Source organism: Strongylocentrotus purpuratus, unplaced genomic scaffold (genome assembly GCF_000002235.5).
Source record: "Strongylocentrotus purpuratus isolate Spur 01 unplaced genomic scaffold, Spur_5.0 spur5_scaffold_10, whole genome shotgun sequence".
NCBI lineage: Eukaryota > Metazoa > Echinodermata > Echinoidea > Camarodonta > Strongylocentrotidae > Strongylocentrotus > Strongylocentrotus purpuratus.
Genome location: NW_022145595.1, coordinates 17470607 through 17614785, shown reverse-complemented (window position 1 = coordinate 17614785; position 144179 = coordinate 17470607). Strand labels below are relative to the sequence as shown.

The window sequence follows — 144179 nt, the reverse complement described above, 5'->3', positions numbered from 1 at the left end:
TTTAATTTACTTTCTTGTTTAATTTGATACGTTATGAAATGTAATTTTTCTTGGTAGTCATGATTATTTCATATGTGCATTATGCACTGCATAACATCGAAACACTATACGAATGAGAATGATATAAAGATATGGAGATTGATAACTCACGATTGTTGCTATAGTTGTCGTATCTGGAATACCTATGAATGGAATAAAAATTACAATTAACAGTTTCTGTACCCTGGCTACACCTTTCTCTATTTCTCAATTTCTTCCCAAATTTAGAATTAAAGTAATTAGAGATATAGAAACTATCTCTACATCACTAGTTGGCAACTAATCATTTCATCACCCAGTACCATAGGAACATTGTGGTCAGAGTGTCATAGAATTGGGAGAGATAATATTATGTCACGGAAAGGGAAGAACAAAAAATGTATATTTCAGCACAGGATTAATCCAACAGACGTGATTGTGTTGTGATGCAAAATAGTTAAGAGCTATAAATTTTCTTAGGAAAGTATATCTGGCTTATTTTGTCTATCTTTTTCTTCAAATAATAACCCCTTTGGTAATAAATGTAGTCTCTACTCAAGTTAAAAAACCAACCATCTTTTTGTGCCATTCATAAAACATCAAAGCAGATACAGTCAACTACAGCTGCATTTGCAGGACGTTTTCCAGAGCATTATCATTACATTTTTCTTAAACAAATTATTTTGATAGAATGATATGCCATTCTAAAATTGCTACACAAATATATATTTCCATTAACGTCTCGTTTAGACACTATATACCATACCCTCTCAAACGATTTGTTGTTGTTTTGTCTGTTTGGTTACTGTCTTTATTACAAATATCTCCAAGACATGATGCAATAACCGTCTTCAATGGCTTTGACCATCTTATTTACCTACTTACATTCATAATCAGCGTAGATGTAGGTGTACTCCCCTGGGCACGTTGAACCCCACGAGCATGAAGCAGTGATGGTACATGGATTGCGAGTCTCGCAATACGGAGCCCACAGTGCCGTCTCGTCACTGTCTTCACACTGGCTCTCTATGTAGGGGTCATAAGCACCGCAAGAAGGAACCAACACACAAACTCCTTTGGTGATCCTGATCGTCGATCCTGGTTCACACTCCATCCTGATTGTTGGGGATCCATTTACTTGACACTTTGTAACTGTGGACAATAATACAAACATGCATTACAAACTAAAAAGAAAATAAGCAAAGAATAATTATGTTTGATAATAACTTGGGAGATTCGTTTAAAAATAGTTTAACATTAAATATCAGCAATTGCGGCTGTTAGTTTGACCATTTTGGTATAAGCGGTTGGCCACCAAGACTTGGTAAACCAAGAGTGAAAATTACTCTTGCACCAGCTGTGTATATAGTTAAGTTGATTTTACCAAGGATATATCCATGCGTTTGTCATGGCACGCTGTTTATTCCCCATTCTTCCATTAAAAGATATAAACTACCGCATACTGCGGCGACATAATATATGAGCCTTTTGAGGAGAACAATTTTTATTAATATTTTCCTAAAAAAAACACTTTTGTTCAGTATAACTTTGAGTATTAAAGCAGATGCACAAGTTTTATTTCTCTGATACGAATCCTGACTTTGCTCACGTGAATCTCTGGTTGTATGTGGAATGCATTAAATTCCTTTTGTATCTGTTCGTGTGAATTTATTTTTTGTTTTGTCAAGCTGTATGATGAATTTTCAACATACCAGCACGGACGCGCTGCAAAAGGAGAAACAAATGTTGAGGAATTCGTTGAGCAGTCACATTCTGATATTAAAGCACTTTGCCATCCTTGACAAGACTATTATTATGTATATGTACGTTTTAAAATAAGCGAGTGTGTGTGTGTGTGTGTGTGTGTGTGTGTGTGTATGTGTGTTGTTCAATTTCAACCGCCAACCACCCCAGGAACATTACCCCCCCCCCCCTCCCAACAGGACAATCAAGGATAATCAGCACGAGGACGAACCCCCGATCACCCGAGGATAATTGACCTCGGGGTATAGTTAAGGTGAGGGGGTAATTGTCCGCCATCTGTGTTGTACCTGTTTAGGGGCCAGGGGCTATGACATGGACAGTCCAGTATAAGGGATCGGGTTGTGTGTTCATATAAAGTGTCATCACATACGACATACACTCTGATGTCGTGCTAGATATAGTCAACGAATTCAGCTCTTGATGGGTGCAAACGGATCTCGAATATAGGCCAACGAGAAGTTTTGTATACGATTATTCTAGAAGAATTCCCTTATTTTCCAGCTCCCCAACGTCCAACCAAAACAATATGTAGCGGCAAAATTCCTTGTGGGAACTGAGTTGACACCACATACCAATTAACATAAGTGGGACCATGCAAAACAAATGTAGATGATCAACCTTTTCTGATCGATTCCACACCGTTTCTTTCACAATGCAATCGCATGATCAGAATTCAACTTTATCTTTAAACATGAATGACATTTGATAAAGTAAATGAATTCTCCTTTAGTTTGAAAACTCCTGCATTGTCTACACTGTAATACTTTTGAATATAGGGCAGTTGATTATTAAAATTGACATTCTATGGAGTTCGAAGTGGCACAGGGTTTAGTAGAATATTTGAAGAAGGTTGGAAAATGCCTCTTTTAGCAGTTGAGTAGAATATACGTGGTAGTTTAAAGGGACATAAGTTAAAGTGTAAAATGGGCCCACTTCTGTAATATCGAGAGAAGGGATACTTGATAGCTTTAAGAACGAGAAAGATTATATTTCTAGTAGGGACACAAATCGTTCTAATCAGATATGGGGCATTGCGCCTTTCATTATGGTGGTTGAAAAGGTTCCTGTTACTTCACAAAGCTGCTCCGATGGGATTAGGATGAGCCAAACAGGTCAACGTTTTTTCTTCAAATTCAACTTTGAAAGGGGCACTTAAAGGAGGTGACATTGGGCATTTCTAAGAATTGCGAATGGAAGGGGCACTTTAAAGTAGAAAGGAAAAACGGGCACCTATCAGATTAATAAAAATAAACAAGGGCACCTGTCAAAGTAAAAGGGCTATTTATCAGAGATGAAAAGAGACATTTGTTCATATCTAAAAAGAAACGGAAAATTATATTTTTTTAGAAGGAAAATTGCACTTGTCAAATTAAAAAGGGAACCTATCAAATTTTGATCGGGGCACTGTTCAGATGTGAAACAAGGGGCACGTTTAAGATACTCGTTGGAGGTTGGTATTTTACCCCCAGGAAACCCCCGATGATCGACGCCTGTGAATTTAAGTGATCATTATTTTTTAGATATTGAACAGACATATAGAACGTGACATACTCTTGCGGGAAGATTAAATTTCGTTCATAGGACAACTCATAAAATGGTAAATTAAGGCGCTTTAAACAAGTAATTTTTTTTTTAATCGTTCAACGTTAGTTATACATGGCGTGATGCGCCCATTGTTCTATTTCTAACTATTCATTATATAATTTACATTCCATGAAAAGTTGTTGCCATCATGCATATTTGCATTTTACCAGTATTTTGTTTTCTTAAAAAGAGTGATATGATAACGATCAGTATTTATATTTTTCATGTGCATGAAACTTTTCTAAGTTTAGGCAGATTTATGTGATCAAAAAGTCAATTTCCACTTTGGCTAACATTGTCATTTTCAACATTAGGGACTTTTCGATTTGCACGTCGACATATTGGACTGTTACGTATGACGTCTTTTTCAGACACTGGCATTGCCATATTAGGGGGATGGGGTGGGATGGGGATGGGAGGGAGGGGGGGGGGGTAGAGAGCACTCAATTTGTTCGTCTATTTTGACCCCGAAAACTTTAAACTCGCGTCGGTCGATATTTAGCTCAGTGGGGGATGGCACAGTAACCTTTTATTTCTTTTTAAAACTAAACACGCCCCCCCCCCCCATTCAGCAAAAAAAGAAAGGGTAATTTTCTAGTCACAATTTGTTTGTAATTGCTTTTTCTTTTTTGGCAAGGGGAGGGGGGAACCGTCTTTTTTTCGGGGGGGGGGGGGCAAGGCCCACTCGGCCCCCTGGATCCGCTTTAAATATCAAAGAGACAAATTTCCTACATTTTGGTTAGTGAGCACTAATTTTTGTTTTGACCTCTACAATTTGAAAAATCCCCCCCCCCCTTGAGCGCCAGGGGGGGGGGGGGGTCGGGCTATCTCCCCGGACAACTACCCCCAGATCACTACCCCCTAGGACAACTACTTCATAGGACAACTACCCCGGACAGCTACCCCCAGACAACTACCCCTAGGACAACTACCCCCGGACAACAACCCCCGGACAACTAAACCCTAGGATAATTGTCCGGGGGTAGTTTTTTTAGGGGGTAGTTGGGAGTGAGTTTCTTATGTCGGGGCCGGTGTGACCGCGCCGTTTGTCCTACCAGTTCCGTATTCTGGCTGAATACTGACACCTATGGTGTCGAGGGGCTCTTTCTTCATTTTTCTATTCGGTAATAAATAAGGTTAGTTTATGTGGGTGTTACTCAGGCGCGGTATACGGGGGGGCGACGGACCCGCCCCCCCCCCTCTTTGAAAAAAAAGGAAAGGAAAGAAAAGGAAAAAGTAAAGAAAGAAGGGCTAAAAACAAGAGTTAGAAGTGAACCCATCAGGGCAATCACTTATCTGTATCAGGGAAAAATATACACGGGGGCTCGGGGCGAATTAGCCCCCGAAATGCCAAAAGAGCCCCCGAAAGTCATCAAAGAGCCCCCGAAAGTCATAAAAGAGCCCCACAAAAAAATTGCATAGAGTTCAATGCAAAACAAAAAATAAAGAGTATTATTTTCATGCAAGCAAGCTTAAAAAGTAGCCCCCGAAATTTGTTAAGTATTTTCCCCCCTGAATTCCGTATATAGGACAAAGCCCTGGGGCAGCTAGCCATACTCCGATATTTGTCGTTTTCCGGTCAGAACTAGCCCTAATTATCATTCCAGGATTTTGTTTCAGAACCTGAGACAAAGTTACTCAATCCCTTTAAGTTTCAAAAAGTAGACTTCATTGACCTGTTATATGATAACCATTATGATTTCAAGTTGTGTTTTATACCCTTCAGAACCACAGTGAAAGACTGGTTGTTTACTATATCACTTTTACTAATTTATACGTAGCAGATTCTTCGGAACAAAAACATGCCAAGAAAAACAACTTGTAGTTTTTGTACGATTCAAGTTGTATAGGCGGATACTCCACCCACTCATACAAAATAGCGTGCACTGAGCAACAACATGAAAATGGAATGACACCTCAGGCCTATACTTGCGTTTTGTGAGAGGCTCAAGTATCCAGGCCAGCTATTTATAGTTGAGTAAGTTTTGAATAAAAACAAAACGAGTACTCGCTCTCCAATCGTATTGGTTTTTGGGGAATTTCGAATGTCATGAAATATGTTTTTTTTTCTTTTAACACAATAATTGTTTTGCGACTCAATTCAGGCCTGACTAAATATAAACTTTTTCGTAAGGCATATACCTGATTAACATTTGAAGATTTCCTACACTATAGTGCCTGGCCGTGCGTGTCCCATATTTGAACACTAAGTTGCACATGAAATTGCAACATGTGCATTATAAGCTCCAAACGCTCTCTTTCATACAAATACACACTCAAAAAATCCCAAAAGCTTGAATGCATACTATTTCACAAGATGTAATTAAACAATATAAATAATATTAATGATACACTTACATGTACATGCAAATGCATGATAATTTTTGCGCTTCTTGCTGCCAGCAAAACACTTTCCTTCTGCATTTAATTTTGTTGCTGTTATGAGTTTATATTCATATTTTTGTTATCAAACAGGAATTAATAAATGAATATATAAATATGTTTGTACAATGCTAGTTTGTACAATGATGATAGAAGAACCGGTGAAAATCGCAAGTGATCTTTCCTAATTCTTTCCCCCCCCCCTTTTCTTTTCTTCCTCTTTGTTTTCTGTCCCTTTCTCTCTTTCCGTTTCACTTTCCTTCCTTCTCTTTCTCTCTCTTTTTGCTGAGGGAGGGGGGGGGGGGGAGGGGAGGGGTGCAACTGATCTCCCCTACCTTTCTTCTTCCTCTTTTCCCCCCTTTCCCTTCCCTTACTCCTCTCTCTCTCTCTCTCTCTCATTTAAGTTTGCTGAGGGCGGCAGGGGCCTTTCGCCCCCTCCACCCGATACACACGATGTTGGTGGGATTAATCGCAACTGATCTCTGCTTCTTTTCACACTTTTCTTTTCTTCTTCCTCTTTTGTGTACCATTTTAGCTCTTCTCTTTCCCTTTCCCTTCTTTCTCTCATTTTTTTGGGGGGGGGGGGGGGCAGAGGCAAAGGCCTTTCTCCGCGATCCACATCTTGTTTGCAGGAAAATTTCAACTGATATCCCTTCTTTTCTTTCTTCTTTTGTTTCTTTCCCTTTCCTTCCTTCTCTCTTGTTTTGCGGGGGGGGGGGGGGGAAGGCAACAGCATGGGCGACAAGGCCCTTTCGCCCCCCGATCTCCTTCTTTCCCCCTTTTTATTTTCTCCTTCCTTTCCTCTTCTCCCTTCTTTCCCTTTCCCTTCTTTTCCTGCTCTCTCCCTCTTTTTTTAAATTTTTTGTTGGCGGGTGGGGGGGGGGGGGGGGGGGAGAGGGACCCTCTCGCCCCCCCCCCCCACCCGCCAACAAAAAATGAAGAGAGAGAGAGAATTAGTATAGTTATACTTGTATTAACTATTTACGTGTGGACTAGAGTACGGACATTCGGTGCGGCAGGCGGACTATTGGTGCGAGACCTCTTCCGCACAAATTGTCCGTCAGACATTTGAGGCGCGCACGGAATGTCCGACACGGACATTCTGCGCGGATAAAATCCGCACCGATCGTCCGCTCTCGATCGATCTCTTATACTCGGACGAACGGCGCGGGTTACATTCTACGCGGTCACACCGGCACGTCCGATAGATCTGTGTGCTAATAGGGTTTCGTGATTATTAAGCTGTAATTATTAGTGCTATGGCCGGGTACGGTATGAATACATTAAATGTCTATTAATTTTACCATGGAACAATGGGTCGGAGTTTGCTCAATAGTGTGGTTCTAGGACACCTACCCCCTGGACATCCACCCCCGGATAACCACCCCCAGTCAACTACCCCCTAGGATAACTACCCCCTAGGACAACCACCCCCAGTCAACTACCCCCTAGGATAACTACCCCCTAGGACAACTACTCCAGGACAACTACCCCCAGAGAACTACCCCTAGGACAATTACCCAGGACAACAACCCCCGGACAACTAACCCCAGACAATTACCCCTAGGATAGTTGCCCGGGGTTTTTGTCCTAGAGGATAGTTTTCGTAAGAGTAGATGTCTGGGGGTAGTAGTTGTCTTAGGAGGTTGTTTTCAGGGGATAGTTGTCTTAGGAGGTTGTTGTCCGGGGGTAGTTGTCCGGATACACTATATTGTGAGCCGATGCAGATACGTATGGCTTTCTTCTGAAACAGAAGAATTTGACAAAGTCCGCGGTTCAAGTCCCACCGCGGCACTAATATCCGTTGACATTGATCTACATTTGCTACTCTCCACCCAGGTGTTAAATGGGTACCCGGTAGGATGCGAAAGTGTCCGCTTGTAAAAATGATGCCGAGCTGGAATGCTCCCCAGGCGGGTAAGCCTGAATCCGATGACTGGGGTAATACTATATATCTGCGCTTTGAGAGGACCTCTGGTCCTGAAAAGCGCTATATAAGGCTTAACTATTATTATTATATATCTTTTCACTCCAATCTCTAACATCGATTTTGTATATAATTCAGGATTGCCACAAAGCCTAAGTTTGAAGGCGTGGTAATCTTTCTTTATGATTACTTCAATAAATGTTAGTATTGTAAGTATTCTACGTTGATGATGTTCAAATTACATAATTTGTTTTTATCATTAGTTATGTTGTAATTAGTTTGCGGCTTTAGAAAAAGACCATGAATAAAAATATAACAAAACAAAATTAATCAATCAAATAAAAAGTAACATCGCGAAGGAGCTAAGCAACTATGAAAAACAATAAAGAAACTTAAATAGAGCGGCAACAAATGCTCCACCTGTGTAAGTTTTGTCATCATCATTATAATCAACAAATACTAGAATCAACAAATATATAATTTCGAACCAAACCAAGTCTTTTACGGGTCATAGACATTAAAAGATACAAGTACAGTTTCGATCTTGTGAAATAAAGAATTTGAATATTGGACTGGAAGAGAGAGAGAGAGAGGGGGAGGAGATATATTTGTGTGGTAGAACCAAACAGAAACTATCAGTCTTCGAGAGACAAAAAACAGAAACCTTATTAAAATATAAAGATTTTAAATTCGGAAAATTGAATATAACTAATTTGTATTAACATACCCCGCAATGGTGCAGCTGCTGATGACGTTGGTACATCACAGATGAAAGCGATGCAGAAGAGAATAGCAACTTGCTTTTTCCAAATCATCCTAGAGAGTGATAAGTCTTTTTATCAGAATCTTTTTCCTCTTCTTCTTCTTCTTCTCCGCCTTCTCCTTCTTCAAAGTAGTAACAATTATTCTACTTCTTATTTTGTATCTTCTTCTCCTTCGTTCTGTGCTCTACTGATCCTGGTCTGTCTTTCTGTAATATTAGGGACTTTTAGATTCGCACGAAGACAATGGGGATTGCTACGATCAACGTCCTTTTAATGCACTGCCTTGAATGGACGTCACACGTATCAGTCCACGCAAATCTAAAAATCCCTATTCTCGTTGCTCCCTGGCTCCTACTCTTACAAGTTCTTGCCTCTTAATAATATACTTCCTGGACTATCCTCCCTGTCTTTATATCTCAACTCGTACGCCATTAGGACGTGCGCGCCCGCCTCAGACACACAAAAAAGAACAAGAAAATAACGCGCGCATACACACCCTTTGAAGGGTAAGTAAAATACTAATCTTAACAATGAGTTAAATCTCTATCCCGGATCTTTATCTTTGCTGAGCAGTAAAGCCTAACAATTCAAAGAAAAATTAATGGAAATACAACTTTCTGGTTTTGGTTTTGGTTTGGTTATGCACCTGTGTATTAAAATGTAGACACGAAACACTGTATACATAAAAGCGCAAATGTAACATTACAATTACAATAAATAACAAAAGAGGGGTATAAATTACAGTGCTGATGAAAAGATGGTGAGGAAGAAACAAAAGTAGAAAAAATAAGATGAAGTAGAAGAAGAAGAAGAAGAAGAAGAATAAGAAGAAGAAAAAGGAGAAGAAGAAGAAGAAGAAGAAGAAGAAGAAGAAGAAGAAGAAAAAGAAAAAGGGGAAAACAAAAGAATGAAGGGGAGGATATAATTAAAGGGTGGAAAAGAAGAGGAAGAATAATTTTTTAAAAATTAAAAAATGAAAGGGGGAAGGGATTTTCTCCCTAAATCAGACGGACAAGAGAGTACCAAAAACTAAAATGATAAAGGCAACACAGTCACCGGGCTTGTAAATGTTGAAGTTTTTTTTTAGCACAATTTGACTGGTAAAAAGTAGAATCATATTTCCGGAGAAACTTAACGTCATACATTTGAAGTTAGACTCCTTCACCAATGTGTATGTGAAGTAGAGATAAACGTTTCCTCTTTCATTTTCCTTTTCAAATGTCATGGACAAGGGAGAGTAAGCTTAGTATTAAGTCAATGTAAGGTATTTTCACTTTTCCATTCTATATGACGTGAGGCCTGAAGCGTGAAAGGTATTTTTTTTTTTAGAAATCAAATAATAGGAGATATTCACTTTACACGTGGGCTAAACTGTGGTTAGGGAATATTTATTTTCATTCGAAATGGTTCTGAATTCTGATTATGTTATGAAAGGATCAATTCCGGATCCACGAGGTCGATATGTTCTTGTTCACATCGAAATAGAGGACAAACCATTACTTTGGTTGAATATTAATTAATGCACCAAACATGTTTTCAGAGCAAACAAATTTTTGGTCTCATGTACAGGACACCTAACAAAGAGTTGAGAATATCCATGACTTAATACCCCCATCGACAAGGTGCGTCAAAATGATTTGTTTTTGTCCATGCTTTGTTTATAGAAAAAATGATTGATATGAGCGCAATCATGATTCTGGATCTAAGAAATATATCAAGATTTTGTATTAGATTCTAGTACATGTACTATTCCATCCATATTGATTAGCGTCAAACTTAGCACTTTGTTTTCTACATAAACAATTTTCAGCCCACCGATTGCAGAATTCATCTTTTTTTGCTCTTGTGTTCCAAAGAAATTAAAAAAACATTTGATATAAACTCTTTATAATCATTGGTGGAACTGAATTAAACATAAGCACGTGCACTACTTGGCTAGTGCCAATCTTTATACAATCTGATCACTCTACCGAAAAAGTGTTAAGTTTCTCTTGCACCAATTATCTAGAAGCCGTTGTATTTTTGCCAACTTATCTTCCCAATTTGCTGTACAAGCCACTTGTTCATTGATTGAAAAAAAACAAAAAACAAGATATGTTATTGGACCTTCTGTCAACGTCAAATCAATGTCTGGCAGTTTCCGTTTTTTTTTCTTTTCTTACCTATTCATAAATTAGTGCAGTTTTTTCTTTGTTTATTTTATGACCCGCCACTTTTCCAAAGTCTTCTAATTCATGTAAAGTTACTTCTAATGATCCGACATCACCCACACGGAAAGTTGTATCACCAGCATACTGTATTACCTTTAACTCAAAATGCCACTGATTTCGTTCAAACATACACCTTTAAAGGTACTATGTCCCTTTTGCAGCTAACCTCAAATTCTGTAGAACTTTGCAGGAATTATGAATATGTCATGTATGTCCTATCTGTGAAATTTAAACGTTAGCAGTGTCCTCATATTCAAATTATGCAAGGAAATCCGTTTACTTGCTAGGCTTCACTGTCAAACACTATTGAGTGACTGACTGGCCTTTTTTCTTCTTTGGTAATAACATACATGAAAAGAGTTGTAAAGGGTACATGAGCATTTGTCTACATCAATTACCCACTTCTTGTGGTGGCCAAGATTAAACTGATTAAATCTTTGCGCAGCATAAAATGTATGACCATTCGGTACAATTGTCTGAAAATCAAGACTAATACTTTGGGGCTAAATAGCCCTTAAGTTGATTTGACAACTAATAGTCCTTATTTTCCCACTTGAAGGCATTTTCAAGCCCTACCTTTTTTAGGGAAGTTCTAAATTAGTATTATCTTTCAAATGCAGTTGGAATTTAACTTTTTTTTTTTTTTTGGCCTGCAAATGGGACATAGTACCTTTAACATGATAATTTTACGTATTTTGCTAGCAAAAAAATCAGCTGCAATGACAAACAAAAATGCTGAGAGGAGACAGCCTTAACAAATTCCCCTCTCGACTTGAAACTGCTCTGTTATCCGGCCATTTACAATGACTGAACTTACTATTTGTTTGTAAAGTACCGTGACCCAGTTCCGAAATTCCTCACCAGAATTTAACTTTTGCAAATGTTTCATTCTGAAAGGTATATCAATGGAATCAAAAGCTTTGGTGAAGTCATCCATCATAATTGCTCCTTTAAGAGTCTTCTCATGCATATAAACAATCATATCGTGAACAATTCTCACTTTAAACCCCCGTCAATGGCCTTCAATATATCCTACTTGTGTTTCCATGATAACATTTGTTAAAATCTGTTGTGTTCTTAAGGCCAGAATTGTTGCAATTATTTTGTAGTCACAATTAAGCAGTGTAACCGGTCTGCATTTTTTTCAACTCATCACTGTTCACTTTTTCATCAATCAATGTGATAAGCCCTTTTCTTTAGGAAGCCGACATCTGTCCTTTCCTTAAAGATTCATTGAATGCATTGACTAGAAGTTCACATATTTCATCCCAGAAAATTTGATAGAACTCGATATATAGGCCGTCCATGCCTGGTGCTTTTGTTTCTTTTAATGGAATTATGCATTCTAATATATTCCTTTTTCATCTTGACTGAGCTCTTTCACTTCTTGTGAGAACACATAGCCGTTAAGACGGTCTGAGTCAATACAATTACTTTTGTACAGATCTTCATAGTATCACTATCACCTTTTGCACGATTGCTTCCATGAGAATAAAACACTTTTCCCTTCCACTCACTATTAATGACTGGCTCGATATCCGGTGTCTAGTACGTTTCTTGGGCAAAACCAGGTCGGCCTTTTGGTTTACACACCACTTGAAGAAAATGTTGCGCTTGGACTTTTGGCCCTATTCCCTAACATTGACACTTAAAAGATGACACATAGTCATAATCATGAGGGAAAATTACCTTGATCTGTGCTATAATCAACGATTCAAATTTCATTATTTTCAGACCTCCAAACTGGTAATCTAAATGATAGGTATTTATGTTAACTTTATTCCTCCCACCTCACATAAATCGGAAATCAGCTGATCTAAAATCCTCATTTTAATATACATCTTAATAACGGTTTGAGGGATGCCACATAACTCAATTTAGAATATACAATCAACTTTAATAACAGTATTTTACACATCATTGTTTCATCTCTCGACTTCTACTAACTCAATAATTTCGTTATTTTACTTTTTTTATATAAATAATTTATATTTCCTTTGACTTCTACATTTAAAGAAAAAATTATCCCCAGAATATTTACATATTCTACTTTTTGACCAAACGATATATTATTCAACTTTCTTTGTAGGGCGCCTAACAACAGTACTTTTAATTTATCATTGTTTAAACAGAGTCCATATATTTCTTACTTTATTTCAGATGGATTGATTATTCGAACTAACGTCAACTGGACTGAGAGTGGAGAAGAAGCAATACATTTTTTGTTTGTTTCTTGAAAAGTGCAGTAAAATGAATCAATCATTCGTAAGCTTTTGGTGGATATTGAGGAGACAGAAGTTAAAATGAAATTTCTGATTGAAATAAGATATTTTGATTATTTGAACTAAACAAAGTATGTTGAACTGATAACATTAACGCTATGAATCAAAGGTAACCACCTGCAAAAAGAATTTCGGGATATTTGTGAAGGCCAGTTAACAAAAGCATAGTGCCAAACAGCGGTTAATGAAATGCCTACAGGAAAATCACCATGGTAACAAGTCGATGTTCTTACAAAGGAATTCTATGTCAGATTCTGGGACTTTGTATCGGCTTCAATTCAATAGACCATGATTTGTTGTGTAACGTATTGGAGTAAAGCTGTTGGCTTAGATCCAACATTCATTAAATGGGTAATGGATCATTGAAGGATTTTTCTATAACTTCAAAGAATTATAAAGCATATTTAATGAATTAGAAGGAAGATGTGTCTTTACTTTAATGATAACAAACCAATATGTCGGGAAATAGTTTTACAAATATTTTCGATTTTATATTTTCAAGAAAGCGTTTTATCAACCGTTACACCCGACAATTTATTAAATGACGACCTCTTTGAAATAAGGATGGTAGGCATCACGTATGAGAGCTTCCGCCTGCATCTTATCTTGTTTCTTTACTCACATCATCATGACATTACGATGTTCACTCTTCTGTGAAATTGGGGACTTTTAGATTTGCACGAAGACAAAGGTGGATTGCTACGATCGACGTCCTGTTAATGCACTGCCTTGAATGGACGTCACACGTATCAGTCCACGCAAATCTAAAAGTCCCTAATGACTGATATCAACAACGACATTAATTTGTTTGATATTGACTCTTTTGAATTAACTCCATTTAAACTGAATTGTCTCGAGGGCGTATAAAACACCCCGGAGGTTAATCGACGTCACTTTAAAAAATAAAAAGACAATATAATATAATAATCAATCATACAAACACAATTACAACTACCAATCATGAAAAACTAAGCAAAAAAGGGATCATCAAATATATCAGCAAAGCGTTCAAAATACCAAATCAACTAGAAATATCGCAATCTGTATTGCCGCGCAATGCGAATGTATCCCCCGGCAGTGGCAGCGATTTTGTGTCATCCTTATGGTCGAAGGAGGGACAAAGATCCCCTCCCCCCTGAAACAAAAGGATGACGTAGAGATCGCCAATTGTGGCTCAGACTATTGACAATACTAGGAGCAGCACCATCAAAACAATAAATGTGTAGATTAAGTGTAATCCATCTCTGTAGAAAATTTGAAAGAAGTCTGCCAAGAATTCAAAAGACATCCACCAAAATATGACCTTTGACCCTATAAAAGACGGAACACAGGTGGCACCATCACCAAACACTAACGATGTGTAAATTCGTCCCTATTTTCACGAAGTGACGGTAGTGAATGAAAATCTACCGTCACTTCGTGAAAACAGGAACGAATTGTACTGAGACACACCTCCATACAACATTTGAAAGAAATCTGTCAAGAAATGTGGCAGTTAGAGCGCATAAAAGACATATATGAACTTTGACCATATAAAAGACGGAAAAATGAGGGCAGCATTGCCCAAAAGAGTTGATGTGTAGATTATACCAAGATACACCTTTGTTAAAAATTTGAACAAAATCCCTTGAAAAATGAGGCCCATAGAGCACACGCAAACCATCCAAAAGAATATGACCATTTAACCTATAGAAGACGCAACACTGGAAGCAGCATCACACAAATCTATAGGCTTGTAGTCGTAGATTCTACCAAGATACACCTTTGTTAAAAATTTGAACAAAATACCTTGAAAAATGAGGCCCATAGAGCACACACAATAGAATATGGCCATTTAACCTATAGAAGACGGAACACTGAGGGCGGCACCACCAAAGAAGAAGAAGGAGAGGAAGAGGAAGAAGAAGAAAAAGAAAAAGGGGAAAACAAAAGAATGAAGGGGAGGATATAATTAAAGGGTGGAAAAGAAGAGAAAGAATCATTTTTAAAAAATGAAAAAATGAAAGGGAGAAGGGATTTTCTCCCTAAATCAGACGGACAAGAGAGTACTAAAACTAAAATGATAAAGGCAACACAGTCACCGGGCTTGTAAATGTTGAATTTTTTTTAGCACAATTTGACTGGTAAAAAGTAGAATCATATTTCCGGAGAAACGTAACGTCATACATTTGCAGTTAGACTCCTTCACCAATGTGTATGTGAAGTAGAGATAAACGTTTCCTCTTTCATTTTCCTTTTCAAATGTCATGGACAAGGGAGAGTAAGCTTAGTATTAAGTCAATGTAAGGTATTTTCACTTTTCCATTCTATATGACGTGAGGCCTGAAGCGTGAAAGGTATTTTTTTTGAGAAATCAAATAATAGGAGATATTCACTTTACACGTGGGCTAAACTGTGGTTAGGGAATATTTATTTTCATTCGAAATGGTTCTGAATTCTGATTATGTTATGAAAGGATCAATTCCGGATCCACGAGGTCGATTTGTCTTGTTCACATCGAAATAGAGGAAAAACCATTACTTTGGTTGAATATTAATTAATGCACCAAACATGTTTTCAGAGCAAACAAATTGTTGGTCTCATGTACAGGACACCTAACAAAGAGTTGAGAATATCCATGACTTAATACCCCCATCGACAAGGTGCGTCAAAATGATTTGTTTTTTTCCATGCTTTGTTTATAGATTCTGGATCTAAGAAATATACTTCGCGAAGGAAAGATTTAAAGACTAAAGATTAAAGAGCATCAAGATTTTGTATTAGATTCTAGTACATGTACTATTCCATCCATATTGATTAGCGTCAAACTTAGCACTTTGTTTTCTACATAAACAATTTTCAGCCCACCGATTGCAAAATTGTCACCTTTGTTTGCTCTTGTGTTCCAAAGAAATTAAAAAACATTTCATATAAACTCTTTATAATCATTGGTGGAACTGAATTAAACATAAGCACGTGCACTACTTGGCTAGTGCCAATCTTTATACAATCTGATCACTCTACCGAAAAAGTGTTAAGTTTCTCTTGCACCAATTATCTAGAAGCCGTTGTATTTTTGCCAACTTATCTTCCCAATTTGCTGTACAAGCCACTTGTTCATTGATTGAAAAAAAAACAAAAAACAAGATATGTTATTGGACCTTCTGTCAACGTCAAATCAATGTCTGGCAGTTTCCGTTTTTTTTTCTTTTCTTACCTATTCATAAATTAGTGCAGTTTTTTCTTTGTTTATTTTATGACCCGCCACTTTTCCAAAGTCTTCTAATTCATGTAAAGTTACTTCTAATGATCCGACATCACCCACACGGAAAGTTGTATCACCAGCATACTGTATTACCTTTAACTCAAAATGCCACTGATTTCGTTCAAACATACACCTTTAAAGGTACTATGTCCCTTTTGCAGCTAACCTCAAATTCTGTAGAACTTTGCAGGAATTATGAATATGTCATGTATGTCCTATCTGTGAAATTTAAACGTTAGCAGTGTCCTCATATTCAAATTATGCAAGGAAATCCGTTTACTTGCTAGGCTTCACTGTCAAACACTATTGAGTGACTGACTGGCCTTTTTTCTTCTTTGGTAATAACATACATGAAAAGAGTTGTAAAGGGTACATGAGCATTTGTCTACATCAATTACCCACTTCTTGTGGTGGCCAAGATTAAACTGATTAAATCTTTGCGCAGCATAAAATGTATGACCATTCGGTACAATTGTCTGAAAATCAAGACTAATACTTTGGGGCTAAATAGCCCTTAAGTTGATTTGACAACTAATAGTCCTTATTTTCCCACTTGAAGACATTTTCAAGCCCTACCCTTTTTAGGGAAGTTCTAAATTAGTATTATCTTTCAAATGCAGTTGGAATTTAACTTTTTTTTTTTTTTTTGGCCTGCAAATGGGACATAGTACCTTTAACATGATAATTTTACGTATTTTGCTAGCCAAAAAATCAGCTGCAATGACAAACAAAAATGCTGAGAGGAGACAGCCTTAACAAATTCCCCTCTCGACTTGAAACTGCTCTGTTATCCGGCCATTTACAATGACTGAACTTACTATTTGTTTGTAAAGTACCGTGACCCAGTTCCGAAATTCCTCACCAGAATTTAACTTTTGCAAATGTTTCATTCTGAAAGGTATATCAATGGAATCAAAAGCTTTGGTGAAGTCATCCATCATAATTGCTCCTTTAAGAGTCTTCTCATGCATAAAAACAATCATATCGTGAACAATTCTCACTTTAAACCCCCGTCAATGGCCTTCAATATATCCTACTTGTGTTTCCATGATAACATTTGTTAAAATCTGTTGTGTTCTTAAGGCCAGAATTGTTGCAATTATTTTGTAGTCACAATTAAGCAGTGTAACCGGTCTGCATTTTTTTCAACTCATCACTGTTCACTTTTTCATCAATCAATGTGATAAGCCCTTTTCTTTAGGAAGCCGACATCTGTCCTTTCCTTAAAGATTCATTGAATGCATTGACTAGAAGTTCACATATTTCATCCCAGAAAATTTGATAGAACTCGATATATAGGCCGTCCATGCCTGGTGCTTTTGTTTCTTTTAATGGAATTATGCATTCTAATATATTCCTTTTTCATCTTGACTGAGCTCTTTCACTTCTTGTGAGAACACATAGCCGTTAAGACGGTCTGAGTCAATACAATTACTTTTGTACAGATCTTCATAGTATCACTATCACCTTTTGCACGATTGCTTCCATGAGAATAAAACACTTTTCCCTTCCACTCACTATTAATGACTGGCTCGATATCCGGTGTCTAGTACGTTTCTTGGGCAAAACCAGGTCGGCCTTTTGGTTTATACACCACTTGAAGAAAATGTTGCGCTTGGACTTTTGGCCCTATTCCCTAACATTGACACTTAAAAGATGACACATAGTCATAATCATGAGGGAAAATTACCTTGATCTGTGCTATAATCAACGATTCAAATTTCATTATTTTCAGACCTCCAAACTGGTAATCTAAATGATAGGTATTTATGTTAACTTTATTCCTTCCACCTCACATAAATCGGAAATCAGCTGATCTAAAATCCTCATTTTAATATACATCTTAATAACGGTTTGAGGGATGCCACATAACTCAATTTAGAATATACAATCAACTTTAATAACAGTATTTTACACATCATTGTTTCATCTCTCGACTTCTACTAACTCAATAATTTCGTTATTTTACTTTTTTTTATATAAATAATTTATATTTCCTTTGACTTCTACATTTAAAGAAAAAATTATCCCCAGAATATTTACATATTCTACTTTTTGACCAAACGATATATTATTCAACTTTCTTTGTAGGGCGCCTAACAACAGTACTTTTAATTTATCATTGTTTAAACAGAGTCCATATATTTCTTACTTTATTTCAGATGGATTGATTATTCGAACTAACGTCAACTGGACTGAGAGTGGAGAAGAAGCAATACATTTTTTGTTTGTTTCTTGAAAAGTGCAGTAAAATGAATCAATCATTCGTAAGCTTTTGGTGGATATTGAGGAGACAGAAGTTAAAATGAAATTTCTGATTGAAATAAGATATTTTGATTATTTGAACTAAACAAAGTATGTTGAACTGATAACATTAACGCTATGAATCAAAGGTAACCACCTGCAAAAAGAATTTCGGGATATTTGTGAAGGCCAGTTAACAAAAGCATAGTGCCAAACAGCGGTTAATGAAATGCCTACAGGAAAATCACCATGGTAACAAGTCGATGTTCTTACAAAGGAATTCTATGTCAGATTCTGGGACTTTGTATCGGCTTCAATTCAATAGACCATGATTTGTTGTGTAACGTATTGGAGTAAAGCTGTTGGCTTAGATCCAACATTCATTAAATGGGTAATGGATCATTGAAGGATTTTTCTATAACTTCAAAGAATTATAAAGCATATTTAATGAATTAGAAGGAAGATGTGTCTTTACTTTAATGATAACAAACCAATATGTCGGGAAATAGTTTTACAAATATTTTCGATTTTATATTTTCAAGAAAGCGTTTTATCAACCGTTACACCCGACAATTTATTAAATGACGACCTCTTTGAAATAAGGATGGTAGGCATCACGTATGAGAGCTTCCGCCTGCATCTTATCTTGTTTCTTTACTCACATCATCATGACATTACGATGTTCACTCTTCTGTGAAATTGGGGACTTTTAGATTTGCACGAAGACAAAGGTGGATTGCTACGATCGACGTCCTGTTAATGCACTGCCTTGAATGGACGTCACACGTATCAGTCCACGCAAATCTAAAAGTCCCTAATGACTGATATCAACAACGACATTAATTTGTTTGATATTGACTCTTTTGAATTAACTCCATTTAAACTGAATTGTCTCGAGGGCGTATAAAACACCCCGGAGGTTAATCGACGTCACTTTAAAAAATAAAAAGACAATATAATATAATAATCAATCATACAAACACAATTACAACTACCAATCATGAAAAACTAAGCAAAAAAGGGATCATCAAATATATCAGCAAAGCGTTCAAAATACCAAATCAACTAGAAATATCGCAATCTGTATTGCCGCGCAATGCGAATGTATCCCCCGGCAGTGGCAGCGATTTTGTGTCATCCTTATGGTCGAAGGAGGGACAAAGATCCCCTCCCCCCTGAAACAAAAGGATGACGTAGAGATCGCCAATTGTGGCTCAGACTATTGACAATACTAGGAGCAGCACCATCAAAACAATAAATGTGTAGATTAAGTGTAATCCATCTCTGTAGAAAATTTGAAAGAAGTCTGCCAAGAATTCAAAAGACATCCACCAAAATATGACCTTTGACCCTATAAAAGACGGAACACAGGTGGCACCATCACCAAACACTAACGATGTGTAAATTCGTCCCTATTTTCACGAAGTGACGGTAGTGAATGAAAATCTACCGTCACTTCGTGAAAACAGGAACGAATTGTACTGAGACACACCTCCATACAACATTTGAAAGAAATCTGTCAAGAAATGTGGCAGTTAGAGCGCATAAAAGACATATATGAACTTTGACCATATAAAAGACGGAAAAATGAGGGCAGCATTGCCCAAAAGAGTTGATGTGTAGATTATACCAAGATACACCTTTGTTAAAAATTTGAACAAAATCCCTTGAAAAATGAGGCCCATAGAGCACACGCAAACCATCCAAAAGAATATGACCATTTAACCTATAGAAGACGCAACACTGGAAGCAGCATCACACAAATCTATAGGCTTGTAGTCGTAGATTCTACCAAGATACACCTTTGTTAAAAATTTGAACAAAATACCTTGAAAAATGAGGCCCATAGAGCACACACAATAGAATATGGCCATTTAACCTATAGAAGACGGAACACTGAGGGCGGCACCACCAAATGTTGTAGGTTTGTAGATTATACCAAGATACATCTCCATACAAAATTTGAAAGAAATCTGTCAAGAAATGTGGCAGTTAGAGCGCACACAAGAATAAAATATGGCCTTTTACCCTATAAAAGACGGAACACTGGGGGCAGCATCACCTAAAGTTATAGCTGTGTAGATTATACCAAGATACACCCCTATACAAAATTTGAAGGAAATCTGTCAAGAAATGTGGCAGTTAGTGCGCACACAAGAATACAATATTTTTTTTGTATTTGTTTTTCTTTCCATGAGTGTCAGAAATGAATTATTGATTTGTTATTTTGTGTTAAATCAACAGTTCATCAATACTTGTATCTTGAAAAGCCAATTTTATTTATGTTTAAATGAAAATCAATAAAATCCCTGTGGAGGGAAAAAATATGGACAAAATAAATAAATAAATAAAAAAAATGGCCTTTTACCCTATAGAAGACGGAACACTAGGGGCAGCACCACCAAAAGTTATAGGTGTGTAGATTATACCAAGATACACCTCCATACAAAATTTGAAAGAAATCTGTCAAGAAATGTGGCAGTTAGAGCGCACACAAGAATAAAATATGAACTTTTACCCTATAGAAGACGGAACATTGGGGGCAGCATCACCAAAAGTTATAGGTGTGTAGATTATACCAAGATACACCCCCATACAAAATTTGAAAGAAATCTGTCAAGAAATGTGGCAGTTAGAGCGCACACAAGATGACGCGGCGTAACGCTGCTGAATCCAAAGTACCCCACCGGCATACTGCCGGGGGATACAATTACGGCGAAGTCAAATATAATGAAGCTGACGATGGCGTCGATGATGATGACAGTACTGATGATGACGATGATGAATACGGTGATGATGAAGAAGACGATGATGACGCCGGTGATAATGAAGACAGCGATGATGAAGACGACGACGGAGTTGATGTGGTGATGAGACAGTCAATCGATGAATGCAATGATGATGTAGATAATGTCAAATATGTGGTGAAGACGATACGGTCATTAGCGAGTCAGCACAGCACAACGGAAGAAGGTGATCAATATTTATTCAGCAAAGACAAAGAAAAATCAGTACATACAAAACAAGAGTACATTTGGAAGAGAGTCACATGGATGCAGGAAAAAGAAAAAGATTAACTTAATATCTATAACCCGAAGGTCTTCTTTTCCAATCCATGTGACTTTACAGAAATGGTAAGAATGAAATAATGAAATAAAACAATTGATGAATCACTGTGTAATGAACAATAATCATTGACAAAATAAAACTAAATACAATTTTTAAATAACTTATACCCCCTCTCCCTAAAGAGGAAAAATGCCGCTCTGTGTGCATGTATATAGCATCATGAAATAAAAGAAAGCAAGTTAATACATGCACTCAAATCCGACATTTTACCAAAAGTTTAAAAGTACCAAAACACCGGAAAAAAAAAAATAGAACCGAGAGAGAGAGAGCAAGGCTCAAAAACACGGGGCGATGGGTGATTCGCCCCCGTGAGCTACATAATCGCCTCCGTCAGATTGCTCAAGGGGGCGATTGCAAAATAAAAAATCGCTCTGTGGAATCATAAAGTAAAGATTATCTTTTCTGTTATAACTTTCACACAATATTGAGTTTAAACTTTCAAATCTTAAACCAATGAAATGAAACTATGTAAGGTAGATTAGCGTGCAGGATTTCTCGCTCAAATTTTTCGGTGTCTAGAAGCTGCCCTTTTGTAAACAAATAAAAGTTTTCGCCACAAGATTGCGCTATATCTCCCATCTCCACATCTCTATGAGTATAACAGATACAAACAACGGAAGCTCGCGGTCCACTCAGGGGCGTCGCTAGACCTTTTTCAGTGGGGGGGGGGGGGGGGGGTGGGGGTGTAGAGGCCAACGATAACCGACAAAACTAGCGACCAATTAATGAAACTATGTAAGGTAGATTAGCGTGCAGGATTTCTCGCTCAAATTTTTCGGTGTCTAGAAGCTGCCCTTTTGTAAACAAATAAAAGTTTTCGCCACAAGATTGCGCTATATCTCCCATCTCCACATCTCTATGAGTATAACAGATACAAACAACGGAAGCTCGCGGTCCACTCAGGGGCGTCGCTAGACCTTTTTCAGTGGGGGGGGGGGGGGGGGGGGGGTGGGGGTGTAGAGGCCAACGATAACCGACAAAACTAGCGACCAATTAATGAAACTATGTAAGGTAGATTAGCGTGCAGGATTTCTCGCTCAAATTTTTCGGTGTCTAGAAGCTGCCCTTTTGTAAACAAATAAAAGTTTTCGCCACAAGATTGCGCTATATCTCCCATCTCCACATCTCTATGAGTATAACAGATACAAACAACGGAAGCTCGCGGTCCACTCAGGGGCGTCGCTAGACCTTTTTCAGTGGGGGGGGGGTGGGGGTGTAGAGGCCAACGATAACCGACAAAACTAGCGACCAATTACCGACAAAATTAAATGTCCAATATTTACAAATTTAACCCTATAAACCCGGGGCCGAAGGCTAAATTGTTTTTCCTATGGACTATCTATAGAACTTGCTTATGCGCAAATGGTTAATTTTCTTCGACGACATAAATATACGAATTATTTCGTCAACTTAGTCAGCATCATAGCTGATATATTTTAATGCAGGCGCGGAGCTGGGATCTTATTTTAGGGAGGGCGGTAGTGAGCAAGCGAATCACTTAAAGAGCGCTCATTAGGGGGTGTGGGTGATAGGCCTCTAAATTATTAGGAAAAGAAGACGATTTATTGTACCTTTCTCGACTGTTAATACTTGTCTAAATGAAGTTTCCCCCCCCCTCCCGCGCGAAGCGCGAAAGATTTGACGTTTCATTAAATTGTTTTGAAAAGAAGACGATTTGCTGTACCGTTCTCTACTGTTAATCCTTGTCTGAATTCAGTTTTTGCGTTTCATTAAATTATTAGAGAAAGTAGACGATTCGTTGAACCATGCTCGACTCTAAATCCTTGTTTGAATTGTCCTTGTCTGAAATGTTGGCGTTTCACCACAATATAGAGAAAGGAAGACGATTCGTCTTACCGTTTTCGACTCTTATTACTCCCTATTCATCTGAATTCAGTTTTCCCTTCTCGCGCGAAGCGCGGAAGTTTTGGCGTTTCATTAAATTATTAGAGAAAGAAGACGATTCGTTGAACCTTGCTCGACTCTAAATCCTTGTCTGAATGAAGCTTCCCCCTCCGCGCGAAGCGCGGAAATTTTGACGTTTCATTAAATTATTAGAGAACAAAGACGATTCGTTGTACCGTTCTCGACTCGTCTAAATGAAGTTGTCCCCTTCCGTGATTTTTTTGGGGCGTTTCATCACAATAAAGAGAAAGGAAGATGATTCGTCGTACCGTTGTTGACTCTTAAACCTTGTTTGAATTTAGTTTTCCCGGAAATGTTAAACCTTTGATTTCTTTAGCTGATATTATAGGAAAGTGAAACTTCGAAAAAATACAAGTATGGTAGTTGTAGTCACTCTCGAAGTCGTCACAGCGGATAAAAAGTCACAGTTCGTAGGGAAAAAAACTTGTCGGCCGACCGACAATATACATCTCACCGACTTCAAACTTTTGCATTGATATAGTACACGAGGATCGAGCAAGAATACCGACACAGCTGACCCGACATAGCAACATATTTACCCGTGTCTTACTTGACTCCACCAACAACCCCCTTCTCTCTTTTACTCCCACTCCTCCTCTCTCAGGCTCTTACCTCTCCTCTCTTTCACCCCCGTTTCTTTTGTTTCCCTTTTACTTTTTTTCTTCCCCCTTTTCTTTCTTTTCCTTTCTTTCCTCTCCTCGCTCTTTTTCTTTTTTCTCTTTCTTTCTTCTCTTTTCTTTCCTTTCTTTTCCTTTCTTTCCTTTCTTTTCCTTTCTTTCTTCTCTTTTCCTTTTCTTTTTCTTTTCTTTCCCTTTCTCTCTCTTTTTCCCCTCCCCCTTTTCTCTTTTTTCCCGACGGCAGCGCAATTTTACCGACAATATTCTGACAGGTGGGTGGGTGTCGCACCCCCCCCCACACCCCCCTTTGGCGACGCCCCTGGGTGCACTGGTGTACACGCTGTCGCTCTATAAGCTGGAGCTAGAGGCGATCGCGCAAGGACCGAAACGTGGAGATGTTTTTCGTTGTGAAAATCGTGAATCCTCTGAAATCTGGTGATTCCAAAAGACCAGCAAATAATGAATCTCGACCAGTAAATTAACCGAAAGCTAAAATTAGTAAAAGGAAACATGTTGACAAGGAGGCAACTGTACTGGAAATTTCGTACAGAGGGAGGAGACCTGACCATTAGCTGCATGTTATTACTTGTAAAGTTATAAGAGGGGAAAAATGCCGACTATTAATGATAATAATGGAATCGTAAAGAATTTAGGAACATCATGGGTACCAATTTAATGGAAATTTGTATTAAAAAAGAACCCCCGTCAGGAATAAAAGAGCCCCCGTGAAAAGGCCCACGGGGGCTCTTTTTTACATTGGAATAGTGCCCCTTTTATTTTGTAAAATTGCCCCTTTCCCTTTTCAACTCTGATAAGTGCCCCTTTTCCTTCGACAAGCTCCCTTTTTCATTTGCAATAGGTGTCCATTTTCCATTCTCATAAGTGCCCTTTTTAATCTCTAGTAAGTGCCCCTAGTTAGGTACGAGAAGTGCCTCTTTTCACTTTTAAAAATTGCCCCCTTCACCTCTGATAATCGTTCTATTTAAATCTGAGAGGTACGTGCCTCTTTTACTTTGACAAGTCCCCCATTTCCTTTGTAAGAAGTGCCCATTCCCCTTTTAATAACTACCCCCATTTCAACTCGGATAAGAGCGCCTTATATTTTCACATGTGCCCTTTTCCTTTCTAATAAGTGCCCCTTTTCCTAATGATAATTTCCCTTTGAACAATATATAATAACATTTTATAAATGCCCCTATCAAAATCTGATTGGGGGCCCCTTTTCCGTCGACAAATTCCCATTTCCTATTCTCACGACTGACTTGTTTTCATCCCTGGTGAGTGCCTCTTTTTGAGGGTGTAAGATGTGCCCCATCTTCACCTCTGATAATTACTCTATGTACTTTTCTAACCTGATAAGTGTCCCCTTTTCCTTTCATCATTAAATGCGCCCTAGCTAATTCCATGCGAATAAGCGTAATTTTTCCCAAAGCTCGCTCGCTACCATCGCACGCATCTATAGATGATATACTTATGTTAATTATCAAAGGTCTTTTCAGTCTTCTGTTTTGAGAATGTGCTTATAACCCCATTTGGATTTTTTTCCCCTCCTTTTTATAAGATGTAATTTTTCGCACTGCGACCTCACACATCTTAATTTTTTTTTCGCTCGCTCGCAAACAATCTTTTGACAATCGAACCCAACTGCATAGCATGATGCTTAAGCAATATATTGTATGGTATCATTCCTGATATTTGTAGTTACAATGTTGGGGTATATACCATTGTCTAAAAATTTGTATATTTTTGCTTTGAGATTTCCCTTTGTAGGTGCCTTTTTCTTGGTGCCCCCCCCCCCCCACTTTTGAAGTCGCTCGGCCGCCCCTGACACATACACACACAGACAGACACACACACGCGCACACGCACACACACGCGCGCATGCAACCACATACACACGCACACACATATGTATATTATATATATAAATACTTTACAGCTCACTTATTGGCTTGCTTTAGATTGAATCGAGGAGTCGAAAGTCTGGTTTGTATCGCTTGGGGAGTTTCATGTGGGGAATTCCACGTTGGGAATTCCCTGACTATGTATCAATTGACTTTATCTACAACAAGTGAGGCATGTCCGAGTAAAGGTTGTAGCATTTGTTTTTCGCCATGTTTTCTATACTACAGTCAATATTAAACCAAGTGCGTTGCTGTTTACAAGGCAATGGATGTTATGAAATTGTTAATTGTATTCGTTTGCAGCTACAGGGGCGGGTCCAACAGGGGGGGGGGGGGTGACCCAGTGGCGGATCCAGGATTTTCTCAAAATCGCGCTGTTTCACTGTTTTACTTTTTTTCCTTCTCCCCCCCCCCCTTTGCCCCCCTTCTTCACCCCCTTTTTTTCTTCACTTGGCCACCCAAGGGGGGGGGGGGGGTCGAGAGGTTAAACTACCGACCCCCCCCCCCCAGATCCGCCCTTGAGCTTGCTGTCTGGTCGTCGAGCTCTCCACTATTTTTTTTTTCTCGAGCAGAGTGTAGGGAAAGTATTTATCTAGGCTTTCTCTATTTCCCTCTTTCTCTTTCTCCCCCTCTTTCCAACACACACATTCTCTCTCTTTCTGTCTCTCTCTTTCTCTACCTTTGTCCATCTCTCAGTCTTTGAACATAAAAAAAAGATTTTTCTACTGGCCTTATACTCATTTAATTGGTTTATTCCGATTAGCTCATATAATTGATTGCATACATATCAAATCCACAAATAAACCGGTCAAACGGGGTAGAGTAAAACAATACAGGTCTAATATTTCTTAATGTAAATTGAACTATAAACTATGAAATTGTAGTAATCAACTCCAGTTTTTTAAATCTTTATAAGATGGATAATATAAGCTCAGTCAGCGATGCCATAGATCGTCTCTGTGAAATTAGAGAATAGGAAGGTCACGACAGCTTTTTCACACGCAACGTGTATAGAGAACGGTGAGCTGAATCCTCGTTTGTATCGGGGTACCTTCAAATGAAAGATATTTCACCGGTATAATAGGTGACGTAAAATGGGATATAGAAATATCATTGAATATGGTTTGAATGCAGGGCGTTAGATGCATAACCTACTTCCAAAGGTTATTTAAACTGGATTGCTTTGATAAGTTTTTTCACCATGCAAGTAGGTTGCTTCCCGACAAAAGAGCGTTAAACCTAGTCGAAATGAAATAATGTAAAACTATTTGGAGAAAAAAACACACAGAAATATATACAAAAATAATATATTTTCAACTTTGAATGTACTTTGTTCATCTATCTTCTATTCCATATCTTTAGCCTAAACATATATATATATATATATATATATATATATATATATATATATATATATATATAAAATATACTTTCCATTCTTTCCATGAGAAAAGAGATAAACAGTCTATATAGTTTACTAAAATATATTATGAAATAGTTTAGCTGAGACTCTTTTGCAGCGGTTTAGCGTAAACAAGTTATTTACTTCATGCAAATTAGGCTTCAAGGACGAAAGCTTTCATGTGCACCTAACAAATTAATACCGTTCACCGTTCCAATTGTTAATCTAGCAATGGCTCGATCATCCCCTCTTCCTCCCCTCCTCTCTCCCTTCCTCCCACCACATTAACTGATGATATTGTTACTACTTAGTACTACTCTCTCTACTACCACTACTACCAGTATTAATATTACTACTACTACTACTACTTCTACTACTACCACTATTACTACTACTTCTACTACTACTGATGTTGCTGCTGCTGCTGTTACTACTACTTCTGGTGCTATTTTACCGTTTTTTTCCTATACTATATGAGTATTATTCTTGAACTAAACAATATACAACACGCTAATGACAAACAAATAACAAATACAAATCATGGTTGCCGATAATGCGAGTAGGCCACCCTGTGGTAAGAATTTGCTTATCTGTTTTAAAATTTAGCGCGGGTTGTGGAAAAGTTGATCGAATTAAAAAAGTAGGGTATAGTGAATCTGGAATATGCGAACATTGTTTCGTTGTTTGGTGTTTGTCACAGGGCAACACAAAGCTATTTTGATCAAACGCTCCATTAAGGCAGAACGGGTAACACAATGGGATAATTTCGTGTGGGGAATTCCATGAGGGGGATTTCAAGTGGGGAATTTCACGTTGAAAATCCCCTGACTATTTATTAATTGACTTCATTTAGAACGAGTTTGGTCTTTCCGAGTGAAGGTTGCAGTATTTGGTTTTCGCCATGTTCCATATAATTTTACTCAATATTCGATCGGGTGCATTGTTGTTTATGAGGCAATGAAATTCATGAAATCGGTTTATTGTATCCGTATGCAGCTTGCTGTCTGGTCGTCGAGCTCTCCACTATTCTTTGTTCTCGAGCAGAGTGTAGGGAAGGTAATTATATTTAAGCTATGTGATTTGAATTTAATACTGATCTTTTCTCTGACATCGTAAACGTGTTAGGAGCCCAAACTTGTGCCAAAAATGTATGGCAAAAGAGGATGTCATATAACACACACTTAGTCTGCAAGAATTTTCCAAATAAATGTGTTTGAAGAGGAATATCGTTAAAGGGATGCGAAAAGGCGCTAATTCACAAGTGTACCCAAACACTGGCGCCGTTAGCCTACGCGGCTAGCTTCATGTGACTCGCTCGTAGAGAATACCCCCCCCCCCCCTCCCACACTCCGGGAACGGAGGTACGCATATGCGTGTTCCCAAAATCTCCGGCTCGTAACAAAAGAAAAAGGTCTACCCGTATGACTTTACACACCGGACTTATGCTGACAAAAAAAATGGGGGATGCTGGGAACACGCATATGCGTACCCTAAATAACACTGCGTGGGGACCGGGAGAGTACCCTACTTAACACAAATATAAAATACCAAAAATTAACTAAATCTTCAATAATCTGTTCCAATGATGGTCATGATTTCAAATGATTACCTTTCTTACCTGTTCAGTGTCAATTTTTTATCTATTTTTTGAGGGTTTTTTCCCCAAAAAACGAAGACATTATAACATACACTTTCTCACAGGTTGCACTGAAACCGCTGCACAATACAAGTACATGTACATGCATACCGCGTCATACGGTGTCGTGCCGGCGGGCGCCCGTGCGTGAATAGTGACCGTAATGAGGTGAAACGGGTAGCTAGGCAACGTAGGCTGCCGGTGCCAGAGTATGGGCACACTAGTGAACTAGCGCCGCAACATTTGGGTTTACCGTTGTATGCAGAAAACCCAAATTATGTATTCTTTCATCAATATTCGTCTTCAAACACCTTTATTTGCAACATCCTTGCAGATTTGTGTATTAAATGACTTCCTCTTTCACATCTTTATACAATTTAAGTAACATTTTGCCATGAAGTTTTCGGGGCTCTAACACTTTAGAGAGGCTTTAAGCGGTTATGTTTACCTGAAATTATTTTTTATAATTCCTCTTATTGTATATATGTATTCTATCTATGTATTTTCTTGTAATTGTAAATATTTTGTATGTTAGGTTTATATGATTTGCATTTGTGAAATCATAGTTAAATTGAAATTAATTATTTTACGACATTCGACGGTATCAATATTCATGAAGGTCTACCGTTAAAACCAGTGGATGCGATTTGGGGCAATGCTCTTTATAATTTTTTCGTCAGAATCGCCACCGAAAATTTGTTGAAAGAAACTGCACACAATCATACACAGACAAATAATCATGTTGTAGATAAGTAAAACCTAAATAAACACTGTTCAGGCTCCACATTATTCGAGATTAAAATGTTCATGTGATCTTTTATATGTGGACAAATCTTGTCAGTCGGTCGCAGTAAAATCCTTGTCATAGTATACTTTGTAAATCTGATACCACTTAATGCTTTCAACAAATCAACTGAAGGATATTTCCATAACACTATTGTATTGCCCATAGAGATCATGCTTCTACTCAACATAGATTTAGGATGACAAAACCACTGAAACAACAAAATGGATAAGATGAATATAAATATTACATAAAGAAATACTCAATATGTTGTAAATATGTTTATTTTTAAATAGTTTGTAATACTGCATGACATGACATGAACTACATGTATGTAAAACCGCCAGAGCCAAATATAGTGATTTTGCACCCCCCCCCCCCTTATACACTAAATCCACTCAGTCACTTTTCAGTGTATCTGCTTGATATCACCGACAATTCTCATAGGCCTAATACCTTTATTTGCTTTTTTTCGGATTTGGCCAATTTATGAAGGCAAGAAAGAGTGTTGGTGAGATGAGACAGTAGATTAATCTCGAACAAATTAATCGATGGACTATTTCTTATTTTTTAATTACTTAAAGAATTCCATAGTTTTGGGCCTTCATTTACACATATATTTTGAGCTAAACAGGATCCGCAAGAGAGGTAAATTACATTTTCCTGAATTTCTTGTTGGGTAATTGTGGACTGAGCTTTTGAAAAGAAAAATTCTTGAAAAACAGATGGCAACAAACTCCTTTTAGAATTATACATAAATTGACCTAATTAAACAAATATAAGTCTTTTACCTTTAGTATCTTATTTTCAACAACAACAAAAGAGTCTGTATGGGAGCGACAGGGGGAATTACAAATAATACGAATAACTTCTTTTGTAAATAAAATAATGATGTATGACGTGTGTTATCTAAGAAACCATAATTCAAATATGGGATTTTCAAAAAACTATAGAGCATAATTAATGAATTAAAAGGGAAATATGTCTCTACTTTATAAACAAGACCAATATCAGTTTCGGGAAATAACTATGCAAATATTGTCCATGTGATATATTTAGCTGGCAACGAATCTACTAAACAACAAACATTTCGGTCCCAATATGCTACCTCGTGGAACGCCACAATTTATATTACGAAGAATTAAAGTGTTGTCATTTAAAAATACATAGTGCTTTCTATCCAAAAGAAAGCTCCTGAACCACTCCAAAGCCATCCCACGTACACCATAATGTGAAATTAAAATATCGTGGTTAATTGTGTCGAAAGTGTCACATTCCACGAAAATGCCAATTATATGAAAAGATTTGTCTATGGCATGAGCTACCTTCTCAATGAAAGACAATGATGCGTTTACAGAATTATGTTTTTCTCTAGTAAATCCAAATTGGAGATTGAAAAAATTTATCATGATTAAGAGAAAAAGAAGATACTGTCCAAATGTAAATTATCTTTTCTAACATTTTCTAAAAAGAGGACACTAAAAAAATGGATCGATAATTATTTACATCTAATTGATCCCCCTTTTTAAATAAAGAAATTACCTTAGCAATTTTCATATAGAGTTGGGTACCTCAACATATAATAAAGACAAATTACAAATATGAAGGAATCTAGCATTGCCTAAAAGGAATAATAACAAGTGCACAGTGAGAGATCACAGTTCACTGGGTTATGATTTATGTGAGATGTAAACATTGTTTTGAAATATTTGTTTTGCGTTTTAATAGCCTGATTTTCTGCAATAAAAAAAAAAAGATCTTCGAAACTTGTCCTAACGTAATAGTGCATGTACTATTAACTGCTGCTACGACTCCTGCGACTGCTGCGTTTGTATTTATACTGTACTACTTCTACTACTATAAGTCTATAAATACTACTGCTATGGGCTTACATTTACAAATCACTGCCCAAAATACCACATAATGCATCTGTAGTATAAATAATTGAAGCCCTATCTTTAAAACGTGATAGTTAGAAGTCTCCTAAAAGAAGATATTTTACGCAGCTGATGGAAGGGGATAGAGAAGGGGAGATGAAGAATAGAGGGAAGAGAAAAAGTGAGAGAGAGAAAAAGAGAAATTGAGAGACTGGATGGAGAGGTTGAGAGACAGGAAACAGAGAGAGAGAGATGGAGAGAAACAGAGAGATTCAAAATAAGTGGGTTATTTTGATGCTGCATCAAATAATTTGTTCTATTAACATTTTTCGGGCACATGGCAAACCGAGGCTAATCAATAGAAGCTTAATTATACATGTTTACCGATTTATATTGATTTTATTAGGCAGAGTAAAATAATAATATCTCGGATTAACTGTTTCCTATTATGTTACACGAAACCCACCCCCTTAAACAAACAAATTCTTTACCGACAACTATTTTCGGTCATAATATGATCTATTTCGATTATGTTAAAAACATATGTCATGACTCCCGTGGGCAAATGGAAATCAAACATATGAATTACATGATCGACCCCTGGGCACGCAAATGATTTCAAATATCACTAGGACTATACCTAGCACAGTTAATTAAATGATGACAAAGACTGGCAGCCCACCCCCCCCCCCCCGCCAACAAATTCATCTTATAACTATCCCGAAACGCTGCCGTTAGGGATAGTTATTCGATGAAATGTGTGAGTGTGTGTGTGTGTTTGTGTGTGTGTGTGTGTACGCTTACCAACGATACGTCGTATAACGAAACGCGGGTCTGGGCATCGTTTCGAACTAGAACTCGATAAAGAATCACGGAATGTCTTGTGTGTGGAAGTATTTTGAACTAGATCGGTATAATTTATGACTAGGCCACATATAAACCGGGCCCCGTACGATTTTCACTACCCGGCGGCTTGCCGTGGACTTGGAGACTGTATGGGAACCGTCCAATTTTTATTTCTACGGCATGTGTGGTCACATATTCTGCGGCGCCCGGCAGGTGCCCGGAGATAATTGGTCGAGTGAAATACAAGGCGCCCGTAAGGGTGCCGGCAGGGTGCCGGCCGAGTGCCCGCCGGTAACCTTACAGGCTCCGTCCGATGAGCAGGTGTACAGATGGCTCTCGAAAGGTGCCCTGCCGGGGTCCTCAAGGCGCCCGGCCGGGTGCCGTGCGGTGCACTGAACTACAGAGTGAGTCACAAAAATGTCCCACTTTTTAAAAGTTGTATTGTTTGAAGTATGAATATTTAATCATGGGTTTCATGATATATCTTACATAGAGTTATCCTCCTAGTACATTTAGGTACCATTTTCATTTGATACTTCATACTTCAAACAATACAACTTTTAAAAAGTGGGAATTTTTTTCTGACTCACCTCTGGTATCCGCACCTCCTGTATTTAAAACTACGTTGTACATTTCGAGATGCCGCCGTGACGGACCCGCACGGGCAATCTCTCTCTCTCTCTCTCTCTCTCTAAGTGCCATATCGTTTGACTTTGGCGATCATGCTGTTCCACAACTCTCGTTTCCTAGCCTTCTGTATTAGTACCACTCCCAGTTCTTTTACTCCTCTCTCTTCCAACAATTTCTGCAGACTGTCCATCCAAAGTATCCTCCTTCTTCCCCTACTCCTTCTTCCAACAATTTTCCCTGTCAAAGCAAGATTCTCTAGGCCTTCTTTACGTGTAATGTGACACATGAACTTGAACTGCCTAATCAACATCTCACGTATCATTTTCCTTTGCACTCCAGCTCGTGTAAAAACTTCCTCATTACTAACTTTGTCAGTCCAGGGGATTTTCATCATTCTTCTTAAAAACAACATTTCGCAACTTTACAAACGCTTTTAAATTCCCCCCGGACGGCAGACGCCTGTTCTTGGGCATATCCCCCGGGACTCTTGAGGGGCCGTGAGGGCGCCGTAGGATACACGTACGGAACCCTTGAGCACCGCAAGGCGCCCGTAAAGATTTTTTATGAAAATTGACCACCTAAAATCGTGAGGGGCCCGTCCAGGCATCGTCTGGAGCCCGCACGGGACCCGTAAGGTTCCCTGCGGGCCCTTTACGGGCTTTCTACGGCCTAACGGTCAGATAAAAACGTCGGGAGAATTGGGAGCAGCCAACTCAGCACCACGGCGCCTGTACGGCTTTAAAAACTGTCCCGGCGCCCGTAGGAACAATACGGCAACCGTCCGGACACCGGCCGAAAATTCCCAAAATGTATGTTTTTACTTGCCGTACGGGCCCCGGAGTGTATATGTGAATGCCAAATTAGCGGTGCTTAACGTGAACACACGCGAAAGAAGAAATGACCTCTCATTTCCGCTTCCGTAACATGACCGCAGTAGCAAACTGCGCACATATACGACGTTTTGCTGTAGCGTTTCGGATACTTTTTATTGTGTGTGTGGACGCCCTGGAATTTATACGATGATTATTTTGACTTGAACAAAAGAATATGTGGACGCCCTGTGCTAGGTTATATACGTTTGTCATTTCTATGACGTCAGAATGAAAGGTAACTGCGAGGCTCAGAAACTATTCTCTTTCTAAAAGTCCAAACAAATTTTCAGAAATGGTTTTCTTCTTTCAATTAATAACTCAGAGTTTATCAGTAGCAGATGTTTTTCTTCGTTTGATTTTAATATACACATGTACAAAACAAGTTGTCGGCGATATTTACATTTTTAAGGCAATACACACTCGCTAATATGGCATTCACGTCTCTCTGTCATATGACATGTAGGATGATGATGATGATTTAAGTAGTAGGCCTTTAAGAACATCGTGTATAGTAGCAGTAGCAATTGTACTAGTAATGATGATGAAAATGATATGGAGTGCCCTTTTTCACAACTGATGAGTCCCCCCTTTTATTTTGACATGTTGCCCTTTTACTTCTGAAAAATAATGCTTTTCATTTATAATAAGATTCCCTCCCCCTTCTCATAAATGCCCCTTTTCACACCTCTGATGAATCCCCAAATCAAAATTCAATAGGTGTCCCTGTCAGATTCAAGCACTGTACTTTGCTATGTCTGACGATAGGTTCTAGTTCTGTTGGTATAGGGGTTTGTTATGAATTTAACACACAAAGAAAAACACAAATTGCATTCGTTGTCTGTATAGTTACATCTTACAACCACACTTTATTAATGAAATTAACAAAAGAAACATCAACCTGCATTCTCCAGGTATATCATGGTGATGAACAATGAAAATAGTATCACGTGTCTTTTACCCTCATGCAAAATATTCCCACAATCTTCCTGTGTTTCTAAGCAAAAGTATCATTACCCCTTTTGGTGCAGTACTGCAAGTAACACGTTGTGAGCTCACTAATAATATGCCCCTTAATCATTTACGGGAAAAAAGATACAAGTTTATATGCTTCTGCATTAGTGATGTCTTCCAATCAAATGTTCCAGATATAACCGATACTTAACAACCGCCGTTGAAAGAATCTGCAGTTTGTCTCTAAGTGCTGACGTCTCGTCTAAGCACTCGTACGTAACTCGCGACCGAATGTCCATAGGTATCTGATGTGACGTTAGTCCGTAGCGATGATGTACTGGACAACGTAGTTACTGTAGCACGAAGTTCGAGCCGTCGTCTTACTGCTTCAGCGAGTAGCCGCACTTCGAAGTCGAGCTCCACTGATTGAATCATTGTAGATAGCCCACTAGTACCCTGAAGTCAAAGACCGTCTAGTAGACGTATAAACCCAGCACGTCTGTGACTGCTGAAAAACAATACATGCAACCGAATGGTCATAGCATACGACGTATATCCAATCTATTAAATAGGATCATAAATTATACGAACATGGCTGCTTTCATGTATTAGAAAAAATGTCCTTATTAACATCGTCCTACACTGATATCCACTGTATTTCATACACATATGTAATACTTATCAAGGCTATTGAAGCACTATACAAATTACCTCCCCTTTTAGAAAAACCCAGAAAAACTTCTTCTCTTAGCCTACATAAAAATGCTTCAATAAATCATTTCAATGCTTGGCTATTCACAATACTAACATGCTATGCTTTCTCATAAACACTTAACCCCTAGTACCTTTGTAACCTTTCCCTACCTATGCCACGCCCTATATTTGAAAACTATCCTACACACAAAAACATGGGTACAGATATGAAAAAGAATACAACAATGTCACTTACAGGTGTCGAAGACAATTTGGGAGCTGTAGAGGAGTCTTCTCCTGGCCTGCTTGCCCTGATTTCACCAAGATAGCACCAAAATGAGATAATTGCTGCGCATCCTAGCTAACTCCTCTCACATGCACTCCTAGGTCCTGCTTTGACCAGTGCTAAATTCGTTCTCCCCTGCCAATAACTCATGCACCCTATACTTCACATAGCACAAGTGTAGCTCTTTTCTCTAAGGTATCCCTGAAAAGCACATCACACCCAAAACTATCCCATTGAAAAGCACACATCACACACATAACTCTCCCATTGAAAAGCACACATCACACACATAGCTCTCCCATTGACAACATGCACTCTAGCTTGAGAGCCTATTGTTCCCTAAGTCTTGTTAGACATAACTATCCCCTGGGCTAAATACTAGAAATAACTATCCCCTGGGCTAAATACTAGTCACTTTGTGACAGTCCCTTTTCATTGGACACGTTCTCTTTTTCCTGTGTAATGAGTACCCCTTTTCCATTCTCATAAGTGCCCTTTTCACCTCAGATAGTTGCCCTTCTTCCTTCGACACATGCTCCATAATAAATGTCCTTTTCATTTTTGTTAAACGCCCCCCTTACCTATCTCACTCTTACTTTAAAGCGACTAAGAGCAACGTTTTCTCGAATTTCCCTCCCAAAGCTCGCCCCCTAAATAACAGTTTTATATGTGACTTACAGAGAGTATAAGCCTGCCCTATTCACATAAAAATAGTTTGATCCGTGTTTTCTTAAATTTGATCTTATTTCCTTTCTGATCAATTTTCTTTAGCAGAGCTAGACCCTTCACAGATGTAGTGTTGCCTTTATTATCTATTAATAAATACTGATTTTTGCCTAGGTATGACAAGCTTCTGTTTGACAATGGCAAGCTATGTTTTCTGGTGCTGAAAAAAACAACAACCATGGATTTGGAAGAAATGTGAGTATAATTTGCTATATATAAAATTTATATTTGATAAAGAATAACGCTTGATGTGGCACGTATCCGGACACCTACCCCATAGACATCCACCCCCGGATAACAACCCTTAGTCAACTACCCTAAGGATACCCTCTAGGACAACTAAGCTCTGGGTCAACCACCCTCTAGGACGACTACCCTCTGGGAGAACTACTCCCTGGTCAACTAACCCCAGAAAACTACCCCCTAGGATAGTTGTTCGTCAGGTAGTTGTCATAGAGGATGGTTATCATAGGGGGTATTTGTCTGGGGGTACTTGTCTGGGGGTAGTTATCCGGGGGTAGTTGTCCGGAGGGGAGTTGTGCTAGGGGTACTTGTCCGGGGGTAGTTGTCCTAGGGGGTAGTTGTCTGGGGTAGCGGTCCCGGGGGGTAGGCGCCCTAGAGGAGGGTTGCCCTGGGGGGTAGTTGTCTTAGGGGTAGTTGACAGAGCTGGTTATCCAGGGGGTGGATGTCCAGGGGGTTAGGTGTCCTAGAACCGATATGGCAATATCCATGTGTGCTTGAATATGTGCATGATTTGTGTTATTTACAACATTGCTGTAATGAGCCAATGTGCAAATACAATACAATTGTGAAATATAATTTGTATGCCATTTTTTGGACAAGCAATTACGTTTGGTTTGTGGGAATTTTTTTTTAACCTAGTGCTTACTTAAACGAAATAGTGAAATTCTGAGCTGTATTCAGATAAACCCCCTTAATACCCCTTTCACATGCACGGATTTTTCTTACGAGTCCTTACAGATCGTCAGTTTTGACTTAAGGACGTAGGTCCCCTAGTTGATAAACATAGTAGCATACACATGCTTTAGCAGTCACGCAAAACAAACACTTGCTAATTATGAATCAATGACATTTCAGAATGTATACTAATATCTAAATCTATTAGGAATAAATAATTGACAAAATCATTACATAAATTGGGGTAAATAAAAAAATATTCCAACTTTATGACCAACAGTGTAGGATCCTTAAGCAGTATATCGTAGAGGTGTTGTGGTCGAGTGGATACCTCACCGGACCGCGATCACAAGGTCCGCGATTCGAGTCCCACCGCGGCACTAATGTCTGTTTGCAAGACATTGCTCTACATTTGCCACTCTCCACCCAGGTGTTAAATGGGTACCCGGTATGCGAAAGCCAAAGTAGTATGCTTAGCAATTTGAGCCTAGTAACCCTTGCTGGAATGCGCCCCATGGAGTGGAGAGTGTCATACATAGTGTGCGGGCAAGCCAGAATCTGATGACCGGGGTAATAATGTAAAGCGGCGATTGGAAATTGTCGATGTATTAAACGCTATATAAGCAAAAATATTATATTATCTCTTTATATTATGTAAAGAGAGAAACAAATATTGATATCATCCCTGATAATGTATTCACAATCATGACATTGTTGAGGAATATATTATAGAGTTTCCCTTTGAAGATTCCCCCTTTTTTTCGTCAGAATGTACCTTTTTCGTTGTACCCCCCCCCCCCTCTCTGGAAAACACTCCGCCGCCCCTGGTGTGTAGTGCCATAGACAGTCGCTCGCGCATCAAGGCTCTCAAGCATTGCGGAGGTACGAGTGCCATTTTCCTCTCTTTTCCTCGACTCCTATTCTCTTTGACTCGTAAAGGAATGTGAAATCAGATAGAAAAGGCGAAGCCTCCTTAATAATCCCGGACAAGCGAGCGGGAGCCCTGCCGTACATCCGAAGGGTCTCCGGTGGAGATATTAGGTAGCCAACGGGGCATCGGCAGGCCGCCAGAGAACAAATATTTAAAAAAAATCGGGCAATAACCCGCTAGACGTCGAACGAATAGTGGTGGAACATCAGATGATGTGTGCTGATTATACTCAAACGAGTAAAAAATGCTCGACCTCGAGTTTGGTTTTTAGTTGAACTTAAAACTTTCCGGGCGTGTCCTTATCGGCAACACATGGCAGGGCAGCCTTCTGGTCACCCTACGTCCAGCGGCCGAAAAGGGCCAAAAATATGCTCCAAACTAATCGTAAAAAATCGTCGCCATTTAAAAGTGACCTAGGGAGAAACCGGTGTAAAACTTGAATGTTGGTTATTTTTATAGGATGCGTTCAATTCAATGAGACGCTTTGCCGGTGTAGGGTAGTACAAGTGTGGATGTGGTACTAGTCTTGGTAGCCTAGCTCGTGATGCTAGTGTTGAGACCTGATGAGCTAGATTGTTGAGTCCTGATGGATTTTTTTTTTTTTTTTTGGGGGGGGGGGGGGTATAGTTAGGGCTGTAGCGATATCAACACGAACGAATATAAATAGTCCTTTTAAAGGTATTATGTCCCATTTGTAGGACAGTGAAGTCTAGCAAGAAAACTGATTTCCTTGCATAATTTGAATATATAGAAAACACTACAAACGTTTAAATTTCACAGATAGGACATACATATCATATTCATAATTCCTGCACAGTTCTACAAAATTTGATGTTGGCTGCAAAAGGGACATAATATATTTTATGACTGTCCACATGGGTGTACATTAAATAAACTTATTCTAATTATTGAAGAAAAACAACTTTAAAGCCATTTGGAATAAACATCTATTTTAATTCAGCATTGTTTGATATTTTTCGTTGGTTTGCCAATTTCAGTTTAATTACGAGCACAACATTTGTAACAATTTGTAACTACAGACAGACTATGTATGCTCTATTTATTTGCTCAAATGAATTGCCTTATCCCGTATTTATTTCTTTGTTTACAGGGATGGTATCGTCCAACAGTGGAGACATCAACATTCCCCTCATTTGAAGGCAAGAAAGACAGAGAATAGACAGGGGGAGAGAGAGAGAGAGATTTAGAGGGGTGAAGGAAGAGAAGAAGAGAGAGAGATAGAGAGAGGGGTGAAAGGGAGAGACCGGGGGAGAGAGGGGGAGGGAGAGATAGATATAACGATAGAGACAGGGAGAGAGAAAGAGAGGGGAGATATTGAGAGAGAGAGAGAGAGAGAGAGAGAGAAAACAAAAATTGTATGGAGAGAGTAGGGGGAATGAGTGGAAACAAGGAAATGGTAAAAAGACGACAGGAAAATAACATGATTGAGAAGGAGAGAGAGAGAGAGAGGGGGGGGGGGAAGGAGAAACCGGGGGAGGGAGAAGGGGCGGGAGAGAGAGATGGAATGATAAAGAGAGAGGAAGAGAGAGAGAGAGAGAGAGAGAGAGAGGGGAGGTAGGGAGGGAAAATTGTATGAGAGAGTAGGTGAATGAGTAAAAAAGACGGAAATGGTAAAAAGACAACAGGAAAACGACATGATTGAGAACGAGAGAGATAGAGAGAGAGAGAGAGAGAGAGATATGAGAGACAGAAAAGGATTAGGGGGGGGGGGGGTAACGGAGGGAAAGGGTGATTGAAAATAAACAAGAAAATAAACAGTTAATAAGCATTTGTTACAGATTTGTTATTGATGGGTACTGAATATGAATTATATTTTATTGACTAGTAAGATCAACACAATAATTTGTTTTGATATATATTTAACATATGAGATACATCACATTTTCTTGTAATTTTGGCATTTTGGCATGGCATCGTCAATACTATGTTAATAACACTAAACTGCAATGTGTATGCCTGTTTGTGAACATGTTAGTAGTGTTGTAGCAGGTCTAGAATAGTAGCATTACACTAACCTCAACTCTTACAACTTTTTAAGCATATCCTCTGCGGTGACAAAGAACCTCTCGTTTTTTCTATTACCATCAAGGATTCCATTCTAAATTTCATTGGAAACCTGCACCGATTTGCAACCAACCTGCTTAGTGAGGGAGACTACATAACTGCTGTTCAACACTTTGCCAAAGCGATTCAGTTGTTCAAAGTTTTGGACCGAGATGGGCATCTGAATGATGAACGTGATGTGGCCAAACGGAACCATGGCTATTATTTGCATGCGGAAGCGTGTATACGTTGTGTAAGAAAATTGTCTGTTTGCACTTGTCATTCGTGAGAGGAATTGATGTGATGTCCTGTGTGATTGTTATCAATACATGGATAACTGCCAAGGTATTCAGTCTTCTGCACTGAGCTTTGATTTGATAACAAATTCCTTCTCTTCAGATAATTATGAAGAGGCAAACATCGACAAGCGAAATGTCCTTTGTATATATACAAACAGACTGTGGTTTATTGCTTCATATCCAAATGAGGGAAAAGAGAAAATTACCAAACTTGCCTTCAATTAATATTTTGATATATTTCTGTATCACAGAAACAACAACCAAGAGCGTTTTTTATAAATGCAGAAAAGCAAAAATAGAAAGCGTTGCTTGTCTTTAAAAAAAAAAACACTGGTATGCATACATACATGTTTTTGCAAATAATTTTGCCCCCTACCTGAGAAGGATATGGAGAATAAACAGACAAAAGCAAGCTCAAACAAAAGCAAGCAAAATAAAGAATAATAATAAAGAAACAAAAAACAACATTTAGCAATTGCTAATGAGGCACATAGAGATTTCTTCTTTATTGTATTGTACATGAAGCTCCGAATAGAATCAGAATTCGATTTGTTCAAACAAAAAATCCAGGGTCATTATTTGTATCTGTCTTCTTTTTTTTCTTCACTTGTTTGTTCGCAGTCAGATCAGTATCGGAATGGATTGCCATTGCTTGAGAGAGCTCTTCGAAGTTTACATAGAGGTAAAGATCCGTTGTCCTTGCATTCTAGAAAGCCACGTCACTTTATGCCAACCTTGCCAAAGTGTGTTGATTTTAATAGTCCACCGATCTATGTAGTGCAAAACTTCAACCTTGGAATTCTATACAAATACGACAAAAAAAATCTATAATTTGAATTGGAAATTCAGAAACATGTAAAAATTAAATGACTGTCTCACTACTTTTTTGTATGAACAAATTAATTTGGTTTATAATTTTATTTAATAACTGAAGGTGAATAATACGGAACTTAATGTTTAATGCTTAGCCTTCCGTGAATCAATGGACTAATTGAGGTCAATCCCAGTGCCCAGTGCCGTTGCTACACTATTTTAATGGAGGTTTGGGGGGGGGGGGGATTTGTCGGATTTTTTAAAAACATTGTGCTGACAAGGTAATAACAGTTGTTAATTTGTTTTGATTTGCCAATATTTGGCCCCCCGAATATCCCCTCATTCAAGAATTAAAATACATTAATAAATAAATATCATAGATTTCTCAGATTTGTCAAATGACAATACAAATGTTTAATCGTCGACAGCAAAAGGGGAGGGAAGGGTGTCGTATACCTATCCAAGTCGAAATAACATAAAGCTGAGTCTAAACAAAATGTGAACAATTTTAGTCTTTAACTATTTTAACCCCTGGATGAAAGTCACCCACAATGTGTAGAGTTTTTTATTTGGGTAATGTTGAATTGGGGAGTATTTTCTTGGTAGATTAGTTGATTGCGAATAGTGAGTTTCACATGGGTATTGTAATACATGTTTTTTGTACCTTTGGGGCTTTATGCAAAATTAGTCTAGATCTTTTGAAGAAAAAACAAATTGAATTGAGAAACGTTTTTAATCAAACATGAATTGAGCAAACAATGTGCCCCTTGTTTATGTAAAGTTATTTGTCTGAAAAACGTATGTTCATCTTGATTTCTATCTTTGACACAAACACTTACAATTGACAAATATTTATATGTACAAGCTAAAGATTAGTTATTGTGATACAATTCAAGGAAGATTTATGCACACTTTACTTGGATATTGGTTAAACGAGCATTCATCAAATTTATTATGTTGGAAATATGTTTTTTCTTGATCCATTTATTTGACATACTGTAATTTTATCTTCATTCTCACACGTACGATCAAATCATGTTTTATGCAGAAAGTTAAATTCTCACGTTTCTCTGTTTTTGTTATAGTTTCTGGTACCCTTATTGATGATAAGAAAATCCTCAGACTTGTTGCCAATTTGAAGGCAGAATTGCTGGAAAACACGAAATCAGGCAGTTTGGCAAACGTTTCACTAGACAAAATCAGGAAATACAATACAGAACTGCTCACTTTTGACAATGATAAAATGGTAATATATGTACATGTATTTTCTATTTTCATTTGGCTACGTACTTATGGACATTAGAGTACGTTATAAACATCCATTTATTGTTGTTGTTGTTGTCATTCATTTTCTTCTTTTTCTTCCTCGTATTATATATATATTATAGATATTTTCATTATCATTACGACATCATTGTCATTTATATCACCATCAATACTATAAGTACTATTATTCTATAATATAATTATTGTGACAAAGAACAGTAATTTTCTGAGGTGTTACTTTTCCTTAAATTTGATTTTATTTCGATTTTATTTTCTTTTATATTCCTACACAGTTTTCGAAAACAATTTTAATATAAAATACAATAAACATTTTTTTCGACAATGAATCATAAATAAGCAAATTTATATTACAATTTTCATTTTCAAAAACGAAACAATAAATTGTCATAAATACTAAATCTTATCAAACATTATACAACTATTTTCGGAAGAAGGACTGTCAATGTAAGCAGGTTGCTTGAAAAAAGACAGCCCCAGACAAATTGGTGCCTTAACTTCAAAATGAATTAATGTAAGAAAAGTAATAGACATGTGCCTGATAATTCCATTGGATGGTTAAGTAAACAATGGTGCGGAAAACAATTGCTCATAATAATGGTATATTATTTACTACTCGAATAATAAAGAAAAATCCTTGGGGTATGAAGGAGACATCAATTAAGAGCCAGGATGACGTTAACTCTATGTAAGAGAAAATGAGTCAGCGCAGTGCTGGCTCTAATCGGGTATAGTGTGTATTAATCCACACTTTTCATAAAAAGAGGAATTAATGCATCTGTTGTAATTGGTAAATTAGAGAGAGCAAGAGAGAAAGAGAGAGAGGGAGAACAAGATATAAAGTAACAAAGGGAGAGAGAGAGAGAGAAAGAGAGAAAGTGAGAGAGAGATAGAGATAGAGAGAGACAGAGATAGATGGAGTAAAGCTGCGCATGTGGTTTAACAAATGTATTCAAAATAAATAAAATTGTCTTTCATAATTTCTGCATTACAAACTCTGTTGAATAATATGGGACAAAAATTAAAGCACATGACTGTAGCCTACATATTTTATGCATAAGCGTATTTTAATTGATACGTGGTATTGTATTCTAGAAGGGAGAGAAAGATAGAAAGCAAAGAAAGGATGGGAATTCCTTTTCCAGCTTCATCAAAATAAGATAAACTTATTTGCATTCCAAAGTTAAGTAGTCAGCTATTCAGGAAGCGTGATATATTTTGACATACTGCATTGACATTATGCAAGAGAATCCTCTCCATGCAATCGATTGCGCAATACTAGAACAAATCAAAAGGCAGCTCAAAATGTGAAATTCCCCACTCTAAAAGCTTTATCAAAAAATCATTTAAAAACCGTACACGTACAGAAAAAAACATTTAACTGAATGTTAACAATTAAAGGAAAAGCGTATCCTGATTGGTCTTGAAAAAGGAGAAAGTAGATAGAAGCAGATAGGTGAAAGTGATAGATGAGATTAAAAACTAACAAACAAATTAGAAAGTTTAATATACATTTTGTTTAATATTCATGCACAAATTGGCAATTCTCTACTGTTTTTAAAAAAAAATAGCAATCATCTTAGTTTTTGATAAAGGAATAATTATGTCAAGCAGGGGTGTGTAAAATACATATGTGTGTAGTAATAATAAGTAGGGTGTATAACATGTATGTATTATTATATATTTTATCTAGAGGAAACGGGAATTTAATAATTTGTTTTGTTGTACAGAGCAAATAAGCATATGTATATATATAGATATATATATATGCATAAACAAATTGAGTTGCTGTTTTAGCCTTCCAATCAGTACCGTCAACAAACTGGAAGCATACATGGTGAAACTTTCTATGGAAATGTTATATTTCTATCCATCTAGAAAACCGTGATGAGCTTCTTTAGGTGTTGTGACCCCAAAGAACTGTTTGAAAGGATTTCGATTATTCTTGGACATGCCAATGAGGGCGCCAGTGCGTCGACTCAGGGACTCGGGAACCATGGGGCGGAGATGAGCTGGATTCCTAAAGAGCATCGACAGATTGCACAGAGGCAACGCTCACAAGGACAAAATCATGGTGTAAGCGGGGTTTCTCGCTAATTTTCTGAAATGGTGTACAGATGAACATGTGTAGGGTCTGCACGTTTACAGCCCAATGTTTACATCTTGAAAATTTGGTCTGAAGTAGAATTAAGGGCTCATGGAAGAGCTAGTGACCTTTTCCCCCTAATCCTAATGATCAGTATACAAGATAGACATTAGTGATCCACTAACATTAATAACAAAAATATGTTTAGAGAACGTGCATGTAGTTTGGGGTCTGGTTTTAAAGTCTTCTTGATAGTTGGTTAACCTTGGTGCAGCTTTTAAGAATTTTTTTTTCTTTTCTGTTTTGGTGTTTTTACATAACTCTTTTGGACTTATCTTAGTGTCCCGGTGTGCTTTGGACATTTTTTGAATTTCAGAAGAAGTCCCGCCGTGATGGCAAAGATAAAACATCTCATGCCTCTGGATCTGTCCCTCATCTGCCGAGTAGTGAAAGAGGTAATGTTACCCGTCAGGGACAAAGATCACCCGGACATCCGCCTAGGTCAGGGAGGTCTTCTAGTGGCTCATTAACAGCACTTTCGGGTGCCAGAGAGAACAAGGACATACCAAATGCAGGGACGAATTATCAAATAGGTGCTACCAGCAGGTCAGGGAGAAGTACCCCTAATCAGACCACCGGAGAGACCACAATTACAATGGATAGCATCTCTTGCAATCATCATGTGGACGGGAGGAAAGTCCTAAGCCAAGGAGCAGCTTCTACCACCAGCAATGAGGTGCGTACAAGATAGATATTAGGGACTTTTAGATTTGCGTGGACTGATACGTGTGACGTCCATTTAAGGTAGTGCATTAAAAGGACGTCGACCGTAGCAATCCACATTGTCTTCGTACAAATCTAAACGTCCCTATAGTGATCCACCAACATTTATAACAAAATATATGTTTAGAGAACGTGCATGTAGTGTGGGGTCTGGTTTTAAAGTCTTCTTAATAGTTGGTTAATTTTGGTGCAGTTTTTAAGAAGTGTTTTTCTGTTTTTGTGTTTTTACATAACTCTTTTGGACTTATCTTGGTGTCCCTGAGTGCTTTGGACATTTTTTTAATTTCAGAAGAAGAAGTCCCGCCGTGATGGCAAAGATAAAACATCTCGTGCCTCTGGATCTGTCCCTCAGCTTCCAAGTAGTGAAGGAGGTAACGTTACCCGTCAGGGACAAAGGTCACCCGGACATCCACCTAGGTCAGGGAGGTCTTCTGGTGGCTCATTAACAGCACTTTCGGGTGCCAGAGAGAACAGGGCCATATCAAATGCAGGGACGAATTATCAAAATGGTGCTACCGGAGAGACCACCATTACAATGGATAGCATCACCTGCAATCATCATGTGAACGGGAGGAAAGTCCTAAGCCAAGGTGCAGCTTCTACCACCAGCAATGAGGTGCGATCACAAAGAGCAGATTCCACAGGACAGCCGGCTCCTGGACCACAGGTTCTGAGAACGTACAAGGGCCCTGCCAGTGCAGAAGAATGGGTAGGAGACTACAAGCTCAGGCTTGCATGTAAGAAATGCTTCACAAACGAGGCTCGCAAGTATGGCTACAACAGTTACAGGTGAGGTTTACGATTGTGTCCTTTAGGAATTTGTAGGCAGAGACTGGAAATTTTATACTGAACAAATTGGTATCAATATCTCTTTTGTTTTTCTCCAATGGTTGGGTATGCCTTTTTTTTAAATCCACTAATTGATAGTAAAAGAAGAAAAGTTGTAAGTCATTAGAAAATGACTTGTATCATAAATTGTCGAGTGGAAGTCTTGTTTTTATTACACATTTCATAAAAAATGTATCTTCATTGTCATTTTTTTCTTCTCCACAAGTACCCTTCTGTTTGTTCATATGCATATCATTATGGATAGAGCAACGCCGATCTGGCGCTGCTTACTGGCTGCCGGGCTCACGATCAATTGGGCAAAAAGAATTTCCATTTTCGGTTTAACTTAATAAAATTTGGAGTAACCTTTAAAAGATTATTATTATTATTATTATACCTTTATATTTTTTGATTTGTTATAAGCAATAAAAACTTTGATTTTATACAAATTGAAGTGCAGTTTTGTAAAGTAAAATGTACTTAGCAAGGAATGAATTTGAACTTCAACTCCCATGTGTGTTTCTCTTTAATAGGCTGAATTTGAATCCAACTCATTTTCAAAAGTGCACAAGAGACTACTTACTTTGCCAGTTGGCTTGGAAGCCCAATAATTATCCCCAAGCTGTCTATGGCATCATACGTTGTCGGCCTGATGATTCGCAACACAGTCTCTGTGACGACTTTCAAAATGGAGATCCATGCAAGGTATGCCTTTTGAAAAATAACATTCACGCAGATTTGATCTCCCAATAGTACTACATGAAGAGATGATTGGTGCTACAAAATCATTTTGATGAATGATCCCCCTATGAAATAAAAGTCCTGTGTACTTTGGGCTACACGTGACCCCTGTTTTAAAGGCCATGGCTATTTAAACTCAATTTATCCATCATTTACAGGACTTTAAGATGTATTTTTGTATGTTCGAAATTACATTGGATCTTGATTTGAAATAATACAAAGCTTTATATTTGTTTAGGGAAAGAAATATTAGGTGTAATTAAAATACATTGTCATTCTCATTTCATAAACCTGTCACCCTTCCTCCCCTTCTTAAAATAAATTGCAGGAATTATCTTGCTGTTATTGTCACAGCAGGGAAGAACAAGATATCTGGGTAGCTGAAAAAGAAGGAAGGTTTCCAAGAGATAATGTTATAGCTCTCTTGAAGACTCAAGGGCAACATGACCAAGGGAAATCCAAAAGAAAGAGAAGCACTCCTGCCAGATCACGAAGTGAGAGTCTTGTCTCCCAAGACAATGGTGACTACAAGAGTTGGAGCAACAGCGGTGTCAGACCTCGAAGGGAAAGTCAGCTTGACCAAGGTGTTGGTAATACCAAGTACAGAAGCAACAGTGTGGCAAGATCACGAAGTGGAATTCTCCAGACATCTAATCTGGGATGTTCCTCTCAACAACATGAAGATGTCGAGACACAATCTCTCAATAGTTCAGATGAACTCAAAGAGATGTATGAGGCTACGTCAGGTGCAGTGACGGTGAAAAATCCATTTGAAATTCTGCAGGATGAAGACAGGAGTGCCTGGCAGATAAGTGGAGTCAAAACGTCATCTCGGCCTCCAAATCAAAACAGTAGAATTACTGCAGGTACCTTTCCGAAATCTTCTGGATTGCCATTTAGACAAGCTGGCATGAATGTGCTATCTAGAAAAGTTGTCACTGCTTCATCCGTCTGCAATTCTCCTGGGTTATTGTGTGCCAAGAGCAATAATCCACAGACGTTTCAAAAGGTCACAGGACACTCTGTAGTAATGTTAGACGAAACCCTTCTGAATGAACTCAAACGGATTGGTGGAAAGTTTCTTGTGGTTTGCATGCAATGCTTTGAATCTAAGCCAATGAAAATCAGCCCTCCCCATCCTAATAATCCTACAGTTTGTTCGTATGAAAAGCATTCCATGACCATGATGCCGGAAAGGTACCTTGTTCATCAGTTCGGGGGTGGCAAATTCACAGCGATTCGTGAGCGTCCTTTCAGGGTGATGCATAAGCCTACGGCCGTCTGTCGCTATGTTGATAGGATGTATGGATGTGAGAGAGGAGACTCTTGTTATTTTGCTCACAGCGAGGCAGAGGCTAAGGTCTGGGGGTTAGAAGCAAGTTTCGGAAAAGAACGAATAGAGATTCTTGAAGCATGCACAGAGTTGAATCGCCAAGCAGCAACCAAACTATCACCTGCAGGATCACGAGCATCCATCCCTAACGCACTGATCAATCCACACCAAGGCGCTTGGGGCATCAACAGCAGCAGATTGAAGCAGCCACCTTCTGGAGCTTGTGCAATTGCTGTCGAATCATGCCACTCCAAAGTCCCTTTTGATCATTCTATCAAGGTAATTAGCCATCATAAACCTTACTTGTTCAAGTATCTAGCTGATCATATATGATATATCACAGGTGAAAGTCTGGGCACAAAAGTACATGCCATGTAAAATATTTAACCGTGGTACCAGTAATGTAATGAGACTCGTCTCGTAGAAACGTAATGCTTAATGAAGGTAATCAAATATTTTTCCTCCTGGTCTTAGTTTGAGGACCCCAGGACTTGACTGCAGCCATGATGTAGTTTCATCATGCTGCAAAGATAAGAAAAATAATATATTTTTGAAGATATATTTGCTTATGTATTTCAATATTTGTATTGAGCAAAGGATTCCATTCCATTTAATTCATTTCAGCTTGCATGTGGTAGATGCCTGCCTGAAAATCCGTACCGCATCCAGGGACAAAGCTCAAAGAGCCCATCATACTGCACTGGGACTAGCCGACACTCCTGGGGAGCAAACATTCTGTATGTGGTACACTCCTCAAAAGACAAGAAATGGGTTCGTGTCAATTCCCGCCATCCCCGACTGAGGTCTCACACCAAACTTCACTTGTGTTTGACTGGAAAGCAGTGCAAGCAGGAAAGCGTGTTTGGAACAGCATGCATGAATCCTCATACACAAGAAGAACTTGAACTCTGGGAGTACCAGAAACGACATAACTGTGAGTCAGTTATTGTTTGTACAAAGACAAACACATGTAGACTTATTCTTATTTTAACCTACATGTGTGTACTATGTACCACCAGCTTTACAGTAGATCATTGCAGTTTAAATTTTTAGAATCTGTAATTACATTCCTTGTTGCACTGCTAAATACCTGTTATTTTTTCTAGAAATGACGTAATGACTAATCTTGGTAAAAATAGAATGCACAACAGTTTCATAGCCCCATCACTGGCATTAACATGGTTTAAAGGAATATGTAGTCGTGGAGAAGAAAGTTCATCACTTCAAAAAACATATTCATATGTAGCTGTCTTAAGGCTCATTCACATATGCAATAATGTGTGTGTTCTAAATGATCTCTCCGGTGAGGATGAAAAAGTAGTTGCTGTGCTTAAGAATGGTTCTTATGCGTACTCGTGTATGTATGTGTTATACGATTTAAGACAATGTGTGAAGTGCAGTATGCTTTATCATACTTTAAAAAAACTTTTGGAAACCGTGGCAGTTTATCATGGCATATGTGAACAAGTCTTTAATTCTGAGTTTCATAATGTAGTTATGAGTAGTCATTCTATTTCCTTCCAACCAGTGACAAAGCTAGAGGAGGTAGTTCGCTTGCAACAGCAGGCTCATGCAGCCAGCGTCCCTCTCCCCGAACCAGAGCACACGGATGTAACGCAGCACACTTGCTCTTTCTGCAAGTTCTCCAGTACGTCCAAGACAGACTTTGAGAATCATCTCCTGACCACCGACCACAAGGCCATGATCTTCTCCGACTCTGATCGTCTGTGGAAGGAGCGTGATCCCCCAAACCTGGTCCAGGATGGCTGTTACGAAATGTGCAAAGAGTGAGTTAGTTTTGCAATATGGTATGCCATTAATGGGGTGTAACGGACGGGCTGAAATCCGCGATGCCCTATAACGAAAAAATCGACACCATTAATGGGACTTCGTAACATTGTTAATATGAGGGAAATTGGTGCTAATTAGGTAGTGACCCCAATGCAAGATGTACAATTGAAGATAATCTGAAAGTTTGAGTGAAAACAGACCTTTGTTAATAATACACGTTCGGAAAACTGATCTGGTCGATTATTTAATTCTCCCAACTATATTATAATAATTTAATTATACTTTAAGTGAATTTATCGTCACAAAGCAATGAATTGGCTCTATATACCATTACAAACATTTAAGTGTTGACAAACTTTAAAAAGCCTGTTTTATGTCTTATTTTCACGGAAAAACGGTTGGAAAAAATTGGTTGAGAGAATTGATTGTTATAGAGGGTGTTGCACAACGACGCTTTCAAAGAAAACCATACATATCTGTGGTTTGACAAAAAAAAAATCAGGATATTTTGCGTGTTAGAGGGTTAGCACAGTAAAAGGAATATAATAAGTAACATTTAATACAAAAATTACGCAGTTTTTTATTCAACCTTCAACAATGGTACCAGTTCACTTTAAGCCGGAAGTCGGAATTTCAAGGGCTTCCGGTAGGTAGGTACTGTGCATTTAATGTAAGCAGTACGTGCCGCATATTTTCTTGTGATATTTGGACAGATTTAAATCGAATGCGGCGTTTTCCATGGATTTTGTTTCTTTCTGCGAAGCATCAGAATACTAATTCCCAACCACGATGTGTGTAAAATAGGAAATACAGATTGCTACCGACCCCGGAGGTTTTAAAACTGGCCTAATCTGGGGCATCCAATGGGTGGCGCACCATATAACAAATACTGGGAATCATCGATACCCACCAATCATCTGCCTGTCATGATATATTTACATGCTGCATCAATTCTCTTTGCTTCGGAAAGGAATGCCACAAAGCAGTGTGAGCACTCTGGAATGTCCAAGGAAGAGAACGAGTGCATCTATGCACATAGCATTGAGGAGCTGAGGGAATGGAAGCAGCGCCATCAGCACCGCTTGATGAAGCTCGGAAAGGCTCGTGAGATGAAGCTCTACTCCTGGCTAGACAATCTGGTGGAGAAGAAAACGTCTGCAGGGGATATGGAGGATGTGGTAAGAGACATTGAATACTATGATCATGCTCTAACTTACCACGTCTGGGCTACCATTTAAGGACTATTTGCAATAATAAACTTTATAAATTGAAATTCATTGTATGGTAGTATGGCCATATAAAAAATCATAGTGCTATACAATATGTATCACGATTTTCTAGTCTGAATATCGTATAAAGAAACGGTTTGAGCCAAATTTAAAATAAAAAATAGACTAAGAATCATTATCCCGCTGTAGTCTGAACGTCATGCCATACGAAAAGTATATAACCGAGGGGGGCTTCTACCGGGTGCGCCTTGATGATTGGCCAGCTGTAGTGTCAGAGTGAGCTTCTTTATGCAATATTTCCGTATACGAGTTTTGTTTAAGTTTTGCTTAAGTGTCATAACAGAATATGATACACATTTTGCGATATTATTCATTAGATTACTGATGATATATTTGGCATCGAGCTTGACTGCAACAGGGATGTAGATGTTACCCAAGAGCTGCCTGCACCTGATGTGATCCAATGGCATGTTGTCCTTCATTGTGGCAGTGAGGTACGTGTATTTTTTTTTTTATTTGACACCTCAACAAATTTTTTTGTGTAATATTTCTTCCTCTCTCTTCTGACTGTGATGTGGCTGTGTTGCTTGAATATTGGCTTTCCTACATTATCTTCCTGTAATTTGATGAAATAGCAATATAACATTTGTATATGAATTAAAGTGACTTATTGTATTATACAATAAGTCACTTTAATTCATATAGATGTACATTGTTTTGCGTATAGAAACTATAATAGTTTCTATACGCAAAACAATGTACATCTACCTATTATCAGTTTATTTGTCCTTTTATAACCAATGCCATTATTCAAAGACAAGCAGCGCTTAATCTTTCCCTATCATGTAGTCATACAATCTGATCTTGAAGAGCAAAAGTTAATGAACTTGTAGAAAGGATAAATGTACTGACAATTTTGTTTTGTCATTGTCTGGCTTCCTTGTGCCATAACAGAAAAAGCTCAAGAGGATAGGGCTTCTTTTTGATGAGCACCGCACTCACTTCCATCTGTCAGAACCTGAGAAAGAGTATCGCCCCCAGACATGTCCAGGTGGTCTTCTGAGACGTGATGACTCTGACGAGTACAGCCTAGCAGTCAACTTTATTCAACCCCGCTCCGGCCTGTTCAAGCAGTGGCTTGTCTTTGACTTTGGTGAGAATTTTTTTAATTTTTAACTTTATATTACAAAAACAAATAATAATTATAATGTGTTCTTGTACAGTGCTCATGTCTAGCAAATTTCCACTCAGGGCGCACCATTGCTAATAGCAGTCAACTTCATCCAATCAGGCTCCAACCTGTTAGCAGTGGCTTGTCTTCAACTTTGGTTATGATTTTCATAATTGCAAACAAAATTGTTAATAATGATGATAATAATAGTGGGTTCTCAAACAGCTTACATGTTACCACTCATGGCACGCCGTTGTTATTACAACATCTTTTGCACGGCTGCCATGACAGTGCTCGAGCATTTTAAGGAATGAATTCCTGCTAGGGTGGCAGTCATGTGCCGAGACAGTGATTCGTTTCCGGTACGCACAATGCCACAGCGGTTCACATTCCAGCTTAGGATTATCCACTTGACCACAAGACCTCTACTAGCTGTACCCCCAAAGCCTCTGTTAACTGTATTTCACTAAATTACCATTGACCATTTGAATGTACCCTTTGTTTTCATGCACTTTTATGTTTAAAATACTTAAGCACGGATTATTAATACAGTCGGGTATAATGATTGCATTTTGTCCTGACGTGCGATCACTGATGTCAAAAGAGGTTGTGGACTTGTGCACTCCCCACTTTCACCTTTTTAGAAATTAGAAGATGTTAGCTCGACCACAATCATATCTCTATATTTTCATTTTGTTCCATTTCAATGTTATTACTTGTAGAGGTTCTTTTTAACTATTACTGTATGATTCTTTTGAGAAGTGGTCAACGTAGTAAAGTTGGTTTGCCAGAATTATGGAAGTTAATTTCCCACTGATTGTAAGTTACACACATGTACAGGCGCGTACGCAGGGGGGGGGGGGGGGGTTAACCCCCCCTTGAGTTTTGTGTATGTGTAAGTTTTGTGTATTTTTGGGGGGAACCTTTCAGTTTTCTTTTTTTAATTGAAAAAAAAACACAAATTATGCCAATGGCTGAGCTAAAAAAGGTGACCTTACCCCCCCCCCCCCACCTCCCCCCCAACGGATAAAAATGTCAAATTATCAAATTTCGAGACAAAAAAAAAAAAAAAAGTGTCCTCGTACCACACCCCCCCCCCGGCTGGCTGAGTCGTTGCGAAATTTTGGGGCCGATTTTAACCCCCCCCCCCCCCCCTGGATAAATCCTGCATACGCCACTGTACATGTCTATCTTTGTGGTTTTCTTAGGTGATCAGCCATGTCTTGCCCTAAAGCTGTCAGTGACCATTGGCTCCAAAAGTGAAATGAAAGAATTGGAGTATAAAGAGCAGACGGTAAACACAGCTGACCTGTGGAACGAGAGTAACAGTAAGATCATCAAATATGCAGAACTGGATAAATGGACTCAAGGGTAAGCTTTGTCTCACTTAAAAAAACTGGTCCCTATTGAGGTTATGAGTATGATTTTAAAGGCGTCCCCTTTTGTTTTTTCCGTATTCCTTTGAGAGTCCCTTTAGTGGATTTATTTTCCCATTTCTCAATTGTTCTAATAGTCATTCAAGTCTTATAAAGGAATGCATTGTATTTTAATATAATAGTTTTTCCAATCCTGTTTGTGTATCTTATAGCAACATATTGTAAATTATATTTGCTTTATTTACCTTGTTAAGCGCATAGGGAGACTCTATTTTTTATTTATTTATTTATTTATGTATTTATTTATTTATTTATTATTATTATTATTATTATTATTATTATTATTATTATTTATTTATTTATTTTTTTTTTTTTTTTTGGGGGGGGGGGGGGGGGGTCGCCTCATTACCACTCTCCACCTAGCATCTAGTCTTGTCTGTAGCTAGCTTCAAATCAATTTCTCTACCTTTTTTCCTAATATGATCTATCCACTTTTTCCTGTTTATCTCCTTCTCCTTGTTATCTTTATATTTAAATTGTAGGTTGGAGGGACAGTATCCTACTCCTGGTTCAATCCGAGAATCAGCTTTCCTTGGTGATGTTCATAGTCTTAACAAGAACACATACAGACGATTCATGCATTGCATGTTGACAGACGAAGAGAGAGCATGTATGGAGATGATTGCTAAGTAAGTCTTTTGAGAGTATTCCAAGATGAATTAAGATTGTTCACTTATTCCACGAATGTGACTCTCCACAATACGATTAGGGACTTTTCGCACGGCGACGCAAGTGCTGACTACGAGGTATTTAAATGAGCTCGCCACCCCGTACTAGCTCGACTCCCGAAGCTAATACAGCTGAAAACCGTCGTAGGTTCGGACGCTACGCGGACATTTTCGCTCTGAGTGCGACCCCTCGCGAATATTAGCGTTGTAGAAGGCCCAGTCGCCGGTTACGAAAACTGCCTAAAAAGGGGAAGTCCACCCTGAAATTAAGTTAGTTTTAATAGGAGTAGAAAAATGAGAGAAACAAGTCAGTAAAAGTTTGAGCAAATTCCGATTAAAAATAAGGAAGTTAGGATTTTTGAAGTTGTGATCAATCAAACACAAATTGGCAACTCTATGACGTATCATGCAAGCTCAACTTCCATTTGCTCAGTACTAAAAAAATCTAAAATTTTTATTTTCCCTCAAGAAAAATTTCAACCATACATGCACCCTAAATATAATAATTGCAAATATGTTTCTATACTCCCCCTGCAAGGAACAAATATATATTCCGTCATCAATAACGAAGAAAACATGATTTTATGGAATATTATGCACAAAGCAAATGAAGGAGAGCTCGTATAATAAGTCACAGAGTTGCCAATTTGTATTTGATTGATCACAACTTCAATAATTCATAACTTTCTTATTTTCATTCAGAATTTGCTCAAACTTTCACTCACCTGATTTTCTTATTATTCTGCCTCTATCGAAACAAACTTATTTTGGGGGGTGGACTTTCCCTTTAAGGAGTTTAAGCACGGCGACGCAAGTGCTGACTACGGGGTATTAAAATGAGCCGTGACCGTCTCCGTGTTGGCTACCGTAGCGATTTAATTTGCATTAGGGAGTTTTCGCAACCGGCGACGGGGCCTTCTGCAACGCTAAACTTAGCGGGGGGGGGGGGGGGGGGGGGTCGCACTCAGAGCGAAAATCGAGCTTGTTCGGGTGGTGAGCTCATTAAAATACCCCGTAGTCAGCACTTGCGTCGCCGTGCGAAAGTTCCTAGTGACGGTTGGCCGGCGATTTTTATTTTTATTTTTTTTCTACGAACAGTGACTTGTTATCCAGCAATCATCAACGATTATTGTCAATAAGCCAGTTCGTAGTGGCATTCTGAGCATGAGCAACTATAAAGGTCATTGCAGACCAAATTGTGAAATATACGGAAAAAAATAATGGATACGTGGTCATGAAAGTTATTTAATCATTATTCATTTATGCACAAGCAGTGTACTCCATGATACCCAGGTGGAAGTATTCTTTTAAAGGGATCCGGTAACTTTGTCTTAGATCCTTTAGAAATAATCCTTGATTTAGCTCATGCTGCAATGATAATTATAAACCTTTAGGTCTGTCAGGAACTCCTTGACTTTTACAAGCCAATCGCCTGTCTGATTATCAAGATATTAATGATTGGAATTACAAATTTTGAAAATCATCGAGCTTTGAACCCGGGAGATTTGTGTTCAAGCGCAGTGGTCTTTACGACCACGCTACACCGAATAGTTGCAAAACAAAGGTTGCTCATTTTCTTTATACAGACAACAACAAAAATGTCATATTTTCAAAGCTTAGATCCTCTTCTTTTGTTTGATGCAAGTCATATGATGCATATTTCACACATGAGCGATTAAAGTCAACGATCAGCCATAGACGAATAACTTGATGAATAGCTGATTGTCAACGAAACGGAGTTAAGTCTTTTGTCAACTCCGTTTGTTGCTACGGCAGGCATACAACGAAAACGAATTCGTTTAATCAAATCATGGAAATGCAAGCACTGCTTTAAACAAACGGAACTTTGTTATTACTAGCTCATTTTTCCTAGTTGAGGTGTCATATGAAAGGGCAGAAAATTTCTTACAAAATGTCTACTTTTTGAAATTCAGATACCGTCCGCCAAATGACTTTTTGGTACCCTTTCTCCAAATTGTTTTTAATAACTCATGCGTGACATATGCATTATATGAGTTGCATCAAATAAAAGAGGAAAATCTTAGCTTAATTAAACAATATGTGTCATTCATGAATTATAATTGTGCTTAAGTTATAATGAAACATCAATAGTTCTCGGCATCGCTGTTTTCTGGGACGCTCTGTATAGCTATACTAACTAGTCTTGACGAAATAAACTGTATATTTATGAGGTCAAGGAAAATTTGCATGAGCAGGTATAGATAGTTCGTAGGAAAATTAGCCCCCGGCCCCGGGTTTCATAGAGTTGCATTTGTAGACATTGGCACATTGGCATTAATGTATTTGTCGGTAATTGGTGGCTAGTTATGTCGGTACTCGGTGCCCTCTACACTGTTAGAACAAATTAAACAAGTTGTTTAAAATTTTAAACAACCCCAAGTTAACCGGTGAATCGCTCAACTGTTGTTTAAAAATTAAACAAATTAAGGTTGTTTACATTTTGAACACTTAGTTGTTTAAAAATTAGGAAAGCTTTTAAACAACAGTTGTTTTAATAGTAATAAAATTGCACAACTCGGTTGTTTAAAGCAAGTTGTTTAAATTTTAAACAATAATGTTTAAATTACTAAGCAACTGTTGTTTATTCAGTATTACTGCACAACTGGGTTGTTTAAAAGGAGTTGCTTAAATTTTAAACAGAACTGTTTATTGTCTGGTTGTTTGAATTTGTGAAATGACCTACTGGAACCATTCCTGCAATAATCACAACGATTTATACACTGTAACATGCAGAGCTTGTTGCCAATTTACTTCAACATTTGGTCATCATATTCATGGCAGTGACAGACAACATTATTATTTGTCTCTATAACTTCACCTAAACCCCATCGGCGAAGCCGAGAAGAACCAAGTCGTCGCCTTGCCCCGTGTTCCGCCATTTTCGTCTGCACTGCACTGCACACTAGCACTGCATGCTTGCATGCATGTATTATGTACGTACTTTGTGCATATCGCATGTGTGTGCGCGAATTGCAATCGCGTATCGAGAAAATATCAACGACGCCCCCGGGACTTTTTAAACAACTCTGTTTAATTAAATCTTCTTTTTTTAAATAGATAGTTGTTTAAGCCAATCGAGCACTGATTTTTCGATTTTGAACAACGTTTTTTACTTTTTTAAACAACATTCTTTTAAACAGTGATATTTTAAACACCGTTCTAACAGTGTAACCCCCCCACCCCCACTGAAAAGAGTCTAGCGACGTCCTCGTCTCCACCCTTCCACATGTCTATACCAGTGATACTAGCCAAGACAGGCTAAAATCCCCGAATCATGTCACATACCACAACTAATACCGTGTCGAATTAACACTGCTTGTCAACACCTTATCCCTGCCCTCATGTCAGCATGTTACCATCCCAACAGGCGTTAGTCATCATTTGTAAATAGGGACTTTTAGAATTGCCGAACGACAATGTGGATTGACGTCCTTTTAATGCACTGCCTTGAATGGACGTCAAACGTATCAGTCCACGCAAATCTAAAAGTCCCTATTGTTGACAGCTCAACACCAATGCATAGGGATCATTGATAGCTTATCTTTTTATATTTTGTAAAAGGTATATGGCTTTCGATATTCATTCACAACTTTTTAATACAATTATCCCATTTGTATACCATTTTCAAGATACCGAACAGTAACCAAAATGAAAGTATCCAAGCATGTCGAGCTGGAAGATTCTCTCCTTGGTGCTGAAGGAGAAGAGCTGTTTGGGACTATCACCCTTGACAAGCCGCTTCACGATGACTCAGAAGCTTCTCGTTTAGTCCAGGATTTTGTTGTGACCGTCTTCATCAAATTTCACGAGCAGTCAGATGTAGTCTATGAGGCTCTGAAGGTGCGGTCTGAGAAGGGTGCCATTGTGATTACCCTTGGGTCATCATGTGTGAAGGAGCGTCAATTGAAGGGAGGCATGAATGTGTCAGTGACCGTTCAATTGTGCATCAGTCGAGAGCGATTTCTCTCTATGCATCATGCTGTGGATAGCTTGAGTTGTATGGACACTGTTCTTCCCAAAGGACAGCAGCCGAATAGGTCAGCCGTTGTTTTATCTAAATCATTAGCACTATAGATGAGTGGTATGGAAAAAGATAGCTGCACCAAAAATAACGCAAAATACATGTACTATATTGATGAGGCTTAAAAAGACGGAGTTGCGATTGATCCAAATCAATCGCAAGTCATTTAATCGATTGCAGGTTTGCAGTCTCCTACCGCTTATGTTCAAAGTTGCGATTGATATCAATCGCCAATAACCTGCGATTAATCGCAACTGTTTATAAGACAGGACCCAAATAAACATGTTAAAAACATCACTACAAACTCCTACACCTCTTGCGTTCCAAACGCATCTTTTTCCTGCCACTACATTTTACTAAGGAATCTATTAAAGCAGACTTAGTTGGGTGACTTTGTAAATGAGTCAAGTCAATTGGTTTGAACACTTTAGCTGATCGTAGATCTAGTGTCTTTTGGGCAGACATCGGACTACATGTGCAATTATTATTATTATTATACGAATTAGTATTAGTAGTGCAGCTGTAGTATTAGTAGTGGAGCGGTAGTAGTAGTAGTAGTAGTAGTAGTAGTAGTAGAAGTAGTAGTAGAAGTAGTATTAGTAGCAGTAGTAGAAGAAGAAGTTGGCAACAAATCACTACATGATTAAAATCAGATGTTCCTATACATAAACATGTAACTATTGAAATGAAATATTTCACAGTTACTTAAAGCTGCCTTTCCATCGGATATTTCAAAGCAAACAAGCAACTGAATTGAAAATAAGAACATGTACAGTAGTGTGATAATTTTAAAAAACAAATACATGTATCCATTTCAGAATATGGATTTTTGGTTCAAAATAGGTTTCCGGAAGTAGCTGATGAGGACTGCTTTGAAGGTATGAACAGGCGACAGGAGCAAGTTGTCCGCCTTATCAAGTCACTAGGAACAAGAGGAAGTAAAGCTACATCCTTTAGTGGTCCAACCATGATCCTAGGGCCATTTGGGACAGGAAAGACACATACTCTGGCCACAGCGATACAGAGAACTTTGACAGAGAGAAAGGATGCTAAATTCTTGATCTGCACTCATTCAAACAGGTGTTTTTTAAATACAATTTCCAGAATTGATAGAGGTGTTTTTCTATTGCAATACAAAAATATATTGAAAGGATATATTTTACATGTAAGCACCAACTGAGGAAGAGTAAAAAAGAAGAAGTAAGGCAGAGTAGGGGTCTAGATTTTTGTTCAATTCAATTCAATTGATTTTATTTATCATGCAAAACATAATAACAATGAATAAGTATTAAACAGAAAATATACAATGAAACATAACAATTAATAAATATAATAGTAAAGGCACGAGAAAAGAGAAACTAACTAAAAGCAAAGAATTATTAGTTCCTCAGAGGCTGTTCTACAATACGTATAGAAAACAAAGTACGGTATTCATATAAAATCCATGCTATTTCCCAGATTGAAAATGATATCTCTTGGAGATTTCTCCAAAGCCATGTCAGTTTTGGTCATCTCTAAAGTACATGCAATTTGCTCAACGGTTCTAGAACACCTACCCCCTGGACAACCACCCTCCTAATAACCACTCCTAGGATAACCACCCTCTAGGACAACTACCCCCTAGGACAACCACCCCTAGGACAACTACCCCCAGAAAACTACCCCCAGACAGCTACCCCCTACGATAACCAACCTCTAGGACAACTACCCCCGGATAACTGACCCCCAGACAACTACCCCCTCTGACCACCCTCTAGGACAACCACCCCCGATTGATAATTACTCTAAGTGGTTATTATCCGGGAGTAGTTGGGTGGTAGTTACCATAGGTGGTAGATGTCAAGGGGGTATATGTCCTAGAGGGCGGTTGCCCTAAAGGTAGTTGTCTGGGTGTACTTGTCCCGGAGGATAGTTATCCAAGGGGTAGTGGTGTGGGGGTAGTTTTCCTAGAGGATGGTTGTCCTAGGCGGTAGTTGTCTGGGGATAGTTGTCCTAGAGGGTGGTTGTCCTAGGGAGTAATTGTCTGGAGGGTAGTTGTCATAGAGCGTGTTTTTCCTAGGGGTGATTATCCGGGGAAGCTTGTCGAAGGGTTGGGTGTCCAGATACGATTCCTAACATCCTACTACTACAAACCATGAGATCAAACAACTAACATGCTTGGTGTATTATAGGTTTTATTTATATATATTTGCAAATCCATCATAATTGTCTTCTTAACTATTTATGATACAAAGTATATTTGTGACACCATAACACAAAGCCACCAAAAAGACGCAAAGTGTGGTTTCCAGTAAGACTTAAAGGGACTTTGTAACATTGTTCAGATGACAGATAGTGGTGCTAAGGTAGTGACTTCAATGCTAGATGTACAATTAAAGATAACCTGAAAATTTGAGCAAAAACGGACCATTATTCATGGTGCAAATTGGGAAAAACTGATCCGATCGATTCCTTAATTCTCCCAACTATATTATTACAATTTAATTACATTTTAGGTGAATGGAAATCTCATAAAGCAATAAAATGGCTGTACATTCCATTCCAGACATTTAAGTTATCAGATTTTGTATAGCCTGTTTTATGTCTTTTTTTCATGGAAAAACGGTTTGGAAAATTAAAAAATGGTTGGGAGAATTTAGATTCAGAAGCGCCGCACATCGACGCCCGTTCGAAAACCCGTTGAACTTTGTAAAAAATCTTCATATTGCGTGAATTAATTTCGGATTTGGGGCATCGTAGTTGGATAATCCATACATACAAACATAATTTTACGTGTTTTGGATCCTGATTCAACAGATTTGTGAAATCAACCATCACAATGTTACTAAGTACCTTTAATAAAGGTGTATTTGTTCAGGATGATCATACTCTTTTTTCTAAGTAATTTCAAAATTTGGAAGCAAAACAATTATTTAAAACTGGTATTTTGGCTGTACTTTGTGGACCATGTCTTCCTAATTTTGAGTTTGTTTTAGCAGTTTTGGTTTGTTACAACCCTTGCTACTGGTCTCATTTCGATCTCAAATAACTTTAAAACATTAAGATATTACATTGATGCCATAAAGAAATAATGGAAAGTACGTGATTAGTTAGTGTGCCAAGTTTGAGGACAATTTGATTATTCCTTCTAAATATTTATAGAGTTGTAATCCTCCTTTTGTCACCTTGCACACGACCTTCGAAGTAAAAGTGGTAAATAGACAACAGACTTTAAACACATCTTTCTCTACACCATGTTTCTATATTGAACTTAACATGCTTTTCTTTTTTGATTGCGTTAGGGTTATATTGATGAGTAATATATCATGTTAAAGTTAACAATCTTTTCTTTCAGGACCAACCCTAAGCTAGAAAGTCTTTTCTGGCATCTTTATGGCGTTTTTGTGGTGCGGGGTGACATGTGTCCTTTAAAAATGTAATTTATTATTATTTATACAAAAAAAAATCGTTCCATTATATTTCATAAAAGCTCAGTTATTTGTTTTGTTATTAATCATTTTAGTAATGCTTCCTTGCTGGCCGTTGCAGTAAAATGTATTTGTTCTTATCCTTATTTCCTGTTTACAGTGCTGCTGATCTGTACATACGAGATTATCTTCATGGATTCTGTCAAGATAGTCCTGATATTTGGATGGTGCGTGTGTACGCAACAATGCGGAAACTAAGCACGGTTAGAGATCCAGTGAAGCAATACATGCTCATCGATGCTGCAGGACCTCGTTTGCCAACCGAAGAGGAATGTCAAGGTAAAACCTGCAATTTTGGTCACCGAGTTTCAAGGTCAGCCTGTCTGTAGGAGCCGGGAGTACTGGATGACAGTGGTCTTGATGTAGAGATTGGGTTTGAATCCCTGCGATAACAATAACACTCTGGAAAGACCTTAACCTAGTACATTAGACACTCTATACCCAGTTAAAGTGAATAAATGGGTACCCGGTCTAAAGTTATTCCTTGAATGCTTGATCAACATTTCATGCAGGGTAGCTTGGTTAAAGCCTAGTTATAATCAATATTATCATCATTTGGAAATTTGTATTAATGCTACTTTATTTTAACTACCAGTATTACTATTAATTCATTTTTTTCTTCTTGAATAGTTGAGTATTCCAAAGAACGATTTTGTATATCTTTGATAAATGATATAATCATATTCCCATAATGATAGCTCTTTACAAACCAGATTAATATTTTGAATTCTTGACCCATCTGTTTTTAGACTGGGTCTCCAGAAAGGGCCCCAGTATAGTTGTAGTCACTCTGAGGACAGCGGTGCACCTCACCAAAACAGCTACACTGCGTGGATACTTCTCTCACATTGTGATAGACGAAGCCGGGCAAGCCCTAGAGACGGAGGCCGTCATTCCGCTAGCCCTAGCAACAGAGGATACAAGTGTTGTGCTGGCTGGCGATCCGAAACAGATGAGCCCACAGGTAAAGTACAAGCCAATATGCTAGGAAACTAGACTGTGAATTATCATACTGTGAATTTCATAAATAAATGGCTCAATTTACTTGGAGGGGTTTCGTGTATTCAAAGCATAGGTCACCCATGATCTATTGAATGTCTAGATCTAAGAATCAAAACATGAGCACCGATCAACGATTGTGATTTCTTCAAAAATTGCAGGTGCACTCTCCCCGCACGAAAGGGGCCAAGTTCGACATGTCCCTGCTGCAGCGTCTTTTCAAATATGACAAACAGAATGACTGCCACGCCAGCTGCAACCTCACCATCAACTACAGGAGCTGCCAACCCATCCTAGACTTCTTGAAGGTGCACTATCGCACATCCTTCATATCAAATAGCACCAGCAGTGACCACCCCAACCTCTTTCCTCTCAACTTTGTGGACGTGCGGGGGGAGGATCAGCTTGTTGGGACATCATACATGAATGCAGAGGAAGCAAAGATAATTGCAGAATACGTCGCTTCATTGATGAAGCACTGGCCTGAAGAGTGGGATAGACCCAAACAGAGTGACGTTGTGGTACTATCACCTTACAGAGCTCAGGTAAGTATCCTTTTGTTTATAAGTATTAATCAAAGCATGACATTTACTCCATTGATATGACATTAAAGGAAATCGGTTCATGTACATGGACATTGGCTTGAAAGCAGTAAGGTGTTTTATAGTTTAAATGTTATTGTACAATATTGTTGTGGTTCTATCACCTGTATACAAAGTTCTAATAAGTGTCCTCTTTGAGAATCGGTGCTCAAAGTTCACTGATTTGAGATGATGTTGATAACCGGTATTTGCTTTGAAGTTTGTTGTGTATCTGTAAAGCACGTTAAGCCATTGTGGATGTATAGCTATATAGATCAAAAATAGTTTCCTTATTCAGGCATACCAAATATCCTGTGTTGATTTCATCTTATTTTCTTTAACATTTACAGAAGCGAAACAAAAATCAATAATCAATGTTGCCTTCTTTGCCTTAAAACCCCAACCAATAAATTCGTAGTTTAAAGGTTGAGAAATGCTACATAATAATAGGTAATTACGGACATTTTAGAATTTAAGTTTTTTTAAGTTCTTTCTCCTTTCTTTTTCTTCTTCTAACACAAGGTTGCTCAAGGTTTTTATATTATTATATGTACATATATAAATATATATATATGTATTTTTATATTTTGTATTTATTTTATTTTTTAGGGGGTATTTAAACCAGTTTATTTAGAAAAATATAGCACACTTTTACCGGTAAATATTCAAGATTTAGCCTGTTTGGCTTTAATACTTTTTGTTATAGTTTGGTCTTAAAAGGAAAATTGTTTGCCTTTTTTGATAGGTCGAGGTAATCCGAAAAGAGATGAGGAAGAGAGGCCTACACGCTGTGACGGTTGAGACAGTGCAGAATGTGCAAGGTAATTTTCCAAAGATACTCTGCTGAACCAGTTGACTGGATAGTAGGCTTGAGTTTTAAACGGTTCCCCGCTTGCGTTTCCGACCGTCACGCTAAAAACCCTGGTTTGAATTGTTAATATTTTGGGTATTTCAAAATTGAATTTTGATGTTTTGGCGATACTGAACTTAAAATTAACGAACTGAATTTCAATTGAATTCAATATTAATAATGTAAAAATAAATGGATATCATTTTAGATGACAACGATTGGACTTTTCAGGGCTCTAATATTTAAGGTGGAACAAAGGTTTCAAGCTTCGCGGTACCAAGCTTGTTCAGAAACGGAATTCAAAATATGACTCACTGACGTCTGGGCAGTCTACGATAGGCTACCACACATGAGACCAACATGCCGGTCAGACTATTTGAATTACAATGTGGTATGCACCAATTTTAAACAAATATACACTCACGAAATAGTGGAAATAGTAGGACAATAAATTAAAGACTGGGCGGCGACCGCTCGGCAGCCTTTGACCTAGCGGCATCGATTTTTGATCTTAATCGCTCGACGGCGAACGCTCGATTAAGTCGGTGCCCTGGCGGCGAACGCCCAGAGACCGAGCGTATTTTTGGCGGCGAGTGAAAAGTAAGCAGGCGCCGAATTTTAACTCCGCGCTAAAATTTTAGCGGCGACCGAGCGATGCACTAAAAACAGGCGGTGCCCGGGCGGTCGGCCGTGCGATATTCGCCGTCCGGCCGCCGAGCAGGCTACTTTTGGAGGTTGTTATCATAGCTTTAGGCCTACAAATGTATTCCTCTCTGCTTTCACACGCTGACTACTGCAGGACAATTTCTCATATCAAAATTTTGGCTAGTTGAACGAGAAATTATTATCCCTGTTCTGCAAAATCCATAATGACACAGGCCTACTAGATACTTATCCAAGTCTTGGCAATACATGATCATGCATCAAAGGGTGTCAATACGTTAAAACTATCCCCTATTCTGAATTACAAATAGTGTGAACAGAGAATGTGTTTATGGGCAACTATTATCAATTGAATGTACGATTTCATTATTTAACATTCCACGTCATGGAGCTTTCTGCACTACTATGTTGTAAATTTGTGCAAATGTATAAATTCTAACAATAATGAGTCCAATGTAAATTTCGATACAATTTTTTTCTTATTGGCTGAATGTAATCAATGGGAAGCCAAAATGTATTTCAGACATATTTTTCTCCCTCGTAAAGTGTATAAGTATTTAGTTTATAAGTTATATTTAGTCACAAAATATATTTTCATGTTTAATCCACTTTGTACAGGGAAGCAGTATCGCGCTGTCTTTCTGAGCACTGTGAGAACGAGATCCTCGTTAAATAAGATAGACACCACGTCCCTCCCCCAAGTAGGTGACCGAAATGTGGGAAACAAGTTCTGGTATGGATTCCTTTCAGACAAAGGGCTTCTGAACACAGCTTTTACCCGTGCACAGTCTCTCATAACTGTCATGGGTGATCCTGTAGCAATCTGTTCAGCAGGGGAATGCCAGAAGACATGGAAGAGATACATCATGACATGCGAGAGGAATGATGCCATCCATAGTAAACAAGGCCTAACGATGGCTACTGTCCAGAATGAGATTGCAAATGCCAAACGTCTGCTCAACCCTAGTGCAAAAGCATTCGTTCCTAGAGATTCCGCTCACAGTGCAGCCGGCAGGGGAACCCCTCACATTGTAACTGCAAGACCTACAGTCAGTAGAGCAATTGAAGTGCCAAGTTGCTCTCCGAGGACTGGAAAGCAACATAGAAGTGCCAGTGAATACCCTGTACCTGGTGCCGGTTTTGCTGCGTCTGCAGCTGATGATGAAGACGAGGAGGAGGAGGCCCCGCTTGTTGATGAATGGCTTCAAGAACTGAAGATTCAAGTGAATGAGGACATGGCTGAGGAGTATAGGAGATTACATCCAGAGGTGTCGGCCGAAGATCAAGGGGAAGAGGCTGCATCAGGACAAGAATCTGATGGCCGAGATGCCATACATATACAGGAGCTAGAAGCTGGAGTAAGATTACAGACCGCACAAAGAGGGGAAACTACACCATCTGCAACAAGAGCTACAGTACCAAGTGTAACAAACCGTACGAATAAACATGTGCTACAGAACCTACGCATAGTGGAGAGAGAAGGTCGTTATGTCCTTCTACAAGATGATTCATATGATTCAGATGATCCAAATGATGTAAGAGTGGATACCTCTTGTGAGGCACAAGAGACTGATGTTGAAGAACTTCGTCGCAAAGCTGTTCAAAGCCCTGACATGTACAAGGTCTGTATCTTCCGCCAAGAAATCACTGGACGTACATATGCTGTCCCCCAAGACAGAAAGTCAGGCGATGAGATACCCATCATGAATGTAAAGCGTCGAGGACATGCCCTCAACAGTGATAAGATTCTTATAGAGGTCTTAACAAATGAGGATGAGCAAGAAGTTGAAGAAGATGATGATGCCAAACAAGAAATAAAGATCTCTGGAAGGGTAGTAGGCATCATTGAACACAATGCTAATCTCCAGTTACAAACGTTTGTGTGCCACATTCATCCTCAGAATGATAATGTTATGGTGCCTATTGACCGTTCGTCTCCTAATATGATTATCCTGGGAAGGGGAAGAAGATGCGCTTCAGAGAATAATGCAGCTGTCGTTACACTGTTTGAGAGTTTGACAAAAACACGAACTGAATGCAGCTCTAGAAAAGATGTAGAGGTTACACAAGCGGAGAGAAATCATAAACTCTTTGTTGTTCGCTATATCGTGTGGCCCCAAAAGGCTCAATATCCACTGGGAGCAGCTGTTGAAGAGTTGGATCATGGCGATACAGAACAAAAGGGGCTTAACATCCTTCAACTTGTGCATGGCATCATAACTCAATGTAAGCCAGCTGCAAGAGAACAAATGCAGCAAGATTTCCCTGAAGGATGGAGTCTTCCAGATAAAGCTGTTCAGAAAAGAGAAGATTTCCGAACGACAAGGACCATCTTCACTGTGGATCCTCCTGGGTCCACAGACTTGGATGATGCCATCAGCTGTGTCTGTCTACCTGGACAGCGCTATGAAGTTGGTGTACACATTGCAGATGCGTCCTACTTCATTCAACAGGACAGTTCAATGGATAAAGATGCCTACAAGAGGGGTACAACATTCTACCATCCATTCCAAAGTGATGCTTATCATATGCTGCCAAAGGATGTGATCTCAAGGCTTCTAAGCTTGCTCCCGGAACAGGATAGACTTGCATTGTCAGTCATTTTCACTCTTGATCATGAAGGGCAGATCGTTGCGGAGCCTATGTTTAGAAGGTCCGTGATTCGATCATGTCAGAGACTTACCTATGACGAGGCAGAGGAGTTGATTTTTGACAGCAGCAATACTTGTGATCTATACATGCGTGTTGCAGAACCTATTAGGTACTTATATGAGCTGTCAAAACATCGCCGAAAGCAGCGATTGGGAGATGGACAGATGGTATACAATGCTGATGACGATGATGGAGGGGCACTTTCTTCTCCACATGCCCACAGCGTAATCGAAGAGCTGATGCTGATGACCAATAATGCTGTTGCTGAACAAGTTCTTACCAGGTTTCCTGAGTGTACACCACTTCATAGGCAGCTGGCACCATCGCAAGAGAAGGTAGAGACATGGAAAAGATGTCATGATAACACTGCAAGAAACAGTATTCGTCTTCCTGAACTTGTGAATCCTAATCACAATGATGCAGTTCATGACGTTCAAGAAGAAAATCAAGGTGGAGAAGACGTCCTAGTTGCTGCAGAAGTATGGGAGAAGGTCAAAGAATGCTGTGAATCAAAAAATGCATCGAGAAGTCATATGGAGGATATGGCTAATCTCATACTTCAAGATGAAAACCACCCACAACATGCAGTGGCTCAGTCTAACCTGTACGCCATCATGGAATCTGCAGAATACGTCGTATCAACAAGCGAAACCACGCCAGAAAAGCAAGAACACTATTCTCTGCAGATGAGAGCGTATACTCAATTCACCTCACCCATCAGACGTTACATTGACCTTGTTGTGCATAGGATGCTTGTTGCTTGCATGGAGAATAGCAAATGCCCTTACACTGCTGAGGAGATGGCTGAGATCACCCATCATTACAACAATCAACATACCAAAAGTAAGCGCTTCGGCATAGCCACAAAAGAGCTGAAGTTGGCTCTGAAGCTCAAGGAAGCTCCTCTTCAGGTAACAACGTTTGTAGAAGGGATCACTGAGTCATCCATGAAATTGCTTATCCCGTATCGTAGATACATCCAATCTAGGCGGAGAGTAATTCCCTTTAGTATTCTGAAGCCCTCCGAGAAACCAGTAGTAAATAAAGGTCTCACAGATGTTCAAGTTAAATGGAAGTGTAGCATGTATGACTACAGCAGGAAATGCCGAGCAGAATCACCAGCCAGCACTAGAGTCACATGTTCAGACGTTCCTGTCACAATTCCAAAGGACAAATGGCAAGAGATCCTGCAATCGATCAAGAGTATGTATAGGGATGGAAACTTAGAGGAAGTTCGGACTGCCATTGAGACAGCACAGATCCATGCCCAAGGTAGTGAGAACCCCTTCTCACAGAGGAGAGGAAATCAGGATGACAGGTCAGAACAGAGGGAAGCGGGAGTTATGCGTTTCCAACGAAGCTACAAGTTGGGTGATCCCTGCAGGGTCCAGATGCATGCACAGATGATGAAGGGTATGCTTACTCCAAAAGTACAACTCTTCAACATGACTCCTCACTTGGATATTTGTGCAGAGCATCGATCACAACCCGTTCAGTGCTTCTCAAGGATAGCCACTGACATTCCAGGCAAGGAGAACAACATTACAGCATACAAGTCAAAATGGCTTCAAATCCTGTCTATGATCTCCTGCCACAACGCAGTCAGCGATGATGACACCATCATTATACAGAAAGTGCCAATCACATGGCAGAAAACTTCAAGTGAGTTCACAGGTCACTTTCAGTTAGATAAGAATTTCCTTGAAGTTAACCACATAAAGATCTGGAAAACAAAAGAAGAAATGAAGAGCAATTATCATTACCTGTGCATACACCTGGTCAATCTTGACGTGGAAACCAAGCCTCTGCTACAGATCAAGGGGTATGATAACCGAGAACGCAGACATCATGTAGGTCCATTCAATGCTAAAGACTGGGAGAAGCAAACGTGTGTTCTCCACTGCAGGATATTGACAGGCGAGGATTCTCAGCATTGTCGCACATGCCAACAGCTCCTTCGTACAAATTCAAAGTCACTTCCAGTCCACTTTGTAGTGCATCAGAAGTCCGTGCCACTTCCAGAAAAGAGTAATGATCATCATGTTGCAAGTACTGTGGAGTTCATTTCTAAACCAGAGCCAAACAGGTAGGTCTACTCAGTGCTCAATATAAACAGATTTAGGCCATTATTTCGCTTCATTCGGATATGACGCGGTAAATAACATTATTGTTCCTTGTTACAAAGAGCTTCGTAGATACCTGTAAGGCATTCTTTGTGCGCAATTGCCATTCACTTACAGGTTGTAAAAATGAACGAGCCTTTAATCGCAGATAACACCCAAAGCAATACACATAACAAAGAAGAAGACTAAGAGCAATTCCCATTAGTTGCATTATCTCTTATACATATTGTTATTGTTCCTCTCTACTACCGATGAGCAGTCAATGTTTGAATAGTTTTTCTTTGAAAGAGGATCATCTAATGGAAAATTATTTTTGTGATTTACATTTAATGTAGTTGAATTGTAGGGTTGCTAGTACCAAGCAATTCAAAACTTAATATAATTATTTCTGTTTTTTCCCCAAAATAGCTGCATTAAACAGAGCACGATGATTGGCCTTTAAAGGGCAAGTCCACTCCAAAATAACTTACTTTCAATAAAAGCAGAACAATCAGACGAACCAATCAAAACAAGTTGAAGCAAAATCAGATAACTAATAAGAAAGTTTTGAATTGTTGATGACATTAAAAACTGAAAATCACAAGACAAATTGGCAACCTATTCATAAGTATGTGACGTTATTGCCTCACACACTAATTGTTTTCTTTGTATTGGATATATAAATTTCTAATTTTCCCCTTGAAAATCTTATTTCCCCACACGAGCATCCAAGTTATGTTGATAGTTATATGTTCTTGTGTAATTTTGTTTCAGTTATATCATGAAAAATGTGAAATTGTATAGACTATTTAAATGAAAATCAATGATTATGAATATACAATATTCAGAAAATAGTATTAATTCTTCAAAGTTCGTGAAAGATTTTGTGACATATCATGCATGCCATATGATACAAATCATATAGCCTGGGCAAAAGCATGGGGAAATCAAGTTTTCGGGGATAAAAAGGAAAATAAATGGGATAAATATATATATAAAGCAATTGATAAATAGTGAGGCAAACTGATAACCAAATTAGCAATTTGTTTAATAGGGATTTCTAGGTTCTATACTTTTTCATACTTTAAACTTAAAACTTCCTTATTAGTTTTCCTATTTTACTCAATTTGTTTTGCTCCGTTTCTCTTGTTTTTCTGCATCTATTAAAAGCAAATACATTTTGGAGTGGACTTAGGCTTTAATGAGTCATGTGTATTTAATTTTACTGCAGACGAGAAGAAGTGGCTGTAAATGGTGTGGACTCAGAGAGGGTGCCGGTGTTGGTACAAGACATCGTCTTGCAACGAGACATCGTCTTGCAACGTCCGAATCATCCTGATTGGCACTTAGGTAAATTAGAAGGAGTCATGGTAACAAAAGATCTCAGGGTTTTAGCCCTGTTATCGCAGTGTACATTTATCAAGTCCGATTTGATCCATGAATTATGAATAATGCACACTAATACCAATTAGCGTGCATCAGCATCAGCATAGTGAGATAAATTGATTATATTTTGAGTAAAAGAAGGTCAACTGTAAATATATTAGCAGGTCAATATACATGGAATTTAAGGTCAGTTTAACCTTGGTATGGCCAAATTAATGACTGTTTTACGCTATTTTAGTGCTCAACTCAACCAAAAGCTCAGAATTTCGGATTTGCATGTCATAGGTCAAAGGTGAAAGGTCATAAAGTTCTATTGTTAGGACATGTTAGGTAAAGCTTCTTTGTTCTCACCGTGATATTCCTAAATAATTGAATCCAGGATTTTATATTAATTTAGGCCGAGGCATTTTGGTTAGAAAGTCGCATTTGTCTTGTTTTTTCTACTTTTCTTTATCTTGAGGATTCATTCGAAGACCTTAATGTATAATATTCGGCATCACTATATGAAGAAATATCGATTGCAAAGTGACTCACTGAAGGCTTTTCAATATGTTGATATTAGACAAAGGATGAATTTAATTTATCTCCACTCAAATAGAGAGTAATATCAATATCTCAAATATGGAGAACATCACCATCTTATTAAATATTTGATAACCCAGTCATTCGAAATTTAGGCTCCCCACATTTTACTCTTTTTTTAAATATTTTTTTTAATACCTTGCCTGTAATTTAAATATATTTCGAAACTTTGTAATTATTTTTCGTACATTATCCTTATTTTGAAATCTTTATTTTCGTTTTGTGTATGAAATCTATACGCTTGTAAAAAAACAAAAACATAATTTAAAGTGTTTTTCGATGTAAAATGTAGAATAAATAAACTTCACTTTTATAACTTATGGATACCTATTTTCTTTGATATTACTTCCATCTCTCTGATGAAGCTAATTTCCTTAGAATCCTCCAAAGGGAATCCCAAGCGTTAGCGCTCACAGACCTGCGTGTACCAGAGTCGACACTGCATCCGTTGAACCCTTCCCAGCAAGCTGCTGTGAAGAAAGCTCTCCAAAATACATTCTCTGTCATTCAAGGACCCCCTGGTAAGAATTTATTAATCCATTATCTTCAATATATGTGCCAAGCAAACAGATTGCTTGCTGGGTATCTTTTTTTTGTTAAATACCGTAAGAATTTTCTCACGTTGTTTTTACACCGCATGCAACTCCCTTTCCCATTCATTTGGAGAAAAAGAAATCGTAACTTATGTCTTTCAAAATTATGCAGATGAAATGTGGACTGAACCTTAGTTTCAAATTTCAGGCCATTTCTTTTCTATAATTGTGCCACAAAATGGGCACCGCTCAACACTGGGTATGCTACTATTAGAGATGTATCCATACTCTTATTATGGCTCGCTCAATAAAGCAATGACTTGTGGTCTAGTAGATAAGTCACCGGACTGTAGATCACATGATACATGGTTTAAATCCCAGCCCAGCATAAACTTCATTTGAACAACATGCCTTATTTTAGCCAGATGTTCATGACCCTGTCTGAATTTCATATCAACGGAAAGCTTGTAAGCCACAGATTACAATAATTTAAACAAAAAAATATGCAAGTTTAGTGTCTGTTAGAGGAGTCAAATCTTTCCGAAGACCCCAAATTTAGAGCTATGAAAATCGAAAGTTGTTCACCTCGCATTAAAGCAAAGCTTATTGCCTCAGCTAAATAGGCGAGCCGAATGGGTTCACGTGTTATTCCGTCACCGTGACTGCGGCAAATTTGTCCCATGTCGTCCTCTAATTTGGAGGGTGCGGAAAATGAGGTTTTAATTTGCCTTTGTTCAATACTAAAAATGAAAATACTTTGTATTAATTTATATTTTTATTCTATGTTCATTCAGCTTTCCATTGAAATTAAGTTGTATCTTCATCGGACCGGGTCTCGTTAGAACTATAAGCTAAGAAAGATAACCAATACCTTGTTCAAGAATATACCAAACGGTCCTTTTCAGGACTACAAACCCTTAAGAAAGATTATCATGAGTCCTTTTTCAGGACTCCTCAATCCTCACATTCTCTCACATGGTGCACCCGCAAGCCTACTGTATAAAACATGTTTTGTTGGTGATTTTGTCTTTTTCCAAAAACTTTAATTATATTTTTGTTTAATTGTTATTTTCCATATATCGAAATCGGAAAGGTGCTGTTCTTCGTAATTTTCAGGAATTCGTCCATGAACAAGGGAAATATTAAGTGCGAAGGCTTATATCTATTTCAGTGAAAAAATTATTAGCAACCGAAAGTTATTGATTTGATTTCCATTACAACAATAATTTTTTTCCCCATGTGTGTATCAACTGTATGCATGTACGTGTATTAATATATTCGGTATGTGTTTTGTATACTTATATCAAGTCCACTCCAAAAATAGTTTACTTTCAATAGAAGCAGGAAAATCAGACGAATCATTCAAAATAAAATTGAGCAAAATGGGATAACTAAATAGTCCTCGAACCTGTATCATGATAAAAAGCTTTCATGGGACTCAAAATTGTGTTAATATTTGCATGAGCGTGCATTATAACAACCCTTTTCCCCTTTTGTTCCTTCTTTTAATAGTGAATTTCACTGTGTTCATCACAATTTCCTACACGTATCCATTGTTTCCAATGCACATACGACATGTAGGGCTTCTTAAACCTCACTCGAGAAATTGACTCTTAAGGGGATCCGGGAACTTTGTCTCATCCTTGATTTAGCCTATATGCTGCAATCATAATTATAAACTTGTAGGCCATTCAGGAATCCCATGACTTGTACAAGCCGATCTCCTGTCTGATTATCATTATCATGAATAAAGATATTTATGATTGAAATCGAAATTTCATTTTGCGTTTTCTTAACGGTTTTCATAACACTACAGTCTATCGGGGAAAATGAGTATGGTAGAACCGGTCACTCAAAGATTTTTTACTTCTTAGAGGGACTTCATGATCATTTTGAAGCGCAATTTTTGCTTCAATATTACACCATATCACAGACGCTAATAACACGTAGGGCCGTGCATCTCAGATTTTACATTGTTAAACGATGCCTTTAATTAATAATAATAACAATAATAGGCATGTCCATAGTGCCGTCTATCTAGAAATTCTATTCCGAGGAGCATTTATTATTACCCCGGCTTTATAGCCTAGCTGCCATTACAGTGCTCCAGCATTTCAAGGAATCAATTCTTTTCAGGTACCCATTTACCTCATCTGGGTCGAGTGTGGCAAATGAAGATTAATGCCTTGCCAAAGGACATTAGTATCGTGTCGGGGATCGAATCACGACCTTCGAATTTCAAGTCAAGTGCTTAAACCAATCGACTACGACACTTTTAATTCCTTTTTAACAAAAATGTAATGCGCGGATGAGATAGTTAATACCCTTTATTTCTTAAATCCCATTTGTACTAGTTTGGCCGGGGGGGGGGGGGGGGTCAAAGCTCGCTGCAAGGTCACTGATAGGTGGTTATCTCATCAAATCAGCTCTGAATAAACATAAGAAAAAGGGGATCATGGGGAACCCACATGCACCGATTAGGCATTGTTTGCCATTTACAAAATCCATATATTTGCAGAAGTCATATTGTTTGTATATAAAATAATATATACAATACCTTGTGAGAGCTTCAAACAAATAAATGTAAAGAATCGTTCAAGTTATGAAAAAAAAATAATCTTTCAAGGTTTTTTTGAAGGATTTCCTAGCATTCGGGTTAACAATTTTGAAAAATATGATTTGTGGCAATTTTGGCATCCCAAATTTGTTTACGAAACGTGTTCAGAAAACAAGTCACATTTATCACACCTCTAACTAAACTTTAATCTTCCTGCCTCAAAATTTCCCCAAAAAAACTTCTCCAGAAGTTTGAAATAAACCATTTCGTAATTCAACCACTTATTCTTCAAGATATATTATACATATAGTACCTTTAAGATATTGGTAATCACAGCATTACTGTTATTATCAATGATTGTCTATACTCTGCAGTCTCCAAGTTATGAGAAAGCGTGAGTTTTTCGGCTGCATTGCCCGCAATGGTTCATACTTAAAACTTTGCAATTTGAGATCATGGTCGTTTCCTTGATATTTATGTTCAAGAGTTTGTTCACCAAAAGCGAGTTATTTAGAAGCATTTACATGTAGATGGCGCAAGTAGCTATACGTAGTGCAGTGGGGCTTTAAACAAATATTGAATGCAGCTCATCATTCCATATAACAAACATTCCCCTCTAAATTCATTAATTTCCCTCAGGGAAATATTGCATCACTCAAGGAATGTGTTGGTTCGTTTATTTTGTTCAATTGAACACATTAGCATTTATAATGTGTATAATATAGTTGATATAAACATCTCCTTTCCCCTCAAGGCACTGGAAAGACTGTAACAGGAGCTTACCTTGCGTACTTCTTCACTCGTCTCAATCAGAAACTACCAGCTAGCAAAATGCGTCCACAGGTGCTGTACTGTGGACCTTCAAACAAATCGGTGGATGTTGTAGCCGGTTAGTTCTTTTCATTTTTAGTACCAATATTAATGCAAATAAAATTGCAAAATCCTATTTTATGCACTTCGATGATGACCAATTAAATTCGTGAATACATATGTATATTGTGCCTTAACAATTTAGTCCTGCTGTGCCAAAACGATTTAATCGTGCTTCCATCATCCCATAATAGAAATATAGTGTCCTTTGCCTTCTGTTAATATTAATAATAATAATATTTATTTTTGTATATAGCGCTTAATACAAATGTCTCTAAGCGCTTTACAAATATACTATTACCCCGGTCATTGGATTCAGTCCTTGCCCGCACACAATTGGGGCAGATTTCTTTGTTTACATAAGAACTAAATCCTTTTCGTAATCCGCATGGTTATGTGTTGGTCCAATATTATTTTCTTGCATATTGACAGCTTTAGAAAACTTTTTTCATATACTGCTTGTAAGTGTCGGCTTGCATGGTGATGTAGATATACAGTAGGCTTTTGGGTGCACCATGCGTGTGTGAGAGAGAGAGTGAGAGAGAGAGAGAGGGGGATTAAGGAGTCCTGAAAAGCCACTCCCGCCACTCATCCTCTCCAAGCGCTATAGTTCTCCTTAGAGCTATAAGCTAATAAAGATAACCAGTAGTCTTTTTCAAGACTACACAAACAGTCCTTTTCAGGACTACACACCCCCCCCCCCCAAGAAAGATTACCGAGAGTCCTTTTCAGGACTCCTCAATCCTCTCTCTCTCTCTCTCTCACATGGTGCACCCGCAAGCCTACTGTATATTTTGCATATATATAATTAAGAATATTACAGTAAACTTGAGAGATTTTTTGTGTCTATTTGTCCATTTCCTCCCCCCGTTAAACATACTCTCAACACCCTTGAATATAACACCGGATGTGGGTTGTATCAGTGAGGGGGACATGACGATCCTGCTATACAGCCCCGCCCCGCCCCGCCCCCCCCCCCATATGGCACCGTTTAGTCTCATTTCACGACGCCCCCTATCGTCAGAGCATGGTCAGCGTCAGCAGCCTAACACGTTAGCCTATGGACGTTTTTTTTTTAAAATCGTTAAAAATTCATTTTTTGTTTAAACGAAAAGCACATCCACCCCGACGTACGTTATCACTAGCTCTTTCATTTGAGCCCTCATGTCTCATTGACTTTTGAAAGTTCACCCACCGTAATTTTTCAAAATAGGTTGCAAGCTCGTCATTGCCTATAATACACATGTGAAACAAGTCTAACTTTGGACTCAGTTTACCAAGCGATTTGAAGATTATAGGTCGAGCACACGAAACATAAAACGCATGAATTATCATAGATCACTTCTGCCTATTTCATTATGTCCATTTCATCCAACCCCCCACCGTAATTTTTCCATTTAGTAAAAGCAAACATTTTGCCGAGTTTAGCAAAAACATGAATATTCATGAACGGTCAGACAATACAGCCTTTTAGTACGTAACGTATAGTGAATGGGAATGGGCGATGATCCGTTCAGGAGGTAGAGGTCAGTGGTTTGTGCTGGCAATGTTCACGCGAGCGAAAATGAGACAATCGGAGCAATATGACTCCGGGGTCGGAATGACCGCATGCGTGTTACCAAAATATCCGGTAAAGGGGTACTTTTCGCGCACCAAAGTCAGGCTCGTACATACACAAAATTTGACTTTACACACCGGACTTAGGGGGTGTTTTCAAAAGGAGGGAACACGCTTATGCGTACCCTAAATAACACTGAGTGGGGGCCGGTTATACAGCACACTTATTCAGAACATACTCATCACTCTGAATTTGACCACATGAGCACAGGTCAAGTCTTTGAGAGCTCCAGAGCTTCATGCTTGCTGCAAAGCGGCCTTCGCCTAATCGTAGGAGGTTCAACTGAACCAAGGGCTTCCTGGGAAGGTTGATGAGAGGGTGAGAGGACCAAGCTTTGATATAGGGTTTGATCTTCCCTGGGATAGCTGGTTATGTAGCGCCAGCAACCTGAAGGTTCTCAACACTAAAGATAATAGCATTTTTTTCACACACATTTTCCATCAAGGCCTTCCATTTGTAAATATATGTAAAACTGTTTCATTTATATACAAACGCATTGTAAGGCCAGGAAAACAGTTTTTTCTGAAGATTTTTCCAGATTAGATGGGATTCCTGTTCATCAGACTTCCAATTAAAGTCAGAGCTGCTCTTGTCATCTTGTTTATTCCATCGTTTCATAAACTTGCCCTAGATAATCTCAAGAAGTTCCAAAACATCTCCATTGTGCGAGTCTACAGTAAGCAAATCGAGCAGGAAGAGTACCCCATCCCTGGTGATAAGCCGTCCAGGAAAGAAGCCTCTATGTCAGAGGGGCTGTCAGACATTGCGCTTCATCGCTTGATCAGGAAGCGTGGAAAGCCTCATGCAGAAGAACTGGCGGCATACGAGAGGAAATTTCACACATATCCAGGTGAAATACTTCCCAAGGAAATCAAACACTACAAAAGCAAGATATTTTTGGCCACGGTGAGTGTTTATTTTTTCAACTAAGAAAAAGACTTATTGCACAAAGTTGTGTAAAGGACATTGGTGTTCTAGGTAAATACAAAATATCGGATATTAGATGAGAGCAATTTATGTCACTTATTGGATATACATTATTATTTTCTAGGTTGGCAGCTATGTGCATAATATTAATGGATTCCGATCACCTAAAATATATTTTCTTTATATGTTAGTGGTTCCTTGTCATTATACAACACTACACATATATTTAAATCATTAGCTTTGAATATAGCTTATATAGAAAGGGATATTGTAAGTTCCGATTTACTCTCATTAAATGTAAAATTGACCAGTGAATAGAATAGACATATAGCTCCGTTTAGTCTCATTTGAGAACGCCCCCTTTCAGCAGAGTCCAGAAGCCTAACATGTACGTTAGCCTATGGACTTCCCCCCCCCCAAAAAAAAAAAAAAAATCGTTAAAAATTCATTTTTTTTTAAAACGAAAAGCACATCCCCCCGACTTACGTTATCACTAGCTCTTTCATTGGAACCCTCATATCCCATTGACTTTTGAAAGTTCACCCACCGTAATTTGATCAAAATAGGTAGCAAACTCGCCATTGCCTATGTAACACATGTACAACAAGCCGAACTTTGGACTCAATTTACCACGCGATTGTAAGCTTATAAGTCAAGCACACGAAGGATAAGAAGCATGAATTATCACAGATTAGTTCTTATTTGTTCATTATGTCCATTTCATCCAACCCCCCACCGTAATTTTTCCATTTAATAGTATAGGCAAGCATTTTGCCGAGGTAAGCAAAAACATTAATATTCATGAACACCATGGACTTTTCGATTATTAACAGAGGGATGCAATTGTGCACCACATCAAACTCTTCTACTTTCAGTCGAGTATTTTATTGTATTATGTAGTTCGGTAGGTTTATTTAACTGATTAATTATCAGATATCAATGATAGTTTAAAGATATGGAAAATATTCTTGTATTTTATATTAAGCAAAGCAATCTCACATACAAGATCACTATCAAGTGTCGTCTGATCCGCCGATTGCCGTCTGCTATATACGCGAACAAGCCTACGTTTGTGCTGGCGAAAATGAGACAACCGGATCAATATGATCACGCTCTTTAACCATTATCCCATTGAATAGGCCTTTATTTTTGTAAAGGTTATTAGTACCCTTTCAGATTCATAATTTGTTTCACTGCAGAGAAAAGAACTAAAGAACCATCACATAGTCCTGTGTACCTGTAATGCCGCTGGAGCGTCTCGCATCTCAGAATCCACCCGTATTATCCAGGTGATTGTTGATGAGGCTGGGATGTGCAGCGAGCCAGAAACTCTGATCCCTCTGGTTTCAGTGAAACCCAAACAAGTGGTACTGGTCGGAGATCATCAACAACTCAGGTATTATGGGATACCCTTGTTTCTTTAAAGAAGGGAGGGTGAAAGGTTAAATGACCATTACTTTGTGGATATACAGTGCGTCCCAGAAAATACGAAACCGAGAATTGTCGAAGTGTTATCATAACTTAGTCACATTTATAATAAAATCAGCCGTAAACGAAAGACTTCATGTGTGGCTGATTGTCAACGAAAGGGTGTTAAGTTTTTTGTCGATTCTGCTTTTTGCAACAGCAGGCAGCCAGTAAAAACGCATTTGTTTAATACAAATTATGGAAATGCAAGCACTACTTTAAACAAACAAAACTTTGTTATTCCTAGCTCATATTTCCTGACCGAGGTGTCATATGAAAGGGCACAAACTCAGCTTTCTAGAAATGTGATTTTCTCTTTGAAATTCAGATACCGTCCGCCAAATTACTTTTTGGTTTCCTCTCTTCAAATACATTTTAATCACCCATGCGTGAAGTATGCATCATATGAGTTGCATCAAATTGAAGTGGAGGTCCTAATCTGTTCAAACATGTGTTATATATCGATTATAAATGCGACTAAATTATGATAAAACATCGATAATTCTCGGGGTGTTTTTTTCTGGGACGCACTGTATAGCAAGAAGAGTACATTTCTTTCCACAATTTGTCCACTCATTATAATTTAAGAAATCCATTGTTTGGGATTTTGGGTGACTCTAAATGAACTTTGTGCACATGAAATCTTAATTACGAATATTTATAATCCAATCACAAATTACTTGTATATGAGTGACACTGTGTATCAAAACTTGCACACTCACTTTACAATAGTATATTTTGAATACAGGTAGGATTGGAAAATGCCATTTTGGGCGATAGAAGTTTGAGAAGTTCAGAACTTCGAAACTTAAATATACTGTTTGTATCTAATACATGGAGATGTGATTTTTTGCTTAAAGAGATGTACATGCAACCCACTTTTGAAATATCAATGCACTGAATTTGCGATATTTTGATTGTATTTTAATTCGAAAGTATAATTTCATTAAGATGTATTGAAGGATACCAGCATGGAACCGTAGACATAAAGAGAGAGGGAGAAATGCTCGATAGAGCTCATACATTAATGTAAGTCCCTTTGTGTATTTGAGAGAAATTGGAAGGATTTGTTGTCGATGTTGACATCAATTCCTTTCTTCAATAGAGATATAAATATGTGTGTTGATGGCCTATGGAAAATACTGTTGAGCCAATTTTTTTCCTTAGTCACTGTATTGCCTAATACGTGTTTGATGCTGACAGGTCAATAATCACAGAGCCAAATGCTAAGCAGCTTGGAATGGATATCTCACTGCTAGAAAAATACAAAGAAAAAGCCGAGATGCTTACCATCCAGTACAGAATGGTGAGTGTGGTCCTAAAAAGACAAACGTGTGTTCTGGTTAAAGAAAAAAGAAAAACCAATTCCCACAGAATCAAACGAAACTTACACAGAATGTTAAAGATTATAAATAAATATAATTTGCCAAACAATTTTGGTAGAAAATGTATACTGGCCGAGTAATGAGCATATAAAGATAAGGAAATCAAGGTAAGTAGGCCCGACACCATGTGTGTAGTCCGATATACATATTTCTGTGTAAAGTGCTTGTTACTTTACCAAGACTGGGCCAAATTTATTATGATTTTGATGACTGCAGAACCTTGCAGTACGTACCAATACTTACATGCTACATGATCAATTTTTCCTGATCTATTCCACACCTTTTCTTACACAATTCAATCGCATGATCAGAACTCAACTTTATCTTTAAAAACAAAATATAACAAATATACCATTTGCTAATAGTGGCGGTGATAATGAGGATAATGATGATGATGACGATGATGATAGTGATTATTACGCTGGTGGTGAATATGATCATGGTTATGGTTATGATTATGATGATGATGATAAGGATAAGGATAAAGATGAAGATGGTTATGATGATGATGATAATGATGACAATGATAATACCGATGATGTTGTTTGATTTGCACAGAGCCTGGTGCTGTAAATATGTAATGAATAATGCAGGAAGGTAAGACTGCAACTAATGGTGCTTGCTAGGGCCTAGTGTGGTGATGATGATAAGGATAATGATGATGATGGTGATGATGACAGTGGTGATGATGAGCGCTGCTGCTGGTGGTTATGATGATGATGATACTGAACGTGTAGCCCAGCAGCCCAATGTACTTGGATCAAACGAACGAGGTACCAATATCTGAGTATTGGAACATTTGAGGAAAACCCTAGTATAACCAAATGCGTCCCTCTGCTGCATGTGGCCATTGGGGCCGGTTAACCAAAATGCATTTGATCAAACGAAACAGGTACCACTTGAAACCAGTGTTAACTAAACGCATGAATGCCACAGAGCACTCAATGGCCCATGCTAGACAAAAACTTCTGCTGCTAAGGGCCCCTTAACGTGGCCCTAAAGCCAATTATTGTTGCATTGACCCAGATTAAATATGCAAGGTACCCCTCAAAACCAGTATGAAATGGTCGGGTTTATCTTACAGACTACGGAAATCATGTCAGTCAAATTTTCTGCTGCAAAAGGGCCCACAGACACACTAACAAAAAAATGAGGCTCCAAATGGGCAATGATCAAGTGAAAAAAGTACCACTTGAAATTAATTGTAACTTACCGTAATAGTTGAAGGCTACAAAGCACTGAACGGCCCATGCCAGACACATTTTCTGCTTATTAGGGCCTGACAGACGCCCCATAAAATGTTACCCAAAGGGCTGTTATTGCAGCATTGACCAAAGTTTAAAAGGACTACTTTAATTACGACTCAAACTGATTTGGAATGGTACGGTTTATTCTTACAGACTATTAAAGTAAACCATCATGACATACTTATTTATTGCTGCAAAAGTGACGAGAGACACCCTAACAAGAGGAGCCCCACCTGGCCAATGAGCAATCATTACAGATACTACACAAAACTAATTTGAAATAAAAGGGCACATTCCACAGAGTAAGTAACTGCCGATGAAAGACAAATTAGCATAGTGACCCCCAGATAAAAGAAAGTGGCTAAATGTTGTTCTTGGGCCTTAGGAATCGAACATTAAATGTAGATTAAATTTTCTTGTAACATGACAATTCAAGCAGATCACATTATTGTAATCCTAAATTAGATTGCAGAATTAAAACGTGGTGTATATTACTAAATAAATATGGTGACTTTCAGAATTCTACTCAAGACAAGTGACCTCATTTTAACTAGTGATGAGGATATATATGGCGTTTATGAAGATGAAGATGATGATGGTGATGATGATAATGGCAGGAAGGCACGTCAGACTGTAACTAATGGTGCTTGCTTGTGCATTCTCTAAAGTGCCCGAAGATCGAATTATGTATTACACGACATATAAATCCATATTTATTAGTAATATATTATTATTTTAATTGTGTCTAGAGAGACTAGTTTGAAGAAGCACAATGATTTTGCTTTGTTCAAACTCAATAATCGATTAGTCTCCATTTTTAAGTGCATCCCACTGGTTGAATATCAATATACTGCATATATTTCAAAGAATACATAATGCAATGTTTTGCATATCAATGAAATGCAGATGGACCCAACGTCTCCATTCATTAATATACACTTAAGTATATGGAAATATTTGCGACTTCCCTGTAATATTGGCACTTTATCTGGAATTTCTTGTTCATTCTTTCATCGCTATGTACAGCACCAGCGGATATGTGAATTCCCATCCTTGGCGTTCTATGATGACAGACTGGAGACGGCAGATTCTGTAAAGGGGCGTGGCCTTGACCCCATCCACAGTATCTGGCCCAACAATGGCGAGATGCCTAGAGTCTTCTGCCATGTGAATGGACGAGAGGACACCCTCTCAGTGAAGTCAGAAGAAGGCAACGAGGGTTCAAAGAGTAACGGTGCTGAGATTAAACACGTGGTATGGACGTATACAATTAATGCTTTTCATATGCTTTTACCTACCATCATTATAATGTGATACTGTTTAACTCATAGCCTGTCATGCACGCTACCGTTATAGTGCTTTTTACATGCGAGCGAGCAATTGCTTCGCTGCCTTGTGCATGCTTACACGCATTCGTAATAGCAGTTATTGTTCATGTCTATTGGACTGTGCTGTGTGTTTCGCAAGCGCTATTCATAGAACCATCGCGTTAATCAGATTATCTCAAAATAAACTCGGCATGAGTGGATTTTGGGCTTGGCACAACTGGGATTAGCCCAGTGCATTATACGAGTTAACACAGGGACTAACCGGTAAAGGTAACTTTATAATATGACCGAAAATAGGTATAAATGTCACATCCTTCAATCAAATATATCTAACAAAAAAAAACAAAAAAACATTTGTAGTTTATAATTATGTAGCTTTACAAAATGTTCTTGTATTTGTTCGCCTAATCAAGGTCCATATACATGTAGTGGGATGTTTCGTTGATGGCCATGTACAAATTAAGTTATAATGAAATATGTACATGGCATTTACCCTTTTCTTGGCTGGTTATGTTTTTTTTTTTTTTTTTTTTTTTTTTTGGCAATGGGGTTTTGCTCATGAGTGAGATTGTTTGTTGTCATAGTCTGTTCCCCCTTCTCCCCCAATCTTAAACCACCACAGATCAGAATCGTTCGAGAGATGATCAGAAGAAGGGTGTCACCCGAGAAGATCATCGTCTTGTCTCAGTATAGCCTCCAGTGTACAAAGATTGAAGAAAGGCTTCGAAATGACAGCAATGCATCTCTCCAAAAGATAAATGTCAGCACGGTGGTTAGTAGTCAAGGTAAAGCTTAATAATAATATGAATAATACACCTGTTTCCTGTAGTGCTTGCTGTCTCTCTATATATAAAGTGTTTTATGTTGTTTTAGTAATTTCCTATTCTTACTTATAATGTTGTGAATTTTTGGTAGCATGTTCCGTCTTCAGAATGTATCCATGCTTATACAGTAACATGCAGTAACTTAAGGATATAGGGTAGTTTTTTCCGTCTCTGAATGACTTCTCCAGACTCTCATCTGGGAAAAATACCCTCTATGATAATCTTTCCCAGGACAAATAACCCTATGAAAATCTATCCAAGGACAAATACCCATGGGACAATTTGTCCTAAGACAAATGCCCCAGGAACAATCTCATCCAGGACAAATACCCCTTAAGATAATATATCCAAGGACATCTACCCAACGTGACAATCTATCCTATAAATACCCATGTGACAATCGGTCCGAGGACAGCAGGACAAATATTCCCTACAAAGAGTAGGCATTTAGGATAACAAGTACATAATAATACTTTTTTTAATAATTCTTGTACAGCCCAAAACACATTACTTAACTATTACTTCCATGAGCTTGAGAAGAAGTAGAAAGAAATAGAAGGGGGAATACGCAATTGTGTTTCTTTTACCTGTTCAACATTTGTTACCCAGCACCACAAACCGCAACAAAGTTGCTAGGAAAGAGTTAGTTTAGGGATGATTCTGAAAGAGGTGTCTCTCAGTTTTAAAATTATATATTACTCATGCCGGGACGTGCATGTCTTGGAGGTTATATCGAGCCACTGAAGGACTTACATACTTCCGACGTGCGCAATATACGTATCCTAAAGCCTTTTCTAGATTTCCCTCTCGTCGGCTGCTACTGAGTTCCTTGGATTTTGTTTCCAAGTACATGATTGTTTGAGAAGACATACTAAGGGAATCTCACTGCATGTTCATCATTTTGTAATTGTTCTTTGTCAAAATGCTGCCAACAGAGTTTCAATCGTGCAGTGACTTCAAACTTGTCTTGCTTTAGGAATAACTTATCCCAGGTTGCACGCTGTGCAAGATTTGACCCAAGTCACATCTCTCAGTCAGGGATATCATCAAAGGCTTTTTCGTTTATTTTCGTGCAACCAGCATACATCAGATACAATGTACACAGTATAGCCCCCTATTCTGAATTTCTGACTGACAATTCAGTTTGTAGAAAAAATAGAAAAATGCTTACGATATATTATTAAAAAAAGACAAAGTAAAGGGAACCGCCATCCAATACATATAAAGCTCGGTGACTACTGAGTCCTGGCTACCGCTCCCTTGCTCCGCGCAAGCCGAGACCGGACGGCACAGTACAGGCCCACAAAATAGACCAGAAGCGACTATGTCACCGGGCTATCCCGGAGTGCTTTTGGAACGGGACCATGACAGTAACATCCGGGCATTAGAAAGTATTGGAGATAGCGAAAATTGGATATCCCTCAACTCAATTAAAACAGAGAAGATTTTCCAGTCCCAGGCGACTTGAGCATCTCTTGGGGTGGATATGTGCGCATTAAAATGTTTTTATTATTAATGATACTTTGGAGAAAATGGTGTTTAAGTTCTGTAGTCTGTTGAAGCACTCTAGCTCCCTGAGTCCAGTGCGAGGTGACAAAGGAATAAAACTCAATATACATGTCTATTAAGGGATAATCCGATTGTCCTGAATATTGGCACTCTAATTAAACACTTCCAGTTCTTTATTTATTCAAGAAATCAATTTAATGGCTTACTCTGCTTTAAACTTGTTGGATATTAAGAAAAATGGGACCAGTAGCAAGGGTCGTACTCGTAAATAAGTAAAAAACAACTACGATAGACTGATATTCCGAAAGACACAAAATACACTTTTACATTTGTTTGTGTTTCCATAACTTTAAATTTCATAGCAAAAAGTATACCTTTTTTTAGGAAATGCTGAAAAACACCAAAAAAAAATCGGCATTGAGCTCTAACTGGATACAACACTGTATGTGACTTTGTGTCGGTTTTGTGGTGCGTGTCACATTTGAAATAAGTGTTTGTTTAACTGAGGACAGATTTAAACTTATATATTATATTAATGTTTCTAAGATGGTTGGGGAGGCCATTCCATAAATCTGGGCAGCATGGATAAATGATTATTTGAATACGAGGGAGCTAGTCCATTTAACATTAATGTGCAAATAAAAGTATTAAACTGGTTGCAAGAATAGACTGGTAACCAATGTATATACATAAGAATGATTGACCACCCCCCCCCCCCCTCGGAAAACCAATCATATATTTCTCCCTTGGAACCTACCGAAGACTTCTTCATATGGCATGTTTCTTTGTTATGTACCAAGTGGAAAACAAGTGGGGATGAAAATGAAAATGGTTGCATGCAAGAAAACATATATATACTCAATTTAATATCTGTGTGTTAGAAGATTCAGAAATGTAAAGCACAGATAGTGAGTATTATGTGAACAAGCCTTTCGCGGTGTTACTCTGTGCATATTGTTCGGGGGTTGACAGTTAAGAGGGGCGAGTTGTTAAAGAGGAGGTTTGTGTAGTTACGTTGACAATAAAAGTTGGTTTTCAAACTCATTTGTCTGCAGGGAGTGAGTGGGACTATGTTGTCTTCTCAACCGTGCGCTCCAAACCTCGGAGTGAGATTGACGAAAAGCCAAGCAAAGGCTGGCAGAAGAGACATCTTGGATTCATTAACGATGATAACCAGATGAATGTTGCCTTGACAAGGGCCAAACGAGGGATTGTCATTGTCGGTAAGCTTTATGGTATTTTATGGAGTGGTTGACTCAGGGAGTTGAAAGTTTTTTTTTTTTATATAAAAAGAATATTATGTTTTACATAAAAAGAATATTATGTTTTACTTGTAACTCAATATTAGGTCATTGTCATAGTGTATGTTCTTTCAGAATTGTTTAACCTTTTGAACAGTCTTTGTCTCTTCTCAATGGCTGTGACAAATACGTATTTTTTAAACAATGCTAAATGCAAAACGCATTGTATGAGACACTGATAAGACTAGGTAAGTGTGGTTCAGTTTAAGTATCCTTTTTGGAATGAGTATCTGGAATATCTAAAGTTATGGATGAAAATAGATATGTGATAGGTCAATAAAAACAGGACCATGTCACTTCGAATACAGTGCGTCTTTGTACTCGTTATCTCAGAACCTTGTATGTCTCCAAAGCTTACATGGATAAACAGATTAAAACTGCTAGAAAATTCCTCGAAATTGCAGCCTCTTTGGAATTTAGATAAAGATTCCAGAGCTCCTCAAAACACCACACATACAGAGTGATTAAAAGAAAGTTTACACCTAGACAATTGCTAATTATTTTAAAAATCATCTATGAATAGTAAATTATTATACATCTTTTGAAAGAGTGTTTTATCCCAAATCATATGGTACCATTTTTGTGTGGTATGTGTTCATGCTTGGATGAACACGAGGCATTGTTTGCGAGAGTGCAAAAATCGACTTGCGCCAAAGTTGCTTATGTGATGTTTGAATAAAACAATTTGGATTTAGTTATTAATTCGGTCTTTGCAGATCCAAATAACATCCCTAACAAAATGAATCATGCCACACATATGACATATCGAATATCAAAAATCAACGTACACTTGTGCGCGTGTGTGTGGGTGGTGTGGCTTTGCCCTTTGCAAAAAGCATATGCAATGCATTTCATTTGATACATTTAATTCATTCTCTCACTCCTTTAATCCCAACATAATACATACTGTACGCAACACTTTGGCGCAAGTCGATTTTTGCACTCTCGCAAACAATGCCTCGTGTTCATCCAAGCGTGAACACATACAACACAAAATTGATACCAAATGATTTGGGATAAAACAATCTTTCAATAGATGTATAATAATTTACTGTTCATTTATGAATTTTGAAATAATTAGCAATTTCCTAGGTGTAAACTTTTGTATGACTCACACGGTATATATATATATATTGACATAATACCCTTGCTTCATGATTAACCTTTTGGATGCAGTATGTTAAACTAACATTGATTCTATAGGGGATTATTTGTGCGTTTTTTGTTTCTTCTATTGCTTTGTAAAGTAGTCCTTGGACCCAACACTTGTGTAATGTAGACAGATTGTTCTGTTGGTATTTCTCACAATAACTGACCTCTCTAAACCAGAATTTCTTCGTCTCTTTTTCTTTAAATCAGGTAACAAGTATCTACTGCAATGCCAAGACAAATGGAGGACAATGCTAAGTATGTATGAAAAGGATAACTGCCTTTTTGAAGCTCAGGACTTCCTTCCCTCCCAAAAGTAAAAAACAGTTACCACCAGTTGAAATATCCAACTGAATCCATTTAAATTACATCTGGTTTCCAGTTGACGGCAACTGGTTCCAGATGATTCAAACTGAGAGCCCTTACAATGGTTTAAAAATTATCTTAACAATAGTGTCCAATATGTAATTGTTCAGATCTATCTTGTATTACTCACGGTGTACCCCAAGGGTCAATCCTTGGCCCCTATTTGTTTTGCTATAAACTAATGACATCAAGAAAGCCTCTGATAAATGTGAATAAATTATGTATGCAGGTGATACTACTTCAATTTATATGCAGCAAAATATTGTTGATTTAGAAAGTAATGTCAACGATGAATTAGAAAAGATTTCTTTATGGTTTAAATCAAATAGACTTTTGATAAACCTTAGTAAAACAAATGTTGTAATATTCCATAAAAAGACTTATATAAAATAGCCAATACACTAAGTGGTCTCACTCTAAAAATTGATAATATTCCGTTACTTAAGATTGATACAGTTAATTTTCTTGATGTACTTATGAGTAGTAATATGCATTGGGATACACACATAGATTATTTAATAGGTAAAGTTTCTAAAGATATTGGTATGCTCTATAAATTGAAAGATACAATTTCTGCATCCTCTTCGATATTGTTATGTAATGCATTTATGATGTCATATTTAAATTATTGTATTGTTGTATGGGGTATTTTAATAGTAATCACACAAAATTGGAGGAATTATTTAAACTACAAAAGAAAGCCCTTAGGACATGCTTAGGCTGTCATTATCGTACTCACTCTGTCCCATTATTTATGAAATTGAAAACACTGAATAAATTTTACTTATATTTGTATTCAATTTCCCTGTTTGGATTCTTTTATTTTCAAAATAAACTACCGCAATATATGTCTAGAATGTTCACTTTAAATAATGATGTTCATAATTATAATACCCGTGGGCGAGACTCTTTTTATTTAAGGCCAGTTAGGACAAATATATATTTGAAATATGTAAGAAAATTTTTTCCTGTTATTTGGAACTCTATTCCTCCAGAAATATCCTCATGCAAGTCTCTAGCATTATTTAAAAGAAAATTGAAGCAGCATCTTATATCAAAATATCATTACTTTTTGTACCCATATTCATATTATACAGCATTACCTTTAGCTGTTTTCAAACCTTTCATTTTGTAATGATTATTTTCATTTGTGTTACCTGCCATGAACGATGTCCCTGTCATGTTTTGTCATGTATGTTTCTTATGTTATAGTTTTGTTTGTATATGTAAATCTCTTAACTACTGTTCGGGGAACTATGCCTCCACAAGGCCACTATGTAATGTATATATGTATATGTATACACATGTATATACAAAATTTGATAAGGCGCCTTGAGCATCCATTGGGGTGGATATGTGCGCATTATAAATGTTTTTATTATCATTATTCATTATCATTAAACATATGCACAAAAAATCGTTTTACATATTCTTTAAACCACAATAGAAGAAATCTAAATAAATCCTGCATTAGTACACAGTAGGTTTACTGCTGATTCGGTTTGTGTTGATTCGTTTAAAGCCATTGTAAACATATGGGTACATAATAATGTTCAGACAATAGAATGTTGTTACCAAATGTATCGTTTATTGCATGTACATAGATATTATAATAATAACATGCATCGTAAATAATACTTAAAGTCTTAAATTGTTACCTGTTTTTTTTTTTTGGGTGAATACTAATGCTTACTATTTGTCTGTCCATGGGCATTGCCACATTGATACAGTCTATTTGTGTGGATGATGTCTTATTAGTCATCTGTACATTCAACGTTTTCTAGCATCTTTTATCAATTATATGTTATGAAAATTAATGGTACATTTTTAAACCTTATTTGCTGCTATCTAACTTTAACATACATGTAACTTTTGTTCTATTATTGGCCATATTTTTTGACATGCACTGGTTAAAAGTACTGGTTGAGGCTGTCTACTTACATATATCTTTATATAACTATGTAATGTATATATGTATAAACATGTAAATACACAATTTGTTGAGGCGCTTTGAGCATCCCTTGGGTGGATACGTGCGCATTATAAATGTTGGTATTATCATTATTCATTAGTATTATACATATACACACAAAATCGTTTTACATATTCTTTAAACCAAATGAAATCAGTTGTAGTCAATCTTGAATTAATTTAAACAGTTTCCTGATTTGTGAAGCTCTCTTATGATTTGGTGTGATAAAAGTGTTATTTTCTGAAAGTTATTTTAATATTTATTCTTGATATATTTACCAGAGCTTTTTTGAATTACAATCTGTTTACAAATAGTCACTATTAAATATAATCTGAATATTGCTTAAAGAGATTCGCTGAGACAACCGTCCCTCGAGTCCCCCTAATAAAAGGAAACGAGAAACTGAGGTACGTTTCATAATAATAATAATAATAATAATAATAATAACAGTGGAGTCTTAAAGTCTTGTATAGCGGTAATGTCTGGCATATTACCACTCCTGGCGCTCCATTATCATTACTCCGGCTTTATCACAGCTACCGTACATTACGGCGCCCAAGCATTTCAAAGAATTAATTCCTATCAGGCCGTATTTACCTCCTGGGTGGAGTGAGGCAATTAAAGATTAAGGTCTTGCCAAACGACATTGGTGATGCGACATGGATTCGAACCCCGTATCTTGTAGCTCACAGTCCGGAGACTTATCCACTGGACCACAACACTTCTACATATTAAAAGTATAGATGTTTGTTGTACACAGAATAGAAACATATATTATATACTGTATAAATGTAAGATATCATTGCACAAGCTGCTTATTTAATGTTAGTTCTGATTGACGCCACACCCATACCCTCTATTGTGAATGTATCTTTATAACGATTTTATTTGTATAGCACTTTCACTCAACGCCTCAGTTTCTAAGGATTTTATACATACATCTAATAATAAATATCCAATCATTGGATTGAAGTGCAAGAAATAATTGGAACATTTATTGCATATGCCATTGAAAACGCGGTTCAATTCCCGAAAGACAGTTTTTGCAGGTACAATAAAGAGCGGCGCAAATTGTATACAAGCATATAAACTTTGAAATAAAATGAGAGAATACAAGTTGTGCAGCTTAATTAAATCAAAGTTCCCTAGTGCTGTCATCCCCTTCGGAATTCGTTTGCAAAGGTGGCAAAATGTCTCCTTTTGGAATCGAACCTGGATATATGTATACTTGTACATTGTATATGAGACACTGACATATTTATTTTTCTAGTAAAAGATATTGACTACTTTAAATGACCAATTGAAGTAATCTTAGTTGAATTCATATTTTTGATAGTGTTTGGCTATTTATGGAAAAAATATATATAGATATTTGGTCATTTTATCATTGATTGTAAATGAAAAATGAAAGTACAGTGGTATAACCTATTTGATCAAAGTATATGCATCTTTAAAAGTTTCTTTTCAAAAGTAAGTTTGTAAATATCAAGAGAATTGTGATACTGTGTTTCATTAAACTGTTTTTTAAAACGCCTAATATTCAATTTAGCTCAGTTAGCAAATTTATTTTTATGTTGAAAACTAAAAAATAATATTTTGGGGAATTTTGTTGTTTTCCTGGTATTGGGATCGGACACTTTGTCTCACTTCACAGTACGACCGTTCCTCAGTTTGTAGCTCGACCGGGCCCGTTTCCTTGTTCATCCCGTTGCATATCTTGATCTGCTCAGCTTGAAAGTTGAACGGGAATGAGGAATGGCAAGCACATGCTGGTTTTTTGTATAGCCCTCGAGTCAGGACGGGATGGCACACGCACTACAAGGGCCACTAAGAACACAATCAGGAGGAGCTGAACTGTCTCTAAACGGGGTGGTCGGGTTACAAACTAGTTAGCACAGGTTGTGAACTCATAAGAATGGGGTTGGACGTATCGGGAACTCGAGGTATAATTAGTTAAATTGACTTAGACTACTTGGAAATAGCACATTTACCCGAACTTGATATGAATTGACTGTAGAAGAGGTACAGACGAGATGGACGTTTTGAGGACTGTTTATGAACGAACTAGGTTTGTTTTATAGACATTATTTCCACACCCTACCTAAACCTCAACCCGTTTTACGATTTTTAGGACGGGTCAAAAACGTAGTGAGATCTAGTTTGGTTTGATGTGGGCTTTAGAGAGACACGCGGTTTATCTTTGTTGAAGGTGTTTCTACAACTATTTGGCAGTCTTTATGAGTATTTAATGCTTCTAGAAAAAGATATTAAATTGAATCATGTATCAAAGTGAGTGATAATGCCCAGTTTCAGGTTGATAGAGATGTCTGTTTGTAAATAATTATGATAATAAGAATGCCTGTTAGTGATGTTGCACATAAGTTTTGGTTATAAGGTGTTGATTTACAAATTATATTGATTGATTATATTGCGCTGTTCATAGACAAAATAAAAGAAAAATTGGTGTTAAATTGTTTATGCACCATTTTCTGTCGATATAGATGTTTTGAGGGATAAAGATGTTTTGAGGGATTTCAAAGATGATTTAAAGAATAATTATTCAAGTTTTGTATTTCAGTTTGTGTTGTTTGATGTTGACCTTGGATACGTTTAGATTTCATTCTGTTAGAAGTTTGTAACAGACGTTGTGTAACTTAACTGAGTCTTATATTGCGATGTGTATTACGAGTATCATGTGTTACAGAATTTACAACATGTTTAAGTAATATATGTGAATCATGTTTACATTAAAATGATTTATATTCTCACTTTGTGGGACGATTGGGCTTGATAGTTTATCAGCATTGTTCCAGCCTACTATAAATACCTACCGATTGATGTAATTTTCGCTTGTCTGGTAGTTGTATAATGCTCCGATTGCTAGACTTATATTACTGTTTGATGATTGATGTTTAGATATAATTATGTCATTTATTCAAGTACATGATTATAATATTTGATTTCAGTGAGTATACGAAAGAATCACGATTAGACAAATTTGATTCGGGGATAAATTTTTAAATACTTTATATGACATTTAATCAAGAGGATAACAATATTTCTGCATAGTAATTGTTTTGTTTTATGTTCATCACGATAATCATGTTGTTGCGAAAATAACCTTTATAATTGATTATATACTAAGTTTTTTATTGTTCTGCCCATTGCAGGGTTTTCAGTTTGCGTGAACTTCGAGAATTAACGGTTTATGAATAAATAGCAAGAATTACATTAACAACCGTCTCTTGTGTCTCGTGTATTGTCTCATCGTACTACGACATTGATAAACCTGTATAGTGTACATTTGAAAGTTTGATTCGACACACATAATTATGTATGGCGCACTGAATCATAAAACAATTATTTACTCAGAATATGGGGGTTATACAAATTCTTATATTTCAACAAACAAATTACACACCATAAATCTGCCCATTGAAACGCTTTTATCATGATTTATTACATAATGACGTATGTTGTCATGCCAGATAATGTAATGGATAATTAATTTTAAATGATCCCAGCTGAATTGATGACTTTTTACAGGATGCGAATTTTAAGTGGAAAGCGCAATGTACATGTACACCTACCGTGTACATGTATCGTGTATGGTAATTCTCACATGTATTGTTATCCCATGACAAGATAACTTAACGGATAAATTGATACACAAAGTACTTCACTTTTTGAAATAAAAACCACAACAAAATTCTAACTACATTTTATTCAACCGACTTCTCAGAGGAACATTGGAAAGTGAGTGAGAGTGACAGGAGGTGGGGGGGGGGGGGGGAGCGGGATGGGGCAAGGCTAAGAAAGTGAGCAATGAAGAATTCGAAACAAATATTTTTTTGCCGACGGCCATGATAATAGATGATTCAACCCAAAAGGATTTTAATCCATTTTATGAGGTTTCGTGATTAAAGTGAGACAAGATACGAAAAATAACGATGATGATGACGATGATGATAATTATAGAGATTTTCCTTTCTCATTATCTGATAATGTATTGTATTTCTTTCCTCTCTCTCTCTCTCTCTCTTTCTCTTTTATGACCTTTTTATTTATCAAACCGATGGGCGACATGTCACCTCCTATAGACGTTTTAAAAATATATATTTCTCAAAACTACGTCAAAAGAAAAACAAGATTACTTGTAATAAAATCAGTTAAGTATATTCGTGCGAAGAACAAATTACAAAATAAATGCCATGACAAGTCTACTGCTTACTCGTGTAAGTCTAATACTTTAATTTTTCAAAACTGTAAGAAACAAATATCTATATACGGAGAGAAAATTCACACAACGCTATGAGCATTGTTGATTACGTTACCAAATTAATTATTTCAATTTTTTTCATGATAATGTTTTAAAATTAAAAACAAAATTATTGTATGGCTTAAAAGAAAAACTTGATTTTTTGTATTGATTTTGTACAACTATTGCATTTCTAGATGTGTGCATTAAAATATATTCGATTATTTTGTTTTAATGTTATTGTATTCATCGTAGTATGCATGTATTGTGTGTGATATGTCAAAAAAAAAATATCAATGCTTTTAAATGGATTTGCTTTTCACATGGTCAGAAATTCGATATGTAAATAATTTTGAAGTAAAAGATATTCCCAATGAAATACTTTGGAATAATAGTAATATTGTAATTGATAATAAACCTCTGTATTTCCCGTCGAGGATAAAAGAAGGATTTTTTTTAATTAAACATGTTATAAATCAAGGTACATGGATAGATAACTCGCTATTAAATAACCGTTTTGATGTAAAGAATCCGTTGTTTTTATTCAAAATGGAAAAATTAAAAAAAGCATTCCCGAAATCTGAATATTAAAGTACATTGAGACAACTTTAGATGTTATAAACGTTGAGTGTACTAAAGCGAAAAATTACTATGATTTAATGCTAGAAAGGAAAAAAGAGAAAATTGGTTTCCATTACTGGCAAAATATTTTAGGCCTACCAGAAACATTTGTTTGGAAAGATATATTTCAGTTCGACTTTAATAAGATAAGAGACAATAATATCAAACAATGCAATTTTAAATTAATTCATGGGATATTACCCTCTAAAGACAATATCTTTATATGGATATCGTACAGTCTAACGAATGTGAATTTGTCGTGAAAAAGAAACTATTGAACATTTTATATTTCGTTGCAAGACATTAAGAGTTTTCTGGAAAATTATCTAAAGAATGATATATTTCATCTTTAAAATAGAAATTGAAATTGATATGAAAATATTGTTGATTGGATATAAAATAATGTTTTTATAAATTATTCTCAACTGGTAATATACAAAAACTACGTAAAGCGGAACTTTGGGGAAGTACTAACCAATCCAAAGAGGTTAATAAATAATTTTATTTCATCATTAAAAAGTTATTTGAAATACAAAGAAAATATAAGATACTTCGATAATGAAGTTAAACAAGTATTAGAAATGTTAAAATTATCATTTTAAGAAATTATGTTGATTTTGTATGTAATTCATATGTTTAATTTTACTTGTTTTGTTAATAATATATTTGTATTTTGAAATGGAACAATAAATTCCCTCTGAAGAGGTAAAGAGATAAAAAAAAAAAAAATCAAAAAAAGTATTGTGTGGAATCCTGTCATCAATTTAGTGTATTTTTTTAACCATTCTTATTTTGTTGTAAATCTTCGTCCATGTTATGACCTCTTCCTTTGTGCCTTGTAATAAACTGAAGTTTATTCAACGTTTGTTATTATGTTTGCCTCTTTGTTTCTTTTCTCACCCACCCACCAAACCCAACCAACAGGAAACGTTTGTGTCTATATTCAAGAATTACGAAAGTAATCTTTGTAACAGTGAACTCTTTATTAACGTGATCCATTATTTTTGTTTCCTTTGAATGTTTTTCATTTCCCAAGTGGTATTCAATAACCGTTGAAACCACTGTAAGATGTACAACTGCCACCTCGTGATTGGAAAATGAGAGATTAAACTAATATCAGAAGGATGAATGCAAGCAGCGCGAGAAAAACCAGAATATAACAGCTACAGAGGTAAAACAAATCCACTTTCCATAAAAGTAGTTTATTGAGAGTAATAGTATTAATTACTGCAACAACATAATTCTAAATTATTGCGTGTGTAATGGTTATAGATAATGGTATCATTGGGAATATGTTGATGAATACTGCGCCGTCCTACCTAGTTCCTAAATGACAATTGCATTTGATTTTAATCGCAAAATTTAAAAGGACGAAACTACACATAAAGGAAAATAGTAAACTTTGTAAAATATATATTTAAGCCGTTTATGTCTGAGTAATAGCAATTTATGTGATTTAAAAACAATACACATTATGAAAAGTAAAAGAGCCCAGAAAAAGCTTCGATTTGGTTATTCGCTCATGCATACATTTGGAGAGATTTCGAAACAGCAGCTCTCTCCTCATGCGTCGATAAACTCGTTGTATTGAAGTTTACTGCCAAGCCTCAGCACTATAGAGAAAAAGAGACAAAAAGAAACGCCATCAACATTAATTATGTTTCTTTGGCTTTCTTTTCAACCCACCTCCACTATTTCTTGTCTCTGGGTCTGCCCATATGGAACAACCACAGTGTTACCACATAGTAAACCACACTGTGTACCACATAGTCAAATATAGTGTTGTACCACAGCGTGCTACCACATATGGGCCACATGTGATTTTGGAACATGTGGTAACGCTGTCGTGTACTATGTAGTGCGCACCACATAGTACACCACAGCGTTACCACATGTCCCTAACATCTCATGTAGCCCACACTGTGGCATCAACCACATAGTATACCACAGCATTACCACACTGTGGTACGCATCACATAGTACACCACAGCGTTACCACACGTCCCAAAATCACATGTGGCACCCATGTGGTAGCACGCTCAGGGACCAAACACATTATTACCACATAGTCTACCACAGTAATTCATACCACATTGTGGTTAATATGTGGCGCACCGTGTTAAATATGTACGACTATGTGGAAGACCACATGATCTGAAACCCCTCACTGTGAACATACTGTGATCGCATAGTTTGCACATAGGTAAATGTATACCACACTCTTATAAATATGTGTCACTCTGTGTTAAATATGACCGATTATGTGGTAAAGCAAACACCACACTGTGACAATACTTTGAGCACAGAGCTTTCACATAGTAAACACATATACCATGCACTGAGAGGCTCTAGTTGAAATTCTGGATAGAGGTGGCAGGAATAGCACTATTTTCTGAAGAGGAATCCATAATTTTAACTAGTGGTCTGAAATGCATGAATTGCATGATATATTTGTTTTATATTTTTCCAAGCAACCTTCGTACAAATAATAATAATAATAATAATAATAATAATAATAATAATAATTATGTTAACTGTCACTAAAGTAGTGAAGAGTGCAGTGAGAGCAGTAAGAGCAGCACGAACGACAGTACCGCGACCGTGACCGATAGCACATTGATCTTGATCGATCGCATATATATGACGTCATCCATGTTATAGTGCCATGGTATAGTAAGCAAATATTAATCGATTACGAGGGTAATGGTGCAAACTATCATCGCCGAGGTGATCTCGGGGCTACTATCATCAGCGAGGAATGATGGTAGCCCCGAGATCACTGAGGCAATGATAATTTGTATCCATTGCCCGAGTAAAGGAGGTTAATATTTGTTTTATATCCCTCATCGACAAAAGGTCTATTTAAAGTGAATTTTACATAACAATAGGAACTGATTATGCAGACAGTTTAGCTTCAGCTAGATTTTACAAAGCGCAACATGCATACATGTAATACAGTCGATGCGCGCTCATTTGACATTGACATTTACTTTGACATTTCGCGTAACCTACTTTGCTATGCGTATTCAGTGGGCAAGGGTGGGCAAGTGGGGTAGCTGCAAAACATTAATTTACAAAAGTACTATCTCAGGTAGATTGTACTTATCTATATTTTATCATGTGACCTCGTTTAGACCAATCAGATTGCAAGATTCTTAGTATGCGGGATATAATTTGCACTTTACCATGGATGACGTCACGGTTACACCATAGCAATGTTATGTTTGGTCACATGATGCTATGTTGACCAATCACCGAACAGGATATCATTGATCAAAAATATAATTAAAATATACCACACTGTGTAAAATGTGTGTCACTCTGTGTTAAATATGTCAGTTTATGTGAATAATATGTGGTAAACTACTGACGTGAACACATAATGCCCATATTGTGAATATAGTGTGGCAACACTGTGATTTTTCCATAAAGGTGGATCGCTCAATTATGATTATATTCCTATATTACTGTTATAATCAATACTATTGTTGTTATTTACCGCTTTGATTAGTATTATCATTTAAATCATTATTATAATTATTATTATTATTAACAATAACTATCCTTGCTTATATAGCGCCTAACACTTACTTTATCAGAAGACTCTAAGCGCTCTAAGCGATCTCCAATAATGCAGCATAATTACCCTGGCTTTTGCGTTCCAAGGAATAAATTCCTATTATTATTGTTATTATTAATATTATTATTATTATTATCATTGTTATCATTAATATTATCAATTTTCTTGTTATTATTATTATTATTATTATTATTATTATTTTCATTTCTATCATTACTATAAGTATTATCATGAAATAAATATCATTATTAATAAACCTTTTTAAGTTGCTTCCAAACAGTTTCATTCACAATGTAACTGCTTGACAATTACACAGGTATAAGTTTTAGAGGACTTACTGGTCATAAGTAGGATTTTCATGATCTCCAGCCTGGTCTGTTGAAGAGCTTACCTTCCTAATACAAGAAAACAAAAAAGCGACAAGAAGTTTGAAGAGGGAAAAAGAAAGTAATCATTATAATGATGATGAAGTACACGAACAAACGGGATACTGAAAATAGTTATGTGATGAAGTCCGATTGATCATTTGTATCATTTGCGGTAATTTCCTAAGAATTTCTAGCCTCGACACTGAACCCAACACTATACCTAAACTTAACGCTAATCTTAAACCTAAACCAAACGAACCTATTGCAATCCTTATATCTACCCCATACTTTTGGGGAAATGAATTCAGGAGCGATTGTCGCCCAGACATATGTCGGAGCACACTAGCGAAACCCTATACAAGAAACGAGTTACATGTGAAAACCCATATCTATAACACGAACAATATGGCAAAGACTTGTGAAAAGAAAATCAACTTCAGACAATATCAACGTAATCCCAATATGGTTTTTATTGGAAGTACAATAGAGTATAGAAATTGTCTTCAGTTGATTTTTATGAAGGTCTTTGCTACCATGATGGCCGTGCTTTTCTATGTGTGTTTGGCGCCAACGAGATATCTAACATACCCGCTCGACGGCGGACGTTTCTTTGGTCCGCAGATCACACTGACGATAAGCACGATCACAACGATCAGAATGACTGATCCCACAGATATTCCGATGACCGCGGGCGTCGAAAGAACTGTAGGGAAAGAGGAAATGATTTATTTAATTCTTGACTTAAACACTTAATACATGGATAAACTAGGTGCGATTAAGCAAGAAGAACTTAAGAAGTACGGATATTTATATTTTATTTGTAAAGATAAAGCATATGACAGAGTTCATGGTATTTCTTCTTAAAAAATGGATAAGGAAAATACAAATATTTATTAATGTAGAAGCCAGAATGGAATACCTGAAATCTAACATCTGAACAAGATGGTTATGGCCCTTTTAACATCGACCTGACTAAATTCTTACCTGGCCCAAGTGGCGTCCCTGATGTAGGGTCCTTCTCTCTGTTTGTAGTCAACTGCGGAGAAGTCTCAAACAAGGGCATGGTCATTGACATTGTCTGTCCGGATGCCTCACTGATGCAGGTCGGGATATCGCCATCACTCCATGTACCATCTGATTGGCAGGTTAAGTTGACCACGTGACTCATGTCGAAGCCGGCATCGCACACGAATCTAGCCACGCCCCCTGCCATGTAGGTCGTCACGATGGCACTTCCATTAGCAGGGGCGGGAAGAGTTGGGCAACTCACTGAAGATATGATCATTAAAACAAAATATTAACAAAGGAAAAACAGGTATAAAATTGTCACTAGGCATATGGAAAATGTCAAAACTAGGGCTCCGCAACACTGAATCAAACACTGGGTGAAAAACAATGCGTCTCGGTCTGTCCTGTGCATTTATTTATAACTGACCCTAGGGAATTAACGCTTTCTGTGCAGCCAGCAATACGCGGCGTTTTTCCTATGCGCGAATAGATTCCTTCAAACAGAATGATCTATGACATAGAAAACAGCGAACAATACAGATAATACGAGATGCACATAAGGAATCAAACCCGTATCAAGTGGTTTGCCGAGCGAGTGTGTTTTGAATGGCGGTATATATTTAAATCCCGTTGCATACGAGATGTTAGTTTGCTCACGGAAGAAAGCGTCAGTGACCGAACATTCCGTGATATGCTATGTGAAAGTGAAATCATAACCAAAGGGAATGCGAAATGAATAGTTCTAACTCTGCCTTGAACTACTGGTGAATTCCTATTTACTTTCAAAGACTTAGTTAGCGCAGGTAATAACGAAATGGACATAACGCCTCATGCGCATCGCGCGGCATAACAGAGACGCAATCTTGCGCTAGGTTGTCATAACCTTGCGTCATGGAGTTGCGTCTGTGCTAGAGGCTCTGACGTGTTCTGTTGATGTTTTATGCCGACGGATGAATGTGATTGGCCTAATAGAACGAGATTTTATGAGCAAGCGGTATGATATTAAGCAAATAATTACCGTTGGTGAAGGTGATGGAACAAACTATCACTTCCGAGGCGATGTGGATGTAGCTATCTCTCCGAAGCGAAGCTGAGGAAAGATAGCGTATACATTCAGATCGCCTGTGATAGTGATAGTTTGCCATCGCCTGAAACCAAAAGGTGATTATTTGCTTTATATTCCACATCGGAAACTTTTAACTTCTTCCGTCATTTTAGAACAATTCATCAATTAACAGCTAGCAAACGGTGTACGATAGTGCATGCAGTATGGTGGTGTGACCATATAGTTCGCGCGTGAGTCGTGACCAAAGTTTGCGTACTAACACCAAATGCACTTAAAGAGGAGAGTAATACGCAACGTATACAATTAAAGTGCGTTGCACTGTGTAGATAGTAATTATATCTCCAGTGAAAGTGCGTTGCACCGTGTAGATAGTACTACTATCTACACAGTGTAACGAACTTTTCTTCTCCCATCAGTGAAAGGCGAACTATCTTTCATCAGGTGATTTACTTTTGACCAATCGTAGAGCAAGATTCTTAGTATGTGGAATGTAATTTTAAATATACCGAACGATACTCTGTTGTCGACTGCCTGCTGATACTGCACGAGGGACTTCACGGAATTCTGGGCAAAACTCTGCGACCCCGTTGTCTGGTAGTCGAAGATACAGAACGGGTTCGTACCGCACACCTCTACCACTAGGCTTTGGTTGACAGAAGGGTTGGCGACAGGCTCAAAGACAGGAGTGTAAGTGCGGTCGGTATGAGATTCGTGGTCCTTGCCCGGTTCGTAATAGAACAACGATTCTACTGCATCGATTTCCCCTGTATTGATGCAAAAGAGAGTGACCAACAATGCAGACATTTATTCCTCTGCGACAGCTATACGTGTTCAAGATGAGAAACAAGGACGCTATGCAGGATAAAAGATTCCTGTAATATTTTGGGAGGGGTTGGTCTTGCATCCTCGAGGTATATTTATTTATTTATGTATTTTTTTTGTAGGGTGACTCCATCAGTATTAAGGCTAGGTTCTTTAAAAGGTGATAACATAATTTGTGGTCTGTTATATTCTTGTTTAAAGGATAGTTTGGAAGAAAAGCATACATGTAGTATTAAGAGTCCATACTAAAACGGGACTGCTAATTAAATGCCCTCAATCGTAAAATGACCAGAAATGGCTGACTTTTTTTCTCGAGCAAACAGTCAATGTGACAAGTGTGTGTAGTCCTAAAAACCCATTGAGGTGCGCAGTGCATGTGATGTCAGCAAGATTGAGTGGATTTCTTGAAAGTTTGATGATTCTAAAACATTATATAATAGACAACAATAAATCTATACTAAATAATCAAGTTTTTCCGAATGTGTAACATTTGAAAATGTAATACTATGACCAGGATTTAACTTTATCTTGAATTCCCTCATATTTTGATTGTTTAGGTGAATGATGAGTATTGTCAATATCACTTCGAAGTCAAAATGAAGGAAATATAATTGTAGACAAAATTGATATAAAGTGAGAGAAAAATATTGGAAGCACAAAATATGATCTTACATAGTAGACCGAACTGGTTGTGCAACTGCTCAGTAGTCAAATTAGGTGAGAGCAAAGATCCCTGAGGAGTGAGGAAATCGTCGCTGGCATTACCGTTCCACGTTCCCATCAGGCCTTGCGTCTGACCTCTGAAGGAGTCTGGAGCTACAAGAAGAATGCTCATGGCTCCCTCTGATGCTTTCAACGTCAGTCCTACCCCTCCGTTGAAAGCTACAATGATTCCATCTGAGGTAATGTTGCGACCAGTTACCGAGACCCCTATTAAAGCGAACAGAAGCAAAATGATGTATGCATAAGAACTCAATTATTTAAAATACATGTGTACCTGTTGTAAACATCAAACGATTGGTATCAAAATAAAAAAATAAATGTCAAAAACAGTGATTATAAAGCTCGGAGTTTCTTGCATCGAAACTACATCATAATTTCCAGCGGTGGGATATTCCTCAATACCAGGTTACTCGAAAATGGTCTCCTGGTCGCCTTCCTAATACTAAAACAGATAATAAACTGCTTTCTCAGCATCTTATTGATAGAAGAAGAAGGTAAAACTTCGGGGGGGGGGGGGTAAATAATATAATCCATACAATTCTTACCGCATGACGTAAACAAAAACAGTTTTGTTTATAGGCGTGTTATGATTCATAAACGGGAGGGATATTGTTTCTTTTTTTCTTCTAATACCTGAATATGACCATCGAGAAGCCTGATCAAAGTCAATCCTTGTGAAGTTTTGTCCATCCTCGGCTAGTCGGACATACGCATCAAGAACCCTGCGTTCATTCGTTTGAACATGAATTACGTCACTATCACCATATCGTGCTGCCATGGCAACAAACACAGTTGCATTAGTAACTCCTATAGCGGAAGATACAGTGTGAAGGAGTTTTTCATATGAACCTTCCCAAAATCTTCCCCTGAAAGAAATATGAATTTTCCTATAGAATGATGTGTAAGTGTACAGACATTTCAGAAAGATAACCAGTGACTTTTTTTTATATTTTGAACAGGATGAATGATCTGGCAATATTTTCATCATTTAGCATAGACTGAAGTGTTTCCACTCTTTAAACAAAAATGGTCAACAACAAAAACGGGTTGGGTTCCTCATCTTGTCTCATTTTTAGAACCCAAAAGAGTTCTTCCGAGTAACGTTTGTAATATGGCTCTCAAAGAACCTATTGAAGATGGTTCAATTAAGAACATCTGTTCTTAAATGCACCTCTCACGCAGGGTAGTTGAAAGAATCCTTAAAGAACCTGTGGTAAATTTCAAGAACTCGTTCAGAACAATATTCTGAGAGTGAAGTCTACGATAAGAAGAATACAATAACTAAGATCTTGTTTTTTAAATGCCTGTCAAAACATTGGTAATAGGGTTTCAAGAATAAAAATCTTATTGTATCTAACTAAACTCACATTCAGGCAAAACGATGTAAAATCGACGTAACAATTAAACTTTAACTGAAGACGGAAGACTAAACAAATAAATGGAAGATGTATTTTACCAACGAGAGGAGCCGCTCTTGCTTGTAAGATGAAGGTACCATTCAGTGCGTTCAGCATAGTAAATTCGCCATGACCGTTGAAGGTGTACGTGGTCGAGTCAAGAGTTGAAATATGTGGATCGCCATTGCCCAATGCTGTGATGTGACAAAGAAAGAGAGAGAGGAAGGGAGAGATAGATGGAGGGGGAGGGATGGAAGAAAACATTTAAATAAAAATAAATGGAAAAGGATCTTGGAAGGGTGTAAGGGATGAATTTCTAAGCAGTAATTGATGTATTGAAGGTCACTAAACATGAACTTAAAGTTTTGCGCTCTAACATACAATATGAAGTGCATTGGTGAAAAACAGGATGGGCGCCTGCGTGTGTGTGTGTGTGTGTGTGTGTTTGTGTGTGAGAGGGGGAATAAGATACACTACTCGAACCATTTGTCACCAATTTCGTGATTTTCATTGTTCATATTCGTCGGCATGAAACTATCGTGATTTTAACGTTCTTTGTAATTAAGTAACATAATCGACGTTCAGATATGAAGTGGTAAAGCGTGATACGGTGCGGTTGTCATGTTCCTTGCGCGCAGTTGCCATTTATTTACTCGTTATAAAGAAAAACGCGGCGGCTTGCCGCGTCATATCTTAACATGTTTACACAAATTAAAATTCCAAATATGCATGACTATGTATAACGGTTGAATGGTAATAATGGTAATTGGGAGAACCTATTTAGGTTCAATTAGCTTTCCCAAAGTCGATGAAATAGGCATACCTGGAGGAGGCGGTACATAGTTGTTGCAAGTTTGAGAAGGCCGTTGCAATCCAAAGATATTGCACTCGGAATTCTGTGGTCCACCGTAAGTACAGCAGTATGTCCACGGCAAGATGTCGACGAGAAAGTGCGACAGATACGGAACCTGAATATTTGATTGAACTCATATGATATTATTCATAACTTTCACAGAATAATGAACGAGTAAAGCGTGAAAAGAAACAAAGGAGATGTTAAATCATAATTGACAACAAAATTCTCAAAATCGCTCCTTCAAGTGCTGTTGACTTTCTCTTTCGTTGGAAATGAGTAAAAAAAAAAAATCGCTGACTAATACAAAAGGTCGATTTTCTCGTCGATATATTCTTTCGCAAGTAATTCTTTGAGACAATTTTCTCTTTGAAATAATAAGCCATTCTCTCATTTCCTTTCTCAGAGGTTTTGATTGTTTATTTAAATTAATTTTAGATGACCAGTTCATTAACAATACGAATCGAACACTTACTTCACCTGCACACACCCACTTGCACACACTTGCACATTTTTCTTCTTTTTTCTTTTATTAATTTCTTTCCACTTTTTATTCAGATACTTTCTGAACAAAATCTTTATGTGTGACTCTCTATTCCCCTACATTCTCCTTAAACAGCGCCATGTACCCCCTCCCCTTCCCGGCTGCTATCGACTCAAGCTTCCTTGCTTATGATAGTTGGCCTCTGCATTTATCTTGATTATTTTTTTACTTACCTCCATACTTTCAAGCTTTCAATTATGCATTTTTTTTTTGTTATATTTTATTTTGTGTGTATTAAGTAAATCAATTATATTATATACTATTATTGTTATTTGAATGTTTTATATTTGATTTATCAATAAATGCAGAAACATCTGCTAAAAAATAAATATATATACCTTTACAACATTTGTGACAACTCTTATTGGGTTTTGAAAGCTGTTGAGTAGGTTTATATTTCCTTACATTTCTTTACAATTATCCAAACTTATACTGTACATGTATCTCAAAGCATTCGCTATGATTAAGCTGAGGCATGCCGACTGCCATTGTTAAAAACTTACCCCCAACAAAGGAATTAATGAACGAAGGATGAAGTTTTATCAATATATCAGTCAATTGAATCCGCATTGGCGTTTATATCTAAAGCTATGGTCACAACTCAGACCTGCGACTTTTTGGGGTTGTGACCATAGCTTTAAGCCAGTGAATTTTGCAAAAAAATCCAAAACGGTGGAAAGCAATTGGGACCTTTGATTTTAAGTTACGTAACCATTATTCTCTAATTTCCTTTCGCATTGTATTTTTTTCCACGAGATTTATTAAAGCTTTTGTTGAGGTAATTTGTTTCGATGTATATGTATGTATCGATGTGTGTGGAGTCGTTAGGTGCTGTATACGGTAGTGCAGATGATCAACTGAAGCTCTAAGAAAGAAAAAAATCATCTTGGTAATTTCCATTCATTTCCCAGTGCTTACTTTTTGTCTCTCCCTTTCTCTCTCTCTCTCTCTCTCTCAAATCAAATCATTACCCGATAAAATCCCAGGGTTGAAATTTTCTAAACCAATTTCTTTTTGCACGGAGGGTCACTAATTGTTCTATTTTTGCGTATTTTCTTGAAGCCCAAGCAGAACTTAAAAATATGTGTGTGAGTGCATGTGTTCATCCGAAGGAATGGTGTGTGTGGTAGACTTGCTCTATACTTTACTGTGCATACCACTCCTTCGCTCTTCTTCCATCTTTTTAAAACAGAGTCACACCAAATACATATTCATACAAAAAGAATCATACCTTCTTAGGTTCTCCATATGGGGTGACGCCACCATGGTGGTATCGATGGCTGTAGCCCCCTCCCTGACTATCAAAGACATTGATGATCATTCCATCAAAACCATAGCAGCACTCTTGTCCCCCTCCTAGTGAGCTGAAAAAACAAAGCAAAAGTTGACATTTATTTTTTTTTCCCAAAAGACATCCATCTTCGAAGCTTCCAGACACGTCCTATTGTATTTTGTATGAACAAAAATTAATATTTTAAAGTGAAAATTGTAAAAATTGCCGTATTTAAAAAGTTAAATAATTTCAATATCGATTATCTTATTGGCATCTTTGAACACTTATAACCTTGAGCAAAGCATATTATCTTCATGGCTACCTCTTAAAGGTAGGCTTTACTACTTCAGCAAGAAGGGATTAGACCGCCCAGCGAGCCAGCGAGGTCACTGTGACAGGTGGCTATCTCATTAACTCAGCTCTCATTTAACATAAGAAAAAGAGGATCATGGGGGACCAACAGGCACCGATTGGGGAAGTTTTCTATATAGAGGGAGCAAGTAGCTACAAGTAGGACAGTGTGCCTTTAAACCAGAGGTTTAATGACTGGTCGGTAGTACGCGGACGTCTAATGTGATTTAAATTATCGTGTGGGTTTCCTAATGTTACAAATAGAGTTTGTAGAAGCTAACTCTTCCACATTAGTGATTAAAATAAAGTACCTCGGTGTGTCGGCTCGTACGCAGTGTATCGCCCCAGGTTTATGGATGCAGTTGCTAGGCGACAAGATGTCAATATCACACAGCGGATGCGGACTAAATCTCCCTATGTCGATCTGGGCCTGGTCAAGTGTACATGGGCACGGATGTGTGACGGACAGAAAGGAAAGATCAGACCGAATTTCTTTTCCAATCCAATCATTGCACCAAAATGTTACGTCATCGCCGTTGTGCCACTGCAGAACATGGACCTTGCTCCAGAGGGCAGCATGTGTAGAACTAAAAGAAAATAAGTAAATAAAGAATAGGGAACTAAGGAAATACATTTAGACATTGCTCAAATGGCATATACCAAGAACACATCAACACTATTGGTCTACATAAGGTAACATGACAATATATGCATGGCATTTTCTTGGCATGATGGTAAAAACTATTGTTTACATGTATGTAAAAGTTCTTTTTTAATACTGAGCTGATGTCATGGATCTAGACATACCGGTTCAATCAGCCTTGTGACGTAGATCAATGCGAAGCGCTTATGCCCATCAAGGTGCAAGCAGAAAATTGTGGGAAAATTATTAAAATAAATTTGGATAAGTCAAATTATACTTGACCTACCAGTATTGCCTATGTGGGATACAAAGCGAATTACAGCCTTCTTTTACTAATGTGTAAACTATCATCGCCTAAGTGATCTCAGGCATGTAAGGTACTATACAATCTTCCCTCGTGATCAGCCCAAAGATCACCTCTGGGACAATGGTTCGTCGGACTCAAAAGAATCTATGAATATTTAATTATTTATATTAATCATCAAGAACGATAGATGAACTCAGACTACATTTTAGGTGCAATATCACACATTTGCTTTCATTCTTACTCCTCCGCTTGACCTCCAGATTCCAGGACGCCAATAACACCGACGTCGAAATGGATCTCAATGGCAGGTAACCCTGAAACGCTGTAGTGACCGAGATGGTAGTTAATACTTTGTGCCACTATGATCAGAGGTCCACTAAACTCCACGTCATTGTCTTCTTGGTAGCCGTAGACAACGATGTCAACCTCGTCCACGCTTTCGAGGGCATCTGTGTTCCATGTGATCTCGAAGTTGGACTCTCTTTGGTGGCTTTCCGTTACCGAGGAAAATACATTGTCAGGAACGTCCTCGACACTGACTAGTGGGCAAAAAGAAAAGTTCATCGTTTAGATAATCTGGGCATGGTTTCACAAAATTGTCAGAAATACGAGTTCGTCGACATCCTTTTGAAGCGTCTACAGTGTGTATTACAATGAACCCGCGTTTCAATGGGATGTCGGCGAACTTGGACTTCCGACATTTTCGTGAACGATGCCCAGTTACATAAACATGATAATGAAGCAACCTATTTATCTGTCATGCTTCTGCTTAAGTCACTCTCTACTCCCAACCTCCAATCAAAGCACTGTATGTCTATGCTGTAGCCCTTCTTTTTATTATCTACATGCTTACAATAAAATAATCTCAATCTGAATAATGTGTAGATGGTTATAGCTTTAAATGAAAGACGATGTTTTTATGAGCGTACTAATTGTGAAAAATCCTGTAAAATCGAACGTGACTCCATCGTCTAGAGACACGCGCAGGGAAATCCGTCCAACTTTATAGAAAGTCGGCGAAACGCACAGGGCGATCTCGTCTTCCAGAAGCCTTCCAGAAGTCTCGATTCCGTCGAAGTCACAGATAATCAGGTTGGTTGAATTGAAGCATGGTCCGTTGATAAGAACCTGAGTTCCACCAAGCATTGAACCGACCAATGGGAACAGGGAAATTGCACCTGTTAGAACGAAAACAAACCTGTGGTAAACAAAGTGGAATAAACAAGGGCGTGGCATATTAATATTACGCACTTCGGTATTTATATGTACGCTCTCTCTCGCAATGCCTTAAAGAAGTTCACGCCGGAAAGCCACACACACTCACTCACGCACGCACGTTCTCCTACACAAATTCATTCGTCTATGCACCAGGTTGTGAATTATTAATGAAAAGATGGATGAAAAAAATATTTTCGGTACATTCTAATTGACCGAAGGAAAGTGGTTTATTTGGACCCATTTTATGATACGTTAACAGATCCTGATTATTCAAAATTTAAAAAAAATTGACGAAGCAGAAGTATCACAGAATACACAGAATATATCAAAGGGAATAGGAAATGTTTTTTATGAAAAGAAACACGTGAGTCATATCTAACTCTTAACAATGTATTGAGGTCTGGTGTGAAGCCGTCCGATAAAAAGGACACAATTGAGTTCATAGAATGGTTGAGTCAGGGAGAAAATGTGGTAGAAGGGGTACAGAAGAGTGGATTGAGATGCATGGGTCATGAGTTGAGAGAAGAGGACGAGGAGCCTGTGAAAAGAGTGTGGGATCTGGAAGTAGATGGCATGAGAGGAGAAGGAAGACCGAAGATTTCTTGGAAAGAAATGATGAAGACAGAAAGCAGTACGGTTGGTCTACAGAGGAAGTTTGCTCGAGACAAGAAGAAGAGGAGAGAAGGAGTGCCATCATGACCCGAAAGTCGGTAACCTCTTTTTGGAGGGAAAATGCTGATGATGATGATGCTGATGGTTGCAACAACAAGTGCGAGAATAGTAATTGTTTACATACCAGAGGTGGTACATTCTAGTCCTTCAATGTTTGAGTTGTCCGTTCTAAACACCCATCTTCCGGGTACACCGATGTTCGATGTCGTTTCGATATCGACGACGACCGCTGTCTGAGATCCAGGGACACTATAAGAGGTCACTCCGTCACCAGCGTTGAATCCAACCTAGGAGGCAAACATGTGACCTTTGAAGCAATAAGTCTGAACACATGTAACTTGAGACGGGATTAAGTAATTTCTTTATTCGTCTCATTCCATGTCTTATTGCTTTGTCCAGTGTTGATGTTTTTTTTAAAGAGTAAAAGTCTTGAGAGTTCTTTTGCCGATTTATTAGTTGATGCGATACTTGATTGATATATTTTTGACGTTAAGCTAGATGGAAATATACCAGACGAATCGAGCATCTTTTTCATATTATGGATCGAGATCTACAGTAGCTTTTACATTTTCCTCTTGTTGTGTGAAACTCCTCCTTATGACAAAGTGGAGTTCGAGTTAACGATTACACACGATTGGGTGTGAAATGTGCTTGTCAGAATAACTGCACATCCCAGTACAATAAGGTTTAGAATGTGATTGCCAGAGAATTTATGTGTGGCACTCTAATAATGTAACAGGTGTCACTAAAGAAATGAGCGACAATCGAATGAAATATTTACCAATGCAAAATTCTTCTAAGTCCAAGTCACTACAATGGAACCATAAGGCACTGAACCAAAAGATCGTCCGAAATTAAGACTATAGTATTACAGTCTCAACCGAAATGACCAACACCAAAATGACAACAGACCCTACCAAAAATTACATTACACCGAATGGTTGAGAATTGGACATTCTGAACTCGATCGGCTTGGAGTCGGTTTGGCGGTGTGACTGGATGATGTAAATAAATGGGAGGGGCTACTGCAATACATGAGCTCGTTACCGCATTTATAAGCGTGTATCACTTTTATAAGAAGAGGGAGCTTCGACCCAAACGATGTAATAATTTACCTGAGCGGGGGTTCCACCAAGACCAGTACCACTATCACCACCACTGGCAGTTCCCGTTGTCCAGTTGATATCACCGTAATTAAAGATGGCGAAGGAATAGCGACCATCCGTCACCATCACAGCTTGAAAGGAATTTCTCTGAACAATGATACAAACATGTTATCAAAACCTATAGTATGACATTAATATGAAACGGTTTTGTTTAATGAATAAATCCATACAACAAAACGGGTAAAGCGGGTGAATGAAAGTGACCCGCAAATTTAAATACTTTTGAATAGTGGAAAACATGAACGGACCAATTTGAAATTAAAAAAAATAAAAAAATTGATATAAACGTTCATTTACCAAATTGCGTTACTAGTCAAAAAGTGTTTTACACATTTTCAAAGGTGACATTTGGATGGTTTCTAGGAGGTTTGCATTAGGCTCAAATACCTGATGTAATTCCTTTATCGTGTATGCAAATTGGCCGACACTATACTTTCAAAATGGTCGAATGTCATCTAGTAATTGTAAGACCCCGTAGCATGCATGCTGGGGTTAGTGGTAAAGATAATATTCTCATTGAAAGTAGTCAGGGCACTTGTTTGGGTAAATTATATTACCTTATCATGAAACAGTTCCTGAAAGCCATGTTAAGATGGCGACAAATGATAAATGAATAGGGAAGCGGCGAAAAACCTCTTTCCATATCTCTCGCATTAAAGAATGAAACAGTCTGCCTGATGACCTAAACAAAATAGTATAACTCTTTCTAGGTTTCGAAGGTTATCTAAAACGTACCTACTTGAAAGACTGACATAGTTTTTATTTGCATCTTAGTAATTTCTTATTCTGAAATGCTTTTTGACCACTAAGGACCTACTCGTCAGTGTGCCTGCTGTGTATAGGCCTGTGTGTGTATGTGGGTGTGCGTGTGCGTGTGTGTGTGTGTGTGTGTGTAAGAGAGTATTTATATGTTCTATATTATGTAGCTTAGTATTTTCATCCATTGTATAATCATACGTAACATTCTTTTTACTGTAAATGTATGTATTTTGTTGACTATAGGGCCCCGCTCACAAGCTTAGCTTCTAAAGGGGTCCTAAAACCATTCAGTTTATGATGTAATCAATTTAGAATATGTTGATTGATGTACTATTACCAGTCTCTTTTTTATGTAACAGATTATATTATGCTTTGTGTGGTTTTGAATAAAATGAACTGAACTGAACTGAACTGAAAAACAGTGTACTTACGATGGAGGTATCAGAAGCACCGAAGAAAGCCACTCTGTCCCAGGTCGCGATGTACATCCATGACGACATAAAGTCTCTCATTTCAACAAATGATGCTCGTATAATTCCATCGGCTTCGAGGAACATGCCGTCGTTTTGGGCGAATCGTAAGACCTGTCGATAGGATAGAGTCCCGCCATTACGCGTGTCGATATCAGCCCAGAATGGGGTCAAAAGTCGTCGGCCATCAGCGAGTGGAAACGGTACGGAGGTATATTGACTAACTCCCGCCAAGAAAGAGATGACACCGTTATTGTTGACCTGCATCAACATTTATATGTAAGCGATTGGTAATAAAATTAAGTGTAAAAGAGGGGGGAGGGCTGGTGATATTATAGAGAGAATGGGAAGGAAAGTACAAACACGAAAACAAATGGGAAACAGATAGAGAAAGTTGTTTTATTCTACCCAATAACTTGGCGCAAATGAGATTTGGCAGTCTTGAAAAGATTGTCTGATGTTCAGTCAAGCATGGAGAGATTCAAATGAAAATGGTACCTAAATGTACTGGGGGATAACTCTATCAAGACATATCATGATGAAACCCATGATCAAATATTCATACTTCAAACTATACAACTTTTAAAAAGTGGGACATTTTTTCTGACTCACTCTGTACATAGTACATCGATAGTGTTAAGATGATCAATACAAATTTACTTTATTTATTCCAAAAAATATGTCATAACATCCTATGTTCGATAAACGTTTACAAACTTGATGTCACGTAACGGCCGGGTACAACTAAGTTTTGTGTTCCGTTAAGCTACGAGGGACTTACAAACAGACTGGTGTGGTCGTGATCGAAGAAAGGAAAGGCGACGGAAATTGGTAGCTCTTCTGTGGAACCGTCATCGTTGGCGGGTAGGAATTCGTCCCCTTCATTCAATCCAAATGGGAAAAACAGACCTGAAAATGATAAGAATAAGGGCGAATTATTATAATACTAATATCAATATCAATACTAATCATAATAATAATGATGATAATAATAACAATAATTTATTTAATTATTTTAATTGATTTATTTATGTAATTTCATTGATTTGTAAGGTGCCATTACGACCGATATTGTTTGTTTTTTTCTTAGATGACCCGGATGCTGATAAGGCACAATGAAAGAAGAAATATAAATCTTCAATTCATTACTTAATTTATAAATGTGCGCGAGCGAAGCGTGCGCGCTTTGGGAGTACATTTGAGAAAAAGATTGCCCCTAGTCCCATTAAATTAGGGCCAGTTATTAGGATGGTTATGACAAAACATATTGTTCTGGGGTGGTAAGAACATTTCGTCGTAACATATACAGTAATCGTGTATCAGTCCTTTAAGATAAATGACATTTGGTGTTGTACATGCAGCTCGAATTATCTTAAAAGCTCTGGCTTTGTCTTAACCTAAACATTATTTAACGAAGGGCACTTAATTATCTTGGCTTTCTATCAAGTTCAGAAGAACATTAGGTTTAACAAGAGGATAGGTCGGAAGATGCCTCTTTGAGAGCACGATTATATTTCTAAGATGGGCAAAGTTCGTTCTAATGAAATCTGGGTCATTGTGCCCCTGTCACCGACTCCACTGCCTTTTACTATTGTGTAGAAAATTTTCCTGCTACTACACAAAGCAGCTCCGATTCATAGTCTAAATGAGCCCAATAGGGCGTAATTTTTGGAGTCATACAAAAGGGCAATAATATCAAAAGTAACGAGGGGGAACTTATCATTATTTAAAACTTTGAAAGAGTCACTTATTCATTCATTTCGTTTATTTCCATTTCCAATAAAATAAATAAAGTACATTGGATTGCATTGTACATAATAAAACAATAAAACTTAACAATATATATTTGTAATTGGTCCACAGTGTACAACAAGCATATAAAACAGGTTGGTCATGGAGGGGACTGATGAAAAGCTGGGCTTGTAGATTGCAGTCCCCTCATTGTACAATGGGGCACTTATGGGGCACTTATTGTGCAATGGGCATTCATAATAAGGGAATTAAGGGCACTTATCAGAAGGGAGACGGTACATATTAAAACGCAACAGAGATAACTGTAAAAGTAAAAGGAGCATTTCCCAGAACAAAAAAGGGGCATTGCTCATACCCAAAAAGTCATTTATCAGAGGCGAAAAAGGGTCTTTTATAAGGAAGGGAAAGGGACGCTTTTTACAAAATCGGGATAAGAGGCACTTTTCTTAGAATAAAAAGTGGCACTTGAGGCTTATTCTAAAGTATGGGGGCACTTTACCCCTAGCAGTTCCCCCCCCCCCCTCCCCCCTCTCACCGGGGCGACGCCTCTGCATTAGTGATTATTAAATTTAGAACATGGGGGCAATATATGGTTATGGCAAAATAATTATTGTTATGCAAGTTTATATCTCCAACCTATAACACGAGGCATCATCTTGTTATTTTCTTTCATTTGACACCTCATGAAATAATAAAATGAGGTTCTGTTAAAAATTCGTATTAAAAATCCTTTATTATTGGGTTAAATGGCGGCCATTTGTTATCAGTAGGTTGAGTTTGGGGGTAGTGAAGTACACTGAACACATTGATAACAACCTTTGAAAACATTCCATGCCTCAAAAACTTGATTAGCCCCCCCCCCCCCCCCCCCCCCCCCCCCCCCCGGGTAGATGAAAGGTTCCTTCAGCAAACCTGTTTGTAGAAGTTATCGCAAAGAGGACAGATACAAATATTGACGTAGAATGTGTTGTTTGGTTGTTATGACATATATGTTTATTTTACTTTGAAATCAAAAATGAAAATATTACTAATCAATAAACATAATGCTTTTAGGGAGATATAGGGGGAAACCATTTGTTTATTGCGACAGAATATCAAGCCCCGTTTACACTACAATTCCCCAAGTTGCGACGTTTACTAGCCGATTATACCCTGGCACACCAGTGAGAATAATACTAGATATATAAACAAAACATTATATTAACTGTAAAGCTTGGCCACACCACCAAACCCACTTCACATCCACTCCATAATACGGTCAACTCTTGGTTATTGGTGGTAATGTGATGCCTCAATCATACCAACGAGCCCGTTGGTATGACTTATCTAATAATGTTCATTATTACTTATGTGGTTTTTAAAAAAGCCAGAAAAGAGGGAGAGAGAGGAGGAAAAAAAAGAGGGATGGGGGGGGATGAAATTTGTGTGATAGACAAAAATAAATTTTGTTAGCCTTCAAAAGACAAGAACACAAGCCTTAGTATTATACGAAAAATATATATGGGAAAAGTTGGATATAAATAATTGTATGATCTTACTTTGATCTGCCTCTGATTTCTGAGGTACATCGCAGATGATAGCCAAGCAGACGAAAATAGCAAATGGTTTTTTCCAATTCATCCTAGAGAGTTACAAGTCTGTCAATTATTTCAGAATCCGTCCAATATCTCTTGTAGTTATCCTCGAAATTTAGCGTCTTTCTTCTTCTTCTTCTTCTTTTTCTTCTTCTCCTTTCGTTTGTGCTATGTTGATCGTCGCCTGTCTTTCTCTGATTGTCTTGTTGCTCAGCTTCCTGATTTCTCTTTTTTCAAGTTCTTTCCACTCACTAGTCCACAGCATGGAATGTTCTCACTGTGTACCGTTCTCAATTCGTTGCTTTACGGACGAGCGCGCCAGAATATCTACAAGAAAACTGCGCAAGCATACACATCCTGGTTAAATGATTATCTTGACAATAAATTCAATCCCTATACAAACAACCGCAAAGACAAACATACAAGATGTTACTGTATTACAGATTGGTCACGTACTTTGATTTTGATTTTTATCAAGAATTACAATGTAATTTCGTGTAAAAATATTCCAGTCAGAGAAGATAATTATGTTTTCTGCATTATCTACTTAATGATTTATTTCCACGGTGTGGATTTACGAGGTTAATGATGTCCAAAGATTGAAACGTAATAACAAGTGTTCGGATCAAACACCAATTATCATGATAACTGTATGATAAGCGAATGCATGTGGACTTTGCGTCATTATTTGAGGGAATGTCTATACGGATATCTGATGTAGAGATAGTAGTAGACTAGCCAATCATAATTGGAGGTAATACGTGGCATCGATGCTATAACCTTTGCAACAACACAAAAATAAGCAATAATGTGACGGTAGTAGCCGATGCAGTCAGGCGCGGATCCACGGAGGGGGTGGGGCGACGGACTCGAAACCCCCTTTGGACTATATATATATATATATATATATATAACTGAGTGCACTACCACCCCCCCCCCCCCCCTCCCCAACTACTAACCGAAAATGTCGATCTGCGCGATTTTCACATTTACTGGGGCAAAAACGAAAAATAAATTATGCTCACATTATGCATCACACTATTGTCAATACCGAGCAAAATGTTGGCAAAGATAATTATTACCCGTATCAAAGATGCTGTTGACCAAAGTCTCAGAAGGAAACAAGCAGGTTTTCAGAAGGGAAAAGGGTGCACTGACCAGATATTTGCACTACGTAATACCATAGAGCAATGTACAGAATGGCAGAGGAAACTTTATATTAGTTTTGTTGACTTTGAAAAAGCAATCGATAGCATCCACCGAAACAGCCTTTGGAGAATACTACGCAAATATGGGATACCAGTGCAACTAGTTCTTGTAATTTTCACATGACTAGTAGGAAAAAGTAACCATAAGTTCCAAGTGAAGACTGGAGATAGGCAAGGATGTGTCATGTCAGCACTGCTCTTCAATATCGCCATAGACTGGGTGATGAGGCAGGCAACTGAAGACCAAAAAAGAGGCATATTATATGGACCCTCTTTTCTATATTTGAGGACCTCGACTTTGCAGATGATCTCGCTCTATTTCCACACACCCACCAGCATATGCAAGAAAAAACATCCAGACTCAGTGATTTTGCCCAGAAAATTGGCTTGAAGATCAGCCAAAAGAAAACAGAGGTGATGACTCTGAAAATCTCAAACACTTTACCAATACAAGCAAACGGGGAAGACCTACCTATAACTGAGGAGTTAACTTACCTGGGCAGTACTGTCAGGCACGATGGAGGCGCAGGCAAAGACATTAAGAACCGTTTTAATAAAGTCAGAAATGCATTCAGAATACTCAACAATATATGGAGATCACAGCAGTACAGCATCAAGACCAAGCTAAAGTTGTATCAGAGCCGTGTGCTTTCCACTCTTCGGTACGGCTCTGAATGTTGGAGAATGACAAAATACGACCTCAATAAGCTGTCGGTCTTCCACACAAAGAGCCTGAGAAGAATATGTCGCATTTTCTGGCCGAACACCATTTCAAAAGAAGCACTGTATGCCCAATGCCATCAAGACATCATGGAGAACATCATCATGAGCAGAAGGTGGAGATGGATCGGACATGTAATGAAAAAGGACATAGATGACATCACACGAACAGCCCCAACTGGACACCAGAAGGCGATAGAAGGAGGGGACGTCCTTCAAACAATTGGAGAAGAACTTTGGAAGGGGAGAACCATCCAAAGACTGGCCCAGTATCGGAAGGAGTGGAAGACTTTTGTTGCTGCCCTATGTGCCAGGAGGTATAATGGGCAGTAAGTAAGTAAATAGGGGTCGATGCCATGCAAGTAGTAACTCGTATTACAAATATTTTTGCTCAAAATTTGAAAGTAGAAAACTAGGCTTTTTGATTTTTTGATCACAAAAGTATTATCTGATATTAAAAGGAATTTTAATTGATGTAATTTTTATCATGAGTTTGAGGTAATTAACCTTTTTAATAAACAATTGAAAGTGGAATACTACACAAGTAATTTTGTATGATGAAATGAATCATGAAACTGTGATTTACTTCGAATAAGGGGGTTATAAAAAACTACCTATATTTGAACATCAAAATAATACAACATAAATCTGACGACTGAAGCATTTTTCTTGATTCAACATATGACATATTTTGTCATGCCAGACATTATTTTAAAAAAGTCATTTTAAATTAACCTAAAAGAATTGATGTCTTTTTACGGGATGCGCATTTTGAGTGAAAAGCACACTGTACATGCCAGTTACGATGATGACGACGACGATGATAATAAAAAACATGGAGACTCTCCCTCCTCATTATCTGATTGTTTTTTCTTCTTTTTTTGTTCTCTCTATCTCTCTCTCTCTCTCCCTCACTCCTCTTTCTCTCTTATGACCTATTTCGCTATCAAACTGATGGCCACATGTCACCTCCAACAGCCGTTGTAAAAATATATATTTCTTTAGATTAATTCAAAAGAAGAACAAGACTACTTTAAATCAAATCAGCTAACTTCATTTTCGCCTTGACAAGATCGAAATATTTATTTATATGACAAGTCGACTGCTTAACCATGTAAATCTAATATTTATATTTTCCAAAATTGTATTACTAATGTAGATTAATTTTTACAACAAATTATGGAACAACTATATACATATAGAGTGAACATTCACAAAAGGACAAAATCATTGTAGGTTCCATTAACAAATTACTTTTTTTCAATCTTTTATCATGATAATACATTTAAAATTAAAGAACAAAACAATCGTTTGGCTTCAAAAGATTAACTATTTCATTGAACTAGCACGACTACTGTGTTTGTAAAGTTTTGCATTAAAATAAATTTGATTATTTTGTGTACATGTAATTGTATTCATCGTAATTTGCATGTGTAATGTGTGATTCCTGTCATCATTTTTGTGTATTCCTTTGATCCTTTCAACCATTCTTCCTTTGTGTAAATCTTCCGTCATATTATGACCTCTCCCTTTGTGTTACCCACATCTGATCAACCTATTGTGTTCTGTTTGTCTGTTTCTTTCTTTTCTCACCCACTCGCCCACTCGCCCACCCACCCACCGAACCAGACCAACGGAAGACATTTGTGTCTTAATTCAGGAATTACATATTGAATCTTCGCAAAAGTGAAGGCTATATATAATCCTTTTTTTTTTCATCGTTTTCCTTTTGAATGTTTTTCAGTTCCCAAGTGGTATGACATTATCTTCTTTTTTATTCCTTCAAATCTCAAATTAAAATTTAATCAATTAAAATAAAATGTGATATGATTAAATTACAATCAACTGTATTTTTTTCTTCTTTTTTGATCGAATATACAAACAGCAAAATTCATAAATCGGGAAAGAGATACCATATCTCAGGAGAAGTGTTTGCTCCTATATATGACGCATATAATTGTTTTAGTTCTTCTCAATATCTTAAATGTTATACGGAAATCAAAAGATAAGTAGGCCTCTGACAATTGTCAATGACGTTTACCTTATCTTAAAGACACACGTTGTAAACAAAAATTGTATAAAGCTTTTATGCCTTTATTCAGATTTCCATATACAAAATTATAAAGAAGAACTTAAATTTTGTTACATAAACATAGAACATTGTATCCTACATTATAAACACAGACATATTAAAAACTTTATTTTGTATAAGTATCCAAACTAATATAGTACAAAAGTACAGAAATTGTGATACAATTCTACAATTTGGGAGGAAAACAAAAAAAGAAGATTTTTCAATAAAGACAAAAGCTAAAGGTAATACTTCATATTAATATTTTCTGACACAACGTCATGAAAATTAATTTTTTTTTTTACAGTATAACTTCTATGCAAATTAATTAGTTCAATATTTAATTAAGCAATCTGAATCATTTGGGACCACTGTAAGAGGTGCAGCGCCATGCACCTCTTGGTAAGAAAACATGGAATGAGAGAGGAAACTAATCTCAAAAGGCTGAATTTAAACAGCGTGAGATAAAACCAGAATATAACAGCTTCAGTGGTAAACGAACCTACTGCATCTAAGAGTAGTTTATTGAGAGTCATGGTAAGATACTACCCTACAGCAACCACCGTTTAACAAAATTATGTTAACGACATAATTATAAAGTATGACATATATATTGGTTATGAATATGGTTATCATTTAGAATATATATTGACGAACACTGCGCCGTCTTTAATATCTAGTTCATATTGGCAGTTGAAATTGATTTAAATCATAAACTTAAAATACGGAGCTACACAAATAGCGTATAATAGTAAAGTGTATATGCTCCATATCAAAGCCATTTATGTCTGAGTAATAGCAACAAAACATATTCTGAGATTTGTTTTCTCCAAATAATGAAAAAATAAAAAGCCTACAAAAAGCGTCGATATGATTATCCACTTATGCATGCATTTGCAGAGATTACAAAACAGTGGCTTTGTCCTCACGCGTCGATCCACTCGTTGTACCGAAGTTCACTGCGAAGACTCAGCACTACAGATACAGAGGGGAAAAAAGAAAAAGAAAAACGCCATCAACATTAATTATGTTGCTTTGGCTCTCTTTTCTGCCCACCATCACTTTTCTGGTCTCTGGGCCTGGATCTCTCATTTATGATTATATTTCTATATTACTGTTATTATCAATACTATTGTTGTTATTATCCATTTTATTAGTATCAATATTTACATCATTATTATAATTATATTATTATTATTATCATTAATATTATTATTATTATAAAAAATTTTTAATTACTATTATCAATTGTCTTCTTCTTCTTCTTTAAAATGTTATTATTATCATTACTATAAGTATTATCATAAAAATAAATTTCATTATTGATAAACTTTTTCCAAATTGCTTCGAAACAGTTTAATTAAAAATTCAACTGCGTGACCCATACTCAACCTCATGTTTAAGAGAACTTTACTGGACGTAGGTAGGGTTTTCATGTACTTCAGCCTGGTCCATTGCAGGGTTCATCTTGCTATACAAGAAACAAATTCAAACAAAATAAATGAAGAGCGAAATGCAGTTTGAGGAGGGAATAAGAAAGTATTCATTATATTGACGATGGAATATACGAATGAACGGGATTGTGTGATGGTGTCAGATGAGGCTTGTGATAGTTGTACGACACTCGTTCCGAGTGACCATTTGTATCCTTTGCGGTAATTGTCCTACGAATTTCTAGCCTTAACACTGGAACCCAACACTATAGCTAAACTTAACGCTAATCCTAAGCCTAACCTACACGCGGATTACAACTCTTATCCTTACCCCAACATTTTGAGGAAATGGAGCAAGGAATAATTGTCAGCGTGACGAGTGTCGGAGCACCCTCTCGACACCTTATGCAAGAAATGACTTACAGGTGAAGACCCATATCTGTTAAACGATCAGTATGGCAAAGACTTGTGGAGAAAAAAAAAATCTATTTTAGACAGTATCAATATATCCATATCGATCAACTATTAACACGTGCAAAAATGACACTTAATTTCATGATAACCGTACTTGTCTATGTGCCTTTTGCGCCAACAAAATAAATGCAGCATACCTAATGGACGGTGGACGTTTCTTTGGTCCGCAGATCTGAACGACGATAAGCACGATCACGACGATAAGAATTACCGATCCAAAAGATATTCCGATGATTGCGGGCGTCGAAAGAACTGTAGGGAAAGAGGAAATACTTAATATTGACGTTAAAAATTGATACATTGATACACTAAATGCAATTAAGCAGATACAATAAAGAGTAGCTAAGCCTGATTTAGCCAAACGGATTTTTATAATCATGACATTTTTTTATTTGATCTGTAAGGCTATCTTGTAGATGACAAAGATTAAGGTATTTTGTTTTATTAAGCGGGATAAGAAATTTCTTTCATCTAGTAGACAGAATCGAATACCTAAATTCTAACATTTAAACAAATATGTAAGGGTACATTTGACATTGCCCTCACTAAATTCTCACCTTGACCAGTTGGCGTCCTTGCAGTCTTGAAAGTTTCCGTAACATGCCCCTTTGTTACGTCAGAGGTCATAGGGATTGTCTGCCCGGATGCCTCAATGATGCACGCCGGGGTATCGCCATCACTCCACGTACCACCTGATTGGCAGGTTAAGTTGACCACGTGACTTAGTACGAAGCCAGCATCGCACACGAATCTGGCCACGCCCCCTGACATGTAGGTCGTCACGATGGCACTTCCGTTAGCAGGAGCGGGAAGAGTTGGGCAACTCACTGAAGATATGAACAGAATATGAACAAAGGAAATACAGGTACGAAACAGTATAGCCTGCCATGAGGCTACATGCACGCTACCGTTAAAGTACTTTGTATATGCGCTGTCATTTGCATGTTTGCACGCATTCATAATAGCAGTTACTGTTTATGCTCATTGTAGTGTGCTGTGTGTTTCGCAAGCGCTTGCCATAGATCCATCGCGTTAATCAGATTATCTCAAAAAAAACCTGGCATGGGGGAATTGGGGCTTGGCACAATGGGGATAAGCCCTGTGGCATGAACATTCAGTGTAAGTTTCGTTTGATTTTGTGAGAAATCATTTTCCTTTTTTTTTTTTACCAGAACTCACCTTTATCTTTGAAAGCCCGTTACAGACATGGTGTTATTTTGCTGACCAAAGACAGCGTCAGTGACTCGCGAGATCTTTGACATGCCATGTGAGAGTGAAATCAAAACCAACATGAATGCGAAATGAAAATTTTAAACGCTGCCTTGAATTACTGGTGAATGGCTGTTTACTTCCTAAGTTATAGTGCAGGTAATAACGAAAATGACATGACGCCTCTTGCGCAACGCGGGCAAAACAGAGAGGCGCATTCTTGCGCTAGTTCATCATAACCTTGCGTAAAGAAGTTGCGTCCGTGTCTACAGGCTCTATCGCGTTATGTTGATACTACATGAATGTGATTGGTTCAATAGAATGAAGTTTTGTTAGCAACAGGTTTGAAATTGTAAAATATACCGAACGATGCTCTGTTGTCGACCGCCTGCTGATACTGCACGAGTGCCTCCACGGAATTCTGGGCAAAACTCTGCGACCCCGTTGTCTGGTAGTCGAAGATACAGAACGGGTTCCCACCGCAGACCTCTACCACTAAGCTTTGGTTTACAGAAGGGTTGGCGACAGGCTCAAAGACAGGAGTGTAATTGCGGTTGGTATGAGATTCGTGGTCCGTGCCCAGTTCGTAGTAGAACAACGATTCTGCTGCATCGATTTCCCCTGTAAGAGAGTGACCAACAATGCATACATGTATTTCTTTGTAACGCACATGAGTGTTCAAGATCAGAAGCAACGACGCTATGGAGGATATCTAAAGAATCCTGTTATACTTTGGGAGGGGATGGCCTCTTCGATACCCGAGGTTAAGGAGAAGGCTGAGTTGTAATGAATAATGTATTAAATGAATAATCTATGAAGTTTGTTGTTGTTGTTGTAATGGAAGTTTGAAAGAATATGTTGCACTATGTTGCACTAAAAAATGATTGCTTGTCAAATGCTCTCATTCGACATATGACAAGAACTTCCGAGCAAACATTTATGTAAAATGTGTGTTTAGTATCCAAAACCATTATGTGTGTGCAGTGCATGTTATGTCAGCAAGATTGAGTCGATTTTTTTTGTAATTTTGATTATCATAAAAACCTCATAGCGGACTCCAATACCTCTATCTCTATCAATAGTACTTAATAAACTTTGCAAAATAAATGAATTCATACAAAATGTATTACGCCGGATGACCAGATTTCAACCATATCTTGAATACCTCACATTTGTTCACTCTCTGTTATTAGGGGCTTTTCGTTTGTGTGGACGAGGACGGCGTTCACGTCCTCTAACGATGCGAATTGGCGTCAGACACCCGTCCTGTTCACTACCTTATAACCCTTTTCGTTTTAAGTCGACCCCCGTTCTCTACACGATGACGTAATGGCCCCCGCACGCGCTTATTCAATTTCTCCTTCTTTCACTTCTTATTTTGTTCTTCGTTAATTATTCTATTATACTCTCTCTATTTTCCTTATGTTATTCTTTGTTTTTCCTTCTTTCATCTTCTCTTCTATCTTTCCATTGTCTATTCTTAATCATTTTCTCTTTCTGTCTTTCCTAATGTTATTGTTGTTGTTATCATTCTATCATTTTTCTTTCTATCTTTCCTCATATTATTCTTTGTTTCTTCCTTCTATCATCTTCTCTTATGTTATTCTTTGTTTTTATCATTCTATCACTTTCTCTTTTTGTATTTCCTTATGTAATTCTTCTTTTTTTTCCTTCTTTCACCTTCTCTTTCTGTCTTTCCTTATGTTTTTCTTTGTTTTTTCCTTCTTTTACCTTCTCTTTCTGTCTTTCCTTATGTTATTCTTTGTTTTTTCCTTCTTTCACTTTCTCTTCAGTCTTTCCTTATGTTATTCTTTGTGTTTTCCTTCTTTCACCTTCTCTTTCTGTCTTTCCTTATGTTATTCTTTGTGTTTTCCTTCTTTCACCTTCTCTTTCTGTCTTTCCTTATGTTATTCTTTGTTTTTTCCTTCTTTCACCTTCTCTTTCTGTCTTTCCTCATGTTATTCTTCGTTTCTTCCTTTTTTTTCATCTTCTCTTATGTTATTCTTTGTTTTTATCTTTCTATCACTTTCTCTTTTTGTATTTCCTTATGTTATTCTTTGTTTTTTCCTTCTTTCACCTTCTCTTTCTGTCTTTCCTTATGTTATACTTTGTTTTGTCCTTCTTTCACCTTTTCTTTCTGTCTTTCCTCATGTTATTCTTTGTTTTTTCCTTCCTTCACTTTCTCTTTCTGTCTTTCCTTATGTTATTCTTTGTTTTTTCCTTCCTTCACTTTCTCTTTCTGTTTTTCCTTATGCTATTCTTTGTTTTTTCCTTCTTCACTTTCTCTTTTTGTATTTCCTTATGTTATTCTTTGTTTTTTCCCTTCTTTCACCTTCTTTTTCTGTCTTTTTTATGTTATTCTTTGTTTCTTCCTTCTTTCAACTTAATTCTCTTATGTTATTCTTTGTTTTTATCATTCTATTACTTTCTCTTTCTGTCTTTCCTTATGTTAGTCTTTGTTTTTTCCTTCTATTGTCTTCTCTTATGTTATTCTTTGTTTTTATCATTCTATCACTTTCTCTTTCAGTCTTTCCTTATGTTAGTCTTTGTTTCTTCCTTCTATCACCTTTTTTAAAAATGTTATTCTTTGTTTTTTTAATCATTCTATCCCTTTCTCTTTCTGTTTTTACTTTCTGATTTACGCTGCGATGTAGCAAGATGACGTCATTCTGACGACGGGTCACTAGTTTTCTGACGAACCTCAAATCATCGATGAACGGGTTCGCAAATGTGGCCTGACGACGCCAGACGACCCGACGCATGCGCAGATCGCCGAAATGACGTCTTATATTTGACGTCGACTATGTCGACGTGACAAACGAAAAACCCCTACTATTCTACCTAGGACGGGAAAATTGAGTCAAGGTAATGAAGATTATAGACGAATGACTTTCAGACGTCGCAGCAAATAGAGCCTATTTCTGTTTAGGTGAATTATAATTAGTGTCAATAATGCATGTACTTCGAAATCAAGTGAATGAAAGATAAGTATGAACAATATTAACATACAGTGAGAGAAAAGTGTTGAGGAGAAAAAATTGTAATCTTACACAGTAATCCAAATTGGTAATGCAACTGCTCAGTAGTCAAATTAGGTGAGAGGAAAGATCCTTGAGGAGTTAAGAAATCGTCGCTGGGATTGCCATTCCACGTTCCCATCAGGCCTTGCGTCTGACCCCGGAAGGAATCTGGAGCTACAAGAAGAATGCTCATTGCCCCCTCTGATGCTTTTAGATTCAGCCCTACCCCTCCGTCGAAAGCTACAATTATTCCATCTGAGGTAATGTTGCGACCAGTTACCGAGACCCCTAAGAAATTGAATAGAAGCAAACAGATTGGTACAAAAGAACTCAACGATTCATGTTATTGATTAACTTATTGTAAACATCAAACAATCGGTATTAAAAGAAAATATGAATAAATGAAGTATCTGAAATAATTTAGTTCTGCTCACTAGAAATGTTCGGTTCTCGTATACCGCATATCACATTAAACATCGTCTCTATGCGTTTCCTGAGAGCTTTGAAAGATTATTACCTGTGGCTTGTGGAAAAAAAGGGATCCCTATGAAAGCTTGGAGATTCTTGGTTCGAAACTACATCAGAATTGACAATGGTGCAATACTCCTCGATACCAAGTTACTCGAAAAGTGTAAGTCTTTCAACTTTTGAACTGACCAAGGTCTCCTGGTCACCTTCCCACTACTGCTAATAAATTGCATTATTAGCATCTTCTCGATAAGAAGAAGAGGAACAAATTTGAATGATAAATAAATAAATTAATATAATTCTTACCGCATAACAGAAATACTAATACAAAAAATTAGTCGATAGACGTGATATGCTCCAAGAAATGTGAGCAATATAGAATAACATTGTGTTTTTAATTTCTGATACCTGAATATGACCACCGAGAAGCCTGATCGAAATCAATCCTTGTGAAGTTTTGTCCATCCTCGGCTAGTCGGACATAGGCATCAAGAACCCTGCGCTCATTGGTTTGAACATGAATGACATCACTATCGCCAAATCGTGCTGCCATGGCAACAAACACCGTTGCATCGGACGTTCCTGCGACGGAAGGTGCAGTAAGAAATACATTTTGATACGATAATTTCTTCCACTAACAAATAACATATTATATTTTCCTATAGAATGAACAAATGTGAAAGTGTCAGATATTACAGACAAAACACCCTGACTACTCTATTCACTATGAACAGGATGAATGATCTAGCGTTAGGTTCATCATTGGGCATAGACAGCAGTGTTTCCCCTCTTAGAAAGAATATGGTTAACTAGATGGATCTTCGACTGCGTGCAGCCGAAAATGATGCCCCCGCCATAGATAGATTTTACAAACCAAATCAGACGCAATTACAAAATTCAAGTTTGATTGTAATCCATTAGCAGGTTCTCAGAATATCGTGCCTATTTTGTATATACACGTATGACCCTTTGATCTTAGACCTCAAAATGATCCTGAATTGCCTCAAAAAGGTGCTAAGTTTTGGGAAATATTGACAATTGGGTGGATAGTAATTCTTAAAAAGGTTGATATATTATAAGCATTAGACAATTTAGCCCCTATAACACTTCTGCTTTCGAGGAATTATATAATCAAAATTCACCGGTGCTCCCGGTAAATTTAAAATATTTCAAATAGCGCCTAAGGCCATTCCATGGCAGCTGCGACCATGAAAATCTCAGAATATGCAGTTCTGATATATAATTTCCAAAAAGGAATAGCAAATCGATTGTAGTCAAGCAAAATTTGTTTTAAAGCTTAAGTAATATCAGTCTTGAGAGGGAGCTATACAACATAACGAGTTTATCATTTACAATTTAATCACTTTAGACTCGATTTCAACCGCGACAACGATCATTGAATGTTGTAAAATCGCATATGCTTCCAATATCTTCATTTGAACCAAATTCATGAACCCATACCAAAACTTGGTATTACCTTTAAATGCCCCTTTCACATAGGTTTGTAGAAAAAAGACATTTAGAAGCTCAGGTCAATTTCAAGAACTCTTTTAAAACCAATTCACGATGAGAAGATATAATAACTTAATTCTTGTTGCAAAAGTTCCTGTCAATAAAACCGTATAAAGACTATCAGGATTTTTATTGTATCTGAGTAAACTCGCAAACGGATGTAAAATCGGATAGACATCGACGTGACAATAAATGTTAACTGAAGACTGAGCTAAAACAATAAATGGAAGATGATTTTACCAACGAGAGGAGCCGCTCTTGCTTGTAAGATAAAGATGTCATTCAGCGCGTTCAGCATAGTAAATTCACCGTGACCGTTGAACGTGTACGTGGTCGAGTCAAGAGTTGAAATATGTGGATCGCCATTGCCCAATGCTATGTTGTGACAAAGATAGAGAGAAAGAGTGAAAGAAGGAGAAAACTAAATTTAGTAAATGATATTATACGGGAAAGGATCTGGGGATTGTTGTGCTCTTAAAGAGAAGGTTGGGTTCTGGAAAACTGTGAGGGGGAGCGCTTATATGAGTGTGTGCGCGTGAGTGCGTGAGTAGATACACTACTCGAACCATTTGTCAACAATGTTTTGAATTTCATTGTTTGCCTTTGTCGGCTAAAAAAAAATTAAAAATTGATTATTTTGTTCGGATTGTTAATATAATAACTTACGGCTCCTTCAGACATGAAGAGGTAAAACGAGGCGTTTTTTAATGACGTAAAGTATGATACGCTTCATATGTCTGTATCTTATACAACACCAAGCAAAGAGAATACACGTAGGACCTTTTTCATGTTTGTTGCGCGCAGTTGCCATTTATTTACACGTCACAATTAAAAACTGCGACGGATTGCCGCGTCTCATCTAAACAAGTCTATATGGTTGCACATATTTGTCATCCTGTTGATATGGAGAAGTTATTTAGGTCCAATTAGCTTTCAAAAATTTGATTTAACAGGAATACCTGGAGGAGGCGGTACATAGTTGTTGCAAGTTTGAGAAGGCCGTAGTAATCCAAAAAATGTACACTCGGAATGCTGGGGTCCACCATAAGAACAGCAGTATGTCCAGGGCAAGATGTCGACGAGGAAGTGCGACAGATATGGAACCTGAATAATTGATGGAACTCATAATTTATGATATTATTCATAACTTTCACAGTAAAGCGAACGAGTATAGCGTCAAATAAACAAAAGCAATGTTATTAAGATGAACGTTAGTTCAGGTAATTTCTCATTTTATATAATCACTGTAAACCATAGTAAAAAAAAAAGAGACTAACTCACAGTCGCTCTTTGATGTAGACTTAGCAGTTATTTGAATTTAGTATTTAACCAAATACTCACTGACTTACATTTGGTCGATATTTTCTTGTCTATTGTTTTGCAAATAGTTCATATATACTGTTTTCTATTGTCGAAAGAGGCCACACAACTTTGCAATAAATTAGTGTTAGCATATATACATAAACATATATACACACTGTTTTCCATAAAGTTGGAATACATTTTCGTCTACCCTTTTTATACAATGATTGTGACAGCATGATGTATTCTTGATAGACACAAATTATATTATCTCGTAACCGTATTGATTAATCTAAAGAGTCGTACAGAGTGATCTATATAGTTTTGGGAAGATATATACCTTTTCTATGATACTGTCACAATCATTTCATCAAAAGCGGTAAAGAAAAATTATTCCAAATTTATAGGCAATAGCGTATTTATATACAAATGGGCGTGCGTGTGCGTGCGTGTTGTGAGTGGTTGACTTGTTTCTCCTTAACCTTATATACCCCTCTCTTTTTGTTCTACTATCTGTTTGATAAAGATTTCGCCAAATACATAACACTATGAAACGGATCATACCTTCTGAGGTTCCCCATATGGGTTGACGCCCCCATGGTGGTATCGATGACTGTAGCCCCCTCCCAGACTATTAAAGACATTGATAATCATTCCATCAAAACCATAGCAACACTCTTGTCCCCCTCCTAGTTGGCTGGAAAAAAAAGGAGACGTTGGTGTTTAACAAAAAAAGTATATCCATATGTGTATATACACATAAACATAAACGGTAACGATGTATCTGGTAAAAGGCTTTATAAGAATCGTAATTGGAATCGTAATGATTAATATCAATATAGTTGGCAGAAGCTAACTATTTTACATTTATAAAGGGCAATCCTACCTTTGTAATTTTAATTTAATGAAAGAAACAGAGTGGTGAAAGTTTGAAATAAATCGGATAAATCATAAAAAAGTTATGAATGTTTGAAATATGAGATCACTACAGCTTGGCGAATCTCAGGTTTGCTATGTATTGGATTGAAATATCACTAATTTCTGTTTTTCTCCCAAGTGCCTTCACCCTTCGGGCACAACTAAAAATACACTATGGAGAGTATATTATTAAATGTCCTTATACAGAAGGGGCTATCTCGAGTCATACATTTCGGAAAATTAACATTTGAGTAATTTTGTGTGTTGAAACCAACTGGAAAGTTATCCTACACTACATCACAAAGACTTTACCGATTTAGCCAATTTGAAGAGCCCATACCTATAGTGATGGCAACTTTTCAAAATTGATACCTTTTCTAATTGTTGACCGATTTCATTTTAACTTTCGAAAGTAGTATGCTAGCAAGTTTGGATTTCCCTTTAATAATTACAACGAAATACCTTGGTGTATTTGCTCGTACGCAGTGCATCGCCCCAGGTTTATGGATGCAGTTGCTAGGCGACGAGATGTCAATATCACACAGCGGATGCGGACTGAACCTTCCTATGTCGATCTGGGCCTGGTCAAGTGTACATGGGCACGGGGGCGTGACGTATAGAAAGTAGAATTCAGACCGAACTTCTTTTCCGATCCAATCATGGCACCAAAATGTTACGTCATCGCCATTAAACCACTGTAGAACATGGACCCTGCTCCAGAGGGCAGCCCGACTAGAACTAGAAGAACCCGAGAAAAAAATGAATAGGGGAACCAAGAAAATACGTTTAAAAATTGTTTATAACCCACAAAGCAATAATTCTGCGACACGTCTGGTCTAGTATAAGGTCACATGACAAATAAAAAAATTGCATATTCTTGGCATTCGTAGTGATAAGCATGTTATGGGCTACATCGTCTTCCCTCGCCTTCAGCTCGGGAAGACGGTAGCCTCGAGATTACCTATGCAACAATAGTCGGTCAGAGTCCAACGAATCTACGAACTTGATATAAATTATTTCTAACGATATATGATCTCAAACTACATTTTTAGTACAAGATATCAAATTTGATTTAATTCTTACTCTCCTCCTTGACCTTCAGATTCCATGACCCCAATAACACCGACGTCGTAATGAATGTCAAGGTCTGGTAACCCTGAGACACTGTGGTGACCGAGATGATAGTCAATTCCAAGTGCCACTACAACCAAAGGTCCACTAAACTCCACGTCATTGTCTTCTCGGTAGCCGTAGACAACGATGTCAACCTCGTCTACGCTTTCGAAGGCATATGTGTTCCACGTGATTTCGAAGTAAGACTCTCTTTGGTTGCTCTCCATAACCGAAGCAAATACATTGTCAGGAACGTCCTCGACACTGACTAATAGGCAAATCAGAAAAATTCATCGTCTAGATAATCTGGACGTCATAAATAAGGGTTCGTCGACATCCTTTTGAAACGCTATTATTATAATAACCCCGCGTTTCAATGGGATGCCGGCGAACGTGTATTTGTGATAGTTTCGTCAAACGATGCTCAGGTATAACCATGATAACGAAGCTATTATCTTTCAGATTTATGCGTAAGTCCAGTGTCAACCTCCTATTAAAGGGCATTATTTAAGGACTTCAAGCTCGATGTTTATGTTTTAACTCTTCTGTATTATTACTTGCAATTAAATAATTATGAACAAATTGTAATCCACTTTGTATGTTGCTTAAGTATATTAAGATTTTTTTTCTCGAGAAAGATGAAGAAAATGAAGAATGAACTGAAGTCAAACAATTACAAGTTGTTTATTGGTTGGAAGTATTTGGTTGGAAGTTAAAGAAGATTCGGAGCATTAACATATCATTAATTTATGAATAGCTTAACTTTTTAAAGAGCTTCCGGATAAATATTTTGATAGGCAAACCTGCAATCTAAGCCAACGATTCTGATCTGATCACAAAATAAGGTGGAAATGTTAGAGGTTTTTTTTTTATTTATTTTTTTTAACAATAAATAGAAGACGATGTTTATTTGAACGTACTGATTGTGAACAATCCAGTGAAATCAAACGTGACTCCATCGTCTAGAGACACTCTCAAGGGAATCCGTCCAATTTTGTAGAAAGTCGGCGAAACACAGAGTGCGATCTTGTCGGACAGAAGTCTTCCAGAAGTCTCGAATCCGTCGAAATCACAGATAATCAGGCTGGTTGCGTTGAAGCACGGTCCGTTGATTAGAACTTGAGTTCCACCAAGCATTGAACCAACCAATGGGAACAGTGAAATCGAGCCTGTTAAGATGAAAACAACCTGTGGTCACTGAAGTGGAATACACATGGACGTGTCATACGAATATTACGGGCTCCGGTGCTCATACGTACTAGGTTATCTCTCGTAATACATTTAAAAAGCTCATGCGGGTGGATAGAGAAAGACACACACATACACACGTACGTGCGCGCGCTCGTACCCCACCCACGCACACTCCCTCGTCTGCCATGTTTTGAATCATATATAAAGAGATGACAGATTTGTTTTCATCTTCTATTTGACCGAAGCCAAGTGTCTCATTTTCACCCATTTATGATATATTATATTAGTTTCATTTTACAAAAAGAAGACGAAGAAGTAGTTCAAGATACAATGAATATATCAAAGGAAGAACGACATGTTGATATCAAAATAAAGGAAACCCAGGAACCACAACTAACAGTTTATGTTTGTGTGTTGTAGAACTGTCCGATAGGAAAAAAACAAGTGAGTTCATGGAAAGGCAGGGTGAGGATGAAACTGTGTTGGAAGTGGAAAAAAGAAGTGGATTGAGAAGGATGGGTGTTGAGAAGAGAAGATGAACTTGTTAAAGAGTGTGGGATCTGGAAGAGGGTGGCATAAGTGGGAAAAGAAGACCAACGATTTCATGGAAAGATATTTGTAAAGAAAGATAGCAGTAAAGTTGGTCAAAATTGGGAGGATGCTCAAGATTAAGACAAGATTAAGAGGGGATAAGGAGTGTCATCATGACCTGGAAGTCAGTAAGAGGGAAAATGCTGAAAATGGTCATGATGATTACGTCAGTAATAGCAAGAATTGTGTTGATTGTTTACACACCGGAGGTTGTACATTCTAGTCCTTCGATGTTGGAGTTGTCTGTCCTGAACACCCATCTTCCAGGTACACCGATGTTCGATGTCGTTTCGATATCGACGACGGCCGCTGTCCGAGATCCAGGGGCACTGTAAAAGATCACTCCATCACCAGCGTTGAATCCAACCTAAGAGCCAAGCAAGTGAACTTTGAAGCAATATTCCCAAATAAACCTTGAAAGGGGTCTGAGTAATGTTTTTATTCGTCTTTTGGGGGCAGTACGGTCCGGTGTTGGTGTGTCTCAAAAGAAAAGAGTGAAAATCGTCAGAGTTGTTATTTCTTTCTATTAGTTAATGAGAAACTCAATTTACATACTTCTGACTTCTCTCATATGTTTTTTGATTGGTCCCCAAGTTAAAGAATAAAACAATATATGTCTATTCTCTTTACATGCTGCATATATCATTCAAACGGGTTTTAGATTCCAGCAGTGCATCATTACATGCACTGAATCTTTAAGCCTTAAGTTATAGGACAGAACATTTCATTTCAGCTTCTTGAAGACCAACATCATGTCACCAAACTGACCACAAATTCTCTTACACCAAATGTTGGAGAATTAGTCTGTCTGCACTCGACTGAGGTATTATTTCATAAATGGGAGGGGCTACTGTAATACATGAGCTCGTTACCGTATATATAGGCGTGTACCCTTTTTATAAGAAGAGGAAGCTACGAACCAAATGATTTAATGATTAACCTGAGCGGGGGTTCCACCAAGACCAGTACCACTATCACCACCACTGGCAGCTCCTGTTGTCCAGTTGATATCACCGTAATTAAAGATGGCGAAGGAATATCGACCATCTGTCACCATCACAGCTTGAAATGAATTCCTCTGATTTAGAAGAAAAATATCAAAACTATCAAAATCTATATCTTTATATGAATATGAAATGATTTTTGATGAAACCAAAAGGGGTAGCACGGCAGGATAGTGAATGAAATGCTTCTCAACTTTCAGTTTTAAATGTTAGTGAAAGAAAAAGACGGACCGCAGTATATACAAAAAAGTTCCTAAAAGTAAAATAAGAAATAACAAAAAAAATGGCAAAAACATAGATTGCTTGATGGGGGGAAATGAATATTTAGTCTTATAATTTGTTTACACATTTTCAAAGGTTTGCATGGCCAGCATGATTTCTAAAAGGTTTGACTTGGGTGTAATACCTGTAATCCATTTGTCGCGTATACAAATTGGCCGACAGGACAAATGCCCTCTAGTACTTGCAAGACTCTGTAGATTGCCAGGGATTTTGTGGATTCTTGTGGAAAGCCGTCAGGAGATTTTTCAAAAATCATATCACGCTATCATGAAACAGTACCTGATCATCAAGTTGGTGACAGATGATAAATGAGTAGGTCCAGCGGCGAACAATAGATTAAACCAGTGTACTTACGATGGAGGTATCAGAAGCACCGAAGAAAGCCACGCTGTCCCAGGTCGTTATGTACATCCATGACGACACAAAGTCTCTCATGTCAACAAATGATGCTCTTATAATATCATCAGCTTCGAGGAATATAGCGTCGTTCTGGGCGAATCGTAAGACTTGTCGATAGGATAGAGTCCCACCATTAGTCGTGTCGATATCAGCCCAGAATGGGGTCAAAAGACGTCGGCCATCATCGAGTGGAAACGGATCGGGGGTAAATTGCGAAACACTCACCAAGAACGAGATGACACCGTTATTGTTGACCTGCATCAACGTTTATAGAAAAGCGATTGGTAGTACATGTTAGTGACAATGAAGGGAATATCATAAACACGGGTTCAACACAGATAGGGAGAAAGATATAGAAGACGGTGGTAACTATCAACTTAGATTATTCATGTCGAAAGTTGAAAATAAAACGAACCAGTATAATTTGTAGGAAAAGAGACAATTAATTAGTGCATACAGATACACACACACACACACTTAGAGAAAGAGAGGGAAAAGATGTTAGAGAGAATGAGTAGGAGAGAAAGAGAGAGAGAGGGAGAGGTAGAGAGTGAGGGAGGGGAGAAGGAGTTAGCAACTATACCAATAACCTTCGACTGCCCTAAGCAGTTACAATCTCGGGAAATCTTGAATTTGAAATATGCTTGGATCAAGAAAATCAAAAAAGGTAAAGTTTAATATATTTCATGGTACATCAATTGTTATAACATGATTAATACAAAGTTACCATAACAAACTCTCCCAGTAAATTTCGGAACTGTGCCAATACAACCAATTTAGGGGCGGAGAGTCACGCACAAGACTAATCTTTATTGTATCAAATGTTTTTCATTGCTATTTTAATAACTTCATAAAGTAACAAAAAGTACATCCTGATTTTATTGAGCGACATGAAAATGATGAACACGTAAATCATAAATGTAAACATGTAGATAAAACATAAGCACTTGATGATACTTTAATACTCTCTAGACTTCGAATGACGTCCACCATTAGCAGACTACCTCCCCCAACCCTAAACAAGTATGGTTATTTTTTATTTTAATAAACATTAGGAGTAAATGTTGAGACATCTTATCTAATGTAGGTGTAAGAGGTTAAGAAATTGGGAAACATGAAAAATATTTACAAGGTTTTCATTTAGCCTACAATGTTGATAGTGCGTCACGTATGACAATGGAACGAAATATGTCAAAATCACTTCATTATCAGGGGAAAAACTAGTAAAGCGTAAATAAACACATCCGTAATAATTAGAAAATGAACAAGTTACAAATTCGACTGCCCATTCGCGAATTTGAATTTTACCTTTCAGCAATTGCCAAAGAATTAGAATGAATGTTAGCATGACCGCTGGACGGAATGAATTTGAAAAATAAAAATACAAATTCCAGTGCCCTCTACTATAAAATTGATGACTGAAATACATTTTGAAAGACAGTCCCCGACGAAAATGTTTTTGCGCTAAATTCAACGAACGTTTTTATCACATGTACTGAAACAGCTGTGGGATCGGCCGGAAAAACCTTTATCGTACAAAAGTGTAGAATAAAAAATCTTTTCTAAGAGGCCAGTTCATCATTTAAATTTTAATGGGTACGACTGTCATGTTTAAACAAAATAAATTGGCTTGAACTACGAGGGACTTACAAAAATACTGGTATGGTCGTGATCGAAGAAAGGGAAGACGACTGCGATTGGTAGCTCGTCTGTGGAACCGTCATCGTTGGCGGGTAAAAATTCGTCCCCTTCATTCAATCCAAATGGGAAGAACAGAGCTGAAGGAGGAGGTGTCGACCAGGAGTCTGAAATATTAAATATGACATTAAATTCAATTCAATTAAAAATGGTTTATTAAGATACTCTCATTGCGATAAAGCCGAATTACCCCCACCCAAATACCCCTAGGACAACTACCCCCTAGGACAACTACCCTCTAGGGTAACCAACCTCTATGACAACTACCCCCGCACAACTATACTAGGGGGTAGTTATCCGGGGGTAGTTGTCCTCGTGGATAGTTGTCCTATGGGGTAGTTGTCCTAAGGGGTAGTTGTCCTAAAGGTAGTTATCCTAGGGGGTAGTTGTCCTAGGGGGTAGTTGACCGGGGTGGTTATCCGGGGGTGGATGTCCATGGTTAGGTGTCCGGATAAGCATATGTATATACATCAGCAGGACAAACACATCAAATATACATGTAACTCATTATCACAAAGCATATAAAAACATGAGAGATTTGAATCATTCAAAAAAAAAGTAATTTATATCTAATAGGCTACCCGTTTCTTAGAAATTAGGCTTATGCAATGATAATAGCGGTAAGTCTGTAGTAGGAGCATGAGCAATCATAAATAAAGAAAAGTGGTTGGGTATGGGAGAGTGTGTGTGTGTGTGTGAGTGTGTGTAAGATAAAGAAAGGGAGAGAGAGAGAGAGGGGTAAGGTATAAGGGGAATAAATAGCAGTAGCGAAGATGACAGGGAGAAGGAGGGACAGAGAAAGAGAGAGAAGAGAGAGAGAGAGAAAGGAAGAGAGAGAGAGAGAGAAAGGAAGAGAGAAATGAGAGAAAGAGAAAGAGAGAGAAAGAGAAGGAGAGAAAATGCGCACAAACCCGTCATCTGCACCCACACAAATATCAATATTTGCGCCCCAAAACACTAACATCCACATGCACGAAAAACAACCTAACTCACTTTTTTTGTTTTTTATTTGTGTTGATAGTTCATGAAGCATAATTTATCCTCAAACATAGCCTGGTGATAATAATTGTGCTGGTATGAAACCTTTAGAAACGGTACCTAAACGAAGACTGGTGGAACCTTTACTTTTTTCAATAGTTTTTTTTATTGATTCTAAACAATACAAATTAATTTTAGAAATAAAATACAGTTGTTTTTCCTTGACATGAATTCAAAACATTTTCATTACATAGATTGAACAATTGATGAAAACAAAAATGAAATCAGTTGTAACATAAAACAAATAACCCCACCCAACCAATCACACTACTACACTACTACACTACTACTACCCCCGTCCCCACCATGCGACACACACACCACCCGACCACACCCGACCACACTTCCACCACACACTGTTCCTAGCCTCCTCAGAACTGGACAGACAAACAGAAACAATATATTTAAAACATTTTTTTAAAAATCATTTAAACGAAGCTACAATAGCCACAATAGCCCAGTGTTAAAAGTTCATGAAAACTTCACTTGTTCCCACTTCTGTAAATGTAAGGCCAATTTTCCTCACACGCACACAAATACCGGCGTCCACACGCACATAAACACATCCTCCCACATCACACATCCACCCCCTATTACCATCGTACAATATTGATCTGTCTGTGATCATAATTTACCTTGGACATTGTAGATCCCTCTGCAAGTCTTAGACAATACGTCATCATAGACGACTGCAACAACATCATGGTTTCCTATAGAAACCGTACTTCCAGGAGAAACACCCCCTAGTGTAAGATCTATCGAAACACCACCTCCGTGATATCTGTAACATGGTACAGATTTTGTGACGTCACCTTGGAAAAAGTCTTGGATGAAAGTATACGTCTGTTGGCCGGGATCTGTGCTTACATTGCGATTCAGGTTTGGACAGTTGACTGGTAACTCAGTTACTGCCGATTAAGAAAAAAGATATCAAGAAAATTCACGTAGATCATAAGTTATAACATTACAACTACTTTTGAGAAGTCAACATATTAAAGGCCATTTTATTGGCCTTTAATACAGTTGTTCAATATAACAACATTATTTTAAAAATATATCGACAGTACGTTGATTCTGCAAGATTGCCATCTTGCCTTTTGTACACATTTCTTGCATTGAATGATTGTACTTTATTTCCTGAACATGTTTTGCTATTTTCCAAATATCTTTGTCTGACTAGCCTCTGTCTCAAAGAAGGAAATAAATTAAATTAAGCAATTTATTCAATTTACTCACGCGTATTTTCGACGTAAAATAGACAGGTGTCGATATTCCCGCAAATGTCAACTGCAAAGAGCGTTACAGGGGTTTGTCCTGGTGGGATGATGTCTCCATTTGTACCTGTCGAGACGTTGTACGTCACCCCACTTGGGTCAGGGTTCTCATCAGAGTAGGTGTAGGTAACCCCGTGACTCAGGCCAAGGAAAGAGTTGGGGCAAAATGATAGAGTAGTAACATTTGAACATGTTACAACCGGTGGGCTCGTGTCAGTAAGGCAGGAATCGCCATCTGAAAGGAGAGAGAGATGGAAAAGTCAATGATATGACATGGAGTTTATGCTTCCACCAATCTTAACATTTTGGAGAAAGAGGGGTATCACCGAATGGTCGATTGAAAGAGCACACAGAAGCCTTCTGATAGAGCAATGCATCCCATTCAGCAGTTGTAGAACACTCCCTAAACACTGGACATAGCATTGGATGGTTGATGCCAATGTATGTATTGACTTTGAAACACACTTGTTAGGCCCCGTAGCATAAAACTAACCATCGATAGTAATTTGCAATTAATGGTAACTTCCATGGAAACATTGTTTTGATTGACTGTTGAATGATGTTGCTATGGCAAATTTACCATCAGTGGTATGTCAATGTGCATTGGGTCCCTGGTCTAACGGGTCAAGAAAAGTGCAAAATCCATTTGGATAAAAAAGGATTAATTATAATTTAAAAGTGAATATGGACTTTGTCTATTCACTGTCACATATCTTCGCTCCAGTGATCTCGATGTAGCACACTTAAAGTGGACATTAAAAAAAAATCACAAATATGGCAACTAATGTATCACTAGAAACTGGTAAGCTACTACAACTACATATTGGGTGATTTATAATTTTTAAAAAATACAAATAAAACCACCTCCATAGCATCTGGGATATACGAGAGATTCGCCAGAGAAATAACTATGTTTTAATGACGTCACATAATGCACTAATACTGTCCAAACAGACGCGTCCCATAAAGAGTGTACATAATTGCAAAGCTATTATTTCTCAAATTATAATGAGTTCAGTGTACATAAATGTGATGGCATTTCAAACCATTCATAAGGCGATATGAAACGGATTTTGATAACTAGATTTTTGTTGTTGGAAATACACAAGATAGAGGTTAATTAACAATCAAAGAGATCAGACTTTCAAATTGAAAAGACCCCGGGATGGTATTAAGGACGGCATTTGTTCCCTCTTGAAACGCCGAACATACCGCGGTGTGTGCAGCTAAAAATACAATGGCATCTTATTTTGTTTACAAGCGACAGATTCCTTTATTTTTGTATCGCTGCATTTGTCATCAAAATACAACCATGCGCGGGGTTAATAGTGAGGCAATATATTATTCATTTAGCCTGACGGTAGTGAAGTAAGAGAAAAAGCTCAAGAGAAGATGAAAAACAGGCACTGAAAATGTGTGAGATGTCATAGGACATCCTCTGCTTGTGCAAATCATGTCCATCCTGTGAGGTCACACATCTCAGCAGCGTTCGGAGAGCTCCTCAGGTGCTATATGCCGGGGCTGTATTTAAGCATTTTGTAATATATAATAATCACTACATCGAATGTTTCCAGGCATTGAATTTTGTTAACCTTGTCGAATCCAAGTTTCAACTTTGCAATAATGAAAATAAAGTTAGTTTTTAAAATCAATGAATATCTACTTTAAGAAACTATGTGAACAATCGCTTTGCTTGAGAAAGTTCACAGGTCTCGAGTGGATAAAAGCTTGCCTGACAAATTGCAAGGTTAGTACAAGCTAAAACTACTTGTTAGGATTACCCTAACCAATTAAACTTGGAACCATTGATCTCTTTTGCAATAAAACACTACATAATGAAAGATGTCAATTTCCAGTGAAGGTGGACAATTTCTTCTTTCAATGTTGGTATAGAAGAATTTCAGATAAAAGGGACCTTTGTTGCGCGTAGTTGCCATTGATTTACAAGCCCTAAAAAAAAAAAAACAATTGTTTATCCCTCCATATCTTAAAATGCGTTGACGGCTACTTGACGACTTTCTTGACGAATTAGTCTTGACGGAATGACGGCTATCAATAGTGATGACTTTTTAACGGGATCCGGTAACTTTGTCTCAGGTTCTGAAACAAAATCCTGGATTGAGCTCATGCTGCAATGATAATTATAAACCTTCAGGTCAGTCAGGAACCCCATGACTTTTACAAGCTGATCGCCTATCTGATCATAAAGATATTTATGATTGGAAATCGAAACCAAGTTTTGCGTTTTCCTAACGGTTTTCATTACAATACAGTCTATTTGGAAAAACAAGTACGGTAAAACCGGTCAATTAACGAGTTTTACTTTTTTGAGGCACTTTTTGATCATTTTGAAGCGCAATTTTTGTTAGGGCTTCAATATTACACCATATCATAGACACGTAGGGCAGTGCAACTCAGATTTAACATTGTTAAACGATCCCTTTAATCATTTTGTGGATGTGGTAGATATGACGCGGCCAAACCGCCGCGATTTTCTTTTTGTATGATGACGTAAAATTTAATAAGTTCACGTATCTAAATCTTATAACTCAGAGCTCAGTAAATATGTGTAAGTCCTCTGTTGCGCGCATCTGACATTCATTTTACACATACAGTAAACCGCTGTGTCATGTCTGAAAAGCGTTTACTCTGGCGGGTAGACAATTATTATCGTCTCGTCGATCTCGGGGCTATACCATCTTAGTAGCAGCCCTAGATAATAATAATAATACTAATGATACCAAAAGTAACTTATAAAACTGCCAAATCCACTCTGCGCAGTGCTATAAATTTTCCTATCGTTAGAGTAGTCGGTAATTATCTGCTCTCTATCTGTGCAGTGCTATAGTTTTTCCTATCGTTAGAGTAGTCGGTAATTATCTGCTCTCTAAATCTTTAACATGCTACGATATCATCCCCAATGCTCAAGCGTTTATAATACACTACCAATCTACAAATAAGCACCAAAGAAAAATGCATAATATTATGGCACAAAACGAATATTTATATGACTTATTTCAAAGAAATGTAAAATCGGACACAGTATTGATCTTACTTGATGACTTCAGTACGTCAAAGATGATTGTGACGAAGAGGAAAACAGCAACTTGCTTTTTTCGAACCATCGTTTGTCGACTCCGTCGGATTCCTCCAGAAACCACAAGATCTCTTTCGCAGTTGTTGCTTATAGATTTAGGCTTCCTTTCCTGCTTGTGGTTCTTCTGTCTCCTTCTTTTCACTAATACCTTCTTCTTCTATCTGTTTTGTTTAAATTTTTACACTACGTCCTTCACTGTACCTCCGATATTAATTCCTTTTTCTTCTTACGTCCTCGCTTCGACTGTTTTTCCTCTGAATCCTCTGTAAGTTATGGTCTTCGTGTCTCTACGTGTCAAAATGCCCTAGCTTTTATACAAACACGATGCATACTGAAAACAAATACATTGGACAGCTCATAAGTTTGATTATTTGGATATGATATGATTCTATGCCCCCTTTTAGGTGTGCCTACTTCTGTTTATTACAGTGCAAATAACATAACTATTCATATGGCAGATAAAGCTGCTTGTCTAGGTTTATTACAAGGTGATAAAATTCGCCATTATCGATGAACCCTCGACCCCACCCCTCCCCAAGTGTGAATATTGTTTTCATTTTTTATCTCGCTTTTTTTGCAAAAACCAAGCAATATTCAAAGAAAATCAGAAAGGAAATCCAATGGAGGCACACAAGAGCGGTAGGCTTTTAATGGCCCTCATTTTCATCTATCACGGAAACTGACCTCACATTGTGGGGCAAGCTGACCTGATGTTCCAGTGTTTAAATATTTCTTTTAAAAAAGAATGAGATCGATTGTTTTCGTACTCATTTATTAATGATATGGTCAGAGTCATAAGCACGTTTTCGCGAGGGGGCTTAGGCCTCTTGCCCTAATCTCAGGCATCCTGTTTCTCAATTTTTTCGATAGAGCGAAGCTGTTTGCTCTTATGATTGGATTTCCCAAAATACTGAGTTGATTTTCCGCATGTCTTCGCGATCGTGTTTGTGTGAATCCATTCTTATCACTGCTTAAAGCCCTTTAAAGTGTTGTGAGCCCTAAATTCGCCAGGAATTTGATGGCAAAATTCACTTAAATTGCATCATAATATGAAATAAGATGTCATTAAAGACACACTTCTGCAAAGATCCCCCCCCCCCCCCCTAAAAAAAAAAAAAATGTGTTTGAAGACAAATATTGATATAAAGAATACATAATGTGTACGCAAAACAAAAATTCCACAATCCAAACACTTTACATTTTATCTATGGCAGATCTGTGCACCTCGTTATTTCACTCCGTGAACAATATTAAAGTCAATGATTTGACTTACCATTCAGTG

The 144179-nt window shown here is 37.7% G+C and overlaps 4 protein-coding genes across 4 annotated transcripts; 1 reads left to right on the top strand and 3 right to left on the bottom strand.

The window, feature by feature from the left end:
• Nucleotides 1-58767: 58767 nt before the first annotated feature.
• LOC105443243 (helicase with zinc finger domain 2-like) lies at nucleotides 58768-89432 on the top strand. The gene is made up of 17 exons (XM_030979122.1): nucleotides 58768-59131; nucleotides 59959-60195; nucleotides 62683-62861; nucleotides 63332-63546; nucleotides 63743-64126; nucleotides 64908-64983; nucleotides 66294-70413; nucleotides 71661-71779; nucleotides 72763-72918; nucleotides 76242-76376; nucleotides 78607-78881; nucleotides 80102-80298; nucleotides 81573-81675; nucleotides 84028-84255; nucleotides 84952-85114; nucleotides 87718-87885; nucleotides 89323-89432. The coding sequence occupies exons 1-17, from the start codon at nucleotides 59010-59012 to the stop codon at nucleotides 89430-89432; spliced, it is 6987 nt and encodes a 2328-aa protein (XP_030834982.1). The 5' UTR covers nucleotides 58768-59009.
• An 8335-nt stretch (nucleotides 89433-97767) lies between these two features.
• LOC105436866 (sushi domain-containing protein 2-like) lies at nucleotides 97768-117141 on the bottom strand. The gene is made up of 18 exons (XM_030979660.1): nucleotides 116840-117141; nucleotides 114331-114458; nucleotides 113511-113810; nucleotides 112270-112407; nucleotides 111279-111441; nucleotides 110194-110442; nucleotides 109506-109803; nucleotides 108626-108901; nucleotides 107922-108054; nucleotides 106117-106261; nucleotides 105353-105487; nucleotides 104530-104703; nucleotides 103846-104103; nucleotides 102858-103115; nucleotides 101262-101546; nucleotides 100866-100980; nucleotides 100248-100304; nucleotides 97768-97942 (listed from the first exon to the last, which is right to left on the bottom strand). Exons 1-18 carry the CDS (start codon nucleotides 116919-116921, stop codon nucleotides 97924-97926), a joined length of 3213 nt encoding a protein of 1070 aa, XP_030835520.1. The 5' UTR covers nucleotides 116922-117141; the 3' UTR covers nucleotides 97768-97923.
• A 2805-nt stretch (nucleotides 117142-119946) lies between these two features.
• Nucleotides 119947-132585, bottom strand: LOC105446573 (sushi domain-containing protein 2-like). Its single transcript, XM_030979659.1, has 12 exons — nucleotides 132294-132585; nucleotides 131673-131948; nucleotides 130857-130989; nucleotides 129950-130094; nucleotides 129231-129365; nucleotides 127887-128060; nucleotides 127041-127298; nucleotides 124354-124611; nucleotides 123339-123608; nucleotides 122919-123033; nucleotides 122289-122345; nucleotides 119947-121849 (listed from the first exon to the last, which is right to left on the bottom strand). The coding sequence occupies exons 1-12, from the start codon at nucleotides 132548-132550 to the stop codon at nucleotides 121831-121833; spliced, it is 2097 nt and encodes a 698-aa protein (XP_030835519.1). The 5' UTR covers nucleotides 132551-132585; the 3' UTR covers nucleotides 119947-121830.
• Nucleotides 132586-134301: 1716 nt separating this feature from the next.
• LOC115921564 (sushi, nidogen and EGF-like domain-containing protein 1) lies at nucleotides 134302-136051 on the bottom strand. The gene is made up of 3 exons (XM_030979121.1): nucleotides 135746-136051; nucleotides 135046-135183; nucleotides 134302-134472 (listed from the first exon to the last, which is right to left on the bottom strand). Exons 1-3 carry the CDS (start codon nucleotides 136049-136051, stop codon nucleotides 134302-134304), a joined length of 615 nt encoding a protein of 204 aa, XP_030834981.1.
• Between the last annotated feature and the right edge of the window lie 8128 nt (nucleotides 136052-144179).

Bases quoted from the DNA above. Each gene is read 5' to 3' on its own strand.
- LOC105436866 (XM_030979660.1), bottom strand. From the start codon at position 116,921: ATGAATTGGAAAAAACCATTTGCTATTTTCGTCTGCTTGGCTATCATC. The intron at 110,443-111,278 runs GTATGTAAACAA...TCGTTCTAACAG, and splicing joins ACTAGAATGTACCACCTCTG to GTGCAATTTCCCTGTTCCCA. The intron at 100,305-100,865 runs GTATGTTAGATA...TTCTTGTATTAG, and splicing joins AAACGTCCGCCGTCGAGCGG to GAAGGTAAGCTCTTCAACAG.
- LOC105446573 (XM_030979659.1), bottom strand. From the start codon at position 132,550: ATGGAGAGCAACCAAAGAGAGTCTTACTTCGAAATCACGTGGAACACA. The intron at 129,366-129,949 runs GTATTCCTGTTA...GTCACAACATAG, and splicing joins CTATGTACCGCCTCCTCCAG to CATTGGGCAATGGCGATCCA. The intron at 128,061-129,230 runs GTAAAATCATCT...CTTCCGTCGCAG, and splicing joins AAGAGCGGCTCCTCTCGTTG to GAACGTCCGATGCAACGGTG.
- LOC115921564 (XM_030979121.1), bottom strand. From the start codon at position 136,051: ATGCAGGTCAACAATAACGGTGTCATCTCGTTCTTGGTGAGTGTTTCG. The intron at 135,184-135,745 runs GTAAGTACACTG...CTTCTAAATCAG, and splicing joins GTGCTTCTGATACCTCCATC to AGGAATTCATTTCAAGCTGT. The intron at 134,473-135,045 runs GTTAATCATTAA...CTTGGCTCTTAG, and splicing joins TTGGTGGAACCCCCGCTCAG to GTTGGATTCAACGCTGGTGA.
- LOC105443243 (XM_030979122.1), top strand. From the start codon at position 59,010: ATGAATGTGTCAGTGACCGTTCAATTGTGCATCAGTCGAGAGCGATTT. The intron at 70,414-71,660 runs GTAGGTCTACTC...ATTTTACTGCAG, and splicing joins TCTAAACCAGAGCCAAACAG to ACGAGAAGAAGTGGCTGTAA. The intron at 78,882-80,101 runs GTGAGTGTTTAT...GTTTCACTGCAG, and splicing joins GCAAGATATTTTTGGCCACG to AGAAAAGAACTAAAGAACCA.